Source organism: Zeus faber (assembly GCF_960531495.2).
Source record: "Zeus faber genome assembly, chromosome: 4".
NCBI classification, from domain to species: domain Eukaryota; kingdom Metazoa; phylum Chordata; class Actinopteri; order Zeiformes; family Zeidae; genus Zeus; species Zeus faber.
The window spans coordinates 13,646,055-13,785,809 of NC_137191.1; the positions used below are offsets into that span (position 1 = coordinate 13,646,055).

Here is a 139,755-nt window from a genome sequence, read left to right on the forward strand (position 1 = left end):
TGATAAAATCCCAGAGAATATATAGAGCCAATATACTGCCAATCAAGCATTTATGTAAACGATGAACTATTCAAAATATGGAATACAATCAAAACAGCTATTTTCAACATAAATAGTGAAAATTCATTATTTTAGGTCATGTGTGTCACATTGAGATGAGGTGGAAAACACGTTTTGGGCTTTTTTAAATACACTGTAAAAAGATGTAACTGCACTTTTGCTTTCCTGTGGGTGATCGACCGAGAGAGAGAGAGAGAGAGAAAGAACACAGAAGTCCGGGCCTCGGGAGTGGGGTCTGCAGCTGAAAAGAGCCTCCTGACAACTCTGACGCAGAGATTTTGAGACTCCGCTATAAAAAATAAAGATCCAAAAGGTTTGTTTCTCGTTCATTCACAGGAGGCTCCTTCTCTCTCTTTCTACGTCCGTCTCTCACCTACAGGAATGTGAAGTGAAAAAAATGGTTTGACAGTGAATTACAAAAAAAAAAAAGCCCAAAACTGCTTGAAATGTTTCCCCCTTTACCCCAATGTGCCATGATCTCAAATTATTTATTTTCAATATTTATATTTAAACGTGCTTATGTTTCTGATGTTGTGATTTGAAAAAAAGTTTTAATCCGACACTGTATATTAATATTAATAATAATATTCTAGTTTCGCTCTCACGTGAGTGACAGACTATTTGTAACAATCAATTTTTTAACAGTGTGTGTCAGAAGCTGCCCGGGCACTTCTAAACGTGCCCTTGGGCTGCCAGCTTTCGAACCTTCAAGCCCGAAAACCCCGAGCTCTCACCCAGTGGCTTAACCCTTCACGCCAGGGTCAGCGTCTCCTCCAATCATCTAAATGACCTCTGCCGTGACTAGGACGGGAAACCTGGAAGGGCGGCGCCTGAACCGGGTCCCACCACAGCGTCCTGCTGGGTACCAACTGCTCCCAGGTGATCTTCGCACGAGGGTGTGACTATTACAGGTGAGGTGTCCATCTGCAGGCTGACGCTCTGCTCGTCCAGATCACACGACTCGAAAAGCTGTGGACTCCCTCTAACAACGAACAAATACGTTTTGGTTGGATGGGGGAAGTCTGGATTCAAACCCACGGGTGCTGTGCTTGCCGCACATCGGCTCTTCACACTGAGCCAAACCTTGCTCCGTTCTCAGGGAACTCTGGTGCAATCGGGTTAAATTTCTCCACCAAACTCTATGGCGAGCTACATGTAGACACAGGAGCGTCCATAAATATTTTGCCCGAGGGGGTTCCAGGGGGTTCCCAGCAAAACGATTTCTAGTTAAATCGATTCCTCTGGATCCCAGAAACTAAATCTGCATGAATTGCATCTGTGGCGTATGTATGTACAGTATGTATGTATCTACTTTTTGTATTGTATGTACAGTATATATGTACAGTATGTATGTACGTACCGTATGGATAGTATGTACAGTATGTATGTACTGTATACATGTACAATATGTATGTATGTATGTATGTATGTATGTATGAACCAGTATAAAGATATGTATGTGTGTGTGTATCTATTATCAGGAAAAAGTAGAAGACAGCCCTATATTTAATAAAAACAGATACCAAGAATCTATATCGAAATATCATGCTTTATCAAACAAAAAAAGACCGAATTGTTGTTCAAAGCCACTTAAGCGTGTCTCGTGTGTCATGTATAGTTCACTTTGCAAGTCACACATTTAGCATATGTTTTCGTTAAATAACCCAGACAATAAATGAAAACACATTACATAGAGTTCGTATATGGGCTGCTACAATTGAACAGGTTATGCTTTTTACTTTGAGCACCTGCCCCTATGGGAGTATTTGAGGAACAGGGGGAGGGGGAAACAACAACAACAACAACAACAAGAAAAACAACAAGATCACGGCAACACAGTGGCCACGATCCGCCACCGCGAGTTAGAGAACTAGCCAAACTACTAGGCTTGATCCAGAGCCCAACGGGCCCAGCGGCGTCACCAGGGGAAGTTCTTCGAGATCACATTCTGAGCCGCCATCAAGGCACACCCGTCAAATCTACTCATCGCGCTGGGCCGCCCGTCTCGGCCCCGTGTCCAGCCCGGTGCCTCACTCTGTACAGACTGGCCGCGTCCACGTGGGGATGGGCCACGTCGTCGTCGTCGGGACGCGTAGGCGTGATCCCACGCGCCGTGGTCGGTGCCCGCCGCCGTCATCCTCACGCGGAGCGGCGGAGGTTGTTGTCTGCTCGTCACTTCGTGGGGCGGAGGAAAAAAAACCCAAAACCAAAACAGCAAAGACTAGACCAGGAGCGGGCGTGGTGTTCGCTCAGCAGGCAGTCACTCAGCCAGGACAAACCCACGAAGCAGGTACTAACCAGTCAGGCCAGAATGGCGAACGATTCGCTCGTACCGAACGGATCTTTTAAACGACTCGGAGGGGGGGGTCGGGAGTCACCCCGGCAAGGGAGTAAATCTTCTAGTCGCGACGACTAAATCGTGACTGAGTCCGAGGCAAAAAAAAAGAAAATAAAGCGAAAGGCGTTTGGTAAAATGCATGTGGCGTAAACACATACTGTAATTCCGAGTGCGAGCCTTCCACCAAAATACATAATTGTGACATGTTTGCGACTCGCGCTTTGCATCTCTCTGCCAAAATAAATTATTTTGAAGGGAGTTAGGTTTGAATGCACCGGCAGTGGGATCCGCGCGTTCTTTCGCCTCAACACCCCCGCCCACTGTGCATTAAACAAACGGAATCAAGCGAACGTCAAAGAAGCGAGCCTCGAAAGAGTCGAACCTTTCACGGTCACGGCGGTGACGTCATCAACACGCCAGCGTTTCGTTCTGGCCGCGGGACAAGTTCTTGCGTGCGGCCAGAGGGGGGCGGCAGCGTGGCGCGACCCGGGGCTGTAGTGGGGAAAAAGCGCGGTGGACCGTTGCAATGAAACTCAATCGAAGAGAATGGAATCACGACTTGACGATGGGCGTCATCTTCGCGCCGCGTTCTTCCTTTCGCTCTCAATTAATGGAGAACAAAATTGAGAGAAATTCCACATTCCCTCCTCCGCCTTACATGGAGTTACCCCTAACAGGGGTTAAAAAGGGTCGAGAGGAGGTGTTCCTTATTTATTGTTCCAAGACCCAACCGACCCAACCCCATTTAGTGAAATCATTAAAAATAAAAATAAAAGAAAAAGTGACTCAATAGCATTTCCAAACATTTCTGCTGGTGATATATATGATACATTCTTTTCCCTACAAGTTTTATCTTTTGTTGCTCACAGTTTCCGCCTAAGTCCCATTCTTGAGCCACGCGACGTCGTTTCCTTTGCGGAAGTGGAGCACGTCCCTGAACCTGTAGCGTCCCGTCCTGGTCTGTCTGTAGTGGGACATGAAGACAAATACGCAGACGCCCAGCAGGATCGCCAGGGTGAGCGCCACGAGGCCGGCCAGGATGGGCTGGAGGTCCACTGCGCGGCGAGCAGGCGACGTGAGGGCGAGCCAGGTCCAAAGAGATAAGAGAAGAAAAAATGAATAGCAGAAATGATTCACGGACGGAAGTTAATTATCCCGGTTGTTTCGCGACTGCTTACCGAATGAAAGAACACACTGAGATGGACCTTTGATTTGAAATGGTGTTACGACTGGTTTGCCTAGTTTTAGAGCCTCCGCTAAGAAAAAATAGTCCCCAACAACGTAGCGAGCACTGTGTGAAACGAGGGACGCGTATCTAGACAGAGAAGTGGTTGCCCCTGGCAACGGTCATTATTAACAGATCAGCGGCCATCACTCAGAAATAACCGACCGCCGATTGCAGCTATTGACCAATCACAATTGAGTATTTCACAGAGGCGCGTATTAAAATAATACATGATGTATGATAACAAAACAATATAACAACGGCAGGTTCAAACCCTTACCCCTGACGTCCACATAAAACTCCACTGTGGCGTTTCCCTGGTCGTTGCTCGCAACGCATGTGTATTGACCCTTGTGTTCAAAAGCAGCAGAACTGATGGTGAGGACTCCGTCAGCGATGGGGGTGGAGCTGCTGTAGGGGGGCTTCCAGGCGTAGGCGGGAGCGGGGTTGGCGTCGGCCGAGCAGTTCAACTGTACGGTTTCACCTTCTGTAACGACGACGGCATGGGTGCCTGACTGCTGCAGCCTCTGAGGTTTATCTGGATCAGTCGTGTGTGCGTGCGTGCGTGCGTGCGTGCGTGCGTGCGTGCGTGCGTGCGTGCGTGTGTGTGTGTGTGTGTGTGTATTGGAGATCAAGAGAGCCAGGGGAGCATTTAAAATAAAAAATAAAATAAAAAAAAGAGCGGGAGACAAATTGCACTCGTTAATACACCAACAAGAAGTTTGAGTTGTGTTTTCAGAAATGCTGAAAGGATCAAGTCTCGCGACGTCCTCGTCAGACTCACAGTAAACAGTGGGCGTGAGGCTTTGTGACCTCACGACAGGAGGGGGCATTGGCCCTTGTGGTCCCAGGTCTAGCCTGGCTTCACACCAGTACTGGACTCCATCGTCCTCTTTGCTGGAGGTGATGTTCACGGTGAAGGTCTCGTTCACCGGCTTACTCTCGGGGTTAGTTCTGGACTGTGCCGAGCCCAGCTTTGCGTTTCCTCTGTGGAACGTCACGATGAGCTTTTCCACCGGAGCGACGTCCTCGACGCGACACCGGAGCGTGTACTGATGTCCCTCCTGCACCGGACCGGAATGGTTAACGTAGCTGATGGACACGCTGTCCGGAGGCTCTGGGGGGCATAACAACGTAGGGTGAAGTCAAGTTGTAGTCCCGTCAAGTGCAACCAAATTTTTTTTAAATCAAGGACGGAATCACTATTGTATTAAATCAAAAAGCATAAAAACGGACGAGTCACTTACTGTACACAGTCACATTCAGGAGACTCCAGCATTGCTCACCATCGGCAGTTGTATAATAACATCTGGGAGCCATTTTCCATTCGGTCACTTTGGGAGCAGTCCACAGTGACTTTCTTCCATTTTCGTAATACCGTCCCAAAGGCGCTTCCCACCTGAGCTTCTGGTGCGAACGGACCTCACAGCTGACGTTGAGGAGGTCGCCGTGCTTCACCGTCAGCGTGGTTGGACTGATGACCAGCGTTTCTGCGCACAGGCACGGTAGCGCTGTTCAGCATGTGACCGGAGCCGCGGCGCTCCGCAGGCTGCGTGGACAACTGGAGGCACACGGCCATTTTAGGGAGTTCATCTCCCTCTGTTCTTTTTTTTAATCTCCGTATCATCCCTATCAAAGCGTCCTGTTCAACACCGCCTGACTTTAACATAGGCCGCAGCCCTCTTGAATTAAGAGGATCTTGACCGTGTTTGGGCATATTCCATTCCTGAACCTGGAGCTGAATCAGCTTTCTTGATTTATAATTCTTTGAAGTTACGATTTTCTTTTTTCTTTCTTTTAAATACCGGACGGGCTGAATGTTCTTGCACAAGCGGAAAGCCCTCGACTGACAGGACAGCTCGGAATTAGGATTTGGGCAGGACAGGCTGTCGGTCCTGGTTCCCTTCTCCCCCGCTTTCACTCCCTTTCCGCTGTGTTCAGAATACCTTCCAGAGTCGGCATTTCCTCCACTCATAAATCTTTCCTTCTACAAATATTTGGGATTTACCAAACAGTTGTACACAACCCTCTGAGTACTTTTCCTTGATTGACCCTAGACGTTCTAAATCCCCATTCCTGTGCAGAGCACTTTTTATTAATGTATATTAAAATAATGATATTCTCTCTTGTTTAGTGACTGGACTCCCAAGCTGAGTAGACCAAGACTTGTAAATATAATAAAGTATACAATAAATATAAATATTATCACACATTCACCATAGAGCACTTATTTAGCAATTATTTAATTACAATTTGAATTAAACCAGATTATCTTCATCAAAAGACCCCAGAATACTGTTGTTGTTTTTTTAGAACAGCCTAATAATAGTAAATAATGTAATTATGATATGGTCATAGTAGTTATAGTAGAGTAGTAGCAGCAACAGCAGTAGTAGGAGAGTATTAGTAGTAGAATAGTAGTCAGTAGTAGTAGTCATAGTAGCTGTAGTCGTAGAGTAGAAGTAGCACAATAGTAGTAGTAGAGTAGTAGCAACACTGAGTAATATGACAGTAGTGGCCATAGTAACAGTAGTAGTAGTACTAGTAGTATAGCAGCAGTACTGTAGTCGTAGAGTAGTGGTAGAAGTCCTAATAGTCATAGCAGTAGAGTAGTATTAGTAGAATAGTAATAGGCATAGTAGCAGCAGTAGTAGAGTTGTAGTAGTATATTAGTAGTCATAGTAGTAGAGTAGTCCTCGTAAACCAGGCTGACAGTGTGTAACTCACCACATTTGGATCCAGTGTTTCCACAGCCAGGCTGCCAAAGGGAGACTGTGAATAGTGCCAGAGAGAGAAGCCATAGATCCATTTCTTACCCCTGGTTGACCCACGTCCACCATTGATGAAATAATGGTTATAAGAGCTGTGAGTAGGAAACCAGTGAAAGTAAAAGCGATGAAGCCGGAATGCCCAACCCCACCTCTTCTACCAGGGGACTGTTCTCTACTGGAGGAAAAAACAAAAAACCCAAACTTAAATTACCTTAAAATGAAATGAAAACATTACACACTAACCCCAGGGATAAAAGGATATATTTGGATATACACATAAATAGGAGAAAAATAAATAACGTTTGTTTCTTTAAGCTCTTGTCTGTGGATAGGAAGCAGCATGTTGTGTGACCAGGGCAAAACATTCCTGGGCTTCCCGGGGATCTTTATCACCAGTTTCCCGGAATCCCACTCCAAACTCATGCCAACCTTGTACCAACCTTTTAAAGAAGGAGCTCTTGTTTCTTATGTACCTCTGGTTCAGTTTGTGTTAATTCGTCTTGCACTAATTAAGTTTTCCTTTTATCAGATGAATGGAAACAACGAAATACAACTGAAACAGCTTCATATCTTAAATCGACTTACTACAACAGTTCTGGAATGAAAGTAACTCAAACAGAATTTCAGATTTTTTTATTCATCACAACTGAACCGTTTAACTGATCCTCCTTCCTGGCTAAAAGGAAAACAAGTCATTCAGAAAAGTCATTTCATTTTATTTATAACTCAGAGCAAACATTTGTACAAAATAAACAAACAAAAAAGTTTATTTAAATAAGAACATTTTCCACAAAGGGGAAACAAGATGGATCCCTAACAAAACAAAAAAACCCCAGTATTACGCTTAATGAGAAGTGAAAACCCGTTTGACGTATTGCATCTGTCCAAGAGTTGATGACCTCAGATACCACGGCAGGGGCTCCGATCTAGAACCCAGGTCATACCAGGACACGCTGAGTGCTTCCCCAGTTCATTTTACTGGATGAACTGGTTCCAGTGGGGTTCGTTGGGTAAAACCTGAGCGAGCCGCAGACAGCAGCCGATGGTGGGTTCGTAAAACACCGTGTCCGTCCCTCCCTCCGCCGTCCCTCCGGCCTTCTGGCCCACGCAGCGGGAGAAGAGCGACGTCTTGACACGGACCACACTTTTCTTCCTGACACAGCCCATCTCGACGAGCGCCTGAAAAGGAGCAATTGTACAAGCTTCACATTAATGCTCGCTTGGTTTTTAGAAGTTATAAAATTATGTCATCAGTATGCAAGCTTTCCATTTGTGTGCATTTTAGTTTATTATTTCATGCTATCCTTTTTTTTTTTTTTTTTTACTATGACTATTATGTTTTCTTAAAGCAGCACACACACACACACCTTAATTAGGTATACCTGTTCAATTGGTTGTTAACACAAATACAAATAGCAACTCATTGCATTTAGGCATGTGGACATGGTGAGGATGACTTGCTGAAGCTCAAACCGAGCATCAGAATGGGGAAGAAAGGGGATTTAAGTGACTTTGAACGTGGCATGGTTGTTGGTGCCAGACGGGCTGGTCTGAGTATTTCAGAAACGGCTGACCTACTGGGATTTTCACGCACAACCATCTCGAGGGTTTACAGAGATTGGTCTGAAAAAGAGAAAATATCCAGTGAGCGGCAGCTGTGTGGATGAAAATGCCTTGTTGATGTCAGAGGTCAGAGGAGAGTGGGCAGACTGGTTCGAGACGATAGAAAGGCAACAGTCACTCAAATAACCACTCGTTACAACCAAGGTATGCAGAATACCATCTCTGAATGCACAACACGTGGAACCTTGAAGCAGATGGGCTACAGAAGCAGAAGACCACACCGGGTGCCACTCTTGTCAGCTAAGAACAGGAAACTGAGGCTACAATGGGCACAGGCTCACCGGAGATGGACAATAGAGGATTGGAAAAACGTTGCCTGGTCTGATGAGTCTTGATTTCGGCTGTGACATTCAGATGGGAGGGTCAGAATTTGGCGTAAACAACATGAAAGCATGGATCCATCCTGCCTTGTATCAAGGGTTCAGGCTGCTGGTGGTGGTGTAATGGTGTGGGGGATATTTTCTCGGCACACTTTGGGCCCCTTAGTACCAATTGAGCATGGTTTAAACATCACAGCATACCTGAGTATTGTTGCCGACCATGTCCATCCCTTTATGAGCACAGTGGACCCATCTTCTGATGGCTACTTCCAGCAGGATAATGCACCATGTCACAAAGCTCAAATCATCTCAAACTGGTTTCTTGAACATGACAATGAGTTCACTGTACTCCACTGGCCTCCACAGTCACCAGATCTCAATCCAATAGAGCACATTTGGGATGTGGTGGAACGGGAGATTTGCATCATGGATGTGCAGCCGACAAATCTGCAGCAACTGCGTGACGCTATCATGTCAATATGGACCAAAATCTCTGAGGAATGTTTCCAACATCTTGTTGAATCTATGCAACAAAGAATTAAGGCAGTTCTGAAGGCAAACGGGGGTCCAACCCGGTACTAGCAAGGTGCACCTAATAAAGTGGCCGGTGAGTATGAGAGTGTGTGTGTGTGTGTGTATATATATATATATATATATATATGCGCCCCTCAGTGCGTTGCAATGACATTTTACTGCATATATGTATGCGACAAATAAACCTCTGAATCTTGAATCTTGTAACTTTTGGGATTTGGCGCCCTAGAGTTTCACGGTGCTATTGCACTTTTACACCACTGTCGTAAAACTCGGTCCGTTATGCGAAAATAATTAATTTTACCGGACAAATTTGAACCTTATCAGTGACGTTCCAATAACAGTCTATGTTACAAATGCAGATATTATGTACACCTAGGTTACAGCGCCCCTCGCATGGACCTCGCTGCGGCCCCGGGGGGAGCCGTGGGGAGGGACGGGGCCCCCCCCGCTAATGGTGAAAGGGTGAAGCAAATCTTGTGGCGCAATGAAAGTGAGGGCCGCGGTGCGGGTGCACCACTGGACCGTCTCGCCTGCACCTCGGGGTGGTGGAGCAGAAAAGTTTTGTATGAGCATTGTTACCAAACATTTTGACATTTTGATGTAGCGCTGTGAAGCTTAACTCACTTTTCCCACGGTATCGCACTCGAACACAGAAGTTACAAGAACAGCAAGAACAGGCATTGGGGCGGTGGGGGGGAATGAAAGAGGTGTCAGTGCCCCATCAAAATGAGTCTGAAGCTGTTGTTTTTAAGGTAAAATAAGTTACATAGTGTTGCTTAATGAAGACGTCTGTAACACGTGGGAAAGTGTCAGTCACCACTTCAAATATATTAAACCATCATATCACCGTTATATACTGTATGCTGTAGCCCAGGATGAATTGACTTCTTGTTATCGTAATTTCCGGACTATAAGCCGCTACTTTTTCCCCACGCTTTGAACCTCGCGGCTTAAACAATGACGCGGTTAATTTATGGATTTTTCCCGCTTTCACAAGCTTCATGCCGCCAAAAAACTGAGCAAAAAACACATGATGTGCCAGTGCTCAGTTTTTTTGCGGCATGAAGCTTTCATTAGACCAATGAAATTGCCGAACGGGTTAAGGTGAAACAATGCAACTGTTTAGATTAAATCGAGGATGCTCGTGGCACAGTGGTGCAGTGCATTGCACTGCTGCCTCTCAGCAAGAAGGTCGTGGGTTCCCGCCTGGGGCGGGTTATCTCCCAAATAGGAGCCTTTCTGTGTGGAGTTTGCATATTCTCCCCGTTCTCACATGGGGTTTCCTCCACCTCACGTCAGTAAGGACCCCCACCAAAAACATGCACACATCATCGTCTGACCAGCGATGGACACTCGTCACCAGGTCCCCGGGTGTGTCCACGAATGCTGCCCACTGCTCCTGGCTGTGCCCCCGGAGGAAGGACAAGCCTAGGATGGGTTAAATGCAGAGACCTCATTTCATCGGCCACCATCCAAAAGCATGTGCGTGTGTGTGCATGTGTTGTAGTGTGGTGTGCTGTGTGACAATTAAAGATTATTTTTCTTCTCAAACTTCCCATCATTTACGGTAGTCATTTCGTCACCCTCATCATGGCAAAGACAGAAAGAAATGCATATGATGCAGCTTTCAAGTTGAAGGTGATCGATCTGGCTGTTGGAAAAGGAAATAGAGCTGCTGCACAGTAGCTTGGCCTTAATGGGTCGATGATACAACGTTGGAAACAGCAGCTTAAGGAACTGGCTCAGTGCAAAAAGACAACAAAAGCTTTCAGAGGGAAGAAAAGCAGATGGCCCGAACTAGAAAATGAGCTCGAAGACTGGGTCAACACACAGAGAGCAGACGGCCGAGGTGTTTCAACTGTGCAGATCCAACTGAAAGCCAAAACAATCGCCACCGCAATGAAGTTTGAGGATTTTAGAGGTGGCCCATCGTGGTGTCTGCCAGTGGGTCCTGACAGCGTGGAGCATTGTCAAAAAATCCACTCTCATCAAGGGGTTTGGAAAGGCTGGACTGCTGCGTGTTGAAGAGGGCAGCATGAGCTCAGCGGGGAATTTGCCTCCGGATGAAGGTGACGAGAGCGACAATGAAAACGATCCAACATCGGATGAAGCAATTCTGAGGCTGTTCAACTCCGACACCGAAGCAGATGACTTCAGAGGTTTCAGTGCGCAGGAGGAGGAAGATAGTGACCAATGACTTTCTTGGTAGGCTACTGTTTACCGCTATTTTTTCATTTTTGTTACAAACCGTGTTTCGTTAAAGCCTGTGTAAAGTTCATTTGTTTCAATGTACCGGTAGGCACCTGCCGCTTATAGACATGTGCGGCTTATTTATGTTCAAAATAATTATTTTTTAAAAATTCAGTGGGTGCGGCTTATATTCAGGTGCGCTTAATAGTCCGGAAATTACGGTAGTCTGTTTTCCGTTGCTTCTGTTTGTTTCTTTTCATGTATCAACCCTCACCAAACCGTGAACACATCCATGTCCCTAATACAACTCAAATGTAAATGCCGCATTCAAAAACATAACAGAAATTAAATTGTATTTTGTAATCTGAGCTGAAAATAAGTAAATACAAGAAATTTTATAACATAATAAAAAATTAAATTAAATTAAAAAAAAAAAAATAGGTCCTCTCTGTATTCCTCCACCAGCTGGGTGAGCCGTCTACCTCTATGAGATCCAGCACCGCCATCGGCTGCAGCACATCTTTGTAGTGTTCCACCAGAGTCTGTTGGGTGAGTCCTGGACGGGACATGATGTGGCACAGCACGCCCTCCAACATGCCTTTACACGCTGGACGGTTCAGACTGCCGTCCACCATGCGCCACGGACGGCTGATGAAGCTCATATCTCTGGATGCACGGGAACAAGGGAATGGGGAAAAAAAAAGAAACGACTTAAAAACATGAGTGAAAGCAGATTAAAAGGATGGTTACCTTTTTTCCCCCCCCTAACCCAGGCCTTAATTTCTCATCATCATTTCATCTTGCTGAACGTTTCACTAGGCAAGGTCTGAAGCCGTAAAATAAAACAAAAAAAACGTTGAATCTCCTTTTCAAAAACGGAAAACTCAACATGGTCAGACAGTTTTCATATGCTCTACCCCTTTCCTCTTTTACGAAAGAGAAAATCAGAACCGGGAAGTTGAGTCACTTCCTCCTGGCAAGCTGCTGTAGCCAACATCAGGCTCCGGATGTATTGCGGCAATTACAAAAAGTTGTTTGAAATTAAATGTGATATTACTGTTATCCAAAACATATTTCAAAGGTATAATGTGAATTTTTTTGAATGTTTTGAATGTGAAACATTTGCCCCATTTGACTGCACAGTAGGAAGCTGCAGCGGAATGTTTCTCAACAGTTCAGCAAGGTTGTGCTATGAACGGCTGCAAATGATGAAAAACAAACATTTGAACAAGGCCTGGCTTGAAATACAACAAACCGATCCTTTAACACCTGTGGAAGCATGGATCCCTCTCTCTCGCAGCCGCCAACTTACTTGTCACCGGCGTCCGACGTGGCTGCTGAGGGCGACGGTGAACAGGAGTCCTCATCTCCGTCTACCTCCATCCATTCTTCTTTGTCTTTTTGCTCCGTCTCCTTGTTCTTCCCGCAAACCCCGTTCTCCACAACTTCCCTCGTCCCTCGCCACCTTTTGCCCAGCGTAGGTTTCCTCGCTTCCACCTCGGGGTTCAACACCACATCTCCACTCGTTGTCGTCTCCGCATCCTGCTGCACGTCAAAATCCCTTCCGCTGTTGCGCTCCTCGCCTGTCGTTTGGTCCATTGGACCCCCCCTCTCTCCCGGCCGCTCTCCGTCCGTGTCCTCCGCCACTTTTTTGGCGGGTGGTTCCTCCACCTCCCGGAGGTCGTTTTGGGAGCTTGTGTGCATAAAAGGGATGTTGTGCTGCGTCTCCCAAATGGGAGGCATTCCTTCCTGTGCTGGGCGCCGCTGGAACCTGGACTTGGAGTTTAACGGCAGGAGCCAGGGTGCAGCGTGCTGCGACAGCACCCAGCGCTCCCCCATTGCCCCGACCTTCATCACCTGGCCCTCTTCCTGCAGCTCCTGCAACCAGAGAAAGTAGGGTGTCAATGGCACCAAAAACTGGATTTTGACACAACACCTAGTTAGTTACCACAAACACCAAAACACCAAAACAATACTGAGGGTTATCATACTGTTCATATTCATAGTGAAATTTCTAGTTAGAACATGATATTAGTTTAAACACCAAGAACCAGAGATATTCCAGCAATATAAATACATTTCAAGGAATGATAAATAAAGCAAAATAAAATAATATACCATTATATCTGTATTATTTCTATCTGTGAACTCTGTATCTATGCCTTGGCTTAGAGAGGAAAATAAATAAATAAATGACAAACATCGGCTCCGTTTGCCAAAAACAACAATAAGCATTTATAATTGTAAATGATACAGAGCATTAGCTTCAAGATCATTCAGCACTACATACCTGCAGGTACTGCTGCAGGCCCCTCGCGCCGGCACACGCTGGCTCTGCCAGGTGCACATGCACTCGGTACAAGTCTTGTGTGGACATTCCTCTTCCCCCGGCCTCGTCCAGGCTCGTCCTCAGCTCAGCGCAGGCCTCCACGTCCTGCGGGGAGAAACCCCGGTGGGTCCTGAGAGGCACGGCCCACTGCTCGGGGGAGGATGGGCCGGGAGGATGGGAGGCGAGGCGGATCGTGTGGGAGAGGTTTGCAGGGAGCAGAGATGGACCACATTTATAGAAGTCCAGTGGTGGAGAGTCTGAGATGAGAGAGGGACGAAGACGGATTTTTTTATTTCCTGTGAAAACTTACGCTATGTCTCACCTCGTGTACCTAACTGATATTTAATTTATTTCGAAATAATTTAAAAGTATTCAATTGGAATACTTTCTGATGACTTGGCGGTGAGTGTGTGCTCTCTCATTGAGTTGCAGCCCGGAAGAAGCAGGTTATAAACTGCAGAAAAGAGATGATCTACACTTACCTTCTATGTCAAAGATTTGGTGAGTGGGGGTGTTGCGCAGCTGAAACCTTAAGATACATGACTCCACCACAATGTTGTCATTGGTATTAAGATTACGCAATTTCACTAGAGAGAGCGGGAGAGAGTGAGAAAAAAACAAAAATTCAATATATTTTGCATGTTTAAAGAAAGATAAAATATGTAAATAAAGACATAAGCAAAGCACATTCTTTAAATTGAAACGGAATATATTTCCATCACTTAAAAAATAAAAAACAATTTGATGGACAGACGAAAGAAGAAACACCGGTTGGTTTCATCTCTCGGCAACAACAAGCAACGAGTGAGAACTGAAGCGTGTGGGGTCGCACCGATGCCGGGGAAGCAGTATCCACGCATCATCAGGTAGTTGGTGTGTGACGCCTGGTGGGCCTTCACCTCCAGCCTCTTCTTCCCCTCACACTCCTCACCCTCGTCTTCCTCGTCCTCCTCTTCCTCCAGTGCTGCGATGCTACCAGGCCAGATGAATTGAATAAACAAACAGACGTACAGAATTGTACACAGCTGTGTTTCCATTGACGGGTGTGTATGAAGCCTCACCCCTTGACAACCTCGTTGTCCACCAGGGTGCTGTCCACCACGACCATCTGCTTCGGAATGGACACGTGAACGGAGAGCAGTCCCAAAGACATGAGGCTGAGACAGGCCACGCAGGACCCCCCTGGGGAGTCCAGGGGGAAGCGCAGCATGTGAGACAGGTCCCGGGGTTCCTGGTTTGACGGGAGTTCCGGCCCGGGCGGCTCCAGACTTACATTTAATGAGAAAGAGTCCTTTGCCTGCAGGTGAAGATTATTCTGTGCATTTGTCTCGCTTGATTTCATTTCCTCCGCCTTCGCATCGCGAGGTTCCATTTCCGTCCTTTTTTCTGTCTCTTTTCCTTGATCCCCTTCGCTCGTCAGTGTGTCGTCCCTATCTCCTTCCTCTTCCCTCAGGATCTCTTTTCCTGGCCCGAGACCCTTATTGTCTTTACCCGGGACACATGCTTCCTCTGGCTCTGCCCCTCTCCCCTTCGGCCCCTCCTTTGCGTCTGTCATGCTCTCAGTTTCGTGGTAGAAGGAGGTGGGGGGTTCATCCTCTCCCGTGCCGTTGTCAGTCAAAGTTCTTATGAAGCGGAAGACGTCCGTGAACAGTGTGAAAGGAAAGCGCCATGCGAAACACCTGGAGGTGAGGAACGGAAAATAAATGGTATAAATGTTCTGCATCGGCAGCTAAGATGGCATGAGTTTTTACTAGGGCTGAACGATTTGGGAAAATAATCTAATTGCGATTTTATACACCGATATTGCGACTGCCATTTAGTATCGTTTTTCTTTTTAAGTTCCTTATCTTCAGTATTATTCACTAAACACAAGCAATAAATCATTCTATAATATGACCAGCACAAAAAACGAGACAGTCAACATATAAACTGCTCTTTCCCGGAGGCGAGGCCTGCGTGTTATTATGAAAAGAGATGAATTGATGCATGAATTTATATGAATAACATCTTCATTTAACTATTGAATTGTAAAAAGAAAAACCTTCAATCACAGTAGAATACTGACTCATTGATTTAACTTCAAGCCTTGTAATTGTTAGAATCTAAAAAATTCTGCGCGCATCGCTGGCACGTGCATAATCGGTGCCGCCCAGACACGCACACAAAATGTTCGACGCAAAAACAATCTTTCCCTCTACACTTCGCGCCTCCAGGATGGCGCGCTATGTGGCCGCCCATCTCACTGATAGGAAGATCCGGCCCTGGACAGCCGTATTGGTGAGATTGTGTAACATAAAAAAAAATAATAAAATAAAAAATAAAAAAAACCCTTTACATTTATTTTTATTTTATTTTTTTAATTGTAGGCTTTGCTATTTGAAAATTGTGTTCTGTTAAATTGCAATGTTGGTTTAAATTTGATTAATCGCTCAGCCCTAGTTTACACACAGATCCATTTGTGGTGTTTCCATGGACACATCCATATGGGTATTAATAGGGATTGTGGAATACGAATACTAATATCAGATGTAGGACTGACATCAGCCTGCAGCAACCTGTTGGGTATTACTTCCCCAAGAGAAAGATCATATGCCAAGAGCCTTATCAACCAAGACAGACTACATTTGATAAAAACAATGATTTAAGAGACGTGAGAAACTCCCCTGTAGTATGTCTGGGACAGCTGGTAAGACATGGGCAGGATGGGCAGCGCCCGGTTCTTCTTGGGCCCGAAAACCTTGCTGACCCGACGGCGGTTGACCAGACCCCTCTTCCTGCATTCAATGAACACTTGGCACAGCACTTCCTGGCTGTACATACTGTACATGTGGAACGTCTAGGGGAAACACAGGCCATGAGACACCAGAACCCCATTCATCCCAACCTCTGTCAACTGAGCCATTCTTTTTTTCCTTTTCCCACCAGCTGTGTCAGTCAGTTTCTGGGCAACGGTAGCTGCAAAACACATGAATATATGTCTATTGTCATCTGCTTATTGAAAACTCATTCATGCACCTGAAATAACTCTTATAATTACACTAAATTAATGTTAATTTATAACTAATAATACATTAAAAACCTTTTTTTTTTTTAAGTTAGTGGGGTCATTGCGCCACGTCCTGCCTCATGCACGCTCTACCCAGGCTCTGTCCCTCGTCTTAACAAACCGGAGTATTTCCAGGTCGTGATAATGCGCCTGACATGGACAGTCTCCGGTTGTGAGCTGTTGTGAATGGGTAACTCCGGGCAATCTGCTGACCTGATTATCCGGACATTGTCATGAGTGCATGTGTGAAAGCAGCTTTACAGGACTTAAAGGATCTGCTGCTAATGTCTTGGTGCCAGATACCTTCAGAGGTCTTGCGGAGTCCATGCCTCCACGGGTCAGAGCTGTTTTGGCGGCACGAGGAACTACACGATATTAGTGGTGGTTTTAATGTTGTGGCTGATCGGTGTATGTACATGTATTTTTATTCATGTTTCAGTCAAACGAACAGTCTCCATATCGACTCTAAAAGTCTGAAAAAGTATTTGAGGGGGGAAAACAGATTGAAACAGAAGAATGTCCAAAAGAAAAGAAAAGAAGGAAAAAGTTTGTGCTGATGTAGTAATAAAAGAAAATAAACATTATTTGGTAGGGTAAACCTTTTTTTCCACACCTGAAAAGACCTTGAAGTCTTCATCTGAGAGTTGGACATGACCAGAGTGCTCTGGATCAAATTATGCAAAACCAATGCATGGATGTCCTCCAGACTGTAATTGCACAAAAATATACACAACTTAGTCCCCGATAATATTGTATTTCAATCAAAAACAGTAAGTACAGAAAGAGAAGCACATCCGTACCAGGTGATGGTGTCTTTGAAGGACATCTTGTTTTCATCATCTATGGTGTAGACTTTATACCTGCGGTGCACAAGAGAGTCTCATGTTCCATCTTTAGACCTAACAAGTCTGCATCCCATCGGCCTCGAGTTATTGCCATTAGTACCAATGTTGTTCCCAACAATCAAACAAGCCAGGGGAAAGGAGCAGTGTGGAAGCTGATGGCGTCATCCAATCACAAGTTCCCCGCGGGTCCCCTGCGGTCAACGTGACCTGAGGAAGTGCGCCACCATGTCTCCTCAGTGGGAAGCAGGTAAACTCAAAGGATGTGGAGGAGCCATGGCTCCAACTCTAAAGACCAATAGGACCCAGCCCAATTCTTCACATCATGGCATATATAGCACATAATGAAAAACATCAACGTTACTCCCCGTAGCGTCCCCCTCCCCCGTTCCCCCCCCACTCACTGAGCGAAGAGCTGGTGTTTTGTGTTGGGGATGGTGACGTCGCAGGAGGCCATGGAGGAGCTGAACTTCTGCCTCAACAGCTTGACGTACGCACAGAAAGCTTCAGCACAATCCTATCGGCAGGATACAGACACACATGAGCACGCAATCAGAAGTGAAAGAGCAACTGAAATCTCACAGGATTCAGACTGAATATGGACATACAAACACTGTACCAAACTACGACGCCAAGAATACACACCTCTGGTTCGTTTGGATCAGTGGGTTTGTTTTGTGCCAACTGTCCCATCAGAGTCTTGTCCTGGTACACCTCAGCGAGACATATCCTGCAATGCGTATGTGTCCACATAAAATTGTTCAATTACCAGTTATCTGACAAAAAAAACAAAAAAAAAACAAAACATAAAGGGAGACAAAGTAAAGGGAAGTTGATATTGTCTATAAAAGGGCAAGGTAAAAAAACAAAAACGTTTGACCTATTCATTCCCTCGTCAAGTTGGTTTCTTATCCCACTAACTTGCACGGAAAAGACACAATACAGTTTATCCTTGTTCCGCAATCAGAAAGGCCACAGCGAGATCTACTTCCTTATCATTTCTATGGCCTCGCTTTCTAAATCGATCCCCCCCCCCCCCCAGTGGTGTGCGTGCACCAACCTGTAATTCAGCAGCGTCTGCGGATTCTTGAGAATGTATCGCGTTCGTCGGGCTACAGCGAGAGATGTTTTGTCCATGGATTTCTCCAGCTCAGCTTGGAGCAGGTCTCTCACCACGCAGTGCGGAACGAACGGCCTCGTTAGCTACAACACATCAACAGCAGAGGACCCCTTAGTAGCACTTACAGAAGCGCTTTAAATAAACACTGAAGCATTAGAATGGAGAGTGGAACCAATTATTCAGGAGGGAAAGTGAATTTCTTTCCTTTTTTTTTTTCTCCCCAAAACTGAGAGAGCGGCACATCAAAGTGAATGCATATTTTCACTTGATGCGCGAAATGCACTTACTTTAGTGTCATTTTTGTTTTCCTTTTTATTTTGACAACCACATTTTATTTCCAAACCAGATTGTCCTCAAGTAAATATTCTCCTCAACAAGTTCAGAAAGTAAAAGAATAAGCATGAATCTACATTATTCAACTTTGGCGTGTTTTTTTGTGCCCACCTCGCTGTTGAGGAGTTTCAAGGCCACGCTGCAGAGCATCATCATGGAGTCCTCCTGGACGGACCAGTAGACGCGCTGCCTGGTCATCCTCTTCAGGGCCCGGTGGTCGGCTTCGTCATGGGCGGGAGTGCGTTTCTTGGGCTCTTCAGAAACAAACGCACATTCAGAAACCAAATGGCACACGGACGTGCACACGCGGGCAGATTGAAATGAACTCATTTTTCCCGAGGCTCTACTAGGGGCGGGACGAAGAAGAAAATAAATCAATGCTGCAATACTGTATATCGTGATACTTCCTCTTGCGATATCATTATCAATACATGGGCACCTTATTTTTTATTATTTTTTTTTTATTGACTTGAACCAAGGTATGCAATACCCAGCAGTATTTCAATGATGCACTTTGGTTTGCGTGATAGTATCGTAGCATGAGATACCTGGTGATTCCCAACCCAAACATTCATATTTGTCCAACACTGATAGAGGCAAAGCGACTGGTACCTTTCCTCTTTTTGCGAGGGACCTTGACCACCTCCTTCTTGGTTCTCTTCCTCTTTTGTCTTTTCCCTCCAACTACTTGCTGGTTCCTGCTAGCAGGCTCTACAGCCATCTGGAGAGAGATTTTGTTTAAATTTTTCTAAATAAATAAATAAAGTAGATTTATTTTTGTTTCATGTTTTTTTGTGTAAGCTGCACAACAGGATGACAGCACTTAAAAACTTGATGCTTGGTCATATAGTCAACACTACTAATGATTTTTCTCTTGTGTTTAAATATCGTATGAGAGCACTAATAGTCATCGGCAAAATATTGTCAAATTATCGGTATTCATTAAATTAAGGTATTCATCAAAAAATATCATGATATTTGATTTTGTCAATATTGCCTGGGTCTATGTCAGAGTAAGGATTAGGGCAGGAATCATGGATCTGTAATATTAAGACACGACAGTCATGAAATAAACCTCCTCAATGGTGAGATGAGTGATTTTCTTTTCTTTTAAAACATGTCATTTTTATTCACCAAACCAATGTTACTCTTACTTCTACATCTTCTTCCATTATCAGCGGGCGTTTGGTAGACAAACGACGAGGGCAGGTCGTTACTCCTGTGGGACACGGACGCACATGCACACAAACAAGCAAGCATCAAACACAAAATCAAATTTACTTGAGTTGATTTAATCTCACAGACCCTGTCACACTATCACATTGAATTCTGAATTTCCACTAGAGGCCACTAGATAAAAGGGTTCAGAATGGGCCCCTGACACTCACCAGCTTTGAGTGCTATTCTGAGAGTGTTTCTACTCAAAAGGCTTTTCAGTCTCGTCTTGGTGTCGCTCATTTCTTCATCAGTGGTGTTCTGCGCACACACACGCACGCACGCACACACACACACACACACACACACACACACACACACAATAACTTTATTGATTGCCATTGGGAAATATGTCGTCTGCATTTAACTGTGAGGAGCACTGGACTAAAGGCAGCTTTATGGTCGCACATCAATACACCGCAGGAGCTGCTTCCGGTCCTTGCGTAGGACGTAGAGACCGCCGCAGGAGCTAACGTGCACCTCTCCAAAAAAATCTAACCACTGGTAGGGCGACGCAGCAATGCAAGCGCTGTGATTGGCCTGCTTGTATGTAATTTCCTTCCACGTCATTTCCTCCACATTTGACTTTTATAACACAAACATTACTATGAAAAAATACAAAGATTGAGGACTCATGGTGGGAAATGACAGGGAACATTGGGTTGGACATTACAGAACGTGAATTGTAAGGTGAATGGTCCATTTCTTTTTTTTTCATTTTTATAAATATTTTGCACACGTGGATCAAAAACTGCGATGAGTAGCACGGCAAAATTTGGGTAAAACAATAAGATTTGCAATATCAGTAGGACCATGTGTTATAACATGTGGCATGCGCACTGCCAGCAGGGTTCTAGAGGCATGCAGTCAGTGTGGCAGAACTATGAATAGCTCACCGCACCATAGACATCACGGTGGGAATAGCGGTGCAGTTAACGCTGAACCATGTCTTAACTCCAGCTCTGGAGACAATGCCTTAGTCAAGGAGTGTGAAACTGACGTGCACATGGCTTTCACAGTGGGAGGAACTGTGCAAGTACCTTTTTGCAAGAGAGAAGCCGGTTGGTCCACAGCCAGTTGCGCTTGAGATGAGAAAAGAATTCAGAGTCCAAACCTCCTGCTCCTTTGCCATCGCCTGGTATAGATCCATCATCGGTTATTTCACGGCAGCCCCTGCATTTAAATACACGTGCAGAATGGCGTAACCAGAGAGTGACACCAATTCCCTCCCACCCCATATTGGGCTGCTGCTTCATAAAAAAATAATAATAATCTGAATGGAAGGAAAGGGAAAAAAGAAAAATATATAAAAGATCCATCCCAGATATTGACCGATTTTTTTTAACCTCAAAATATAGGTCGAATACTTTTTTTGCTTGTGGGAGCAGCTTTGTGATGCCATGAAAATGATATTAAGTTGGTCTGCCCAATTTTACCCTAAACTTACTTGAGAAGGTCTGCAAATTTTAGGAACCCAGAGCGCTCTTGCAAGGCTGGAGGAGCTTGTTCCATTTCCTCCTTTTCCCCTCTCTTGCTGCGGATCACTCCTAACACACACACACACACACACACACACACACACACACACACACACACACACACACACACACACACACACACACACACACACACACACACACACACACACACACACCCCAAGTCTGTGTTAGTATGTTATCGTAACTATATTATATACACATGCTTATATACGAACACACAAACATACAGTATATGTGTGCATGAATTTATTTGTGTTATTACTTCGTACCCAGGGGAGTGTTGAGGCAGACACAAAGCAGGTCAAACCAGTAGTTTTCCACGTCCTGAGCAGTGGCGAGTGTGTACTGTCGCCTCTCAAACGGTTTGTCTGGCAACTCTGTGACCTGCCAATAGTGAGGCTCAGCGCTGGTCGTGTCAACGATTGAGGCATGACGGCGTACATACAAAAAGATCTGGCATGGTAACAGAGCAGAAGTAGAAAAAGAGGGGGTGCTGTTGGTCCAGCATCTGCGTATAATACAAACTGGATGTTTCTCAGCACTGACAAAGTCGAATAAAGCTCATGGCATACCTGGTCTTTATCCTGGAACTTCTCAACGGGACCAAACTGCATCAGACCCATGTAAGCTAATTTCTGCATGTTCTCATGGAAACTGAAGATGTACCTCCTAAGACACACACACAAATCAATCATTTTAGCTTGCAATTTTGCATTCATAAGAGAAATAAAGGAGGACAGAGAGTATCTCACCGTTTGTAAAGCAGCTGCCATTTCATTTTGGAAGGCAGGGCTCTTATAAGAAAATGCTGCTTCACAGGATCGTTCAGATAATCCTCCAGTCCATCTATCTGTGTACAAGACACACACACACACACACACACACACACACACACACACACACACACACACACACACACACACACACACACACACACACACACACACACACACACACACACACACACACACACACACACAAAAAAGTGAATTCCTTTCCAGTGCCCTATCTTCCCAACTCAAGACATTCAACATTGTCAAAAGAATTAGCATCAAAATCAGTTTACTGGGCTTTTAAGCACTGTTTTACATTTTACAGGAATTTGTGTTGGTAATAACTGGTGCATTTTAGTGCAATGAGTAGCAAAGAAAATAATGCTTAACAGTCAAAAAAATAAATAAAATAAAAAGCCAAACATGCTCCATGTACCAGCTAATTGGCAGTGGTTGCAAGTATAAATATGAATATAAGCATGAATATATTTTCTTATTCTGTACATGATGATACATGACACGTATACAACAGTATGAATGCTAATAACAGATGGTTAGTTAACTTATTACAGTGTTACAATATATTGCACAGCTTATTACACAGGAGTGTCTCAAAGCGGTAGAGGTGTGTTGGTTTGATGTTACCTGGTAGTTAATTTGCGTGATCTGTATAAAGATGGAGAGTGGCAGGCAGAGCAGCACGTCGCTGACCTGTGCCCAGCCACGCCCATACTCCTTATGGACACGGATGGGAGGCAGGAACCTCTTCCACGACTCTTCATTCACATAGACTACCAGAGCCAAGTGAGAGAGAAACCAGGCAAAGAGTAGGAGAACAGGGATGAGGAAAACCTACATGGAAACAACGCCAGAACTCCTAGCACTGCTTAGTTTTGATCACTCAGATCATATTTAAGTGAACCGATTAACTAGATCAATGCACTCTATCAAAATGAGATCTGAGATGATTTACAGCAGGGGACACGTGGCTCTTAAACCTACGCTTGCAGTAAGATTAGCTTGCATCCAATGATTAGTTTCATAATTGATTCATCTGATTGATGATTTAATTAACCTGTGTGACTATTTTAGACCATGAAATGATAATAAAATAACCTAATAAAGGTAAACATGAGTAAGACCAAGCTCAAAAAACCTAACCATTACGAACAAAAATATTACCAGGCAGAGGGTTTTGCACAAAAACTGGAAATGGCACACTTTTTACATCATTTATACATCATACATTACCGGATAATGGATTATCCATTCAATTTATTTTCACTATGACCAATATCCTAATTGAATAATCGGCGATAATGCTTCACCTTGTTGGGTCTTCTCTAAAAATGGTTGGAGAAATAGGTTTAATGAGCATACCATTCTCACACCTACCTTTCATTTCGGTGTCAAAGCGATGAGGTTCTGACGCATTCGTAGAAATTTCAACGCCCAATGACGTTACCTCCGAATTAGACAGCGTTGATCCCACCAAATTTGCGTCAGAATCTGGCTGCGCAGCACCCTGACCTGGGGCGCTTGGATCTGCCTCCGGTTGGTTGGATGAGTCCACTTGAGGGGAATCCTGTTGGAGTGGATGTCCGTATAGGACGCACCACAGGAAGGTATGCATGACACGCAGACGATGCATCTTAGGTTGGAAACCCAAATCCCTGCTCAGTCCCTTAACTGAGGAGAAATAAACAAGACATAAAAAGGTCATATAACATAATAATGGGCGTAAAATAGAAGTAAATTATTTGTTTCCTCCATGGTCTACCCAAAACAGCTTTGAGCAGATATTAGATAACCACAAGATATATAAAATGTTTATTGTAAGCAAACACACAAAACCTGTTTTGGGTTTAAAATCATATTCTTCAGGGCATGTTTTCTTTTTGTTGGCCTTTCCTTTCTGTGCTTTGGAGGCGAGGGCGTTCGTCTCTTTCAACTCATCGCTTTGCTCTTTATCTTTCTCATGTTGCAGACTGAAGAATAAATGTAACAAAACGGAAGAGGAAGAACATTTAATATACATACTAGAGACAAAGCTGATTTGGCCACGTATCCTGATAACAATTCCACCACAGTTCATTATCGAGCACCATGAGTTTGCTGTCGCGATCTTAACTTACTGTGCAACAGAGTAGGAACTGGATATTCGGAAGCGGACTTGGTCTATAGCTCTCTTTACAATCTCATCATTAGGCTGAACAGAGGGATGGACGACCATTTCGATCTGCCGGAGGGAGATGAGCAGAAGACAGCAATAAAAGAAAATAAGCAAATGAAAAGAATTAAAAGACGACTCAATAGTTCCCTGCATCTAAGATTGCAGTGCAAAACTGACTTTACTGAGCCGCTGTTGCACACAACCTTTAATATGATATATACGCAGCAAATAGTTTGTTTTCTTCACCTTGTAAACCAGTTACATCATCACGATTATTTAATAAAAGAAAATGTATTTGAGCTTGAATAGGCTGTACTACAAACCATAACGACACACTATAATATCTCTGGCTGTCGAGCACCTTTTTGCTGACGCCGTCCTGCACGACGGTGGTGGTGTACAGCTTCAGCATGCCCTCCTTGGAGAGGCTGCGGATCAGACGTATGATCGACTTTTTGCAGCACTTGGTGCTCACCCCATCCTGCTTTTCATCGTCGTTGATCATCTTTTGGAGCCTAGATAAGGAAAGCAGTTGTTTAGCGACTATAACTATAACTTGTCAACTTGTGAGTATTTTAGAACACAATTAATCTTACTGACATGAGCACTGAGTCTGTAATGACACACTATGTGCAACCTCAATGGACTTTTTAATATGTGAGTAAAAACATTTGGATGGCCACTACCTTTGGATGGCTTTTCAAACATACTATGTCCTCATATAGTTGCGCCATTGTTCTGACCGGCGTACATAATGTCTGATAACACCACACTGATAACACGTTTCTGACATGTTAAACACTAATTAAGTGTACTGCATGGTATGCTAGGATTCCGTTCTGGACTAAACAGAAGAGGAAAGCAAACTAACATGTAGAGACCCTCTACGATCTTGAGGTTGTGGACGGTCTCCACGATTAGATTCTTCCTTCTCAGGAGGCGGTACGTCTCATGGGGCCGCTCCACCAGATGGGTCCAACCCTTTTTGGATTTTACACAAGGCACCTGCTCCAGTCGAACAGTAGAGGGGAGATGATTTAATCCATTTCTCAGAATGATCACATGTAATGTGGAACTAGTCAAGACCGACCTTCTGTGTGGGACTATCCTCTACGACTGTGACGTTGTTCTCTACTTCATGACTGTTGCTGTTCAGAGCCTCGCTCTGATCTAACAAGTTGCAGGGGCTTAAGATCGTGCCATCGTCATCTTGGGATTGCACTGATAGGAAAACAATAATTATAGATAACGTCAATCATGAAAAAATAATAATAATCTTAAGATACTCAAGGCGTTTTAGGAATTCAGAATGACTTGACATGGTATGGAGGAATCTACTGCTAGTCACAATTCTCACCCGCAGTGGTTGAAGACTCTGAGGCAGATGGGGTGGTCCTGGATCTGGAATTGGCTGGGGTTTTACATGGGAGATGGAGAAGTTAATCAATTCCAAGCCAAGTTGAAGGAGTCTTACTTTCCTAGCTTAGATGACAAGACAACAAAATTCATAATACGAGGCAGAAATGGAAGTCTAAAACATTAATTTAACTCAGTTTCATGTGAGCATGAGCCACACGAAAGGTCTGAGCACTCTGAATGATTCTGTGAAAGAAAGGTAAAGGTTGCTCACATCTCTTGGGTGTAGAGCATGCGGCTGAGAGCTCCGCTTTGTCCTGTTTGGAGTGTAATGCTTTCCTGCCTTTCACGCCGGCTTTCTTCTTGCTTCCTCCTGACTTTCCTTTCGACTTTCCTTCACCTTCCTTGCATGAATCCTGATCTCCTTCTCCTAATGATTGCACTGTCTCATCGCCGTCTCTGTCGTCTTCCCCTCCTCCCTGAATCTGCTTGCCCACTGGCGTCTCTGTGCCTTTTCCTTTGGATCGAGGTGTCGCCCGTGATCGGGGGGTGCCGGGGGAAACCTTGGAGTTCTGAGGTGTTTTAGGTGCCGCAAAGGAACAAAGCAGCTTGTTGCGTTCCTGCTCCTTGGCAAATTGCTGAAGGTGGTTACTCACACCAACACACCTGAAAGATTTCAACAGAACGAATGGATACAATTAATTTCATCTGATTTACCGATACATAAACATGACTGATACAATGTCAAATTAAAATAATACCACCCCCCCCAAGTACCCACATGTGGCCAATAAATTTTGTAGTCCTCTGTCGCCCAACATCCTCCATGAATCCCTGTAGAGTTGAACACATAAGAACATTCTCTTTAAGCATTGAAATTCTGCTCCAACAAGTTTTTTGCACTTATAACATTGACACTTTCCGAGTAACAGTAGTTTCACAAATCTTCTCAAAAACGTCCTTGGTTTAGTGTAAATAAAAAACACATATCTCACCTTAATCATGCCCTCCCTCTGCAACTTTCTGCAAATCATACGGGCCTCCAGTTTACCGATGTTCATCCTCAACTGTAAGGCACTCTGGGAAATGCCTCTAGTGCCAGCAGAAACAACTTTATCAACAAATAGGAGGAAAGGAAGGAATGAATCATTTGGAATAAATTGTTTGGACACTTTTGTAGCTTAGGCAATGAGAGCGAGAGAGAAAGAATGAATCCAAAATAGAAGTTCGGTTGGAGTAAGGGGCGATCGACGCACCGATATGATAGGCCTGTAAGACTAAATCCCTCTCCATCAGTCGTCCCTCTGGAGGGAGAGCTTTTCTGCCCCCACCAGTTGCATCTTCTTCACCATCTTCATCGTCATCGTCATCCACAATTAGTTCCTTCTTCACATATGGCTTCAACAGTTTTAAACAGCGTATGGTTACTTTACCCCCTGGAAAACACAGACACATACATAAAACATACATATCTCAGATTTGATATAAATCCAGTTTAATTTGAACTGAATCTTCATCCAAATAGGATATCCCATAGAAGGGTGATATCACACATGATGAATGCAGTCAAACTTTACTAATTAAGGTGTGTTTGTGTCCCGGACCACCTAAAAATGCAGTTAGGGTGATCAGATCACCCGGGACTCTGACAAGGTGTGCGTTTAGTTTGCACAAGCAGAGTTGTGCACAATAGTCCATCATACCCTTTTTGGTGGTGCAAGGTCCAGCACTAGGATCAATCTCTTCCAAAGGCCGACTCATCAACTGGACCAATTTGGCAGCCTGCATGTACTGGTACACGCGCTTGAATGTTGTTTCATTCACATTCTACAAAAAAAACGTAACATATAATTTAATAAAAAAATATATATCAACATGAAATTCAAAAAGAAAAAATATGTGCAAATATATGGGCAATAGCGGTTGATATAGCGCACACACACACACACACACACACACACACACACACACACACACACACACACACACACACACACACACACACACACACACACACACACACACACACACACACACACACGATGGGGAGTAACAAAAGAGTGAGAAGGTGACTCACAACTTGTTCCTTAAGAGTGATTAATGACGCCAGTTGTCCAGGTGCCTCCATCAGAGCGTTGGACAAGGATTCCATCAAGATGTCATACTTACTCCTCCTGGAAAACAAGCAGAAAATCAGTAAGACACCCTAAGCCCTTTAATTGTTAACTACACCCTGGAGCTTTTTGACGTTAAGTTCATCTCACTTGATTGAAAAGACGTAGGGTGTGCAGCAGAAAATGATAACATTTGAAACAGTCTGATAGGACACCACTTTAAAAATTCATACTCGTGAGATGAGTAGTCTTGTAATTTGTCAATATCTATGACGTTATAAATGTCAGTGTAACATTTTTTACTTAGCACCACCTTGCAGTATTTATTGTTATACCAATGTTGTTATTACACTAATCTCTGTCGCAATGTAGCTGAATGTTATTCTCCCTTGTAGGTCGCTTTGGATAAAAGCGTCTGCTAAATGACTAAATGTAAATGTAAATGTAAATGTAATTTCCCACAATTAGGTTGACAAAAAAAGTCAAATACAGTCAATTACAGTGTATTGTCTGTAGTCACAGTGCTAAACATATGTACTACACTGCGTATAAACACATCTGTCTGGCTCACACAAGAGATCATGTCGGCTGAATTTGCTAACCAAAGAACGATTGATTTGTTCACGTCATCACTTAATACATTTTTTTCCTTCTATTAATTTTGCCTCCTTATTTTTCCCCACGACCAGACTTTTGCTGCACGTGCAAAGCTGGTTCTCAACAAACTCCTTGAACAATTACCAACAAACAATTACACAAAATCTTTGTGTAATTGTGTATGTTTGAGTGGGATAATTAATTGTAAATTGCTTGAGTGGCTAGAATAAAAAAAACTATATAAATGCAGTCCACCCACAGATTTCCATACTATGGCATGGGCATTCAGTAGTAATAAAGATTCAAAGCATTCGTGTCTGTTTTGCAGTTACAAACCTGTTTATGTGGAAACGTTTGAGCAACAGGAGTATTGAGTGTTGCTGATGACCGTTAGACAGCCGTATGACATGGGACTGCATGGTGATGAGACCATGTCTGTCGAGAAACCTTCTCATGTAATGCAGCTTCCCAGCATCTGTCCTGTTCAAGTAGTATAGCAGTTGTTAGAAGGTGCCCAAAACAAAATAACAAAACACTGCAGGGATTAACCTGTTGCCTAATTGAAGTCTCATACTTGAAGGAGCAGGCGTGCAGATCCCTCTGCAACTCTCCCTGCCAGCGTGCTCGGCCCAGTCGCTCCAGTATACAGTAGGAATGGTCATTGAGTTTCAAGTCAGGATCATTCTCTGGGCCAATAAGTGCACGAAATCTCTGCATCTGGGACGCCACAATAACAAGCTTTTTGCCATATCTGACCAAGAAAATAAAAGTTAAAAGAGGGTTAAGAACTGTACTGGTACTGTATAGTTAACTGGAAAACCAAATTTCCATAACACATTTCAACAATGTTTCCTTGAAAACATCTCTCTATTCTAGTGTGCCTAATATTCACCTACAGGTACCAATAGACATCCATTACTATCCTGTAGGGATGCCACAGTGAGGATTTCATGACAAGGGGTAACAGGCAACCAGTAACACCGGACATTTTACAATTTTACACGACACAGAATGCACGGAGTGTCCCCGTTCTGCACGGGCACTGATTACAGATGGAGGGAGACAGGTTTGGATCTATACCCGATCTGAGGTCTCCTTTAGCCTTCTCTCCTCTCCTCCCGTGACAAACAGACTGTGCTGCGACTCTGTTGTGCACGCATGAAGCAGCCATTTTCACTTTTATAGCGTCGGACTGAGAAATGATAACATGCTTAGTATTTTATAAATTAGAATTTATTTTTTCATTTGATGAATGTCGGTACCGATGCGCGAAAAGTAGCTTAATGTTTTTATTTCTATTGAAAAGTAAATAAAAAAATAAAACGATGGTGGGCAAGTAATGTCATCGGTGTCTGCCCGAACACCGTGTAACACCGGTTACAACGATAACCGTGGCAATCCTACTATCCTGTCATGAACTGCAGCTGTTCCAATATTTCTGCTGGTCAATTTTAAGACCAATTTTGGTTTTCATTAAGCTGGATGAAAAGCGATCCGTAAATATTTTGAAGAAATCTTTTTTTTTTTTTTTTTGTTAAACACAGAACACTATACCTCCCTTCAAAACCGCTCATTTATAATAGACCAGTCATTTAAGAGTAACTTGTTTACGTCGTTCAGCCATACCCGAAACAAGGAATGAATTAACACACGCATAGTGTGAACTTTAGGCAGAGGCAGTGAGGAGAAATAAAAGCTCAAGACTGTCACTGACCGCCAACCTTTTTCCATTAGAAAGTTTATGCATGCCTCAACAATTTGTGAATAGAAAACCTATCAGATACTGTGTATGTTCAAACAACCTCTCCCTTAGTCTTTCATCGCTGTACCAACCTTTTGAAAGCCTCTTCTAAGGTGATCAACGCTTTGAGGGCTTCAGTGCGGACATTCTTAGTGACATTTCTCCTCTCCTTGTAGAAGACACAGGAGCCCTGTATCCCATTTTTGTCTTCCACTATGACCTGGACAGGGTAGACGTCGTTCTTTGAATCTGTAAACTTTTCGGCCCCCTGAATTCCTGTTTCCGGGTCTATGTCTGCAAACCTGAAAAGGGTATATGAACATAGACACTCATCACAAATATACTAATGTGTCCCACTTTTTAAGATTACTTGTGTGGATAGAAAGATAAAGGTCTTGGTTGATATTACGATATGAGACTAAATATCATTAGGGAATCAAGATATTTAAGCTTAAATGTTGTCAACTGAGTTTAGATTGAAATTTGATTGTTGAACGCAACAATAGTAGAGGTATTTGGTCGAAAATAGTGTGATTTGATTTTCTAGATAGCGTCCACATTTGAGTGCAGCTTGGCGATACAATATATGTCATCCTAGGGTGTCAAATTAATGTATTGATTTAATCATTTAAAACGAGGATTAGAACATGTCACTTCCTGTCATAAACACAAATGTTCATGTTTTCTTTAAGTAACGGCTCAGTTTCAACTTGGTGACACAACGATCACCGTGTTTTCTATTAAGTAAAGATCACAGAGTGTAGAATAATTTACATCTATCTATCTATAACAACCACATATCCACACACACAGTCTCGGATCTGTTGTAAAATCTGGACTTCTTATATCATGCTGACATTACACTAATAGCAAGTAAATTTAAAAGTAAACCGATTGACAAACACTCCTGTCACCTGTCAAACAGCACGACATCTTCCCTCTCTTGAGGAAGTTCATAGAACTCAAAGCCGGCATTAGCGACCAGGGACCTCCAGATGTATTCCTTGGTGCATGTGTCGAGTTTCAGGGCAAAGCTGGGTTTTCTGCTTTCCAGTCTGATCCACAGAGAGGGGGCGGTGATCCCGTCCAGTCCCTCCAGTGCGACCTCATCCTGCACGGCGCTCAGCGGGTCCATAGCATGGCACAGGCGATGCTAGCGCGGTTAGCTACTTAGCTTAGCATTTATATCGCATCAACTGTGGACGTTTGAGACGCCTTTCAAGGGTAGAGTTTTTCGTTTCTATATATGTATACGCATATACGTACACAAAAAGGCGAGTTAATTTTCTTCTGAAGTTGTTAAAATAGTTTGTAAGGCAAACAAACTATTAGTAAAATAAACTTCAGCCGCTATGCGCTTACTGCAAATAGCAGTTCCCGTGTTTCTGACGTCACACGGTGAACTTTAACCTTGCGCTACACGTCATTCACAAAAACGCTGAAAGAGGCGGTGCGGGCTATATGTATTTTCTTTTTTTATTTGAGGTATTTGCTTTTCATTCCCAGTTGATTTATTGATTACATTTTTGTTTGATTCAATAATTTTTGTAATGTTAAGATATGGTTTCACAATCCTATGTTTCAGTTTCCTGCTGATTTTATGACATTATATAATTACATATATTATATATTTATCTCCAGCTGTTTGCCATATTAAGTCTGTTATTCTGTTATACATATATACAGTATATACTATACATTATACACACACATACACATATATATACATATGTACATATATATATATACAGGTCTTGTGGGGTGTTCTCGGTATGCAGTGGTTAGTACCTACCAAAAGCGGTCCAAGGAAGGACGACGTCAACAGGGTCATGGGCCATGATGGCTCATTGATGCACGTGGGGAGGGAAGTCTAACCCGTCTGGTTCGATCCCACAGAAGAGCTACTGTAGCACAAATTGGTGAAAAAGTTAATGCTGCTATGATAGAAAGGTGTCAGAACACACAGTGCATCACAGCTTGCTGCGTATGGGGCTGTGTAGCTGCAGACCGGTCAGAGTGTCCATGCTGACCCCTGTCCACCACTGAAAGCTCCTACAATGGACACGTGGGCATCAGAACTGGACCATGGAGCAATGAAAGAGAGTGGCCTGGTCTGATGAATCATGTTTTCTTCTACATCATGTGAATGGTTGGGGTCCGATTAGATCGAGCATCCGTGGGATGTGCTGGAACAACAATACATGGGGGCCCCACCTCGCAACTTAAGAGGACTTAAAGAGTCTACTGCTAACGTGTTGTGCCAGTGTTTTATTTGAAATACATATTGTAACCATGAAAATGCTTTCCAATATATAGAACTGAATCCTATACAGAATATCTGTACTATACAATTCAATTTATTCTTGTAGAAATGTATTTTGTAGTTGAAATGCAAAGTCCTCGCCTTAGTGTTAGAATAAAATAAGAGTGCAGGCCTTAACTCAGTATATTACTCCAACAGAATATCAACGCAATGTGATGGGTGGCTCAAAGGCAGATTTTAAAATATTGAAGCTGAGATTTATTTATAAAGAACCATCAGTGGAAACGAACACATACGAGACATGCTTATTCAGCATCTTTATTACGAAGTACCTTTTTAAAAGAAATGTACAAGTGGAACCAGCACATTGACATCTTGGTGTTTACCATTGAAAACAGAAACACCATGGGCATGTGGTGCAGGTTTGAAGACACGTATGAAATGATAATGTACATATTTACAGCAGATTTATCCAGAAGTTAACAGATTGGAGTGAGCATGCGGTTTCCTACATATAAAATGGAACTGGTTGAAAATAAAAGCATACATTAAAACCATGGATCGGTTCAACATATTTAGACTAACATGATATAAAGGCACTGTGTTTCACACAAGTCAACGATACAACAGACAGCTGTTTCTCCATCTTGGAAGTAATTATAATAACAATCACAAGAACAACTCTTAATATTCATTCATCCATCCATCCCAAGTCATTCTTCCTAACAAAATCAGATTACATATATATCAACAAAAGGACCATAGCAATCTGCAGATAAACATTAAAAACAAAAATAGATAACTCAACTTATCAGGAAACCATTTCACATAAAGAACATGCTTGGTGATTATTAAACTTACATTTTTTGTATAAACAAATATATATATATCTAAAACTTTAAATTTCGTATTGAAGGCATAATGAGTTGAAGCAAAGACAATGTTTTTTCCTCCATCCTATATTTTCCCTTACAAAGCCAGATCGAGGACTAATTCTATTTGACTTTCCTGCGAGATATAGGCTCTACTCTTTTTGAGCACAATCTAGATTGAACGGTATGTATAACGAACAGACTATATATGGCAAACAGCTGAAGATTAAATATACAAGAAATAGTGACAGGAGTTATGAACGTCCTCTAAAAACAAAGAAAGGGTCACACCCAATCAACAACAGAATACATTCAATCCCATTAGTTGGTTTGGAGGCAATAATGTATTTTCTTGGGTTCTCTAATAACATCTTTCTCTGGAGTGGGCAACTTAGTTGTAGTCATTTCATATCAAATCATTTATCGATTTAATTTTTTTTATTTGATGAGAAAATGAGATTCATCATAGATTCCATTTAAGTTAACGTTATATTTGATACTCAACGGCACAGAGAGACAAGGATTATGCGTTTAAGACACACAATATGCTCTTTGGCTGGGTTTCAGAATACAGACTTGCCCGCACTCGCATAAATGCACGCACTAATATTAAGCGCAAGCATTCTTAAAAAAATAAAATAAAAATTATAATAATAATAAATGGCACTGGCCAGGCAGGCACCTGGACTGTACACAGGATCTTCATAGTGGAGAGGAGCAACATATATTAGAGAATGCCATGTCCATGCAACAGCAATACATGATACAGTCCATGGACAAACAGCTTTTTTTAGTTCACAAAAACCTTTCCACCTGAATCCAAGGTTGGCCTTGAACTGCCCCCCCACCAAATGAAAAACAAAATTGGGTTCAAACACACATTAACAAACACCCACAGAATACAATTGGGATAATTTGAGGAAGAGGAAAAGAAAGAAAAACAAGATGCTCCCCTGAAAAACCTTTAAACATACACAAATGATTTATACAACATTAAATTGAGATATGAAGAATGTATAGGCTGTGTCAATACCTAATAGTACCTGCCTTGTATATACATAATGAAAATAAAATGAGAGCAAGTCTTAAGAATACTTGCCAGGTCAAAAATATGTAGCTTTGGTAAACATGTCATGTGTGGTAGAGAACTCTTGCCAATAAACAGAATGGTGTGACTAATCATTACATGACATCTAGGAATCAGGTGAGCAAGTTCCTTTGCTGAGGCTATGAAGTCAACAAGAGAAGAATGAAGAGAGAACCCATTCTTCAAAAAAAAAAAAATAAAAAAAAAATAAAATAAAAAAAAAATTAAAAAAAAAGCCTCTCCTCTTGCTCACTTACTGATCAGGAACAGCGTGGAAGGCAGCAAGTCTGCAGAACAGAATGAAGCTGCATTCTTTGCCGTCCCGAGCACCGAGTTTCTGTGGTAATGTAGCAGCATCGTAATGGTATGCAGAGGAGGTTCTTCTCCAGAGCAGTGGAAGTGGAAGACAAGTTAACCTCTCTCCTTCCAGCCACGCTTCACCCCTCCCACCCAAAAGGAGTTGGAGGTGAACGTCCGAATAGATACGCGTTTTTAAAACAGTCCTCCTCGAAAATCCACAATGGAGACAATAGCCAGCAAAATCCTTTGTGCTCCACTTCCGCCGCTCCCATATCAACCGCCAGGCATCGACTCTTTAAGTAGGTTTTAACTGAGCATTTGACACTTGCATTACTTCACCGAAACGACCCCCCTCAACGCTCAAGGCCTAGTTCCATACACGCTCCACCATCTCCCTTCTGCCTCACGTTTCATCTTCCATCAAGTTTCATTCATGGCGTCACTCTGTTGAATTCTTTTTTGTATCAGGAGTCCTCGTCCTTCTCTTCGTGTCTCCTCCAGGCACTGATTTTTCACAACCCCACCACCCCCGCCTCATTTTTCCCCATGCGATCACACCATATTTTCAGTCAACCTTCTCCACCTTCCCAATGATCTTCTCCTCAAAGATGGGCAGGATGGCGTCGTCCTCGCGGACCTCCTCGAACACCACGCCGCAGTCAAACTCATCGCTCACCTTCTTAAAGTAGAACCTAAATGGAGATGGAAAACGAGCATTTAGCATCACTCAAGGTTAATACATTGTAGCTTGTAAATAAATACATAACAAATACAATTCTCACCTGTAATGGCCCTTCTTAGTGAGCAGCTCCTTGAACTGCCCCAAAGTTACCACGCGACCTTTGACCGATGTCCGGTATGGGATTGGCTCTCCACAGAAATAGTATGCGACTGTTATGTTCTCACACACCTGACGCTTGCCAGACTTATGTCTAAAAGAGAGAAAGGAGTTGATGAAAAAATGTAACACACACACACACACACACACACACACACACACACACACACACACACACACACACACACACACACCTACACCTACCGCAGTTTGGCTTGCTGTATGGCGGTCCTTCTCCGCTCCTCCTCCAGCCTCCTCCTAGCCTCCTCCAACTGGGTGAGGGGGTTGGGGGCTGGGTTGGGGGGCATGGCTGGGTCCTGGATAAAAGGATGAGAAGGCTGGATCTGGGCAGAGGACGAGCAGGGGATGGAGGAGGAAACTGTGGAGGAGGGATTGTTCCGCAGCTGTGCGGACACCCAGGGGTGGACAGCCCCGGGACGTTCCACAGAGGTGGGTCGTGGAGACTCTGTGCTACTCCCCATCCTCCTGGAGCCGGTCGTGGTGCCCCTGGAAAAGGCAGGGGAAAAGGCACAAAATGTCAGAGGGCCTACCAAAATTATCTTTTGCTCTCTTATCAGTCTCAAACTCTCTGTGCAAACTCTCTTTACCACCCATTCCTATTCAATGTGATAAATGCCACGGCCCAATTTGAAATCTGAAAATCTTCTCTGGCCCACCCAAACCTTTAATCACAACTTCGATCAACACATAAGATGCGATCCAGATCAAAAATAGATCAGATAGATTAAGAATAAAGTAATTAAAATCCCAAAGCTTTGTTTTATTGGTTCTGATTCTTTTTTTTTTTTTTTTATGTAAATATTAAATCATAAATATTTTATGGTCATTTCAAACTTAATTACAAAATTTAACATAAAAACCCTTTTATTTATTTTTTGTAAATGACCTCTTGTGGCCCACCTGCAGTACCGTCATGGCCCACCAGGGGCCGCGGCCCACACTTTGGGAAACACTGATATAGGCAATACACTGTAAATAGTCAAATCCAAATGTTCACAAACGTACATTTGTGTAATAGACTTGATTCAGGCTATAAGTGTCCCACTTAAAATACAAAGTGGATGAAGCCCATTTGCCAACATCGGCTCAAATTTGCAGAATCTGCAGAGAAGTGGTAGATTGACGGTATGTGTTCCTGTGCAACTGACCCGTGCAAGCTCTTCTTGTGTCTGAGAGCCTCTCCCTCCATCATCCACTGCAGGATCTTCTGGTTCCTCTCCAGGTCCTCCATTGGCACCTGGTTCTCCCGGCTGCTGTCCTCACCTTTGCCAGGCATGTCACTCTTCTTGCAGCTCCGTCGAGACAGCGTACTACCTTTACTGCTGCAATATCAACACAAACAGACATGACAGTTTAGGTTTTCAAGCAACACAGTCATTGCTTCACAATCACAAATCAACAACAACACACCGTCTCGATAAATACATGTGGATGCATGCACACACCTGGACCCCATGCCCTCGAGCGTGCTGGCTCCAGCACCGTCAGCATAGTTCCGGCTGCGGGCGGCGTACTGGCCGGCTGGATCTCCGTTCCAGAGAAAGTTGGCCGGGGGCCTGGGGCCCGTCTCTTCCTGGCCCTCCCGGCCTCGGTGGTGGTACAGCTGCTTGTGGTGATGTCCACCTGGGTGAGATAACGATACAAACTTTATTCATATCCGGAGAGAAATTGCAGTGTCACAGCAGCTGACATCAAAAATAGGCAATAACAATAATAATCAAGTACTAAGAATACAAATGAGAAAGGAAATCCTCAGAATTTTATGAAAATTTGAGAATGTAAAACAAACGAAAATTATTAAAAAGCAATATGATAAACCAAAAAAAAACAACAACAATAAATTTGGTAGTATACAACAAAACTGAAAATTAACTAGAGGATAGAAACATTTTTTTTTTTTAATTCAATCTGACAATAAATAAACCATAAAAATAAACAAATACAATGTACAATAACCCTAATAATAGAAGACTGATAAGCACACGTTGGCCACCCTTACTACAAACACCACCCTCCCATTTCCTCCATACCTTTAACCCCAGCAGCGGGCGGACCATGCCCTCCCCCTCGGTGAGGAGGGTAGTAGGAGGGGGGATAGTGAGGTGGGGCGACTCCACCGTCGGGTGAACGCGACGATTTGGGAGGAGTGTGTCGCCCCCCTCCGCCCATGCTGGTGTTGGTTGCCCCCGGCGACTGACAGCCTGGCGTTTTCATGACCCGCTGCACGTGGTCGTCTAAAATGGACTCTGGGTCATCGTCATTGGCGTCCTCCATGGCGACCAGGCCGCCGTATGTCGCCACTGTCGCCGCATTTGCGGTCGTTTCGGAGTAACGAGCGCCATACAGCGGCGGAAATGACGACGGAAGGGGAAGTGGTACGCTATGGGAGGACAGGGATGTTACCATGGAGACGTCGGCATCGTCCCCCTCTTCCTCCTGTTGTGATAGAGATGCATTTGAGTGGAAACTGCAAATTCATATGCATGCGAGCGCACATTCATGTGAACCGATCCAAACTCACCAGGCGGACTCTCTTCAGCCGCTCCTCGAGTCTCTCTTGAGCCTCCCTCTCTCTCAGAACCGTCTCCAGTCGGCTAATGAGCTCGGCTGCAAACCTCTCAGGCTCCACGTGGATGTCCTTTGGCATGCGGTACGTGCGCTGCACACAGACATACACATACTCTTAACACGAGTTTTCAAACACTGCTAATAAAGGGCTACATGAATAAACAACTGGGCATAAAGCAAAGGCGCTAATTATCTTCGAGTAACAAAAACGTTGATGAAAACCGCGATTGGAATTCCAACCTAGAATTGAAAAACAAACAAGCAAAAGACAGGAGTTGTGCTTATAGGCCATTATTTAACAACAGATTGTTTACCAATAAAAAGGTGCAAGCTCAAACAAGCCAGAAATGTTTTGTTGCAGTATCTTGATCTCGATCTTTTCTTTCACATCCATAAAATCTAGTGAAAAATTATTATTCCACAATGAAAACTTTTGTACACTCCTCAAACAACTTGCAAGCATAAAAAATTAAATAAAAATCATCAAACCAGCTGATCAGCTTGTATCACAAGCAGGGATGCCACAGTGAGGAATTTTTCAAACCGGTTAATAAACTCACGACAACAACTCTCCCCTAAACTCGGTGGCTGGAACATTGTTAAGGTGTTAAGTAATCCCAGTTGAATTTAGTTGTTATTTAAATTCTATCACGTCCCCAAAACACATTGAATTGCTTTGTTGTTGAAATGTGCTATATAAATAAACTTACCTTGGCTTGCTGACTCACTTAATTAAGGCTAAGCCAGTTCAGTTATGTGGACATTCAAGCCTCTATCACAGTATATTTAAAAGGTTGCATGTCATCTCTTCTTGTGTATGTCACGGCTAAATAAATATAGGTGTAATGTCTCTACAATTATATAAAATCACAGACTTCACTGTATTATCAAAATATGAATTGATTCAATTGTGTGCATTGCCCAGCAAAATTAGAAAAATGAAAATGTCAAGAGTTTTTGCCAGCTTTTCAGGTATATTCTGCAATGTTTTAATGCCTATGGAAAAAATGTAAACTCACAGGGTATGAAAAAAAAAAAAGAAACAAATTTGGCTAGATTTCTGCACAATATTCAATATCATAAAGAGGTATATAATAGCGAAATCGATATATTCCTTTCAGGCTTCTGCATAGCACAACAATTGCATGCATTGACAGTTAGAATTACACCACACCACTGTAGCCTTGAAAAAATAATTAGTAGCAGCTGCAATACACAGAAAAGCCAATGGCATCATTGCAACTGTCAATAATAAAGTAAATTGAGCATTTGTTTTCAATCATAAAGAGATCTTTTAAATTTGCACTCTAAAAGCCTTATATCCCATCTTTTGCAGCTAAGCTTTAGGGAACAGTGACATTTGCGATTCTCACCATGAGGTTGGGCAGAGGTGTCATGATAACTTACAGGTATATGAGGTAGGGGTACACGTCCATTGGCTTTGGCACTTTCATGCATCTCTCGACGATGCTGCTTACGATATCGATATGGAGGAATACCATCTCTGCGGAAACACCCACAAAAACAAAGACACAATCACAAATCTTAACATTGTATCAGCCAATAGTGAGGTTGAGTATAAATGTTGAGATTGTGTGTGTGCCATAACAGTGGATAAAGAAAAAAGGTCCCTGCATGGATGTGATGGTTTGAGTATATCCACTTACACGCTGCTGTCGGTCAATGAAAGAGTGTCTGCGTCGCTTGACATACTCTGCTGCTCGCTGTCGTTGGCACTTGTTGCTGGAGCACGAGCATAGCCCATGTTGACATAATATGGGTTCACCGGCTCTTTCCATGGTCTGAGAATGAATGCAGAGGTTTGACAAGTACTTGCATTAAACACGTGTGTACATATACAAATGACCACATTAAGAATGCCGTCATAAGATTCAGGCTCTAACCCAGTCAGAACATGATTTGTACAGAGCAATAGGTTTTCTTCTTGGTAAATAAAATGCATTTCTAGCCACTAGGAGAATTCAAGCGCGTTATACACCTCTCATTCACACAAAGGTGTGCAGTTCCTAGACATAGTAAAGTATCTCACTCAAGGACATCTTGCCCCCCCCCCCCCTTTTTTTTTTTTTTTAGTTGTTTTTTTTTTAAACCAGGGATAGTGTTCCAGCTAGCAACCCCCATGCCAGGCAGCCACTCTACCTCAGAATTTGGGTTAATAAAATCACAAAGGTACATCTTTTCCTCAATGAAAAACTATTCCCGACCACCACACCCACCTGTACTCCCTGCTGTCCGGCTTCCTCCGGGCGGTGGAGGCTCTCTGCGGCGCCGTCTCCATCAGCAGTCTGTGCGTCAACCTGCTTGCTGGTGTATCTCCACACTCATCTTTATCCTCTTCTCCTGCTTCTCTCATTTCTCCTCCACACCTAAAAGTCAAATATATTAATGCGTGTTTTTTTTTTTTACAAGCAACAAAGAATGAGCATTTACCAAATATCCACCATTTAATGCTTTGTCACAGGATGAAGGACAAATATCGGCCCCCAGGGACAGAAAATGATTTAATGATGGTGTAAATTTAAAAGCTCTGCTTACTTCCACTCTTCATCCTCAGCCAGCGTGGGCAGGTACCCCGGCACGGGCTTCACCATCCCCGAAGACGGGCTCTGATCGCTGGGGTTCGGCTTGGGGCTCTCCCCTCCCGTTCGAGTGTACTCCAGATAGAGGTCAGACTTGAGGAACAAGGGGTAGGTGTTCTCCTCCATTGTGGTCTGGATCTCTGTCTGGGCCTGAATTAACGATTGGACATTGTTGCATCATTTCAAGTTTAAACAAGTGCTATTTTGGACAGATCTCAAACAGTACTCAAAAAATGTTATGTTTTAAATTAAATAGTGGCTTGTTGTATAAACTTGATTTTATCCCAGAGAAGTTGTTTCTTACTATTATAATTTTGTTAAGATGAATGTAGATATGTAAATTAAAGATGCAAAAAAAGTGTGTGTGTGTGTGTGTGTTTTTGGGGGGGGGGGGGGGGACTCCTGATATTGACTGGCTATTACATTTCCCAGTAATCTTTATATTCCAGAAGCAATATGAATGTTAGGAAAGTTGAGTCACCTGTTCGAACATGGCAGGATCAGGATGCGGCCGCACTACACAGTCTCTGATGAAGCTCTTTGTGGCCGGTTTGATCTGCCTGGATACGATCCCGGTGCCATCCACGATGTACTTCCTGTAAATGGCCTTGGCCAGCTTGGACCTCTTCTCCTGGCTCGTCTTGCGGAACCCCGAACAGGCAAACCAAAAGTCCAGGAGGTCTGCGCACCCTTCCTGGCACAGGAAGTTCCGGAACAGCTGGATGCCTTCCTGGTCGTCCAGGAGGGAGTGAAGCGACTCCGCCCACTTCAGGTAGGGAGGCGTGGGCGAGGCCGAACCCTCTGGCTCGTACCCGAGGTCCAGGTCTGGGCGGCGCGGGGTCGCGGACGACGAAGACGGCGTGTAGCTCGGCAGATCGGCCATTTTGGACGAGGAGGACGATGCGGGAAAGTAAAGGGCCTGGGACTGGACCGGGGGCTCCAAGTCCGACCCCTCCTCACCGGGGACGGGGGGCCTTGGAGCGTCCTCCGTGAAGTGGGCCGGGACACCGTGAGGGGCCACCCCCCCGCCCCGGTACCCGATCCCATGCGACTCTCGGACCACACTCATGTCTCTGGTCGCAGCAAGTAGAGGTCAGATCTTCCTCTACGGCAAAGATTCTGCTGTCAAACAGTTGTCCCTGAGATGCGGAAAAGAAACGTAAAACACTTTAAAACACAACATCAGACCTCATGTTCAAATGGCACCATCACAGCTACAGCAACTATTTACTTTAAATCACTCGTTCAACATTCACTTCTTGACTTTATCTTGGGAAAATTTAAGGCACATGAAATTGGGATGAATCAACGGAGGGTTTGTCAAGTGGTTCATATTCTCAAAAGTGTCATCAATAGCGATCATTCCGCTGTTGCTATAGTTATTAGCATCGGCTTCTTGTTTATAGTTTTTAGACCGCAAGCGTTGGAGTTCAGTTTAATACTCTCTCAATCTTAATCAATTTTAACATCATTTAAGATTAGGGTTTGGGTCCACGGTGGACTTAGGGTTTTATGACAGTAAATTTGACTCTGGTGCATTAGAACTCATGAAGAATAAACATTTGGATAAACAAAACGAGCTGTGTGAGTTTATGTTGAAATCAACACCTCTAAAATTCAAATATAAGACTCGTTAATCACTTTAAAAGGCCCACTATTTGTAAAGAAAGTGAATTGAAAACTTCTTCAAAGAGCTGCAGACTCCATGTTTACTATGGGGAGTTGGTTAAAGTAAAACAAAATACAGTTTGAGCTCAAAACTACAGGGAAACCGACATTTCCGCGCCGGGATGCGAGTCTGGATCAGCACGCAAGCGGCTCCAAAACCCGGTGTCGGCCGCGCAGCTTCTAAAGCCGGGACCGGAGGAGCTGCCTGGCTGCGCTCCGGTGCTTTGAAGTGGGGGATCTCATTCATCTCGGCCTGCAGAGACGGTGGGGGATGGGTGGAAGGAACAAAACTCTACAACCACACAAGGCGGGCCTGCGCAGCGCTACTTCCAAAGCACTTCACCCCCCGTTTCTAAGACACTTTCACCCCCGAAAAAATGGTCGGTGCGACGCGCTGGTTTGGAGTCAACGACACACGTTTAGGGAACGTCCGAGCACAGATGAAACAACAGAGGGTCGGGATGGCACGTTTTTCCACGAGTTAGCTCCCCCAGTGTGCTGGGTGGTTATCCACCCGGGTTTGTTCTGACGACAACCACACTTTACAACGCCCCGCGGGGGGAATCCGGGAGGCTCCACCGGCGTGTCGGCGACTTTCGCTGCCTCGGTGCGTTCGCTAGTTAGCGACCTCCGTGCGCTCGCTAGTTAGCTACCCCAGTGTGCTAGCTAGTTAACTGCCGTCCCGTGTTTTCAGAAAGACTCAGTCCTACCGTCTCTGGTAGCCCGATCCCCTTAATCCACCGCATCGGGGATACTGGCGTGACCTGTAGGATCCGATACGCGGCATAGGGGCAGATTTCCGATGTAAAGCACTGAGGAAACAAGCCGCCGTCTTGCCCTTAGCTCCCCATGGTGGCTAGCCGCTAGCTTCTGGGAGCAACAACACACAGCCAGGGGAGACGTGCGCGTGCGCCTTGTTGTGCGTGAAGCGTGCCCGTGTGATCCGGTGCTAGAGACACAAGACGTAGAAGAACCACTCGCCGAAAAACCGCGGTTCAACGAGCCACGCGTCGAATCAAAATACTCTGATAGTAAACTTTAACGGCTATGCAATTAAAACAAAAAAAAAACAAAAAAACGCGGCAAACTGTTGTCGGGTTGCGCGTCTATTTGCGATGAACGAACGGAAGTCAACGAGCTGTTTCGTAAAATCTAATTCGTGAAATAAAAGCGTTTTTGGATACAAACAGCGGTGAGCTGCACTTGTTTCCGCGCTGATGCGAAAACTCAACGCGGGTTCCGCACAAACGTCGCGTTCCCCCATTTAAATACGGTTTATTTTAATCGACGCGGCCGATCTATGGGACGCGTTTCTGTGCAGTGCAGGGGGAGGCCGGCAGCGCCCCCGGCGGCGAGGAGAGGTCACTACACCGCGCGACACGGCGCTTACCCCCCCCCCCCCCCTAGCGGCGAGAAGAGGTCACTACACCGCGCGACCAGCCCCCGGTCGTGTTCCCTGCAGCTCTGCGGGGAATCTCCTGCAGCTCTGCTCCACTTGGTTCGACGGGTATCACCTCGCATATCACAACTTCCTACATTTAAGAGCTATATTTAAGAGCAATGGAATGTCGGTAGCAGAGGCAAAAGAGTCACGCTTTTAAAAAAAATTGCCATGCCTGCATTTGAAAGTAAAATGCACAACCCGATTATAATATTTGATGAGCAAAGGCAATTAAATACAACCAGTTCCTGCTCATTTTCATCCTAACATAGACGCTATTTAATCAGGGACGCATGCAAAATCCACAAATTCCTGTCAGACATATGCATATATACAGTATAAATATAGTAAATATATACACAGTATATATATATATATATATATATATATATATATATATACACACACACACACTGAACATATATATATATATATATATATATATGTATATAATTGTTTTAATCATAGAAAGGCGTCTTTCTTTTCTTACCTTTGACCAGGTGTTCAATCGACGGAGCCCATCCCTGGTGGAGGAGTCACTGGCAGGATGGAGCCAGGACATGCCGCCACCAAGCTGAGGATCCTGCTGCCTGTCACTGTCTGTACTGGACTGTCAGTCGGCAGCACCAAGCTGTGTGTGTGTGTGTGTGTGTGAGAGAGAGAAAGAGAGAGAGAGAGAGAGAGAGAGAGAGAGAGAGGGAGAGAGAGAGAGAGAGAGAGAGAGAGAAAGAGAGGGAGAGAGAGAAAGAGAGGGAGAGGGAGAGATGGCTCAGAGTAAAATTGACTGTCATTACAATTCTCATTAGAAATAATAAATCCAGAAAAAGGAATATGACCTGTCACCAATTTGAGGAAATATACTCTTCTCTATAATTTATATTATAAATGTGTGCAATGAGAGCACAATAGCAAGAGCCAAGCAAAATAAGAAAAGTTATGTTAATATCCTCCTTGTTCAATAAGGTGTTTTCCTGAACCCCCGACCACACCGGCTGTGAGCTGTCCGAAGTGGAGATGTGAAGGTCCGGCGGCTCAGGTGAGGTCCAGACCCCCGTCTCACTTCCTGTCCACCTCTGGTTCAGCTTTGCATCCATGGTATTCTTCACCTGGGTGGTGGGAAGATAATCATTAAGAAAGCACAGATTGCACAAGTGGTGACAGATTGGATGGAATGAGGCTGGAGCGAAGACAATGATAATGATAAAATAATGATGAAGATGTAAGATGATAAAATGTGTGAAAAAAAAAAAAGTATTTGATTGTCACGACGAGCAAGATGTACAAGGTTAGATACACAATTCACTATGAAGATGTATTTTCACCTCCATTGTTTATCTCTACCACACATACACACACACACATACACACACACTCCCTCTGGCTCTCACACACATGCGCACGCAGGAAGCCTCTGCTGTGGAGGTGCTGTTGCTGCTCTGCCCCTAGAGACAAAGCACGGAGGGCAAAGAGAGAATACTGAGGCAAATGAACTTGACCTTTTGCAATGTCTTAGTGAGGAGGGCGGGGGGCATGTTGGCGCTCATGAATCTATAATGAATTGTGTGTGTGTTTGCGTGCGTGTGTGCACCCGCACACCTGTAAGCTCGAAGCTGCGAGAAGGTCACGTCACAGGGGGAGGCAGCAGCAGACCTGCTGTCTATTTGTTATGCTCACTGACTCAGAACGGATGTGAACCCATAAGCACGACACAAAAACGATCAGGTAAGAAGTCAAAGTCCACGAGGTTTATTCCAAAAGACAGGCGGGGGTCAAAAGCAAGAGACCGGTCAGAGAAGGTAAACTTACAGGGAACAGGCTGAGAATCAGGGTCCAGGGAATTAGGGTCCAGGGAATCAGGTTTGGGTTTGGGTTTGGGTTTGGACAAAAGGAAACAAGTAGTAGTTCAGGTAAGCTGGAGACAGAGCGCAGAACAAAGGGAAGCTGACTGGTAGTAATAATAGGGACTAATGAGGGAATGAGCTGTAGGCCGGGGACACCAGGTGAAGGGAAGGGAGTGACAGCAAAGCAAAGCAGACTCTCCTAAAGCGGCTTGAGTCAAGAGACTTGGAAAGGTGGGAATGGATGTGGAGAGACTGCGGAAGATTCATGCGAACAGCTGCTGGGTTGATGATCTTGCCTATGGAGAATGGCCCTACTACGCGTGGGGCCAGCTTTCTGGACTCAACCCGGAGGGGTGAGTTCTGCGTAGAGAGCCAAACTTTCTGTCCCCGAGTGTAGGCGGGAGAGGTCCGGAGAGAGGTGGGACCGCGGAAGACGGGGAATGGGCAGAGGGGAGTTGTTGTTCTGTGAGCGTACAGGACATGCGGCCACAAACTCCCGGGTGTCCCGATCCATGGATTCCCACCAGAAACAATGTCTGAGAATTTGAATTGAGAGTCCTGGCTAGCCCTAGATGGCAAGCTAACCGAAAGGAGCATCCCCACTGCTTTACCTGAGAGCGTGCATCAGCTGGCACGAAAAGGCAGATATCAGGCTATGTGCTGGAAGATGGGGGGGGTTGGAAAGACCTTTACCTTCTGCTCCACCTACCACACCGACTATGCAGGATCATGGCAGAATCTCCTCTGGCTGTGAAGGATGACCCTCAGTTTGGTAGACACAAGAAAGGGTGTCAGGTTTGGTTTTCTTTGATCCTGGCCGGTATGAAAGAGAAAAGTCAAATCCATTAAAAAAACAGCACCCACCTGGCCTGTCTGGGACTCAGCCGCTTGCCTTGCCGGATGTATTCCAAGTTCTTGCGCTCATTCCAGACAATGAACGGTGGCTCTGCTCCCGTCAACCAGTGCCTTCCCCCTTCTTCAACAGCAGCTCGACTGCCAACAGCTCCCATTTCCCAATGTCATAACTGCGCTCTGCAGGGGATAACTTGCGAGAGAAGTAGGCGCAGGGGTGACGTTTTTGGTCGACAGCAGCTTTCTGGGGGAGTACGCCCCCTATGTCCAAATCGAAGGTGTCCACCTCCACCACAAACTGACGAGAGGGGTCAAGCAAGTTGAGAATGGGTGAGGAGGTGAACTATGTCTTTAACTCTGCAGCAGGTGACCAGAAGAAAGGAGAACTTGGGGAGGTCAATGCAGTGAGTGGTGCCGCCACCAGGCTATCGTTCCAGATGAACCTTCTGTAGAAGTTGGTGAACTTCCAAGAACTCCTGCAACTGCTTCCTGGAGGCCTGTCGACGACCGCCTGAACCTGGGCTGGGTCTATCAGCGCATTCCCTTCAACAAACACAAAGCCTGAGAAGGAGACCATGGGCACATGGAATTCGCACTTCATGGTCTTTACAAACAGCTTGTTCTCCAGAAGCCTCTGGAGAACACACTTGACATGGCGAACATGCTACTGTTCAGATTTGAAGAAGATAAGGATATCATCCAGGTAGACAAATACATTCATAAAGTCTCTGAGAACATCATTCTCCATGATGAAGGCAAACTTATCCAGCAGGGAACAGGCAGAAAACCATAGTCCAGGGAATCCAGCAAAGGTTCGGATGGATCTATTTTTGTATTATTTTTGCAACAAGCAAAATTTCGCTTTTTGACCTGGTGGGACTCACTGTTGTTACAATAATGCAATGCATTACCAGAAATATATGGATCGTTTGATGTTTGCCTGTTGGTAGTCTACTGTGGTGTGGGGGTGGTGTGGTTAAAGCAGCCAGGGTCTAGTTAATTGGGCCCGCAATTGGGTTGGCTTTATGCCTGTTGCTTGTTAGAGCAATTAATGAGCACAGGTTAAATCAGCCCCCCCCCCCCCCAATGTTTCCATTTGCTCCAGGCTTGTTCCATCTTGCCCACTCTCTTCAATAAACTGATACGTTTCAACACCATCCCCAGTGTCTCTGTGTCGAATGGCCCTGAAAAAGCCTCTTGGATGGCATGTGGCAGGTGGAATGCCGCATCTACATTAAAATGTAATTGTTGTTTGTTGTTGTATCTATGGGTCTTGTATCTGCATTGAAATAGAAAATCCCAGTTTTAAAAAAAAATATCTATGTGTTCTGTAAAAACGAAAATGTCGTTTGTAACCTTATGGCACCAAATATGAAAAGATAACTGAACTAAGACATAACTCTCGCAGAACCACACTAACTGCTTTCTTATTGCATTGATTAAACCCTTTGTTGACTAGCTCGAGTTGCATGGTCTCAGTATGAACACTATATTAGTCCATTAGTTACGAATGGACAATTACTTTTAATACCTTAATTTCTGTTAAAAAAAATTAAAAAAAATCATATTTTGTGAGCTGAAGATGCCTTCTTATACCACCAAAATCGAGCTCTTTGTCAGTGTACTTATGCAGCTTGGAGTCCTTTGTTCCAGCCGTCAGAGTAGATTTAGAAGTCTGTACGGAGGCCTGTCAGAAACAGGCTTATCTCTTGGGGGCCTCCCAACACAAAGACCCATTTAGATGCTCAAAGAGAGTGAAATCTTCATTATGTACCTCTTCAGAGAGCAGCAGACCTCTGCTCCTTAAAAAAAATCAAGTGCAGATGAGCATTTCAATTTGTTTGCATTAGCGACTCAAATGAGACAAATGTGTTGATGAGATGTCCAGAGTGAACCCCATCATTACATTATGAAAACACACATCTGTCCATCCTCGACAGAAAACAATGTAGAAATAAAAGAAGTATGTTCTTTTATTCCTAAATTGTTTTCTGTTTTTTATGTTTTCGGCTCATGTAAAAGAATCCCCTTGCTTTGCATCAAGTGAACAGTTGAGATTAACAAGCAATATGCCAAGAATAATTGGACTGCAGCACCAGTAATGGTGCCGCAATTATAGCATCCAACCGCATATCCATCTATCCATGCATCCATCCACCCCTCTAACCAGCCCACCGACTATCTATCCACCCTTTATCCATCCACAAGCCCCCATCCTCATCCTCCATCCCTCTATCCACCCCACCGTCAATCCATCCATTCATCCAACCCAACATCAATCCATCCATCCACCCCTCCACCCCTCTATCCACCCCACCGGCAATCCATCCGTCCACCCACTCCTCCATCCCTCGATCCACCCCACAGTCAATCCATCCATCCATCCACCTCTCTATCCCTCTATCCACCCAACCGTCAATCCATCCATCCATCCTTCCACCCCTCTATCCATCCATCTGCTGGCCTTTCCCAGCAGTTGCTGCAGTATAGGAGTGTCAGTATATCTACCATGGCATCCTGCTGATGTGTATTGTGATGGGGTTGAATACACCAGCTACCAATATGGCCTCCACCAATACTGGATTAGCCACAGTGGATTAGCTAGCTGCCCTCCTGCTGCTTATTCAAATATTGTTTCACGTATTGTCATCATAGGGAGCAGCTCTGGCCCAGTCGTCTGCAAGCGAGAGAATATACTTAAAGAAAAAAAAAACAAAAAGAAAGAAAATGTCCTTGCATCCACTCGCTCACAAAGCGCTCGATTTTATTTTGGGGTCGATGCGGGATTTGGACCGACTAGTGGTTGATAGGATTTGTTGACGTGTTCGGAGACAATGCGCAACCTCCAATATGGCGAAAAGACAGATTGAAGGATGATGGGAGGCAAAACCCGAGCAAGGCCAAAACCAGCCATGAAAGCGTGTCTTGATGTTTGATACGTATTTCTTTTTCTTTCTCGTCTCTGTTCCTCCTACACACACACACACACACACACACACACTCTCTCACACGCACACACACTCACAAACACACATACACACTTGGGAGTCAAAGCAATTGATGTGCTGCCTTTGATGGCCAAGAGAGGCCTGTATTAACAGTCAAAAGGACCGTGATGAAAGGGCAAAGGAAAAAGAAAGAAAAAAGGGAGGAAATGTGTTATTAGAATGAATAAAAAAAAAAAAAAAGAAACATGATAAAAAACAAAAAATACTTTGGACCGAGCGGCGGAGACGGACAACGGGGCGTAGGTTTTTTTTTTGATGGTTTAATAGTCGCGGAGGAGCGGGTCGGAGGTAGACGGAGATCTTACCGTGCAGGCCCGGCGGTACCCGGTGGCTCGGCGGTTCCGGTATGTCAAGGCGCCGGTCATCTGCTCCGAATGGGCGTCAGGAGCCCGGGCGCCGCGCGGCCGGGGCTCCCCTCGGCGATCCGGCGGCCGGGAGACCGGTGGACGTCCCGTAGTAGAAGCAGTCGCCATCTTTGTCCCGTTGTTGTCTTGGATATCCCCTCCTGCCTCTTCATCCCTCCCTCGCTCCTTTGATCGTGCCTCCCTCCCTTGCTCTCTGCCGCGTGACATCATCACGCAGCGGTATCGACAATCATCAAAGAACCTCCGCGCAAGGGTGTGTGTGTGTCCATCTGTGTGTGCATGCGAGGGAAAAAGGGCATAAATAAAGAGCTAGGAGAGTGTCGTACCCCCCCGGTTCACTTTTGTCACTGCACAGGGATGGATTATTAGCCTGATACAAAAGTATACAAATACGCGCCAGGACCCACCCACAGCAGCCACCCCTCGGCCGGGTGCAGCCACGAGCCCCCCTGCTGTGCCTGCAGCGTTTGATGTTGAATTCAGCAGCTTCTGTCGTTCTGAAGCGCCCGCTTGTCACCCAGCTACATCCTACATCCAAGATGCTCCTGCGAAGAGGAAGGCGCTCTTTGCAACCTTGCCTGAACAAATGGCAGTTATGTCGCTTTTTGGGCGGGCTTGCATGAGATGCAGATTGTCCTCCTTTCACTCGGGCTCTCATTGGCTTTTTTTTCTTTTTTCTTTCCTTAGATCTGACAGCTGGTCAGTACCATCTCCAGTCTTGTTGAGATGTATATCCACTTGGCAAGCCTGCGTATATGTCTGACGATTAGTTTTGACTATTAAAAAACATAACTGCTTCAAGACTACACCACAAACGAATTAATCGCTCAATCCGATGGGAAGCTGAAAAACAATTCAGAAAAAAACAAAAACAAAAATAAGTGATCCGTGGGGATTTGGGACTAGTCAGAGCTAACGTCGGTTCCCAAAAACATATTTGATTAAAGAGAAAAAACAACAGCCTGTTATTAACAAAGAACATCCCTCAAAATAGCAGCCTATACGCAATTGGAGCTCAAATATGAATACAGGTTTTCATTTGGATTGCTCTGGTATATCATTTGGGATAATTGGGCTCCATTCCTTTTCTCAAACCTTTGCCATTTAAAGGAGAAATAACTAAAAGAAGCGAGGAATATAAGCAAAAGCTGACAAGAGCTAGACAGCTGATGGCCCCGTCGCACCGCTTGTCTTGGCCCCCCCCTCCACTCTTTTCAATTCAAGTCTTCACCCCAACACCACCCTCCTCCCTCTCCCCCGTCATGTCACCGCTCCTGTCCACCAAATTGTCAAGGTTCTTGTTAGCATTATGCTAAATTGTGTTTCCCTGCACTAAAAAGACAAAGGGTCCCACCACTAAATATGGGTGCGTGCGTGTGTGCGTGTGCGTGCGTGTGAGCATAATGTAGGTGCAAATAGTGGATCCGATCTCAATCTCAATGGTGACTCCTTCTGCCGCCGTCGTGCTCGCTGATTGTTCCTCTTTGACTTGAGAACTGTGTTTCCCTTGCTCCCTTTCCTCTTTAAATGCGTTCATTCCTCTCGTTGCCACAACCAACAAACATAAATAACCATTGACACTGGAACAGCAACCTCATGCCAGATACTGGAATTAAAAGAAACAAAAAAAAAAACTGTTTCACAGAATTTATTGCCTGTTTTGAACGCCTGCCTAGTTCTCCACGGATGACTTCCGTCATCGAACTCATGCAACAGGCCACGGGGGACGGATGGGAGCCAGCGGGGGGCTACCTCGGGAGGGGCCTGAAGGAGGCAGTCGCGCCCCTAGTGATCAGGGAGATGGCCGGTAGTGTGCTGAAGTGTCCTTGAGCAAGACACTTGACCAATTTGCACGGCAGCTGCTGCTGCCGATGTGCGAACGTGTGTGAATTTGGGTGTGTGTGTGAGGCATGCGCTGTTAAGCGCTTTGACTCGCGTGATTAGTAAAAGCGCTTTATACGTAAATGCAGCCCGCTTACCTGAAGAGCTGCTGGGGCAATTTGACAGGCTGCTAAAGGTTGATAAGCATTTCCCATTATTCAACTCCAAGCATCTGCCACTCACACACCCACACACACACACACACACACACACACACATTTAATTCAGAGGATTCTTCTACATCATAGTAACAGCTGTGATAGATATTGCATGGTGCATGTTGACTGTGCACTGAGCGACAATGGGTGTCTTCCGCAAGCAACAGGACAACTTCTTCTCAGCCACTTCTTGCTCAATATTGAGGGAATTTTGTTTCACTGAGGCAAACTGAAGTCTTCGCAGCCAAACTTAATTTGTTGGGTGCCGGACGAAGGTCAACTCTGATTGCAGTGATTCTTGTCAAACCTAATTACGACAAGTAAATTGTGATCCGATCTCAAAAGCTCACCGTGCCGATGCCAGAGTTAAAGTGCAGAGTCCCAACAAAAGCCTGGAAAGTTTGACAAAAGGCACGTTCGCGTTCGACAACGACTGAGATTTCTACAGTTGTGAACGGGCGGGGGCTACCGTTTGGCTAAAAGGAGACAAATGAGGCCCTGGAGAGCACTACTTAGCCTCCCATAAAGGTCAGATATGGAGCTAAACCAATGGATGCTAATCCCGACCCCAGGGACCCTGTGCTTGCGCCTGTGCTTGCAATTGTTTCTCGGGACTGTGACATTTAAACCTGACTGAGCTTACAGTCCTAGGTGGGAGAAATATATGTGCATTTGTATGTCTGCTTGGTGGTCCCGGTGCCCACCGAGAATCAATTAGACTTGGCCTTGTGGGCAATTAAACCAGCAGAGGGAAATATGCGTGGGAATCTGCCACCAGGTTGTAGATCCATTCTGTGGTTACAATAAAAAATAAAAAATAAAGCTCATAACTCAAATGTATTATTCTATTACATAGATACGTTTAGTCACACATTTTTATAGGAAAGAGCAAATGTTACACAATGTAAGAAATATAGTAGCATTACTGTGGCACCACTGTAAATTATGACAGTATCTCAGACTGATCCCACAGGGAATTTCAGGGGTAAGGTTTTCAACCAGTAATCACATCTCGGGAGGATTTCATGGACTATGATATTGGATCTGCCAAGGAGCAATTTAACACAACTTAATTGGTGTAGCTTATCTCAGAACACTGAAATCACACAGATGAGTATTATGCAAATTTTACCTGCAGTATGATATTGATAATTATTTCTGGGACAGTGGAACAATTCATCCCTGGTAATGGAGCTCCGTTGAACAGAGGTTAATAGATAATTGGGGTATTTTACTATGTGAAGGATGTAGGCAAAATACACAAATGTGTAAATGTTCATACTATGTACATAGTATGTTCAAATTATAAGTCATCAAAAACCCTTTTCACTCCTTAGGAAATTGGTAAAGCACATTTTCAACAGGGATTTCCCTTTGAATTTTTTTGTATTCCTTTTTTATTTCATCAATATGCTTTGATGTGTAAGCATAAACAGGATAACATTGAGGATTCTGATGTTCAAGATTTCAATAACTGTATAAATGAATGAGACTGAATTCTGTTGGGGTGGCATTCAGTTAATCACTTGAGAAGTCTATCTGAAAGCCTAGGGTCGCCTGTAAAAACTACAAGTGGCAAGAAAGAAGAAATAAGTTGTTTTGAATAATTGGTTAATCATGGAACACTAATCAGAAAACTTAGTGATAAAAAAAAAATTTCACTGGAAATATCAGGGTTTACCCCCTCTTGTGGAAAATAGAGGAACTGTAGCCTCAGTGTCTAGCCAAACAAAGATAATCGATTCCCACAATTTATTTTTTTAAAGAAAGTGTGATTCATGATGCATAGCTCACTGACTCTCTTCGCGTACTTTCAAGCAGGTATGACTTTTAAAACATACATTTCTTTTTTTTTTTCCCCCCCAATGAGAAATAAAACAAGGCTCTTCAAAACACACAATTGACTTTAATTTAGAAATTCATTGTGGGAATTTCAAGTTTTGGATAAAAAATAAAAATAAAAAATAAAGTTTCACTGTTCAAATTGAGCAACACACACACACACACACACACACACACAACACATCTAAAATAATCAGCCTGAATGAAAATTGCAACAAAACATAAAAGATAATTTTCTTCTGGGAAAAAAATTAACGTAAAAACAAAGGGGAGAGACATCATCCAACCCAAAATGGCATCTTATTTGATTTCCCAATATGCATCGAGCATGACCTGAATTCATCCATTTCAACAGAGGCTTTGACTAAATAGTACACATGTATGTGGATTGTACAATTTAGTCCTCCATTCCCATCTTACATCTTTAAAAAAACAAAAAAAAAAAACACTTGTTTGCTAAAAACTCTCATTCACCTTCTCCATCATTCTCAGCCTCCTTCTCCACCTCTGGCTTGTCTTTCTCGCTCTCTTCAGGATCAACTTTCTGTTCCTCTTGGCTCGTCTCTACAACTTCCGAGTCATCTTTCTCACTGGTGGTTGTTACTCTGGAATCCTCTGGTTTGGATGTTTCCTCCTTGGTCACTTCCTGGACGTTGTACTTCCTGTACATCGTGTAGTCTGACACCACGCTGAGGCAACACACCGACTTGATCACCTCAACGATGATGGTGAGTTCTGGGTTTGTCAGATCCACCTTGTTCTTTGGATTCATCTTCCCCACCAGACCTACAGTGATGACAATTCAAGTAGTTTAAGTTCTCAAAACCTGACTACTCTAATCTAACGGTTAAAGTATAAAAACTCTCGTTGGTCAATAAAATCCTTTAGGCATTCAAATCATCGATTTAAAAAAGCGCTCTCTGGGACTCCTGGGCTACCTGCGATTGATTTGATGATTTCGTCTCTCTTGTTGTGGCTGCTGTTGCGAGCCTTGAAGGCAACCTGGTAGGTGGCGTGGTTGGGGGCTTTAAACCACGTCTCCAGGAAAGTGGTCAGATACTTCTCCATGTCTTCCTGGAAAGCCTTACATGTACCACTGACCTGGAAGAGGTTAGAACAGTGCAAAACACGGATGACACTCTATAAAACACATAAATCATTTTTAAAACCCCCTTGTTAAATTTCTACATGATTCTGAAAGGAGGAGAATATATATATATGTTATCTCTTATGTTAACATTTGCCGAAAGCAGACAAGTTAAAGAAGCTTGATTATTGAGTAAAAATAATTGATTGATAGTTAAGTCAATGAAAAAAATGTATCGACTGAAATCAGAATACATTTATTTGACCACGTACATTTTCATGTGCGAAGAATTTGACTCGGTAAGGGTTGGTGCATTTTCATACAATCACACAAGAAGAGCAAAAACCTAAATATACAGAAAGTGTTCTATGCACAGGAGGGTTTAATAGGCTGTGGTCTGTCTAGTGGTGTATGTGTATAGCCACCAAAGTATACAATGATATGAACATGAAAACATTGTATCAACCCTGTCTTTCTTATAGTGTTAAATCTTCTTATAGTGTTCAAATTTTAAACACTGTTTATTATTGACAGCCCTTTTAATCATGTTTCAACCAAGTAGTCTTACCGGCAGCATCCTGAGTATGACACGGGACTTTTTCTTCTTTGTGGTGTGAAGGTCAGACAGAATGTGATGCACCAACTTGTCAGGCTCTGTGAGTGACAAGAACAAAAAAAGAAGCGTAATTTTGTGTCATCACTTCGGGCAACATCTCATGAGAAATGCATTAATCCAAAATAATGAGTACCACCCATCTTGCTCAATGATCCCTTTACCCAGATTGTGAGTTTTAATGAAGATGACATTGTTGGCTCCACTATCCAGTGCCTGGAAGCGCCTCTCCTTCGGCCCTGAAGCCTTCAGCTGAGCCACCTCCTTCTCCAGGGCTGCTTCAGCGTCATCTCCATTCCCCTCCTCTTCCTCACTGCTGCTGCCATCACAATTTGGTGCCTAGCAGTGGTGGAAGAACTTGCACTCAGAGCTCTTACTGAAGTAAAGGTGAAAAAACAAAATTAATCTAGTAAAACTGAAAGTACCACATTGACATTTTTACTGAAGTCAAAGTATGGAATAACTTGCTCTTGGATGCACTTATAGTATTAATAGCAAAAGAAGTTGTCATATCCAGTGTTCTGATACAAAAGAGCCTATTGTATTTATTTATAGACCCCTCGTTATTAAATTGGTCCTATAGGTTTCCGCCCATGAATGTAATGTGTGTTTCTAACCGTTTGCCGGTGTTCTGCTGTACTACTTATCCTGATGTACTCTCTCATTATTGTAAATGAGGGCATGTCCTCAATGATTTTCGAGAATGAATGAATAATGCGACATAAAGTGCCTGCTGTAATATTGACTGATATCAATTTACACAAGTACACCACTGGTGTCTAAATACCACAAGAGTACACAAGGCACAGAGATGACACCTGCTATACAGGTATGCAACTCGATTGTTTTCTTCCCTGGTGCACACACTAAGTCAATTTTATATATGCATGTAACGTTATGCTAACGTGCACAATTTCATATTTTGACAGAGTGCGAATTGCTGGTCAAGAGTTTTTTTTTTTTGTTTGTTTTGTTCCATCGACATTGTCACTTTCTTCCATTCTTATCCCTCCGTCAAAGCGTTTTGAAAGGTGCACTAGCTCACCCTCTCCGGTCCGTACAGTGTGTCCGCGTACTCGCTCAGCAGGTTGTACGCCTCCGCGGTGCACTTGCGTTCGTTCATGTTGCATGTGATCAGGACGCCCTGCATGCCCACCTCCAGCTCCCTGCAGCCCCTGTGCCGCTTGTTCTGGCGGCTGGCCCCGTATCGCTTTTTACTCCGCTTCCTCGACTCGTTCACCGCTGCGGACATGCTAGCAATGATAGCTGACCGGCTGGCTAACGGTGGCCAGCAATGGATGGAACCGGTATCTGCGAGAAGTGTATTGGAGAGCGGCGTTGCGGCCAAACCCAGCAGCTTTCGACGCGTTAAAACGTTTCAAACGGCCCCGGAGTTTTAATAAGACAAACGAAACAGTTGACTCGACACAGAGACGGCCATTGACCAGCGCTAGCATGCGGCCGTAAACACGCTGGGTACTACGGAACGCGCAAAGGAACACAATTGTGGCTTTTCGCGAACAGTAATTTGCGAAATGACGTCGTCAGACATGGTCATAATAATAAGTGCCAATAATGTGCGTGCGATGGGAAAGTGACAATACAGTGCTCAAGTTAAGCCAAAGTTCTCCTGATTTTTTTTTTTTTTTTTTAGCTCACACTTTCTCTCATCACCCCGTGATAGATACATCCCAACACCCACCGCTCCATGTGTTCTTATCCGCTGTCTGCGGGTCCCTGGTTCGATCCCTCGTGGGACGTGGATGCACGACCGGGGGCATCGTCATTAACCTTTTCGATACTACAAGAGTTTACTGTTTACAAAATGCATCACTTTATCTCTCTCCTATTTTGCCAATTACATATAGATTACTCAACGAGGGCCTCAGTTGGATAGCAAGGGTTTATCTCACCAAATTCGATTTCGACAGAATATATGATCAATATTGGAATGCTATTATCACCTTATCATTTCACTGCAAAATACTTGTGACTTGTGACAAATAAAAATCTCAAATATAAATGATCATGTTATTAAAAAAACTTTATTTACACGAAAAAACCCATACAAAAACAACATTATTATGCATACTAGAAACATACAGGCCAAAGGTAGATATAAATACACACACACACACACACACACCATAATCAGGAAGTAACTCATATTTCAAGATTCACATAATTCATAATTTCCTATTCCGAACAACAAAGTTGATAAAAAGTCACAATCGTTAAACCATCTCTAGGGAATAAACCATTAAAAATGTTCTCACAGGTTAGTAACTCTTCCTTGATGGCACAGGTTGACGAGATATATTTAGAGAGATAGCGGAGAGAACAGTTGTATTGGCTAGTGACCTTGCCTGAATTAAAGCCGACTCCCACTTGAAGAAATCACACCCTTTCCGGATCTTTGTTCCCGTGCTTGAGCGGCGTACTGGACAACAAAAAAAACCTCGGCCGTGGTTGGGACCACCATTACCCACGGTCTGTCTCTTCGCACGGCGCCCACAGCCACACAGCGGAGATGTGATCTTAGGAAATCCTCCTCTGTAGGTTAGTTGAAGGGAGGATGGTGCTGGGTGGGTTAATGTTTTGGAATGTTCTGGTGTGTCATTATAAATAAAAGAGGCTTTCTCATTACCACTGTGCCTTTCCGAACATGTGGCAGTCGTGTTGCGTTTTATAACCATGGACTTGGTCTTGACGAGCATGTTAGAACCAGGAGGCCTCTCTGGAACCTGGGCCTTGGGCCTAATCGGAGAGAATGAATTTGATGTCCTTGTGTTATGATAGGGTGACTTTGATTTCTTTGAGTCTGAGGTAACAGATTTACGCACTGCCAAGGATGCAATTGGTAATAAGACATTGGGGTTCAGAGTAGCCTTATTTAAAGGTACAATAGAGTGGGATCTATTCTTTATTGTATATATAGACATACTGGATGAGTCACTAGTCTGTGGGTTCTGTGTTTTTGTTGTGCTCTGAGTACATAACATTTTTGTCAATTTATTGTTTGAGATCGAATTGGTTTGAAGTCTGTCGCTATTTATATATTTTGGCTCTTCCGACAGAGAACTTTGCCTGTTGCCAATGGATGGATCCTCAATGCCAATTATTCTAGTCTCCTCACTAAAATCACAAGTGGCATTGTCGTCATTATCCAACACCACGTGGTCATAGGAACCACAACCCCCCTCCATTTCTGCTATGAGATCTTCCGCTTCTGCATGTTCCACAGTTGCTTCTGGCTCGGAAGTGCCATGGAACGGATGAAGGTGTGATAAGCGTTCCACAGTGGTAGAGCATAGAACAAGGCTCTTAGTGTCGTTTCGTGGTGATTGAGCATTTACCAAAACTGGAGAGAAAAGGTTTGTGGTAGTCCTTCCCTTAAGTGACCCAATGCTGCCTCTTCCCAGTCGAGGCATCATTTTTCCATTCAGCAGTGTCCTTGGAGAGATCAGGCTTTGACATCCATGAAAGGGTTCTTGGACGACATTTTTGTTGTCTTTTGTGTCCAAAAGCAAATTGGTGTTCTTGGGGCTTTTGGATGTTGATATTTTATTCTTAGGGAGGTCCTTTTTCACTTTATCCAAGTTTACTTTTTCTTCCATGTTGCTTGCATGAGCGTTTCCATTGCCAAACAGAGGTTTAGCCATCAATGGCATCTACAAAGGAAAGGTGTACACAGTTATTCATCAAGGATAATCTATGTAGGCTCTTCTCAAAATGGATGGATAGAAAAAAAGACAAACAAAAAGGATAATATGTGATAGAATGAGAGGTTAGAATCTTTTGGAAAAAGCAGGTATGTGGATTAGATGATTGTCACCTGCGAGGGTCCTTGGGGGAGAAATGCAGGGGGGAGGTTAGGAGTGGTGAGTACATCAGGGGAGTCGTCAGACAGGCACTCACCCGCTCCTGTGTCCGAGTGATTTTCATCACACACCCATCCCTTATCATCCTTGCTGCCAGCTGAGCGGTATTACGGGAGTCATCCAGACCTGAGGAAGAAAATTTAAATACAGAGAAAAAATATCTCAGAGACTTAACATGCTTTACATTAAAAAAAAAGATTTTATATATAGAAATGATCTAAAATGGCTGATATCTACCAGAGTGCTCTCGCCCGGAAAACTGGATCCCTAGATCTTTCAGTGCGCCATTTAGACCCTTTGGCTTTCTGTTGTAAAAAAGCTGAAAAACATACATTTCATTAAAACAAAAGGTAAGGAAGATAGAAAATGAAAAGGAGTGTTGGAGAAGAGAAAGAAAGATAGGATACATACTCTGTAAGTGGCTCTCAGATCTATCCAGCTGTTGAGCACACCAGGCTTATGGAGCTGCTTGCGTTTACACTCATACTGCAGGCACACTCCGAGATCCCAATCTAATTCACACATCAGATGAAAGCAAAAGAACATTCAAATTAAAACCATAATTTCTGTGGATGCTTAAGATTGTGTCCAAAAACTAAACCTTGATAAATCAAAAATGCCAAACATTTCAGTTATGCCACATAATAGGTCAGTTATGAGAGCCAGAGCATAATAAATGTGCAGACAAACAAATGAGTTTTACCTGACCAGGTGAGGAAGGCACAGGGCTTTTTAGAGTCTGAAGGTGTGGAACCAAAAACCACACCCTTCTGAAGCTGCAGTGTCTGTAACCAGCGGCTGAACCGAGAGAGACAGATTTGGAGGGGAACCCCTGCCTCAACTTGCATCTGCAGAAGAGCGAAATCAAACAGTGACATCCAATGAGTACTACCAAACTGCATGGCTGCACGTTCCATTATATTAAGTTGAACTTTTTTTTTTAATGTCGAACAGGAGGTGATTTGGCAAGTGAAAACGGCAAAAGATGATACCGGAATGTGCGTAATTCGTGCAAGGTTGGACGAACCTGAGTAATCCCTGTCAACTCGGTGCAGAAGCTTGAGAGAACTGGGTGTTCCTGGGGCTGAACATATGCATGGAATTCCGATTCGATAGCTCCTGTAGATGTGTTCAAAAGAACGGCGGGAAACTCAACTACGGAGAGGGAAAGTAGGAGATGAATAAATGGTCGGACAGAACTAAAAGGCTGGAGGAGGAATGACGTGTGTGTCACGTATGTGAGGAGGCATTAAGAGTTGGACTTGTAGTGTTTGATAAGTGTCGACTCACTTATCTCTTGGCCATAGTTGTTTTTCTCTCTCCAGCAAGTAGACTCAAAGTCAATCACAATCAGGTATGGAAATACTTGATCTAAAAAGAGTTTTTTGACAAACAAAAACATCCCTTCATTTACCAATACACGGATAAGAGCCGGAATGCACCCCGCCCTAAGTAATATAGGAGCCGTAGGCAGCCACTTGACTTCTACTTACTGGAGCCCAGTAACTGATCGGATCCGGCGGCTGACTGGCTGCGCTTCCGCAGCAATCCAAGTTCCCTGTGAAGGAAAGTCGTGGTTTTGAAAAGCGCGAATTACTTAAGTATTTATGACGCAAATCGTTCGTTCGTGTATATCACTGACGCTACCGTTTAAATGGGGCGTGGGTAAAGAGTAAGGTGATATCACTTAATCCGTGATTCCTTACTTGGCCAACTTCTTTGTCGACATGGTTGATTCCCCGGGACCTGTAAAATATGTATTGTATTATTAATCTGGTTCCATGCTTTACTGTTGATTCAACACATCCCGATACGTAACCATACGCTCCTGTCCGGCACACGACGCTGCAGCTTAGTTCGCGGCAAATGTTTTGAAACGTGATCTATTGTTTTGGACTCGACTTGTTCGGGCTGAAAGGCGCTGTGGTTGCGGCGCGGTGACGTCGATCGATTTCCTGCCAGACAGCGGAAGCCAATGCGGCCATTTCAATTTCTCGCAAGAATACTGGGGGTTTTCAACACATCTCGCTGCTTCCCTAATTAGGCCTGGGATTAAATACGGACAAAAGCGCATTTTTAACCATAATCAATATGTGATGAATGAATTTGAAATTTTACTTCCGAAGGGCAACTTTTGCACGTCCGGGGTGCATCCATATCCTCTTCCCCCTTGAAACAAACAAATCACTTGTTCTGTTCCGATCCGCATGGTCTAACTCGTATCATTGTAAGTGCGAGCCGTTCCTGTTTGTTTGTGTTTTCACAGATATTTTGTGTTATTATCGCATTACAAACACGGGCGCATTTAATTTACCGGTGGGCACTGGACGATAAATGCCTGGATAAAGACTGGATCGTAAAAAAAGTTATTGCACTCTGCCCATTCATTTTGCATGGCAGCTGCCCGCATGGCACCCGGTGTTCGTTTTTCCTGTTGTTTCTATCCGTAGTTTAACCGCAAACACCATTGAAACGTGTGTGTCAGTAAGAACCGTAACAACCCTGCTCCATGAAGCTATTATTCCACAGACGGACCCTGACGCATCCCAGGTTCGGAGCTTGGGGTTGTTCCTTTTCGGTATCATAATAATGTTATTATGGTAATGATTAGAACTTGATACCTCCCTGAACACAACATGCGAACAATGCTGTAATCTATGTCTGATCTGTGCAAACAAATGGGCTGTGAATCCCTTTCAAAAGGTTTATGTTACAGTACTAAATTGACATAACCACCGGGTAATGCACACGTTATTATGACATTGTTTATTATACGTTTATTATTTATGATACATATCGTAAGCTCAGTATGAGGAGAGAATCAGTAGTAGTAATTGGGATGAATCAAACGAGAAGGAAAGATGGTGGATGGACTCTCACCTCTGATGTAGTTAATATAATTCTGACATGTTAATTACGTGATGTCCGCCTTCCCAGCCCCACGCACCAGCTCGACGATGGAGCCATCATCGTTGTCGCGATCCAACAAGAGAAAACGAGACGACGCGTCCGCGTCACACACAAAGATCCGCAGGGTGAAAAGTGAAGTTGAAGCCGCCGGGCCGACGGAGTGTCTTCACCACCCTCCGAGGATCTCTGCGCCAGCCAGCCACCTCCAACAACCAGTAACACTGGACGGATTAATGGAGCTGCTGCATTATGCCGCCCTGGGGAAAAGCAGCGGTGTCCAGCAGCCTAGGTATATTGATCTTATGACTTGAGGTAGTTGGGACATCCATTATAAATAACTATTACTATGTCCCACCCTTGATCTAAGAATAATAAAGTAAAATCAAAATCACCGTGACACGGCCCTTTCATGTAGAGTACCGCGTTCATAGTGGAAGCAGCCCTTCTCACTTATTTAGTCATCACCAACTTTTTTTTAGTTGGTGTCGTCTCCATCACCAGAGGAGGATAGAAGGGGTGAACGTTGTGGTTCTAGAAGGCCTTACTCAGAGCCACTTCTACAAACACTTCCTCAATATGCAACACCTCAGGACCAATTACACCACAGTAAGTCACCACAGGTACCTCACCAATACAGTTTATAATAATAATGTCATATATTATATGATTATTATTATTATTATTGTACTATCTTAGAGGCGCAGCTTCACTCCATCGTCTATTGACGTACCAACTGGGATCTTCAGCAGTGAAGTCAATTCATCGATTTCCCACAGAGAGCAACAAAGTCAACCCCTAGCAAGTGAGTGTTATGCATGGACATGTATTCTCTTCATGGAGTTTACATGCCGCCTCCGCTTTCTATCAACATCTTTTCTCTTGTCATGGTGGATTTCTACTGAGCGCCTGCCTTTGAATAAATTCTTGGCCGCAGCTCTGATATGGCACCCGGTAATCAGGAGGTTTGGGAAAGAGCGTAAAGGACTGACGGCCTACACGCTCACGCAGGAGGATATGATCAAAAAGCACTTTCCCGTGAGAGGTCGGTGTTTCTTTGTTTCTCTTTCTCTGTTCCCCCCTCGCTGTCTCTTTTCTCACCCCTGTCTAACTTTGCCTACGCAGGCATGCCCGGCTTTGAGGACTTTTCGAGCACAGATGCCGACGGCTCTGTGAGCGACAACAGTCCACTGTACGGACTTGACTGTGAGATGGTAAGGCTCACTAAAAAAAGCAGATAACGCATTTGATGACGTGTTTGTGACTTTCTCCTAATTCCACATTTTCCAAAATCGACAAATTTATTATGCAGTGTTTAACTGAAAAGGGCATCGAATTGGCTCGCGTCTCTCTGGTGGATAGCAGCGGCAAATGTCTGCTGGATGAGCTCGTCAAACCTCCAAACCGTGTCATCAACTACCTCACCAGGTTATTTCACCCGCCGCCAAATAAAATCACACACACACACACACACACGCTACCCTTTGCTGGACTGGGTAAAGCCTATTTCACGAGGTAATGTGGCTGACGTGTCTGTGCACTGGTAGGTTTTCTGGCATCACTGCAGCAATGCTGCAACCAATCACCGCCACTCTCAGGGACGTTCAAGCAAAGCTCCGCATGTTGTTGCCGCCGGATGCGGTGCTGGTCGGACATTCTCTTGAAAATGACCTCAGGGCTCTTAAAGTGAGTAGCTTTTATCGAATGCAGCAGTTTTTGAATGTAGAGAGGCATTGCTTTATTCCTTTCCCGCTTTAATGTTTCACACGAGTTAGTTACAGTTAACGTGCAAAATCACGTTTTCTATGACGCGCTCGTTGTTAATGATGCGTTCGACGTGCGTTGTCTCCCGCAGCTGATCCACCCACACGTCATAGACGTCTCGCTCTTGTACAGGAGAGAACTTGGACACAAATTTAAACTCAAGGTCTTGGCCGAGACTGTGCTCGAGTAAGTCCTATATCTTCCTCTCTCTTTCAAGGTCAAGGACAGAAGAAACAAAATTGAAAAACTAAGCACATTCTTTCAATTTTTTTTCCTTCCTCTCTAAGGAAATATAAGAGAGTTGAAAGAGGCCGCTCTCTTTTTCACACATTCATACAAATACGAAGATTCCTTCTCTTTCCCGCTCCCCAGCAGACACATCCAAACAGATGAGAGGGAAGGTCATCACCCTACAGAGGACGCTGTGGCCGCGCTGGAGTTGGCGCAGTACTTCATTAAAACAGGACCTCGACGGGTAACGGAACGCCTCACACACTTTCACCCCTCTTTCATTTGACCTCTCGCTCTCACTCATACACGCACACACACACACACACACACACACGTACGCACAAAATCCCAACGGATTCACAGAACGGTTTTACTGTTTGCCCTGTGTGTCCGTCGTCAGGTTGTAGAGCTTCATTTACAGGATTTGTGGGGTGGAAGTCCGAGTGCGGGCGACAACGCGGCCAGTGAACCCGCAGAGAGCACCAGGTGAAGCTAAGCCCCCCAAAAAAACAAACAAAAAAAACAAAACATATTTTGGCCATATTTACTAGATGATCAAGAAAAAAATCAAGAAGTAATTTTCACCTTATTTTACCAGCTCATACCTTATTCCCCGCTTTATTATTTTTTTCCCAAATTGTTGAGTCAACCTCTCTCTGTCTCGTCCAGGTTTGCTGATGTGCTACAAAGGTCTGGACAGTCCGTAGCATTCATCGGAAAGCGAGCTGACGTCACTCTGGATCTGTCCAACCAGCAGTGGCACAACTCAGACAAAGAGGTGAAAGTTCAACCTTTGCGGATCGACATGCGATTGCCGCTTCAAATCCTTCTTCTAAAAATCAGAATTTCGATTTATTTGCGTCCGTTTCGAACTGTTGGTCCTTCAATTCAAGACCAGAAATTAAAATCTCTGTGCTCACAAGTGTTTCACCAGCTTTGGTTTTCTGCCTCCACTCTTCTGTTCCTCTCTTCCTTCCACTTTCATCTCTTCCTTTAACAATCGTCTCTCCATTGTTTTGCTTCAGGTGCTGGGGTGTTTTCAAAGACGGACAAAATGTCCGTCATTCTCTGTGCTCCAGTTCTCTTCATTCTCAGACCACCTGAAGAATTCCTTCTTGGATCAGGGGGAATGTTACCGAAGCGTGAGTCTTTCTGGAAGAATAGGAAGAAAAAAAAACCCCAAAACAATCAATAGATTTGCATTTCCACCATTCTAATGTGACAACATTTTGATCCTGTGCTCATCCTCATCAGGTCATGACGAATATAATTATTAGTATTCCGAGTGTAATTCTTGACTCATATCTGAATTTGTGTGTGTGTGTGTTGCAGTTAGGTGAACACCTAAAACCCATGTGTGTGGTGTTTGCGGGACCGTTCCCGGGAGGATTCTCTGAGGCAGATGTGAGGAGGCTGTTTCGCTGCTGTGGAGCCGTTCAAAGCATCAGAATGCTGCACACGACTCAGAGGGTACAAAACAGAGACTACTATAGTAAATATTACACATTTTTAGGCTTACTGAATATTATTTAGTAGTGTCTTTTTTTTAATTTTAGCCAGAATTATTGTTAAACTACTGGTGGATTCCTGTTTCTTAGATTTGCTTTGTTTTAGTTTGACAATCTAACTTTTAATTTCTCCATAACTAATATTCCCCAGATTCACGCAGAAGTAGAGTTTAGTCTGCTGGAGGGAGCTGCGCTCGCCATGAAGACACTAAATGGACTTAATGTGTGTGGACATCAAATAACGGTATATGCCCCCTCTTAACCCTCAAACTCTCTTTTTAGTCCCCCTTCCTTATTTAGAAGCTATAAGAAGGTTTATTTACTTTAATGTATCCTTTTTATTTTTTTTATTACATCTTCTAGGTCCAGAGGCCAGTTCACAAGTCAACGCTGGACCTGGATCTGACCTTAGCTGCTCTGATGGAGGACGCTCTGAATGTTAACCAGCTCTATGCCGTTAGGGTAAAACCCACCGTGGACTACATTCCCATCCCTGCAAATGCAAAGGAGCACACGGCGGATTTCAAATGTTCACTTGCAGCTGGGAACAAAATCTACCACGATAAAGCAAACGGGTCCGCAAAGGAAGTGTACCATTCAGAGCTCTCAGATACCGGCACGCAGGCTGTGTTACAAACAGGGACGCGGCGCCACAACCCTTCTGCGTCAAAGCTCTCTGAGGAGCAGCTCAACGAGGCATTTGGCCACTTTGGTTTGGTGGAGAGAATCCTCCTGCCAGTGAAACCCAGCGGGAGACGTGTGCGGCATGCAAGAATAAGTAAGCATAGACAATTGTGATTACCGTGAATACATGTGTTTGCAAGTTTGTGTCTTGACACGTACTGTATGTGTCTGTGACAGAGTTTCAGAGCTCGGAGGCGGTGCAGGCAGCCCTCAGCTCCTCTGAAGAACTAAGGAGGCAGCGGTACCTGATCTGTCCGGCTCTGACTCCGTGCCACCTGCGTTCGTGGGGCGCCACAATTACCCCAATGAGCTCTGTAGACTCTGAAAAGGAGGCAGCGTTAAAAATGGATTGGAACCTCATAGACAACGCCAAGGTGAGACAGGCGGTGTTTGACTGTAATTGAGTGCCATGTCTATTGAAGTAATATTGAACCAAGTGTTTTACCGATGCTGGGTTCTCTTTACTATGAATTAAAAGCAATGTCTTCATACAACTATCACAGTCTGAAATGTACAGCATCTGCTGCATACAGTTACTAAAATCCAATGCCTAATGTGTTAAGGACTGGAAAATGGGGCATGTGATGCGGAAGTTAGACTGTCGCCTGAGGAAGCTTTTCAAATCCCTTCCTGACTGCACTCTGTCTGTGGTGCTGCTGCCCGGCCATGTGAGGTGAGGAGTCTTGCATGATGGTCTCTGGCCATTTTGACCGAACAGTTGCATTTCTGAGCTCTCCCCTCCATCTGTTCTCCAGCTCCCACGGCTGCTTCTCTGGACTGTGCTTCATGGAAGTCAAGAGAGGCTCCTCATGAGCGACAGCCTGGTCTATGCACAGGCCAGGTTAGGCTGAATCTTCCGAGACCAACTTTCTGTGAGTTTAGCCAAGGACAGAATAAACAAAACAGGGATACTAAGAACATTCTTTTATTTTTTCCTTCCTCTGTAAGGAAATATTTGTTTGCTTATACAAAAATGTACACGTATTCTTAACGTTTATACATTTTGTATTAGAACATACTTTGACATAGTTGCAGGGAGTTACAAAAACACAAAACGATAGTGAAAGAAAAACATTCCATACAAAATAAACATCACAAGCTCCTCTAATTAAAGGGCCAAAATAAATGCCACCAATAATAAATATCACATTATTGACAAGCTTTGATTTAATAAAATTGGAGAAGTTGACAGAAACAATACATTAAAATGGAAAAAAAAAATAGTATGATTGGATTTACTATAAAATAAAATGTATAAACTACAGGGCTAATTAAGTGTAATTTAAGATTGACACATTTTTGAAATTGATATTCAGGCATCCAAAGAAACAGAACATCTCCCACACATGCACAAACAGTCATACAAACACACAGAATATAAGACTAAAGAGGTCATATGGTTAAAATTGGAGTGGTTCAAACTGGAGAGCATCACTGAAGTGCAGTTTCCAGTCTTTAACACGTGAGAATATGACATCAAATGAGATTTAGAGATGTGGCCTAATGCAGAAGAGTTCCCTGCTCCTCTGTTACGAGCTAACAAAATGGCTGCTGTCTTATGGCTTTTGTCTTCACCTTCAGTAGTCCAGTCAAATTAGTCGCCTGGTAGTCATGGTAACTAGCCACGAGTCGAAGAAGTGAAAGTACTGGGGGCAACGCACCAAATCCCATTTAAGTGCACCTCCAAATAATAGGGTCTCAAGTGCCAAATAACCGATACCCGAGTACTGAGTACCCAGCACCTTGGAGAAGTGGGGCGTCCTCCCACGCCTTAACCCTCGCTACCAAACTTCAGGGACATCAAAAAGGGATGTTGTTGATTCAGCACCTATAGAGATAAATAAGTTACTAGAAATAAATGCAATTTTCCTTCTGCTCTGTAAGTTCTGGGGTTCACCTGAAAAGCTCTTGATTAAAAACAAATAATACACATACAAAGTCCTCTGCACAACAGCTGAAGAGAAACAAAAACATTAAAAAAAAAAAAACTTTAGTTACAGTTTAATGCACTTGTTTGCTTTGTGACAAATAAACCCCAGAGAGAGAGAGAGAGAGAGAGAGAGAGAGAGAGAGAGAGAGAGAGAGAGAGAGAGAGAGAGAGAGAGAGAGAGAGAGAGAGAGAGAGAGAGAGAGAGAGAGAGAGAGAGAGAGAGAGAGAGAGAGAGAGAGAGAGAGAGAGAGAGAGAGAGAGAGAGAGAGAGAGAGAGAGAGAGAGAGAGAGAGAGAGAGAGAGAGAGAGAGAGAGAGAGAGACCAGAACACACTGGCCAATCAATCAGAATAGACTGATGGTATTAAATGACAAATTGACTTTGTCTCCATATTTTTCCACAGTTTGCACCAAAAGAAAGTTAAATAATATATTCTGCATTATATTTGGTGTGCATGATTTCAGTTTCAAAAATCAGACAAAGGTTGCATTTGTGGCCAGATGTGATCTACCCATCTATTTTCTGGTTCTTATTTTTATCAGTCATTTTTTATTAAATAATATATATTATAATACAGTTTAATACTCATCTTTTTAATTTGTGAATCATCTAGTGACAAGATACACACCTTCATTCTTCCTTTTCTTGTTCTTTCGACCCTTCTTGGCCTGGTGGCTCAGGGGGTTCTGCCAGGTGTTTCCTGCGTCTGGAGCTGTGCCCTCGGGACTCTCTTCTTCTTGGATTGGACTTAACCCCGATGAATCCGACGCAGACCTCAAAGGGAACATCAGCCACAGAACGAAAGTTTATTCAAAACATCGACTCAGTATAGAATATCCACAGAACCTGAGAGATGAAGTTGTGCACACCAAACAAATGTGTGCGTTGAACCTACTGTGTCTTTAGCCATCCCTCCGAGGTCCGGCTGTCAACAACCCCTGCGTATGTTTGAGAACATGTATCTGGGAAGACAACAACACACTTAACCTTGCATATGATAAACACTTCATTAATCCCTCAGGGATATTCAGGAAACAATGATATGGAATCTGTCTGTTATATATGATATTCGATATTATGAACGCACCATCCGTCTTTATCTTCTTGCCTCCCGTGCCGTCTGAATGTAGATACTGATTCCAGCAGTCTGTGACTTCAACCTCCCCGGCCCCCTGTTCTGCTTGAGTGGGACTGATGCTACGCTTCCCCAGAGTCCTTCGACACAACACAAAATAGGACAGCCACACAAACATTTTCTTAAATAAAAACTTTCGGCACCGTGGAGTAGGGTTGCTCCTAGAACTTTAAATACCAATTGTGTGCACATCAAGGGGTGTACCTGGTATAACCGCTTCCAGCTGGAGTGGAGCCGTACTGGGGTTTAACCCAGCCGTCCTCTCCCCACGAGCGAGCGGGCTGGCTCGGCTTCTCCTTCCCCTTGAGGTACTCTGCATAAGTCTGGATGCGGTAGCTCTCTGCGTAGCGGCTGGTGTTCATGGCTGTAGAAAACAGGGTGAAGACGGTAAGCCACAGCAGGTCCTTTTTAAAGCCTGGTCTGATGCGGGTTGAACCTCACCTATCTGGACCTGATCCGTTTGACTTAGAGAGACAAAAGCTGACACGTCATCGATCCATGACACCTGGATGTTACCTAGGTAACACATCACAGCACAGTTATTGCACAGGGCAGCGGGACAGATGATCATAAAACCGCAGAATAAGTTTGTTTTACCAAAGGCACTGAAGAGCTGGTAGAGGTCACTGGTCTTCCATTCTTTTGGAAAGGTGACGTAGAGAACATGGTCTCGCTTGGGTTGCACTGTGGGAGAAAAAAAAAAAATTATTTATTATTATTATTTTTTTTTAAGGAAATGTGATTTTTTATGAAAGGGAGCATTTCAGTCGACCGCAGGAACTCTTGTGTTTCCACCGCAAGGACCAGAGTCTAAATGAAGTTCCAGAGACAAAGTCCCAGGAACCAAATAAGAGTCCCTGCTGGGCGGGGTAGTATTTTTGAAAAGTCCAGGAACTTTGGGGGTGGGGCTTGCAATGCTGAACTTTAACATATAATATAAGCCACGGTTCCACCCAAAGTATCCAGCATATGTGCAAACGCTTAGTATGTTTACAGAGTTAAGTGCGTTTCACTCACAGTCTGGTCCGGTCATGTTGAGGTAGGGAATATCTATTATCCTCATCAGGAAAAGCCTGTAGAAGACAGAAATAAAAAGGATATACATTTTTTAAATAAAGAAAACAGCAACTTCACTAGCAGAGGAATGAAGACAAATCGCTTACTTGTTGAAGAACGGCTCAATTAGTTTAGAGCGAGCAGAGATGTGAGCTTTGGGAGGGGTTAAGAATGAACCTAAAGAGGGCAGGGAAGTAAAAAAATGAAATAAAGCCTCATGAGCTGCATAACTTTCATGTGAAGTAAACATCACTTCTGAGAAATGTGCTTTACCAAGGTAGTTTGCCATAGAGATGAAACACAGGCCAGTGATGTAGGCATCGTAACCCGCCTCGTGGAGCTGCTCCTGGGCCGTGTTGTAACTGGGGAAGCCTTCTGCCGCCTCTGTCAGAACCACGGAGGTGAGAAACAAGGAGTGCGGTGAAGATGGATGTTCAGCAGAGTAATGGTTTCATCTATATCAGACTATTTTCTTACCAACTTTCGGTGACTTGAAAGGGCCCTCCTTCAGCCGTTTCTCCAGCTCTGCCAGAGATGTGATGTTGACCATTTCCTAGAGTGTCATGTAAACAGCATGTCAGTAACCAAGGCCAGTGCACGGCTATAGCTATTCTCTCAATACTGAATCAATTTAAAATACTTAGCACACACACACACACACACACACACACACACACACACACACACACACACACACACACACACACACACACACACACACACACACACACACACACACACACACACACACACACACACACACACACACACACACACACACACACACACACACAAAGTTTTTCTTTAAGCAATACTACAGGGCAATGGGATCAGTCACCTTAAAAGGGTGAGTGGAGGCCATCAGCTTTGTGTCCAAAAGCCTGTTGGGGAGGGACAATCAATAGGTTGTGAAAAATGGATCAAAAAACAAATAGATGAGTACAGTGGGAATCTTTTTTTAAACTACTGCATGAGAAAGAAAAGCTATTGACCTTGGGAAGACACACATTGTGACCTCCTTGAAGTCTTGAAGATCCTAGATAGGATAAAAAATGACTAATTTCACTAAGAAGAAAGCAGTAATACAGTGCCTACAAAAACATTTTAAGCAACACCCACAGTGGGTGGCTCCATCTTGCATGTGTACCTGTGGTAGAGGGCAGTAGAACTGGTGGATCGTGTGCATGACGTCCAGCAGCATGTTGTGGCCAACTACAAGCTTTCCCTGGTAGGTGGGGACAAGAACAGATATCACATGTAACACTACAACACATCTGAATTCTGCACATTTTCTCAAAGACCAGAGTCAGAGCTGCCTCATTGATAACTCAAAACTGAAGGCCTCAATATGCTTTCGCAGCCAAGAGGAACTAAAGGAAAGGCGTCGTGCACTTACAGATTTAGAAATGGCGTGGATGACTCTGGAGAAACCTACTGCATCATTTAACTCTTCCTGTTGCAAAAAATAAATATATTTTAATAAATTAAATGTGACCACTTCAAGAAATGAAGTCCACACAACAAACAATCTGGAAACCAACCTGCTCCTTCTCCAGTTTTCGTTGCTCTCTCCTCCTCCTTTCCTCATCATCCACTTTGCTGATCTGGATATAGCGCTCCTTCTGGAAAGTAACAGTTGACATTCATGTTTTATCCAGAGCACGCAAACAGAACATTTGGAGGCCAAGTCAACAGCTTGAACTTCTTATCGCGTGTCAAACCATTCCTCAACAATTTTTGCATTGTGGCATCATGTATTATCCTGCTGAAAGAGGCCACTCCCATCAGGGAATACCATTGCCATCAAGGGTGTACTTGGTCTGCAACAATGTTTAGGTTGGTGGTACATATTAAAGTAACATCAACATGAATGCCATGACCCAAGGTTTCCCAGCAGAACATTGTCCAGAGCATCACACTGTCTCCGTCGGCTTGTCTTCTTCTCATAGCACATCCTGGTGCCATCTCTTCCCCAGGTAAACGACACACGTACCCGGCCATCCACATGGTAGAAGAAAGCGTGATTCATCAGACCAGGCCACCTTCTTCCATTGCTCCATTTCTGACATTCAGATGCCAATTGTAGGCTCTTTCAGTGGAGGACAGGAGTCAGCATGGACACTGACTGGTCTGCAACTTCGCAGCCCAATACGCAGCAAGCTGTGATGCACGGTGTTCTGACACCTTCATATCAGAGCAGCTTAGAGCAGCATTAACTTTTTCCAGCAATTTGTGCTACAGTTCCTCTGCTGTAGGATCCGACCAGAAGGGCTAGACTTCGCTCCCCACGTGCATCAATGAGCCTTGGGCGGCCATGACCCTGTCGCTGGTTCACCGGTTGTCCTTCCTTGGACCTCTTTTGGTAGGTACTAACTGCTGCATACCGGGAACACCCCACAAGACCTGCCATTTTGGAGATGCTCTGACCCAGTAGTCTAGCCATCACAATTTGGCCCTTGTCATTTTTCCTGCTTCCAAAACATCAACTTGTGAACTGAATAACATCAATGTTATTCAAGGTGCCATTGGAACAAGATGATCAATGTTATTTACATCACCTGTCAGTTGTTTTAATGTTGTGGCTGATCAATCAGTCACAACATTAAAACCAATGACAGGTGAAGTAAACACCATTGATCATCTTGTTCCAATGGCATCTGTCAAGGGGTGGAAGATATTATGCAGAAGTGAACAGCCAGTTGTTGAACTTGATGTGTGATTTGAATATTTCTGTAACTGCTGTTTTCCTGGGATTTCTACAGACCACAGTCTCTAGAGTTAATTAGAATGGTGCAGAAAACATCAAAAACATCAAACGTCAAATTGACCATAGCTAATATTTATGGCCCCAATGAGGATGACCCAAATGTCTTTCACAATATATTTTCAAAACTCTTGGAATTCTCTGAATCAATTATCATATTGGGAGGAGACTTCAACATAGTACTGGATCCAAATTTAGACCGTTCAAGCCAGAAATATTCACAAATCCCGGTGTTCGTCTGACATTATAAAACAATACGAGTGATCTTGCTCTTGGGGATTGTTGGCGATCAAATAACCCACATTCTAGAGAATACACATATTATTCACCACCCCGCCAAAGTTTCTCTAGAATCAACCTTTTGACAAGTAACTCCACACTGTCCAAAATCACTAATCCAGAAATCCACCCTATTGTAATTTCCGATAATGGGCCAATTCGTTTCAAGCTAATAAATGAAACAAACCGGAACCCTCCCAGCAGGTGGCGGTTTAACATCTCACTTTTGACAGAGAAACAATTTAACCATTTCTTTTCCAGAGAATGGACTTCCTTCATTGAACTGAAGGACTCCCCACAAATATCACCATCCTTACTTTGGGAAACAGTTAAGGCAGTTCTAAGAGGTAGTATTTCATTCTCCACTCACAAGAAAAAGAAAAGGACAAGAATGCCAAAATAAACTCGAACAGTGACTAAAGGAGTTGCACTCCCAACAAGCCCACTCATCCTCTGAGCAAATCCCAAATGAGATCCGGACAATTACATCTCAACCTGATACTATCATCCAGCAAAAGACACAATTACTTATGCAACGAACAAGGGCAAATTATTTAGAATTTAATGACAAATCAGGTAAATTAAAAGATTCACAGGGTAGAATAATATATTTCCCGCAAGACATCAATAACATATTTAAAGACTTTTATAATAACCAATATCACTCGGATAATGAATCGAATATATCAAACATTCACTCATTCCTTGATAATATTGACCTTCCTAAACTTTTGACGGAACAGGCTACCACCTTAAATCAACCACTTACTCTTGAAGAACTCAGGAAAGCGCTCTTCTGTATGCCCAACAATAAATCACCTGAATCAAATGCCTACCCAGTGGAATTTTATAAATACTTCTGGCCACTTATCTCCCCATTATTCATCAGAATGGCTACAGAGGTCAAGTCAACCTCAACCATACCTCCGCACATGAATACTGCTCTCATTTCGGTATTGCTCAAACCCAATAAGGACCCAACCCTCACCCCCAATTATAGACCTATAAGCCTTATTAATTGCGACCTTAAGATAAGTAAAACACTAACCAACAGAATTGAAAAAGTAATTCCATTTATAATTCACCCAGACCAAACAGGCTTTGTCAAAGGCAGACACTCATCCAGCAATATGAGTCGTTTATTCAGTCTGATCAGCATATCTCAAAGGAACAACTTCAATACTATAATTGCCTCTTTAGATGCCGAAAATCTCTTTTCAATCCTCAACAAATTTGGCTTTGGAGAGTCACTCATTCAATGGATCAGAATCATCTACAACTCTCCATTTCCTTCTGTCATCACCAGTGGTTACACTTCACAGCGTTTCACTCTACAACGTGGCACAAGACAAGGATATCCGCTCTCCCCTTTACTATTCACCATCTTTATTGAACCCCTCTCGGCGACCATCCGTCAAAACAAATATATTGTAGGCATACAAACAGGAAACTCTGTTCACAAAATCAGTTTGTACGCAGACGATATCTTGTTGTATATACGGAACCCTATATCATCCCTACTGAAGGTGTTCAATCTTATATCTAAATTCTCAGCTATCTCAGACTATTTAATAAATTGGACTAAAACCACAGTCTTACCACTCAGTGGGGGGGGGGGGACTGTAATGCTGCAACCCAGAAACTTCACTTAACCATCACAACGGGCAATATTAGATACCTTGGTATTGATATCTCCACCATCTATCAGATTTGTTTACCCTTAACTTCACTGCTCAAATCCATTGAAGAAGACCTCATTCGATGGAACAACCTACCCATCTCACTAATTGGTAGGATAGCAGCAGTGAAAATGAATATACTTCCAAAAATAAACTATGTATTTTCAATGACCCCAGTGCAACCAACAGCATTGGTTTAATACTCTAGACTCAATAGTCAACAGATTTTATTGGAAATACAACAAACCGAGAATTAAACTAGCAACACTACAGAAAAACAAAGACTGCGGAAGTCAAGCAGCCCCAAACTTAGGATATTACTATCTAGCAAACCATCTTCACTTTATAATTAAATGGTTATAACCAGAGCAACAATTGGCCCATGGATGGCGAGACATTGAATCTGAATGTCAGGAGTTATTATCCAATCTCCCATTCCTTACTGAATCGATAAGGAAACACAATTTCTTTAAAAACCCATTTATCGCAACAACTCTGTCAACCTGGTGGAAATTCCTCAAACTCAGTGGTCACACTATCGCCAAACAAATTCACGCCAACCTGGCACAACCCAGATTTCCTGGTTAAAAACAGACCAATAATCTTTAGGTCTTGGAAAACACAAGGACTTACTCATCTGGAACACATTTTTGAAAACAATTCGCTGATATCCTTCCCAACCTTAACCCAAAAGGTATAAATATCGGTGGCCACAGCTTCCTTCAATTCCAGCAGTCTCTAAAATTTAAACTCAAATTGACGAACAACATCCTACAACCACCTCAAATGATTGAACATCTCACTCATATCGGTCACTTGAAAAATCCCTTTTCCAGACTATACAAACTTTTATTAAAAACAGATGACACCTTATCTTTACCTACAATGAAATGTGAAAGAGACCTTGCTGTCCCCACCGATATCAACCTGTGGAAGCTTATTTGCGACAACACCGTTTCTATGACTCTTAACTCATCCAATATAAGATGTTGCACAGAGCCCATATCACAAAATGTTCGAAATGGGTTTTGTGGATGAAGACATTTGCTCACATTGTTCCCTTGATACCAGAGAAGACTACTTTCATGCCTTCTGGCTCTGCCCACCTATCCTAGCATTCTGGACCAACATCACCAAGAAGCTATCAACCCTTCTGGGTTGCAGCATTCCAGTCTCTCCGTCTTTGTCTTCTCAGTGACCTCTCCTCACTCGACCCACCAATGAAACACCACCAACCAATTTTGAACGCCTTAACAACTGCATAGAAAACAATATTACTCAATTGTAAAAAGAGAGAATCTCACCACATCCCAATGGTTGCAGTTATTAATAGATTACATCTCAATGGAAAAACTATTGTCAATATCCAAAAACTTGGGGGATCCTGGGGCCCAGGGGGGAGTTAGGTGGTCTGAGTGGTGGCACCCGCTCCTTTACCTTAGTTGAGCTGGCCTGTCTCCGGGGGGGGACGTGCTCCCGGGGAGTACCTGTAGCAGGCTGGTTCAGGGTGTGGTTGTGGGGGCTGGGGCTGGGGCTCGCTGGTTCGGGTCTTGGCCCCGCGGTCGCTGGTTCGGGTCTTGGCCCCGGGTTCAAGTTATGGTAGGTTGCTATTATGTGCATACGTGTATCTGATTTGAGGGGGGTGTTCCGGATAGTGTGAAAGGAGAGAGTGTCTGAAGAAAACTGTGATAAAAAGGGACACGGCGATCCCAGGTCCGTCTGCGTCTCCTTCATTGTGTCTGTCCGGTCAACCCCGCCACGCATCACAGTATTATCAAACTGTGCTAAAGAAATACCTAAGTTGCTGTTGTTTCCAATGCTCCTCTCTAAATGTAGCTGGTGGAAAACCACGCTGCGCATGTGCACGGCACCATCGCGCCTGGTTGACTACCGTAATATTCTGTCTGTATGTTAATCGGTAGAAGGACAAAAAATTAGAAGCACCTCTCAATATAATGTAGTTCAGTACAACACCACATTTAACTATGACAGTCATAAACATATTATTGAATTTACACATTTCCAACTATGTCACCAAAAACTGAACATTATAAACTTCATAGGAGTAGAAATCATTGCAGAGCTGGTGTATGGGATTGTACAGGTGTACCTAATAAAGTGAACACTGAGTTTTTATACACTGTATATATCATTACCTTTTCTGTCTCTATGGTTTCCACATGAAGTCCTTTGGGAAACCTGTAGGAGCAGAACAAGCATTAGGCTCTTGCAGGCCCCTGACACTGTTACAGAAATAAAGGGTGACTTTAATCTGCAGTTTGTCAGTCGATGGTTTTAAATAAAGAGGAAGACATACTGGTTTTTACTTGTACAAGTGTCGGATCAGAGATGTGCTAAGGAGCAGCTCTCTGAGACGTACAGTTTATTTTCAGGGAGTCAGAATATATGGTCAGTTTGACGTCACAGATTTATACATATTGTAGATAAGGTAGTCTCGACACACTAAGGACAATGAGGCGCTGTTCTTGCTCTTGCAGCTGCATCGGCGGGAGGAGGCCGAGACGACGATAGCGTACAGACTACTCCCACTTGTTAGGTTTGGAAAACCATGGGAAAATAAGAAATGTGACTGAGGACATATGAGGTTGTGTACTTCATTTTTATTTATTTATTTTTATTTATTTTTTTATTTCAACTTATTTTTATTGTATTTTATTCTTTATATTTTTATCTTATTCTATAAGTATTCCACTTACTGTATTACGTTTTAGGAGTCAGTTAGTCGGTCTATTAGAAAGGAATTTTCTACTTTTCATTTTATTTTATTTTTTATTTTTTCCTAGGACATATTGTGTGCTATCACCGGGTGCGTTGCATTACATTTCACTGCATATATGTATGGAAGTATGTATATGTATGTGACAAATAAAAAAAATCTTGAATCTTGAATCTTCATTATGTGTGTGCATATATTTTTATGCGATTACATAGATTTAGATATATTGTTACAACACAACTATAGTAATCATAATGAAAAATCTCCACTCACTTCCAGTTAAGAGTCTGGTATATCAGCTTTCGCTGAAACCTGTGGTAGCATATGAAATTAATTTAATTAAAAGAAACAAAAACAGCGACACTTCAATGGAAATATGGCATTTGAGTGGGAAGCAGAAGGCTACATTACCCAGTGCATGGCTCCAACTCTACAGTCTTCTCAGAGTTGGTGAACAAGACCTCCACCTTTTCTCTGTGGAAGAAAAATGTCCAAGTGGTCAAAAAGAACTCAGGAAGTAAACGGCAAAGGATGTGTCCTTGAGCTTAAGATTGTCTATTCGGCCAGCTTTAGCTTAAAAAAAAAAAAAAAAAAAAAAGTTACATTATGAAAAATTCACTTTTCCAGTGCTTGTGCACATACACTTTGGTCTCTGATGGGCCTACTAACACCCAAACTGAAACAACCCAGTCAGTGTTTTTGTGGGCTGTCTAGGTAAGAAAACATGTGATTTAACGAGCTGTTCAGATTTGCCTTTCCCTCCTATATCAAGTGATTAGAATTAGAATTGTACCGGCCCCCATCTCTTATCTGCACCCACGGCTTGAGAACTAAGTTTGCGAAGGAGCGCCATTTTTTCCTTGCAAGGGCCGGACACGCTAGCATTGTGTCGACGCTAAGAGCTAAGCATGAGGACTGCTCTGTTGTTGGCTGCACAGACCGGCACAAATCTTATTAAAAAAAATTAAAAGCGCCGCATCAATACCAACTGTCCAGGACAAAACTGCAGACAACAGAAACAAAATTATTCGAAAGTATTTAAAAAATGGTAAAGGTGTGTGTTTTCTTTCGCCGTTTAGCACTAGCTAACATTAATAGCTGAGGTAATATTAGTTGTAATATTCTATAAAGTTACTTTCTGCAGGATCCATAATAATGTTTGTGGTATTAGTTTATTAGTTAAATGTCTGTAACATGAACTCCATCCTATCAACACTCTTAAATAACGACAGTAAAATTAGAAGAACGGGTGCTGATGTCCCAAGAGTATTTCTTGCTGATGATTTTAGCGATTAACATGTTTATTGACTTCTCGTGAATCCTGTTTTCAAGTAGGGCAAACGCTCACCATAATTATGGTATCAAGGATTAGGGTAAATATTTTTTGTATCAAATGGGTTTTTGGCTACCATTCCAATGCAATTGTAATCTCTTCCTGTGCAAGACTAAATTTGCATGTGTTCTACCAAACAGTACATTTTGGGACAGAATGCCAAGTTTTACAATACTTACTTTCCATCGAAAGGTGTATACACAAACAGTTCAAATGCTGATAATATAAAATACCCTTATAATTTAGAGTTGATAAATGAGAGCATTGTTACACAACACCCGATCATAAAGGACAATTATCAAAATAATCAAGTTAAGTTTGAATGTCAGATTCATACTGGTCTGTTGAGATAATCAGTTTGCAAATATTTTTAGCAAATACAATAATCACTTACACAACTTTGTTGATGAAGTCTTTATGTTCTTCTGGTACATGTGCTGGACCTTTAGAAGATGGAGAGATGTACGACTGTGTCCCTGCTCCGTTAGATTGTTGGTTCCTTCTCTCCTCTGTCTGTTCCCTCAAGTGGGCTTCTTCTTCCTGATTCAGGTATGGGATCCCTATGAAAACAAACGGTCATTTTTTTCCCCCCTTGTTCAACAAGTATGCCAGTTTAATATAATAAATAAATAAAGGAGATAGTATTCGGAAAACGGCAGGAAATGTTAACGTCATACAACCAGACGGAATTCCACTCACCGTGACAAAATACCTTGTTAAAGTCAAAGCCCTGACTGGCGAGAAAGTCAATACTGGAGCTCTGAAATGGCAGAATAATAAACCACTTTTAGGTTACTTCTTCCAAACAATTTCGACCCCCTCACACAGAGATAATATGATAGTAATTGAAACAATTACTTTCATAGCCACCATTAGGGATGCAAATATTCCATTATCAAGTACAATAATGTGGCCACTCTCGATACTAATGTAACATGGATGTGTAGAGCTCCCACTCAAAGCAAGACAATTCCAGGTTACATTTTATTTCATGACAGTTTTGCAATGCTAATTTTGTAATTTAGTGCCAGTTTAATTTTACAGCTGATTCCAGTACATTATTTTGGCAAGTACAAAAGAGTTCCTGCTCTTCACAAAAAATAAGTGCATTCCTGCCATGGATACTCACAATTGTGTGAGTGGACTTAAAAGTAACGTCTGTTTCTAAAGCCTTTTGTTAGTTACTTTATCATTCAAAGGACAGTTCGACTTACTTGACAGATGAATTTTATGTCGGGGGATGCTCTGTTGAGGGGCTTTGGGAATATATAAAAATTAAAAGACTTAATGATGTACCTGTGGAGAAAAGAGAAAAAAAAAAAAATTATTGGTAGAGATGCATAGCTTCCGTCAGGGCCTTATCCTAGAAGTGTGTGCTTAAGCTCCAACAAGTGAAGACACAAACCAGATTATCTGTGTGTGAACACCAAATGCGAGCAGCTAATTTAGACTTCCTTGCATGAGAACATTGAAAGTATCTGGACATAATCACCAATTTCATAACCAGCCAACATAGCCATACTTTTGTGGTGAGATAGGCAAGCGTTTACATGAATGAGGAAGGATGTACATTTTGAAAGCAGGTATGTTTTGAAAGAGAAGACTGGGGACATCAGCAGTATGGATTATCCATTCAGCTTCTTGTAAATTTGAGGGTTTATTAATTTTTATTATTTTTTGAATACACTTGTGGCTTCTCCATAAATTATGCTTGACATGCACAATAACAAGTTTAAGACATGTCAAAGTGTCCTTGAACAAGACACTGAACCCCAAACTGCTCCCCATGTTGGTGCCTTAATGGCTGCCTCTGCCATCGGTGTATCAATGAGTGAATCTAGGGAAAAACAATGTAAAGGGTCTTGGTGTCCTGACTCAAAGCTGCATATATACGCTTCGGAAAATGACTTCTGCTCACAACAAGACATTAAGATAAAACGTATTATTAATCCCAGACGATAGTCGGCGTTGGGATTATAGGTATAGGGAATTTTGACCTACTACTCTAGTCAAGCAAAGCCAAAGTTCAATTTCTGCATCTATTTATCCAACCTTGGTAAGATCACATTTTGCACACTCACTTTGACTCCGCAGGCACGTACTTAAATGTACAAAGGCCAAACTGGAACAGGAGAAAGTCCATGGAATGCTGAAGAATGAGAGAGGGAGACGGAAGCCATACAGTCAAGAGTGATGAAAAAAAGGCAGGGAAGGGGCAACGTGTGCAGGGCGATGGAAGAGCAGAGCAGACCTTCTTCAGCTTGGTGTACCGCTCCTCTGGGGTGTCCAGCCCGTTGGTCAGTGCACTGACGTTGGGACCGTCACTGATTCCTGTGGAATTGAACGTATATATATATATATATATATATATATATATATATATATATATATATATATATATATATATATACACACACACACACACACACACATTGCATTTCATCTATGTACTTTCATAGAGGCAATGCGCCGCAAAACTCGTCGGGACGTTACCAGAAAACTCTCCATCTATTGCGAGGAAATCCGCCTCCTCTATGGCGCCGTAGACGGTGCTTAAACAATCTTTAAAATCTTTTGATGAAAAGGGGAAAGGAGAGGAATCAGTCACACGGCGACGCTAGCAACACAGTCGGCAACAACGCTGCACGAACGTTCGCCGGCAGCAACCGGCGACATTTCAAGGTTTACTTTAAGATTCCGTGCGCGCACAGCGGACAAACGCGGCCCCGGCGCGGACTCGAGCTACTTACTTCTCCGTGTCACCTCCATTCCTGCACAATAACTGGCTAGAACTGACAGCTAACGCTAGCTAGCTAGCCTGCTTTTAAGTCTTTCACAAACACTTCCGGTGCGGTAGCGGTGACGCGTTTGACGTCATCAGGTGATCGCTTTGTTTGGAAGTTTAGATAAGATACTATCTTCTCATTGCCAATTAAAATTGAAACAAAGCCCTTTATTTCCTTATATTATTATATTTCTTACATTATTACATGGTCTTGCTTTATTATGATCATGATTATGATTATTAATATTTGGGGTCCAGCCCGAAAATTGTTCTTGGAAATATTCTCGGAATTTTGAAACCTAAAACTATCTGGAAAACCAACTTCGGACACGAACACGGTGATGCCTTGGTTGAACCGCTATGTCCCAAGGATCTTGCGGTTTAAATTTCACGCAAATCGATCCACATACGCAGCAGATATTAGTGAAAAACCGAACGACTTTGACCAAAAAATTTTCAGCTATAGTGGTTAACTGGCAGGTAAACTTTTGTAAACAAAATGAACGAGATGAGATTAATAGTAAGACGCTTTATGACATCATCATACTATTGGTCGCTGGGTCATCCGCGGTCCGTCCGTCTGGGACATTAACATCGCCATCCCGCAGCTGCTTAACCATCACCCGCCTGTCTGCGCTGTCGTGGTGCGTGCGGGCACCAACGACCTGAAAACGCAGCAATCGGAGAAACTTAAAGAGGATTTTGTCGGCCTCGTAAACAGTGTTTTAAATGTGAACAAGCGGTGCACTATGTCAGGCCTGATGCTGCACATCCAGCTGGAGGGCTACGGCTGCAACAGAGGCATCCCCGACGCGGACGACTTCATCGCCTTCTACGTCAGACTGGAACTTTTCATAGAAGATCGCCTCCATCCAAACCAGTTCGAGAGAAATGCATTTTGTTGCCTCAGTACTTGTTCTCTGTGCAAAGGCAATTAGTTGAATCTAATCGAATCGAATAAACATTGGATTCACACTGCTCCCCTGCAACGCGTTCACCTCCTGACAGTCAGTGAGTCCCACACACCCATCCACTATACAGTCACCTCCTCCATCACCTACTCCTGCATCCCACTCGGCTCTCCTAGACAGGGTTGTTATGCCTTCCACCATAACCGCCATCATTTCCTTTCGTAGACCGATGGGAGCACACTCATTATCACGCCCCCTCAAGGCTCATCAAAACAATATAATTCGAGGTTCCTAAACGACCTCTGTTACCTTCTGCTGCTGCTATCTGTAAACCTGTAAACGTTGTGTCTTTTAAACACCAGATCTCTCAATAACAAAGAATTTTTATGTCATGATTTTATGACTTTTAATAATTTGGATCTTTTTAATCGTCACAGAGACCTGGTTAAGTCAGGGGGACTGCAGTCCCCATATTTAATTCACATTTCTCCACCAACCCAGGCTCTGTTTTCTCTTATCTATAGAAAAGATTTTAAAAGCACTTCCATTTCATATTAGCAGTTGTACATCATATGAACATCTTGGTTTTATGCTTAATTCTAAGGACCCGGTGATCATTTAACCGCGTTTTTAACTCTATGTCAGCGAGTGCGTTTTCGGAGATTTTCAGTGCTGCCGCTTTGCCTTTAACTGCCTTTTATCCCGATTTTTAACACAGAGGAGCTCGTCTCCCATTTTAATGATACGTGTCTGACTGCCCTGCACTCTGTCGCCCCACACAAGGACTAAAAGTCAAATAAAACATCGCAGCCGCGGCTCAATAAATCCACCCAGGACCTGAGGAGAGACGGTAGGAGGTAGGAATGGAAATGGAAAAAGATCTGGAAAGACGCTATGCGCAATTATCAACGGGCAGTCAAAGAAGCAAGAGCAGCCTTCTTCTCTAGCCTGATTGTTGCAAGCCATTTATTTAAGGTAAAAGACTCTGTCATCACGCCCTCCGCCCCTGCCATCTTACTGAGGCCTCAGCAGAGATGTGTGAGGAGCTGTGTGAGAACATTTTTTGCGAAAATAGCTGAGAATATAAGACAGGAAATTACACCCCCTGACCAAGCTGTGCATGCTAGAAGGGTCATTGACAGTTATTTAAGCAATTTTGAAACTGTCACCATCAATTTCACATGAAACCAAAAAATTCCAAAAAATGACATCAGATCACCCCAATCCTGGCTTCTCTCCATTGGCTCCCTGTTCGGTTCAGAATCCATTTTAAGATTTTACTGATCACTTTTAAAGCACGTCTGGGTCTGACTCCCAGTTACATAAATTATATTTTGACCCCGTATGAGCCAGTGCGCAACCTTAGATCCTCAGGCGGGCGGGGCCCTTCTGGCTGTTCCATTCTGGCTGTTCTAGACTTAAAACTAAAGGTGGCCGCACATTTTATGTCAGGGCCCCTTGGCTTTGGAACGACTTGCCTGAGGAGATACGGCTAGCAGAGTCAGTGACTTATTTTAAATCACTTCTCAAAACCCATTTTTATAGATCTGCCTTTCTGTGATGTTGCCCCCTTTCTTAACTATTTCAATTTTTACTTATTTATTTATTTATTTATTTTTTTCCCTTTTATCTTTATTTCTTATTATCATATTGTATCTACTCTTTTGGTTTTTTTTGTCTCTTTATCCGCTTTTACAATTTAATGAATGAATTAAATTACTGTTTATTAATGTTCCTTTGCCTTTTCATTTCATGATCTGAACACTCTGCTTTTATTTCTCTGTCGAAGCACTCTGTAAACTCTTTAAATGTGCTATATAAATAATGCAATTGTTATTATTATTATTATTATTATTATGATTATAAATAATCATGATCATTATTTTAGCCATAATCATGCAGCCTTACTTCAGAATTATAACCACTAATTATTATTATTATTATTATTATTATTATTATTATTATTATTATTATTATTATTAATAATAATAATAATAATAATAATAATAATAATAATAATAATAATAATAATAATATGATCATACAAAGAAAAATTACTTACCATTAGACACCCCGTTTTTTCAAATTATCATATGTTTTTCCTGATAGTTTAATGAACTAGATATGACGAATGTTTGTGCATATTCTGTTTTGCAAAAAGGGGATGGAGCGAACAGTGGAAAATAAAAGCCTTTACAATAACGACTTAAAAAAATCTAAAACGGAACTAAAAACATTTTGTGGGGGTGATCATTAGGTGTGTAAAGCTTTTGATGGGTTGAGGATTTTTTTCATGCCCAGTGAATTTTGCTGAATTTAAGAACAACTTACAGTCAATGGTTTAGATTTAAAGCTGAATTCAAAGGTTACTTCTTTAATATTCAATAATATCCACGTAATTCTAAATAACCCATTTTGACGTATTTTTTCTAAACAGCAGTTGAGTTACACCGAGATAAAGCTATAAAGGGTTTATGAGGTGGTCAAAAAAAACAAAGGTAATTTAAAATGTAAGGATTCAAATTGAGCATTGAGTATTAAAGCTTCTGACCAAGGCGCAACAAAAGAAAAAAATATCGGATCAGTAAAATTGTTCAAGGGGAAAGACACGTCTCAAGTGTATCTAGATTACCAAATGCAACATGGCACAAACCAGAACGAAAGATGAATAAAAATATATTGAAAAGTTAACATAAAACTAAACAGCCATGAAGTAGTAAATATAAGAAGTTACATAGTAAATGAGAGTATTTATGTATGTGGGGCGCTGGAAATGGCTCACTTACTAACCTGAGATTGAGAGGTGTTAGTGGTGATGTGGGTGTATGTGTTTATTCCAATTCATGCAAGGGAGTTCAAAGCCATATCAATAGCAGAAAGGAGAGGTGGGTATTTTTAATTTAGACACATTTCCTTCTGATTTCCTCACTTCTGAGGAAATCAGAAGTGTCTCCTCATGTAGATTCTTCAAATGTTCCGATAATCAGAGCTGCTTTTCCCTGTCAGTGCTATATGGTAATATTTTCTTCTCTATTTGAAGCCTCATGTTTCTTTAAATCCCCAGCGACAGGAAGAAACTTTGTGACTAAAATTACATTCAAGCAAATATCCACCAGGATAGCAACCACTGGAATTTAAAAAAGGGTTATTTGCGCTATCTTACATTTTTGATAAAAAAAAATATTTGAGCGTCTTGTGACTTCTGCAAATAACTGTCTTCTGGATTGCATGCTCTTTCCTGCGGGCAATGTAATTGGGACAAAGGCCTGTACATCTGTACACCTGTTGGACAACCTCTCAATGAAGGAGGGAAATAAAAGTTCTCTTTGATGAAAAGTTGCCCTTCTATTGCATTAACCACTACTAACTAAGATTTCCCTATTTAAATAACCACTCTGCGGACTCGATCTAAAGATTGGGTTCATCGCCGGTCCCCATTGCCTTCTAGACCTCTGCATTTTGCAAAGCCCATAATAGCCAGTTTACATTTCTTGTCCTCAAACGACTACGTTTTCATTGCAGTTTAATTTCACAAGCCGGAAGAATATTTGAGCTCCAGTTGGGATGGAATGGCCTCCCTAATACAAGTGGTAATGGAGCATGACACAGTCCTGTCTTAGCACACTGCCGAGGCTCCAGCCCTGAGTGTGAGTGAAAGTTTGTTTGTCTTTTGCAAATTAAAGCAGCTCTTTGAACCAGTGCACTCTAATTCCTCCCAGCTCTCCAATGTGTGTCTGCCATTTCTTCACGCCCACACACACACACACACACACACACACACACACACACACACACACACACACAGGCGTTGAAGGCCCACAGCTGACTCCACACGTTGAACCAAACTGCCACCACATGATGGTGCCACAGCCGCAACCTGGATTTCTAACTGGCAGCAATTTGCCACGTTTTAGGCCTCCTCCCTTCCCCTTGTCCCTCTATAGATATGATTGCCCCTTCTTAACACACACGCACACACACACAAACCACACACACACACACACACACACACACACACACACACACACACACACACACACACACACACACACACACACACACACACACACACACACACACACACGTGCACACACGCACACACTCACACAAAGGGACCATCAATATAAAGTGGATACCTTTTACAGTCACAAGAACAATGGAGCAATCCCAGACTGAGCAGAGTCAGTGAGCGAGTGGAAATTGGACTGATTGAGGGAAAAGCGAGGGACGGGAGGGACAGGGAGTTGTGCTATAAAGGAAAACAGGTTAAAGAAAAACAATGGTAGCATCTGTCAAGAGAAATATGTCAGGATGGGGAGTTGTGTGTGTGTGTGTGTGTGTGTGTGTGTGTGTGTGTGTGTGTGTGTGTGTGTGTGTGTGTGTGTGTGTGTGTGTGTGTGTGTGTTGGGGGGGGGCTGTGGTAAGACCCCTGGGCTCCTCGGTAATCAACCTCTTTTATGCCGATAAAAAGGAAAAGGAGAAGAGGGCACTGGGGACGGAAGAGCGGTAACGAAGAAGAATGTGTAAGTAAGGGGTGAAACGCAAATGGAAGCTTGCGTGAAGGGCAGTGGGGAGGGTGGAGGGTACATGTTTCAAATCTGGAAAAAGTAAATGCACGAAAGACACCAAATCATGGAGGAGCCCAAGTGGAAAAACCAGAGAGACAGTTCACTCCTGATGCGACAGGTCCTCGCTCAATAAACATTTCCTGGGCTATAAAAATAACATAGCAAATATACTGTATACACAATCACACATACGTACTTGCACAACTAGACACACACACACACACACACACACACACAGACAGACAGACAGACAGCTCTGATTGTGTATCCTGCTCAGACAGTCGTGTTATTGCTCTCCTAATCATGCGTGAGATTAGCTGGCAACACACAAGTAAAACGATGCTGTTGACACGTCCCATGCCATTTATGGACACACACACACACACACACACACACACACACACACACACACACACACACACACAGACACATACAGAAGAAAGACCGAGTTCATTTAGACAAGAGTTAAAGTATTTAGTTACAAGGGTTAATGGATGCCTATTTATTTTAACTGTAAGATCATCGGTAACATACACCCACAAGCACACACTTCTCCACCCCTCTTTCCCATTCATATATTCACACACACACACACACACACACACACACACACACACACACACACACACACACACACACACACACACACACACTCACAGACACACACACACACACACACACACACACACACACACACTCACAGACACACACACACACACACACACACACACACACACACACACACACACTCACAGACACACACACACACACACACACACTCACAGACACACACACACACACACACACACACACACACACACACACACACACACAGAGTAAGAACTTGTTCTGCGGTGAATAGACACTGATTTGCTTTCAAACCAAAGAAGGGATGAATTAATATGGCTTATCGCTGCTAAATTGTAGGACGGAGAAGTAGGAGGAATGGAGACAAGGCGGCAGAAAGGATAAGAGTTTTTCAGAGTTGTGGAAGGGTAACAGATGAGGATGGACAAAGACTCAAATGATGACAATTTGGGGAGCGAAGCTTTGCCGACTGCTTCTCTCTGGTCTGGCTCTTTGTTTGAAAAGAACTTGAGGGAGGAAGAGGGTTTTTGATTCGCATGAAAGGAATAGCAGGAGTGAATCGCAACTGTGGCTGAAAGGAAGAGGAGGAAGTGCAGCAGCCATTCACTCTGTGAGGTGAGACTCATTGTCCCAATTTGTACCAATTTGTACCAATTTAAATGCAAGAACGCTTCCTCTCTTGAATGCTTGTACTCCCCTTCCTTAGTTTATAAAAAGTTTAATTATTTATATTTTTTGGGGTGGGGTGGGGCTGTACACCGGCAGATCATTGTCATGCGGGAACAGAAAAATAATACCATTTTGGAAGATGGGAGACTTCTCGCTCATAAACAGGTAGTTATTTTGTATTCTGAGCACCACTTTGATGTCTAAAAGGCATTTTTAAATGTTCATTATTAATGACACTAATTGACTGACTGCTCACGCTGTCCTGTCCAAGTTTATCTTTCTTATTTTGCACTGTTCATGTTGCTGCTGACCGGAACAAAAAAGTTACATTTTAATGTTCATTTAATGTTTATATTTGAGTTATTATTCGATTTGTAATTAAAATGACCTATGATTAAACTGCTGTATAGTATGATATAAAATAATTAAGGCTCTATCAATCCCTGGGGGGGTGATTCACAAAAGTATAAATGAGAAAAATATAGTAAAATATATGGTATGAAGAATAGAGTGCTCTCATTGTAGGCGGATTGACATTTGCATATAGATTTCCAACTGTAACGAGTAGAATAGAATAGAATAGAATAGAAAATAATATATATTTTTATAATATGAAGAAGCTCTTGGAAATTGTGCTGCAACTCAAACTGACAAAGTATTGACGTAAGCCACAGCACAGAGGCCTCTTTGTATTACAAGGATACATGCAATACATCATAGGTTATGCATTTATTTTATGTACAAAAAAAAAAGGAAAAACGCATTACGCACATTACGACTCAGCTTACATCAGTCATAGGTGAGACTTGCACAATGCAATGCAGCAACATTCCATTAAAAGGCAGAAATGGAAATGCCACCAATAGGTCAGGTTCAATTATTTATAGAGCTGATTCCATGCAGTAAGAACTCACCACTAGTTATATAAAACATAAAAACTCACGACGCGCATCCCCATAACAAATACACAAGAATAATTAAAAACGGGCTGACTAATTCAAAGCATAAAATAGCTTGTATAACTTATCTCGCTGCTGCACAGTGCGGTGGTAATGGGATGTTGCAGCTAAGGTCCCTTAATACTAATGTGGAGTCGTGTAAGACTGCTTTGATTGTTCCACTCTTTATTAGTAAGTAAATTGCTTGTTATCATGAATTATAAACTGCCTTCAAGTTCTAACCTGCTATGGAAATACAGATATGCAAATACATGTTTTGTTCAGTAAATTCTTTTTATAATAAATTAGTGCTAGACTAGACTATGTTTGTATATGTTGATCATGAATTAATGGCACAGAATGCTTTAGTGTACCATTAATCAAGGGTCTCGTGTCTTTTTAGAATTGGCAGTTCTTCCTTAAAACATCTATTGATGAGGGCTGTAGGTCAGAGAGGACAACCTGAGGCTCGGAGCCACATGCCACACTATATTCTTTATCATTATTTCTTCGATATTAATAATTACTTTTAATCTGCGAAATATCATGAGCCTAGCATTTGGCATGCCTCTCTTTCGTGCAGCCTTGTTTTAACAACTCTGAGCACATTTAATGTACAACTACAATTACAAATATTGTATTTTTGGAACTAAAGAGTTGAGTGCCAGACGTGTTGGCCTAGTTGGTAAGTAACCGACAAGCAGTTTCAAAGTCTATTCAGGAGGAAATCCATTAGCGTGTGACTGGTGAGTATCGCAATCGTGAGGCTAATCTCAGAACAAACAGGAAACCATAACGATCCAAGGGAAGGTGTGATGGTTCAGTATTTTCTCTCTCGGCATCATTTTGGATGGGTTCTCATAGCATCTCATCGTATTATTGGGAAGACTGAGAAAGAGTGCAAAATTGTGCTGTGGATACAAGGCCTGAATATTTTCAGGGTTTGGTAATGACATATTATCGCCCATTACGAATATATTGAAGGCGTTAAAAAGTCTAATTTCTTCTATGTTTCACCCAATGGATTACATGCCAATTTTGGAAACACTAATGAAATGCCAGGAAACAGATACCGAGGTCAGGGCTCGAACCAAATTGAACAACATGGTAATTTTTTTTCCTTTGAAGACATTCATAATATCCAATAGGATGAATTGCTTCAGAGGCGAGTTGAAAAGGTCCTTGTGTTCCATTTATGTTTTCCCCCCCGTCATTGTTTCGAGTACATTTTCATTTAAAACATTTCGGCACGGAGGGTGAAATCATTTCTTTTTATTATTGCCAGTTAATGAATAAACTCAAACTGTCAGTGATTCAAAGTTCACGAGCCTGTATTCATCATTAAGCGAGTGCCTCATGGCAAATTACAGCTGCCTGCCGGTATGCCAGACTACAAATAAAGGACACATTCTCCCTGAGTGTCTTCTTGAGTAGTAGATTTGCTTTCTTACAGAATGAAGTGAGCTCTTGACTCAGTGCAATATTCACAAATTATTTTATCTTACCACTGAGACCTCTTCTAAATGGCACCGAAAATTTCTAGGGAAGGGTTTCCTCTTAAAAGCTATTGATAAAGCTGCTGAAAGAAACGTGTGCTCGGGAATGGTCTGGGTTTTTAAGATTAGAAAAAGGTCAGGATTGACATTGTAGGGATAACATCATGTTTCATGGACACGCTTACTCTACTATGTCCACAGTGAAACGTCAAATTTGATGTGGTGTGACATTAGACTTCTGCCCAAATTGATATAACTAGTGCACGCCCGTTCAAAATGTACGACTTTCTAACACATTTTAATGGCACAGTTTAACAAATGTCAATGATTCAGTCCTGTGTTCCAACAGATATAGTTAGATATGGCTAAGTTGTCCCCCAGTTCCCACGTCTCACAGCAGTTTAAATGCTGTTATTCAGCACTTTGCATCAGAGTTTTGACACAAAGTTAAGTCTGTTCTAAAATTCCGATGCAAGGTAGGGAAGAATGGGAGGTCACATTTCTCTCCCATGCTGGAATCTCCATTAGTCTGTAACCTCCATTCTAACCACTAGAAGTAAATACGGGTGTTAATAATATGCAGCTTAGTCAATGTGCACTCATCAATTTGACCATAATTCTGTCAGCCGACAAGCTGGTGTTGGTGGTAGTAAGGTGTGGCGGTAAGAAGTCTCCGGCCTCAAGGCCTCAGCTTCAAGGCAAAGAGCCAGCAGTCAATAGACGATAACTTTAGACCAATGGATAGGCAGGTGATACCACCGTGGGTGAGTGCAGCCCATATTTACCTCTGATCAGGAAGAATGGCCTCACTAGTTAGGGCATAGCTGTCAACACTTCCATTTTTCCCAGGATTCTCCCGTATTTTACCATTCTTTCCCGCTGTCCTCGGATGTTTATTTTCCCGGGAAATCCTGTATTTTTAAGATTGAAAAAAAAGAAAAAAGTTGGCTGCCCATCTCTGCGATCTCTGCGCCGCCATCCACAGTTTGTAACATTGCGTTTTTATTGGAGATGTATTTATTGTAATTGAATAAAACCAAAGAAAAAAGAAAACTGTGCGTGGCCGTGCGTAACGGGGACACTTTGTCAACACCTCCCCGTCCCCGTACTCCGTCAACAGTATGCCAGTGGGACAGAAAATTTCCCTTATTTTCAAATCCCAATGTTGACAGGTATGAGTTAGGGTGCCATTACCTGGGGGCGACAGCTTCTACATCCAGTACTTCTTTTTTCTTTTTTTGCTCACGTGTGGACAAAGCATGAAGTGGAGCTAAACCAGCACAAGTTTCACTGTCATTGTGCCCACCATGCACTATTCCGAGGTGTGGTGCACACCAATACAATTAATCAATGGTATTCCCGCCACACTTCTAACCAGGCATCATGCCAAATGCTTTATACCCACCCGTGGGAAAGGCGAATAAAAAATATGTCTAACAGACTTTCAATTGTCTATAAACCCAACGGGGGTGCCATTACTCTGGGAAATGGGATTGCACAAAGGCCACTCCCTGTCCACTCCCTGAGTCATTTTATGAGATGGAAATATGATCATGTTTGGAATATTTTGTCAATTATTTACCTCTATTGTACCAGGTTTGCATTCAGACCTGCTAAGAACAGGAAGGGACCAAACGCACTAAAGCCTGCTTTAAACCGGCCCCGAGTGCGAGGGTGCGAGGCAGCACATGGCGTGCGAGGGACCTGCGAGATTTTATTCACTTGGCGTGAGGAGCGTGAGGTGCGTTCCCTGGAAATGCACTGGAAGCGATGGGAGATCAGCTTTATGCTGTTTTATTTTTGATATGTTGGACAACATTGATCCGCGACACAATTCAGATGTGAAATTCAAAGTCTACCAAATACTTTTAGACGCAGGGACTAAAAAGTATACGCAAACAGCTCACTCAGGTTGAGTGATTTTATGGTAAATTAATAGGGTCGTTGTAAAGTTCAGTTCACAAACAAAATACTGTTTAACCGTCATAACGGTAAAACAGTTTTATTGATATTTATGCGCAGCTTCTTTTTGCCGCTTTTGTCAGTTTAACCACCATGAACAGCAACTCCTCCTCGGTAAACACAAGCTCAGATTCTGTGCGTGCGGCCACGTTCGCTGTCTAGCGCTCGTCTTCTTCGTTTCCGTCTCCGCCCTGCGCTCTCTGTGCGGGTATAACCAGGGCTTCAGGCTCTGCTGAAGGCAAACATCGAGGTGCTGACCATACTAATTGGATCTTCAACTGTGTAAGATCCACCTATATCAACAAGGGCATCCTCGTTAGGAATTATATAGACCGACAGAAGCCCAAGGAGTGTCCAAGAAACTATTTTTGAGATCACAGGTTCCGCATGAACTACCTTCAGTTCTGCATTTTCTTCAGTTCTGGCACTGGGCAAGAGGACTTGTGCCTTTGAGGAATGTTAAGCGCCCTGCAGTAAAAACACTGGGTGGCGGTGAACAAGAGCACAGAGAAGGTGAGCAATATCGCCTTCATAGTTCTATTCGTGCGTCCCTTCAGCACGAAACCTTCGAGAAGAGTGGATCTGTGTTGGTAGTCATGTGTGAACACATGCCTACCACATGTGTAACTCAGCCTTGCACGTTTCTTTGCAAAGCTGGCAAGAAACCATGTGCGGCCAAGGCCACCTCCAACGACACATAACCTGCTGCAAGGACTTACGGGGAAAAGAAAAAAAAGTAATAGTCTGAGTCATCTTTCATCCCCCTCTCTACATTTGGAAGGGTTTATATTTGCAGAAAGCCATTGGTAAGCAAGCGGTGCCAAAGGGTTAATCCAATGTTTGTTGCCATCTGCATAGCCAGATTTTACTGGAACGAGTTTACCAACGATTTGTTTCCTCGCGCACAGCAGCGATGCCGTTGTTTATATTCCCCCAGAGAAACATGGAGTGAAAACAGACAAACAAAGCGGCATCGTAATGCAGAGGATTCAGAGGCGGTGTCAAACAAATCAATAACCAAACAATTGTCAGACAGGGACGTGCATTTGCGTTGTCAGGACCATTTTAGGTACAGCACAAGATGCACTTTCCTGGCACTTGGGTTGACATCACGACCGACCGAGGAGAGTGTGCCGACCAGAGAAGCCCCTTTGACCCGGCCGTCAAAGACCTTGTTCCAGGCTTTCTCCCTCCGAGATGATTAAGCGTGGCATCAAGGTTACATCAGTAATGATATGAGCAGCCACCTTGTGCGAGTTATTAGGTCCATTATAAGTATCTGCATGGTTGTGTAATGGCCAAGGTCTAAGAGGCCATTTTAAAAAGAACAGGTGAGCCCTACGGTGCAAACCTTCCCCTCGTGAGGTTTCATATTCCAGAAGGCCACATGAAATAAAAGGGCAGCTGTTGCAGTCACAGGGTGGGTTTTAATATATTACCTGTTGTTTGTTGTCTATAGTTTTGTTCACCTCCTGCAGATGTAAGTTCTACAGGATGTGGTACAGTATTGTCATTTAAAAGAAAGACCATAGCACACCTGGACACCTCCCGATTGACTCCCGATGTTTTCGGATCAGATCCGTAGACTAATGTGAATATTTTCTCTGCTCTTCATAGAGAGAGAAAATACACTAACATAGATTTCGTATTTCTATCTATTAGATCCCCAAACTAGTCTTCTGACTGTCTTCTCCTCGTTTAAGGAAGACAAAATCCACTGGTTTGTCCTTGAAAATACTAATTAGACTCCAACATGGCTTTTTTTTTTAATCTCACAGTAGTCGATTCCCAATCAATTGACTCTGCTGCGTTATGCCTTTAGACAAAAAGGATCATCGATCGCTCTATTGTGAGCACATGACAGTATTGAAAAAGCATATTCAAAGAGAAAAAAATCATTATCATCATTTACAAACAATGCTTTCATCACACACACACACACACACGCAGGCACAGATGCACACACGCACACACACGCGCACACACACACACACACACACACACACACACACACACACACACGCGCGCGCGCGCGCACACACACACACACACATCACACATCACACTTAAAAATATGAAGAAAAAGTATGAAATTAAATTAAATTTAAACCCTTCATGAAGTTTGAGAGAACAAATACAGTATGTCAATCGTATATGTGTTTGACATTGTTTTAACCAATCACATGCTATAAATACTCTTGCAAAGTCATTGGTGGCACGCTTCACCATCATCAAATTAGAGCATTAGTGCATGGTCCATTTTAACAATAGATGTGACTAAATTTGATGAATAAGCCCTGACTCAAATCTCACTAATTTATATACTGTTACTATGACTATGGAGGTATCATTTTTGAAATCAAAATTACCTATCACAAACAAACAGAAAAACTTTTTTTTTCTCATATTGTCAGTGTGGTGTGGGGATGGGATCGTTTGAGCAGCCACACATGACCTGGATCTAGGGGATTGGGATCAGAGCAGCATCATACCTGTTGCTCGTTGGTGGGTCTAAGGAGCAGCAGGTAAAACTGCCATCCCCACACACACTCAGGAGAGAGGAGCCCTGTCATGACATGTGCGATCTGCTCCTGGCTAATTCCACCTAGCGTCCTCTCTCTACAATAAACTGGTGTCTACAACCCATCGTCTTCTGTGTCTCTGTGCCGGAAGGCCCTGAAAACACCACTTGGGTGGCGTGTGGCAGGTAAAACTGTCATATTTTATTCAATGTAATATTTATTATCTTCCAAAATATTTCCTTTTGCTTATTTAAATTAAGTATACCTCTCATTGTAGAGAAAGAACTAAAACATCATGGATGGTTGATGGATAAACCAATTTTGCCTTATGCCTTATACCTTATGTATTTATTTAAATTGCTTCATAATGTTAACATCACTGAAGCAACCCCTGTAACTGTGACCTGACCCCATCAGGTGCATATGGGTGACTCTCAGTGAAAAGCACATTGTAATTTAGCGTAGCCTAACATGTGATTGCAAAGTAACAACGTGTTCAAAGTTGGAATGATGAAAGAAAGCGATAACACACGCTGTCTGCCCCACACCGAAAATTGGCATGGCATGAAATCTGTGTATTCATTTCAGTTCAAACAGTTCAAACCCCAGCATTGTGCATCAGATCTCTATGACAGTTACTATGCATTTTACATAAAAACATTCTTTTGAGCGCTATAATCACTTCACACAGGCTCTCGTCAAAAGACCTCTGGCTGCTGTTTTTTAAACACCCCGTAAGATCACAATATAATCATGGCCAATATGCCAAATTTCTCAAATTCCACAAATAAGAAGAGTGAAGGCAGCCAGGACAAGCGACTGCCACAGAGACGTGTCCAAATTATTATTTCAGTCGACTCACTATAATAAGTATGATAACAAACTATGATAGGCAGATTACCATTTTTATACATTCATTACTTGAACACTGTGTGTGTGTGTGTGTATGTGTGTGTGTGTGTGTGTGTGTGTGTGTCAGCTAAAATAATTGAAATGCTCCATGGCTGAAAATATAAAGAACAGCCTAATGTGTTAATATGCAAATGAAGTTCAGAAAAACATAGGTGCATCTACATGCAACTCATCAGATTTATATTAGATTAGTATTACATTAGATTACATTAGTATTGTATCAGATTAGTATATTAGATTTATTTGATAAATATACTGTATATGCAAAGCGAATTTATCATCATATTTCAGGTTGTGTGATATGGCACGAGAGCGACGCTTACGCAGCTACACCTTTTCATTATTGATGTGAGCCCAGTTGTTTTCGCACACATCATGTTTTCATACATAAACCCACAGGCAAGAGTGGTCGAGTATACGTGACCATTCCAGTCAGCCAATCAAGGCTGCCAGTTTATATCTTCCTGTCGAACCATGATCTCCCTCTAAGTCAAGGATTCATTAACAAAACTGACAAGATAAAGTCTGGCGCTGGCAAATGATGTGACTGCTCTGTCTCAGAATTGCCTAATGCCTCACCGTCGCCTCTCCCTTTGAGCCATTTTCATTCCGCGCTGCGTTTTATCTCTCCCTGGCGCTACCTCGCCAACCTCTGCATTGTGAACCGTGTAGAATTCATCACTTTTCTCTCGCGTTACCCCAGCTACCTCCCACCTCTCCCCCATCTGTCTGTGGGTCTTACAAGTTTCTCTCCCAATTTCTAAGGGGGAAAAAAAGAATCTTACCTAAAACTTCTAGCCCCCGTCCTTTCCGTGCCTCCGCTCTGTATATCCATAATTCATCCTCTGTGACATTCTATTGTGACATGAGACAAGCAGACAATAGAAACAATACATCGCACTGTATAATACTGGCAAGCAGCGCATTTATCTGCTCTGCACTGGAAATTATGAATTAGGTGTGAGCAAATACCAATGACATTTTTTCTTTTGTCTGGGATCCTTTTTCTGTCCTGTTTTCCTAAGCAGCGACATTTTTCACATTCATGTATTTTGTATAATTAGCGGCTTGTGTATGTGTGCGTAAGAAGGAGAGAGAAAATGTACTGTATGGTAGGGCATGAAGACAAGCATGCGCAGGCACACTTCAGCTGATCCAACTCGGCCTTCTATTAAGGTAGGGATTCTGAGGTAGCATTATTACAGCCTTGAGGAGAGAGAGAGAGAGAGAGAGGGAGAGAGAGGGGGGGGAGAGAAGGATCAAGAAGACAAGGATGGAGGGAATGCAGTCAAAGGGTAAAAATAGACAATTGTGATGAGAGAGGGTTTTAGCATTGTTGCCATAGTTTTCGAATGAACAGATATTAACACACACACACACACACACACACACACACACACACACACACACACACACACACAGATACATACACTATTCATATTTTCTGTGTGTTTCAATCACTTAATCGGTATAATAAGTAATAATAAATAATAAAATAAAATAAAATAATGATAATGAGACATTGCTGTAGACGTTATCAGAATGACTTTATTTCACCAGGTGCATTTACAGTACATGTGCTTGAAATTGGTCATGGGGATTATTGGTGTGTGACTACAGGCGATAAGCATAAAAGAGCTTAAGTCTCTGAGACAAATAAGTAAAAAGAAAGAACAATAAAAAAAGAATAGAATTTTCCAAATATGCACAATTTATCGATGCACATATTGTGATGGTTTATGCAGGATACGCTACAGATGCTCGAAAACCGAAACACGATGCTCTGGTGGATTGACACCTCACTATTTGGCCTTGACACGTGTGGGAATGAGATGTGTGCTTTATTGCATGTGGTACACACACACACACAGACACACACACACACACAACCCATAATTTCCCTCTGGGGTGAATAACATATCTATCTATCTACCCATCTATCTATCTATCTATCTATCTATCTATCTATCTATCTATCTATCTGTCTGTCAGATAAACACATATACATTTACATTGAAGACAGGAGAGATATGTATTTGTACAGTTTGAGTCTGAATTTAAACATTTACTTATTAAAATCAATGTCAGAATGGGAATATGCGATATTGTTTCACACATTTGTGCTGACTCGATTACTAGCATCCTGAATATTTCTCAATTCCATATTTTTGTTTCCATTTGTAAGAGCAATTTGAGATACATTTGTGTCCGCCAATTTGAAATGGGAAGTAATTGGCTCCAAAGCTTATTTCTTTCACTGCTAAATTTAATACACGCTTTCCTCATCTCTTTGAAAATGTATTTTGAATCCTCTCTATTCAAGTGATGGGCGGGTGGGAGGGGGGGGGTTCATCTCCGTCACCAAACATTTCTTCTTTCTCAACTCTTTGTTTCGGTTTTTACTATACGAAAACACTGCTCGGTCTAAATACATCAAACATCAAAACCTGTCAACGTGAATGCAGCAGGTACCATGCAACTCGGATTGAAATGGACACAAAATCTATGTACAGTGGGCTTATTTGCTTGTACCTCAACCTTAAAAACAAAATGTTTCTACGATTCTGTGTGACCGTGCATCACATGGGTTCCAAAAATGTGCATGAAAATGAAAATTGCATATGTTCTTTTGCAACGGTGATGGAATATTTGTGTGTGCCTATACAGTATATACGTGTACTTAAGTAAAAGTACAAATACCCTGACCCAAAATGACTTTACAATAATAAAAACCTGTATGGATGATACACCACTGGGGATCTTGCACATATGGCACCATCAACTCTATGAGATTCCCATTGATGATTTCCAACACCAACACTCCAATGGGCACAGAAATAACTCAGGGCTCGAACCAATAATAGACAAACTGACCTGGGCTCCGGGGCCAGAGCTCGCTTCATTACTGCAACACTCAGGCCTGGCAAGGGCACACAGAACCTCCATCTCTCTCTCTCTCTCTCTCTCTCTCTCTCTCTCTCTCTCTCTCTCTCTCTCTCTCACTCTCTCTCTCTCTCTCTCTTTGTCTGTCTGTCTCTCCGTCTTTCTATCTATCTATCTGTTTCTCACTCACTCACTCTCTCACTTGTTCACTGTGGGGGTCTCTGCCCACAGGTAGGGGTTTAGGGATTGAGACAGAGTCCTTTCTTCCGTGGTTTGCCAACATGGCGAGAGTTTTTATTATATCGTGAACAAAAGGCTCGCTGGCCACAAGTATAAATGATAAATAATAGTAATGATGGTGATAATAATTCCGGGCGCAGGAGGAATGGCGTTCCGTACCCTGGATGCTGGTCGGCTGATGAGCCTGTGCGCCGATCCCCTCTGCAAGACTGGAGTAGGACCGGACTGATTCGGCTGATTCAAGGCAGCTTGGCGGCTGCGGGAAAAGGAACGTGGGGTCGTCTGCAGCCGTTGCTTGACCACGCCCCTGGGTCCACCACATACCCCTACTGCCCAACTTAGGCCGGGGAGCGCGTATAACTTTGTTCTAAGGTCCATAAGATACTGTATTTCGTTCTTACTCGTGCTAGGGCCTTCCTCACAGTTTTCTTTAATGAGGTCTAGCACTCCCCACGGTCTCCTGCCAAAGAAGAGTTCAAAGGGAGAAAATCCCATGGAGGCCTGGGGAAACCTCCTGCACCGCAAACAACAGGGGGTCCAACCACTTGTCCCAATTACGGCTATTCTTGTGAACAAACTTTCCAATCATGGTTTTCAGCGTTTTATTAAAGCGCTCCACTAGACCATCGGTCTGGGGATGGTAACAAAGTCCAAATTGAGTGGATGCCCAGTAACTCGTAATGTTCCCAAAGTGTATGTGACATAAAGGTTGTGCCCTGGTCGGTCAGGATTGCCTTCGGAATCCCGACTCGGGAGATTACCTAAAACAGCGCCTGCGCCACACTTTTGGCTGTGCAGGGGCACTGCTTCGGGGTACCAGGTTGCATAATCCACTAGGACTAACACAAAACGATAACCCCAGGCACTGCTGTCTCACGGCCTGATGAAGTCCATACAAAGTCTTTAGAGCGGGACCTTGACTAGAGGGAGGGTCCTCAACGGTGCTCTTGGCATAGCTGGAGGGTTAACTAACTGGCACTCAGGACACGCAGAGCACCATTTACGCACATCTGCCCAAATGCCCCGCGAATAGAAGCGGGCCATTGTCCGCTGTTTTATTGTGACCGAGGTAACCAGCCATCTGGTTATGGTGAGCCGCCTCGAAGAGCATTTCCCGACGGCTCTTCGGTACCAACAACTGGGTTATCTCCTTTCCTGTCTGAGTGTCACGGTTCACACGATATAACCTGTCCCTAATCACCGAAAAAAGTCCCGGTGGTCCTGGCTAAGATAAGATAAACCTTTATTCGGGCTGGGCTGCCGCTGCTCCAGCTGACAGCGAAGGAAGTCCTGCTCCTCTTCCAGGTCTGCGAGGCGTTTCCGCAGCCGGTGGATCGGCTCAGGGGCACCTTTCACTCGGTGCCCTGCCCCTCCCGAGTCCCTGTTCAGGTGTCACTTGTGGGGCTCTCTGCCAACAGGTAGGGGTTTAGGGAGGGCCTTTCTTCAGTGCTTTGCCGTCATGGTAGTTTTTATTATTTCATGAACAAAAGGCCTGCTGGCCACAAGTATAAATAATGAACGATGATATAATTTCGGGCGCAGGAGGAATGGCGTTCCGCAGGGGTTCCTGGTCGGCTGACAAGCCCGTGTGCTGATCCCCTCTGCAAGACAGACAAACATTAAGAAAGCTCCCTGCCCCATGTGGGACGAGTCAGTGCCGATGATTAGGCCGATTCGAGGCAGCTTGGCGGCCGCGGGAAAGGGAGCCATGCTGCCGTCAGCTGCCGGTGCTTGACAGCGCCCCTTGCTCTGCCGCACACACTTACTCTCCTTTCTCTCTATGCGTATACGTATACAGTATACATAATATATATATATATATATATATATATATATATATATATATATATATATATATATATATATATATATATATATATTTTTTTTTTTTTTTTTTTATATATATACAGATATATATGTATATATATATATATATATATATATATATATATATATATATATATATATATATATAAAATTCTCTGTCTCTTCCATACACAAACATAAAAATATAGACACACACACACACACACACACACACACACACACACACACACACACATACATGAAAGCCTGTACAATCATACACGTATGTGTGTGTGTGTGTGTGTGTGTGTGTGTGTGTGTGTGTGTGTGTGTGTGTGTGTTCTCATGAGAGTAAAACGCAGTGGTTTCAGGGGTCCCAGAGTGGGTTGTTTTTCATTCCAGATGCTCTATCCTCAGAACCCCCACCTCCCATCCCTCCCATCAGCCCTCACCAAGCCAGTCCATATATCCTCCCGACATTTATAGCAGTGCTGCAATATATGAGCTGCCGGACTGTCGTATGCCTGTGGCAGCCGCACACTTCCCCCCTCTCTCTCTCTCTCTCTCTCTCTCTCTTTTTCTCCTTTTCTACTCGTCTCTCTAGTACTCTCTCTCCCTCGGGTCGTTTCTTTCCCTCATACGTAAACACTTTCTTTTACACATTCATGCATATGATTGAGAGAGCATTAGACGATCCCTGGCTGCAGTGGGTCATCCTGTGTAGAAGAACCGACGTCCTGTCCTCTGTGGCTCGCTGCACGTTCCAGAATAAACAAACTCACCTTCTTCATTTGTTGTTTTTTTTCAGCATCGGCTGCGGGAGTTTTGTGGGATGAGTCATTCTACCAGAAAATACATTGTAATGAAGAATAATAAGATACGTTATATCCAACAATAATGTGGGACGGTGGCATTTGTCCACGTGCAGAGTGAGCAGAGTCATAGTCACGTTGGGAAACGGAGCTTATACTTGACACACGTGAGGCTTCTATGTAGCTCAAACGTAGGATAAAATGCAGAACACTTGGCATTCAAAGAACCAGCCCAAATGTTTATATTCGAAGACAAATCTGTTCTCTGTCAAACTTTCAAATACATTTCTACCAAAGCCAGGAAAGGCTGTTCAGGCAACAATGTGTTTTTAGGGTCTGTTCTGTATTGTGGACTGTACACCATACAAAGACAACGGCACCACAGGCAACTCTTTGACCTGTTGATTTGACGTGTCATTGACTACTACTCATAATGATGTCGCTCGTGTGTTCCTCGTAAAACATTTACGATTTCTGTTAAGGGCGCTGCTGATGTGGGATCTTTTGGCTGGACAGCGCTTCGGCTCAACGACAGATGTTGCCATCATGTGACTCACCGTGTTCTTGACTATATTATTGTTTTATGCTGGTTTTACTTTTGTGCTACCACTGCCATTACATAGGAACCTCATTATTCCACCCCATGGAATTCAGACCATTGACTTCAATCCTCAAACAAGTCCAAGTGGTTTATTTAATACAAAGACATACAAAGACATAAAAAGATGCTATGCTGTGTGTTCATGGTATGATCCATAGACATAAAAACAAACATTTGAACATCCAATAACACTTACACTATCTCAACTGTAAAGTCTGCATGCAGAGGAGACTCGTGGAGTCACACATTTTTCAATACACGTTCGACAATAGACAACTATTTGTGTGCTTTGCAGCTAAGATCCCATAATGGATGGATGCAGATGGTGGGAAAAAGCTGGTTGCGTTGACCGATATACCTGAGTGATCGTCATCAAGCTGCGATGATTGAGGCTCGGCTAAACGGGGTTCTGCTGTATGATCTTATGGAGCACGGCGGTTTCAGTTACACCGCATTCAGTGCTTGTAGTGGGCTCACCGGCTCATCCACCTCCGTGTTTGCCTTTTCTATTTTGCACCTTTTTGGTGGAAACAGCTGGGTTCACACTCACACACTTATCCAGCCCACCGGTTCTGGTGCCATCGTTGGTAAAGCCTGCTGCTTTGGTTCCGGCGGATTTGGAACTCCCAAGTTTGCATCGGGGTCGAAGCAGCAGGAAGTGATGCTGCGTTCCATGGGAAATCGGAAATCTGTGATTCGAGTGGGTTAACGTAACATAAAAACTACAGAGTAGTTCAACACGGCAGCAGACGTGTTTTAAAATACAACATTAATGGCCGCTCCTTTGCACTTTTCCAACTAGGGGTTGGATTTCAGACTTCAATGGAACGCAGCATTTGCTATTCTACACACACGTGAAAGGACCCTTGCAGGTACTTTTATATATTTCTATATTATAAAGCAGATTTATAACCCCCAACCTCCCACCCCCCGCCAACATGTGAGGGGAGTACCGGCACTTTTTCCATTTCAAGCATTGACTGCACTGTTTATTGTTCTCCAGTGTCACGGTTTGTAGCACCGAGTGCGTAATGCCCAGTTAGCCATTTTATAACGCTGGTCATAACAGTATTATTCCACAACAGGGCATACACTGTATATCACAATCTATTTAGAAAAATACATTAACACCTTCTTTCCAGCCCCTTCTTTTCCCCTTATTTGTGTGTGTGTGTGTGTGTGTGTGTGTGTGTGTGTGTGTGTGTGTGTTACCAATCAGGGCTCATGCGAGGGACCGAACCATCAGACACAGGGGTCGCAGGTAGATTGAGGCAAAAGTTTGGGGTTCACTTACAAAAAAGTATAAACAACTTAAGATGGGCTGCAAAACACGAGGTGCGGGGGGAAAAAATAAAACAAAAATGGCTTAAGTAGGATATAACCAAGAATGAGGTAAAAATAACTTAAACATGGGTTAACGAAAACACAACTAGACACACCAAACAGACCTCCCCAAATGAGAGAACATTTATAAGGACATGGCCAAACCAAGGACATTCCCACCACCACAGGAGGGGGGGGAACAAATGTCAGAAACAAAAATTATTTAACTCTTAATATTGTTAAACAAGTTCAAGTTCAAGTTCAAGTTCAAATTCAAGTTCAAGAGATTATTTGTCACATACATATACATACGGTCATACATATATGCAATGAAATGTAATGATGATGATGAATGATTACGCACAATAAGCTCTATAAGCTCGAAAAATACTAAAAAATATAGGGAAGTAAGCAACATAAGCTGCACAGGTTTTAAATAAATGCAAAATAATTATAAAACATTCATCCATTAAAGGGATTATTGTTAAAGTTAATACAAAATAACGCCCCCCACCCCCCTTGTCCTGAAATGACAAACCTTTGTGTTATTATTACATGTTTTAATGTGCATTATGAATGTAGGGCAGTGTGTGAACAGAAAATATAGTGAACAGAAACAGAAAAAAAAAAAAGAACTGGTTGGAGGTTCCGGAACAGAAACTTTACTTTGAAACCGATATTATTGCTCAATAACATTTTTTTTCTCGTTCTGTCTAATATTGATCTCATTAATATTTTAGTTTGCCCTGAGGTAGCCCTTTCTGTTTATCTCTGCATTCCCAAATATTGTTTTGCTTTCCATCACTTTTCAGCGTGTTTTTGGCAGACCAACCTGCTACTTGTGCAGGGAACATCTAAAGGACATTTCCATTGAAAACAAAAGTTCAGAGCAGAAACTCGCACATTACATACATACAATTTTAACATGTTTTGAGATGATAAAAAAAAATTATAATCCAACCATCAACCACACATTACTTTTGGAAACATGCGGTCATACACGACACGACCTCCACCCGAGCCAGCTTCGCCCTCCCCCTTCCCCAACAACGTATGATCGAATGTGAACATTAACAGAGGGAATATAACCTTTATTCACTGACCTTTCCCCTTCGCTTCTCTATTAAAACCATGCAATCCCAGAAAGAGACAGCCATGTCCAGGCCAGGCATGGAGAGCTGTAGCAGAGCTGCCCGTGGCAAAACACACACACACACACACACGCACGCACGCACGCACGCACGCACGCACGCGCGCGCGCGCGCACACACACACACACACACACACACACACACACACACACACACACACACACACACACAAGCTCCATGCACTCTACTGTGAACGCTGCACGCGCACAGCAGCTACAAAGACTTTGAGCTCTTTGGAGGAAATAAATTATGAACATGAACTCACACTTCTGCCAGAGAACAGATGCATTTTTATAATTGAATCACATTGCCTGCAACATGCTACTAATAAGCCACTTCAATACAAATCATACCCAACATGGCGCACACACAGACAGACACACACACACACACACACACACACACACACACACACACACACACACACACACACACACACAGCCGTGTGTTTGAAGGGAAAATGTCTTTCGCATTTCAGTAAAGCACCCCTATCTCTTTCTTATAAGCCTCTTACCATGTGATTTAAATATTCCATAATAGAATATGATGGTGTGGCACATTCTGCCGCACTCCAGACAACAAAGCGACCACGGCCCAATCGTGTACTATTGATAACTACGCTGTATGAAATCAATAATGCCACGGAGTGCTGACATATTCTGTTGCTGAACACTGTATTTTTAAATAATGTGATGTGTTTATATGAGGTCAGGGCAACACCATTACACTCTAGCACATGGCTCCTCGCCTGTGGTCGTATATGGATTGCTGCTTGATCAACCTGGAGTTCAAAAGGACATCAATTGCATGTCCTCGAGGACATCAACAAACAAAGCCGTCGCCAGAATGTGTTGCTGCTATGAAATATCATTTGTTTGGATTTTGGTTCATTCGTTTCTATTTGGCAAAGATTACATAATGCAGATTCCTTTACCTGATTGATATAGTTTATTGTGTTTGGGATGTGATGGGGGGTATCTGTGTACAAACCTTGCTGCAGGTAAACCTAGACCTCAAGGACCATGTTCATAAAAGTGAGAAGAAAAGGTTCCCTAAAAAAACTGGTGAAATGCTCAGCTGTGACTTCTCCACCATGGGAGGATTCTCTCGGGTGAAACGAGGGCAAGGCGCGGGAAATGCAGAACGATCCCAACACAGAATGAAGTGGAATCACCGCACCATGGCACCCGTCAGAAACCCCGATTATGGAGTTTTCTGTAATGTCATGAAATAAGCAGTTTCATGTGTGTTAGAATTTGCTCTCAATGCAACTTGCAAATATAATGAAATACAATGCAAATATAACTAATATATTTTGTAATTTGGCTTTTGTTCTGTTATTCTACAATCAATATAAATGTCTCTATCACAGCTTTATGGGTAGAGTTATATCCATGGAAGGTACCTCTGAGAGACCAAGACAGGCTTCCAGTTGAACCTTTAAACGAATGAAAAAAATAGCACGCAGCCGAATAAACAAATTGGCATTTAAAACAAATTGGCATTGGCATTAGCATTAAAAACTAATGGGCGTCGCTTTGTAATGTAATTAGATAGCAGTTATGGCGGTTGAAAGAAGCGATACTAAAGATGATTTAGTGCTTTTCTCTTGTAAAAAAAGTGGCGGACAGGCCTTCGCCCGAGGCCCTCGGTGAGGAGATGGAAGCAACAGCTGTCCTTTGACGCATACACTGCTCACAATTATTCATGCAGGTACACAGAGGCCCAAACACACACACACACACACACACACACACACACACGCACACACACACACACACGCACACACGCACACAAAGCCTGTGTGTTATTGCCAAAGGACACATTTTGCCTGGAGATGACGCAGCAGTGACACAAAGTGACTTTAAAGCCGATATAAAACAGTACACATAATAACGCCACTACCTTGCGTCCATTATCTATTTTGCCAATACAATATGTTTCTCAAACTGATTTTCATGATTTTGTCCAATTTTTGTCCTTCAGATGAGCTGCCTCTACTCCCCCCCCCCTCCCCTCTCCCTATCCCTCTATCTACCTCTTTCCTGGTTCTATGGAGGTCCACATGAGGGATCCTGCAGGGCTGAATAAGATTACAGGCTATTAAGTGCGCTCTTGTAAAGTGGAGACCACTTAAATCATCTCGGAAAGGGTAAACACTCAAACAATCGCGCGTGCACAAAAGTACGCGCGCACGCACGCACGCGCACGCACGCACACACACCCAAACATACACACACACACACACACACACACACACACACACACACACACACACACACACACACACACACACACATAATATCTAGAGGCAAGTGTTAAGATCTGCCTGAGTTATGGGACTCACTGGAGCACTTTGTAGTAAAGCCTCGCTCGCCCATTAGTTTTCATTGTTTTAAATGGAACGATGCGCTGTATTGGTTTGCAGCACTTACCGTCTGGTTCCGCTGCACACTTTGAGGCAGAATCGTGCTTATTTTGTGGAAAACACCTCACACCGGTGTTGAACTTACCAGTTTATTTACCTGCAGAGACTAGGTTTACCTTTGGAAAGTGCACACATGATCGTTGTCACCTGTTTGTGAGGCAGAGCAAGAGAGGGGCTGGGGGGAGGACTGGAATGAAAAGATGAAGACGAGAGCTTGGATATTTGCCTGTAATGTTAGTCCAGAATTTGATGTTTATTCTCATTTTCTGCTCGTGATAATGCGTTGGACAGATTTTCCCATAGTCCTCCTCCAGTTACGCTGTTAAACCGGGCAAAGCTTCATTGTTTGACACGCACAAAGATATAATCCCAGGAGCTCAATTGTCTATTGTGGCAAATGTGATTTTCGAAATATAATTGTGATGTATAGTATATTCCCCGTGGTAGAATTGTACTGTCATGACCAGCAAGAAATCAATCTCACAAGAGGTAAGGGCCAGGAAAACAAAGATGAACACAAGCAAATTGGAGTATAGCTTATATAAGTATAAGTTAATAACACCTTAGATGCATGTGGTTCAGGGCGCCACATGCAGGGATGGCGTGTAAACACATAAAAAAATACTCAGTTTATCCAGCTATTGTATTTAGGAAACAAGGTTTACTCTGCTTCTTATTGTGGATGTTTGACTCATCTTTTAATTTTTCAATTTCATCACATGCACGAATTGCATGCATTCGTCATGCATTGTTGGTGGATGTTTTGTGTGAAAACCAATTGCATCTTGGACACTATTCTGTACTGTCCCCACAGAACAATTGCAGCGAGGACATCATTTTGTCAAGCTAATTTGAATAAGCACATTTCATACACAAGGGCAAATCTATGTGCTTTTCATGAGGCATAAAACACATTCTAATATTTATTCACTCATTCATTATATTGCTCTGAAACCAGACAATGCATGCTAGAAATGAGGCATCAGTAATTGCAAAATTACAGTTGGGTGCAAAATAATTGAACATGGTCATCAACAAATATTTTGTGCATGGAATATTTCAAAACAATATATAACTTAAAGCCTATATTTTCAACAAAATTAATACATGGAGATAATTCAATTGATGCTTACAGTGAAAGCGCTTGCCCACCCAATAAAACATTTCTCCAGAAGCAATCTCCCCTCCGCGGCGCGTCCCTGTTCCCCGTTTCTCCAAACAAAACAAATTTTCGATGCGTTTATTTTCCTCTGTTTCTTAATTGAGTGAAACAAAAAATAAAAAAGCCCCGGGCGTAACGGGGAGACTTTCTCAGTCACCCCCTCCCCTCCTTTGGTTAATATGCATGAGAGGTTTGGGTAGACATACTGTTTTCAGTCCTCTTTTATCTGTACGCCTGGACCCATATACATCCTCCTTTCACACACACACACACACACACACACGCGCGCGCACGCACGCACACACACACTCTCACACACACACACGCACACGAACGCACACGCACGCACGCACGCACGCAGGCACGCGCGCACACACACACACACACACACACACACACACACACACACACACACACACACACACACACACACACACACACACATACACACACACACACACACACTCCCTTTGAACGCAATCCAAGATGGTGGGTCAGTGACACAGTATCCAGAGAGGACAGGAAATGGAACTCTACACATTTTGGACACAGAAAACAATAGTAGAAAATAATCTTTAAAGTCCCTTTAAAGCAAAAATAAATGTGTTCTGTGTTTGTCACACCACAGAGAAATGTGTTATTAACCGCCCGGCCAAACTTGAATGAATAAAAAAAATCACCAAGTATATTAAATTGAACTCCACAATCCTAAAACCGAAATGTTCCGCTGAACCCAGTCCTGTGTCTAGTTTTTCACCTCAAAGCGCAGCTGTCTGGATGCGGGAGGCCCCACTCTCCGCTGCCCCCTGCTGGCTCCTCCACAGGCCAGGTCGGGGCTCCACGGCCTGCTAGCGTGCAGCTAATGCTAACGTAACCAAACCCAGCGCGGTGAAACCAGTGGGACGGTTGTTCTTTGTTCCAGGCATCCGTGGGACTATCTACCTGAAGACGCTTTTAACTCCAGGTGTTTATTCCCAAAACCGCGTTTTATCCCAAACTCAAGGCTGTTCGCTCAGCTTATTTAACCACTGACGCTCAGTTTCCAACCCGGTGTTTACATAGTGTGAGGCGAGGGGCCGTGCCAAGTATGACTCCACGTCGTCGGGGTCATGATTTAGCCCCCAAAAAAATCAGCACCAAAAAAATGGTGAGGAACAGTTGAACGGACTAACTCCACAATTCAGTATCACCTCGTTCACAGCCTTTTCACATGTTTTCAGCAATTTACCTTCTAACATGTATAACGTGTTTCGAAACAAATCACTGAATTGACATTGCAGGGACTTAAAAAATATGATGCCATGAAAGCACGGGAGAGAAAAACACAAAGATTTCAGCCGAAAGGTGAGAGCGGTGTCTGGCAAACCTCGACGAGTGGCTAAGATTCTTTGCAGAACCTTGACAGTGAATGCAGATAAGTGTGCTTTGTGTGTATGAGCACGTTGTGTGTGTGTCTCTGTGCTGGTGTCTTCACGGCAGCAGTGCGTTGCACTGTACTTTTTTTCCGCTTGTCCGTCTGCATGTCTGTCTGTCGAATAGGCATCTTGTCATTGACCTAAAAACAGCGTGCGAGCCTGCCAGTGTTGCTTAAATCCTCTTTTCTTCTTCACTCCCCCGGTCCCTGTGTACTAGTCGGCAGGCATGCGTATGCGAGCGCCAGCCGAGAGAGAGAGAGAGAGAGAGAGAGAGAGAGAGAGAGAGAGCGAGAGAGAGAGAGAGAGAGAGAGAGAGAGAGAGAGAGAGAGAGAAAGAGTGTGTGTGCACGCGTGATTCGCTGTCTCTATTTAAACATCATACAGACTCACAAATGTCGCTCCTGCCAACAGAGATGAGAGCCTCCTGCTCAGAGTCTCTCGTTCTCCCACTCCCTCGCCCGCTCTTTTCCTTTTTCTCCAGTCCCTCCTTTATTCTTTGAGGTACCCATGGGGTATCATTAGTGCCATTACGCTATTGAAATATATGAATGCATGTACGTTTATATGTGTACCTCTTTTGAACGTGTGTGTGTGTGTGTGTGTGTGTGTGTGTGTGTGTGTGTGTGTGTGTGTGCGTGCGTGCGTGCGCGTGTATAATGTGTCAATCATCAGTGGGAGGCTGCATGACCAAATCTACCCCGAAGGTAGGAGGCGTAATTACAGCAGGAGAGTGACTTAAGCCACCGCTTTCAAGTTATCTCTTGCGTTTGGCCTCGCTGGTATGTTTTCTTGTGTTTCTTGTGTGTGTGCGTGTGTGCGTGTGTGCGCGTGTGTGTGCACTGTATGTATCAGGCTTCTAAAGGTAAAGTGATGTTACATCACCAAATGTATCCTTGAGGGCTTTGTTTAATTACGGCGGCTTTCATGTTGCATGTTTTGTGGAGCGTTGCCTGGTCCAGACCGTCACTGCCAGTCTTTTGTTCCTCGTATCAAAGTCCACCGTCGTCCTCTCGGGCTCTAGGTCGAGACACACATTGACACAGTTTAAAATGTGGACCCATTCGCTTACAGACGCACTCAGCCACACACACACACACACACACACACACACACACACACCTACACACACACGCGCACACACACCCGCATAGACAGAACGTCACACACAGAGTATACTGTATGTCCGTCTTTCAGTTAGACCAGAAGACAATCGCCCATGGACTCATTCACACAGTATTTTTTAGTATTTATAGAACTTATTGTGCGTAATCACCGGGTGTCATGACATTTCACTGCATATATGTATGAACGTATGTATATGTATGTGACAAATAATCTCTTGAACTTGAACTTGAACTTGAACTTGAACAATGTACTGTACATACAGTGTAGTGTGTGTGTGTCAGTCAGCCAGTCAGTTAGTGAGTCAGTGAGTCAGTGAGTTAGTCAGTCAGTCAGTTAGTCAGTGAGTAAATCATTCATTCATTCAGTCAGTCAGTATATGTGTGTGTGTGTGTGTGTGTGTGTGTGTGTGTGTGTGTGTGTGTGTGTGTGTGTGTGTGTGTGTGTGTGTGTGTGTGTGTCCAATAGCTGGCTGTATGCCTTTCAGTCAATTCAACGAGTCTGCTAGTCAGCCTAGCCCGCTCGTCTCTTTCTGTTGGTCAGTCAGTCAGTAAGTCAGTAAATCATTCAGTCATCAGTCTGTCAGTCAGTCAGTCAGTCAGTCAGTCGGTTAGCCCGTCAGTCAGTCAGTCAGTCGGTTAGTCAGTCAGTCAGTAAATCCTTAAGTCAATCAGTCAGTAAATCTGTCAGTCAATCAGTCAGTAAATCCGTCAGTCTTTCAGTCCGTCAGTCAGTCGATCAGTCAGTCTGTCAGTCAGTAAGTCATTCAGTCTGTCAATCAGTCAGTCCGGCAATCAGTCAGTCAGATGTTCAGTCAGTCAGTAAATCCTTTAGTCAGTCAGTCAGTAAATCATTCATCCAGCCAGTCAGTAAATCATTCATTCAATCAGTCAGTCAGTGGGTCGATCAGTCAGTCAGTCAATTAGTCAGTTAGTCAGTCAGTCAGTCAATCAGTCAATTAGTCAGTTAGTCAGTCAGTCAGACATTTAGTTAGGCAGTCAGTCATTCCATCAGTCAGCCAGTAAATCATTCAGTCAGTCAGTCATTCAGTCAGTATGTGTGTGTGTATGTGTGTGTGTGTGTGTGTGTGTGTGTGTATGTGTGTGTGTGTGTCTGAGTGTGTGCATGTGTGTGCGTGTGTGTGTCCAATAGCTGAGCAATTCTAGTCAGACTAGTCTGCTAGTCTCTTTGTCAGTCGGTTAGTTCGTCAGTCAGTCAGTAGGTAAGTGAGTAAATCATTCATTCATTCAGTCATTCAATCAGTCAGTCGGTCAGTCAGTAAATCATTCAATCATCTGTCAGTCAGTCAGTCAGTCAGCCAGTCAGTCAGTGAGTCATTCGGTTAGTCCGTCAGTCAGTCTGTCAGTCAGTAAATCATTTAGACAGTCAGCCAGTAAGTAAATCATTCATTCAGCCAGTCAGTAAATCATTTAGACAGTCAGTCCGTATACCCTCCAGTCAGTCAGTCAGTCAGTCAATTAGTCAGTCAGTCAGACAGTTAGTTAGTCAGTCAGTCAGTCATTCCATTAGTCAGTCAGTAAATTATTCAGTCATTCAGTCAGTATGTGCGTATTTGTATGGGTGTGTGTGTGTGTGTATGTGTATGTGTCTGGTATGTGTGTGTGTGTGTGTATGTGTGTGTGTGAGTGAGTCGGCTGACTTTGCCAATCTCTGCTAGTGAGTCATAGATTCTGTTGCTCTGTTTCATTGTGTGTTGTTTATTTATCACACACACACACACACACACACACACACACACACACACACACACACACACACACACAAGCAGACACATGGCACAAAACGTACTTTACTGTCAAGTCAGAGAACGCTAACTCTCTGAAAATAACAAAAACGATTTAATAGAGACAATATTTTCCAAGAAATCCAGAAAGAAAAACCTCCCTTCCTCAGCTGTCCATTGGAGCTCCCTCAAAGCTTTTGGGTTACCTGTTGAACAGGATCTAAAAGATCATTTTTTTAAAGGCCGTAATTCTTTTGACACGGAGAAAAGGCTCTTCTTTTTTTCGAGGTTAGCGCCAGGTCAGCTGGTCAGCAGCAGCACAGAGCTGGTTGGAATCTGGTGAATTGCTCTTGACACTTCTCCAGGGCAGATGCAGTGTTGTACTTGGACCCAAGTTCCCATGTGCATTTGTATTCTACCCCACCGTATCCTAGTCTTCCATATGGACAGAGAGGGAAAGAAGGGCTGGTTTCTGTTGCTTCTCTTGTCTATTTCTCTCCCCAGTAATTCCTAATTGCTTTATGGTGCGTAATGGCTAAACAAGGTCTAGTTCAGGGATGATGTCAGCCTCTACAAATACAGCATTATTACTGTATATATAGTACTGTATTACAGAATCATACTGTATATAAAGTTCATATATCTTCCTTAGAGCCGATAATATAAGACATAATGTAACATGGGACTATGACTTCTGCTATCTGCAAACACAGGGAATTTAACAGCATGCAGCTCTATCTTTACAGTATATTATTTGATATGAATCAAACTATAGTATTTCTACAGAACAGATTTCTACCCCAGCTTCTTTCCACTTCCCTGTAGCATAGCTGACCGGAAAGGTTACATTGTTTTTTTTGTACCCTAATTCCTCTACTGTATTTCTTTTCTTCTATGTTATACAGTATGTGCGTGTAGACACATGCAGACACAAAGTCTATTAAACGGGCAGTTAATCTGGTCATGTCTGCTGGAAGGGCATGGAGTTACCCGCGGTGCTTTTAGGCAAATAGAACATTTCAGGGAGCCATCGGAATGGCTTTCGTGATGGGGTAGTCTATAAGAGTCCATAAGAGCATGATGCGCGCCATCCGTCACAAGGTGGAATTTAGACATCCTCTCGGTTAGGGTTGGTGACCAAAAATACTTCAAAATATCAAGCTTTAAATTCCCCTTTCAATAATTGGGTCCTCAATCCCGGGTGACGAACTAGACCTTGGCCCTCGGGGAAGGAAGTGTTAGTTCCCGGCAGCAAAACGGGTATTTCACCAATAACTGATCTAGTTTCGGTTACTTTGCGCAAAGCCAACCAAGCCGCTCACTTACCAAGTTGAAAGGGTTTCATTTAAACGACTCTCTGTGGTTGAGTCCATGCACTCTTCTCTTCTCCACCGGAACAGCTGTTTGGCGGCTGCTTCAATTCAGCCGGGGGGGCGATAGATGAAGAGATAGCTTGAGTAAGAGAAAATAAGGATATAGAGGGGCTTGGTAGAGGGGTGGGGGGGGGGGGGGGGGGATAGGGAAGGAGAGAGAGAGGGTGATCGAGGGAGAGAGAGAGAGAGAGAGAGAGAGAATGAAAGAGGGAGAGGGGGAAGCGAGGACAGGCACAGAGAGGGAGAGAGGGATACAGGAAGAGAGGGACAGAGACGGAGAGATAGAGAGGGAGAAGAGGGACGGATAGAGAGGGAGGGAGAGGGTCGAGAGCGAGGGGGAGAGCGAGAGGGTGAGCGGGTGAGAGGGTGAGAGGAAGCCAAAGGGAGGGGGAGAGAGGGACAGAAAGTGAGGGGGGAGAGAGAAGGAGGAGGGAGAGAGAGGGGGAGAGAGGAAGACAGAGAGAAGGGGGGGTCAGCGAGAGAGAGAAAGAGAGAGAGAGAGAGAGAGAGAGAGACGCACGTTCTAAGGGAGCTCCGAACTGAATTCTAGCGAATTAATCACCGCCTGTTCCACAGAGAGAGAGAGAGAGAGAGAGAGAGAGAGAGAGAGAGAGAGAGAGAGAGAGAGAGAGAGGGAGAGGAGCCTGACGCAGTGTGAGGAGCAGCAGAGATTGGAGACGGAGGAGGAGGAGGAGGAGGAAGGAGACAGATGCTAGGCAACACACCAGCCGCTCCGCATCCCATACTGTGTGTGAGGGGAGGGAAACGAGTTCGGAGCGGCGGCACAAAGACAAACTGAGGCGTCCTCAGCGGCAGCGGAGATTTGGAGGAGAGCCTGGGAGAGCAAACAGCCCTCTGTCCTTCCACCCTTCCATCCCTCCACGCTGTCATTTGGCTCAGGTAGGAACACCACACCAGCCGCTTCCGCGCATTTCGTAACGCGGGCAACTTTGACACACAGCAACAGCGGTCGGCACGTACGAGAGGGTGAAATCATGTGTGTGCATGTGTGCATGGGTGAATGCCAGTGTGCACTTGTGTTAATGTGCGTGTGTGTGAGATAGGGGGGGCTGGGTGGGGGGTGAGGGAATTGAATGGTAGACTATTCCCAGGCAGCCCCTGCGTGTCCTCTCCCCATCACAGGAGAAAAAGATTGTTCATCCATAATGCAGACACAGGAAAGATCAGACTGAGATTCGATGACAGGTTTATTTGAGTTGAAACTGCAGCTTTTTTGTTTGTTTTGATCGGAAAATCATAAAAGCGTTTTTTTTTTTTTTTTTTTTTTTGGGGGGGGGGGGGGCTTCTGATGTGTGCCGACATGGTTGAAAGGTTTCAAATTGGGTGTCTCGACCTGCAAGTTCTTCTATGGATTTTTATTTTTCCTTTCTTGATGTGAAATTGAGCTCGGTGCCGGCGAGGAGGGCTGAGCTGCAGAGTGTTTAAGCTTGCATGCATCGTCCGCAGTCCAGAGTCCTTCAGGACCCTGGACAGCTCCAGTTTGCAGAGGGGAAATCCAGTTTACCCAACTGTTCTCAGAGAAAAAAACACTGACATGTTGACTTTCATGCTAACTTCATCTGTAAAACTCCCCCTCTAAGCTCTTGTGAAATTATTTTGAGGTGGAACATTTTAACAAACATGTAATATTACCGTCACACATCATTTAAATGTTGTTACCAGTTACCAGTATTTTTTATCTATGTTGAAGGCTGTATTACTTCAGGTGTTTAAGAATCAGATGTCATAACTTAATATTACTTTTAAATTATATATTATATTATTATGAATATTCTAACCAGGTGTATACTAACACTGCTTGTATGTGCAGTGTCATTGTATAAGTATCCTCTTATCTGTTTAGGCCCATACATTGGGGGATTTTTATTGTGTATGCTGTCGTGTGCAATGAGCATAATACATTTTTCGCATCACACCACAGGACAGCATACAAATGAGCCAGGTCTTTTTTTTTTTCAAGGTTAATCATATAAAAGTATTATATTCAGTTTACATGGGTGTCGAGAAAAAGATGAAAGTTGGGAATCTTCAGTTAGGCAGAACAGTGGTTGGTCTAGTTATAGAGTGGAGAAGCACTCGATTAACCACAATGTTTTCAATACAATTGCAAATCGTTTGTTGTGATGATTCAACGGGGAGATTCTCACGCCAAGTCTTGGAAATGCTTGTGCGGCCAGTAATAACAACGTCCATGGGAAAAATGAATGGCTATTTTACTTCCAGGAACCTTGCCACCCAACATAACCCCTCCTACTCCTGGACCCTACTAGTGTGCGTGCCATAAAGTCACCCAGCCATTTAAATTTGGGTTGTTGTGTCCTCTCCCTAATGTCTGCTGCCCCGTTCTATGTTGTAACGGATGTTTTTGCCACATCGTCCCATAGGGCATGGACTACTAACAGAGTTTTTCCACTGACTGACTCTAAATGTTGGCTGAGTGCCAGGGAGCGAGAGTGAGCAAGGGAGCAAGAGAGTGAGAGAGACAGGGAAAGAGAGAGAAAGAGAGAGAGAACCTATTGCACTGTATGGCTGTGAAGTGTGGGTTCTTCTTTCAAACCAAGATTTTGGAAAATGGGACAAACACCCGATACAAACCTTTCTGTAATTCCGTAAGAGCACCCTCCAAGTCCAGAGCAAAACCCCAAACGCATGCAGGGCAGAATAAGACCAATACCCACTAATATTTCAGATTGAAAAAAGAGCTATTCAATTCTGGAAACACTGAAAAAGGAGGGACCCTCTCTCCTATCATTATTTAGCCCTGAAAAGCCAAGAGATGAACATAGAGTTGAGTCCCCTCAGTTAGATGGTCCTGAGGCAGCACAGACTACCAGACCCCTCGCAGACCAACACCAGGCAGCGTCAGGACAGTGACATCATCCTTCAAAGAATTTGACCCAACCAGATTAGCAATCAGCAAAAAGTCAATTATGAAACATATTGGATATAAACAATGAAAAGCCAATACTTACAATACTGTTTGGCCCAAAATATTCAGTACACCACTGCAGAATATTGGACCACGGTGAATGTAAAAAAATTCAGAAAAATCTTGATGATGTACAGAGCACAGTCAGTGAGCACAGTCTGGCCGTGGAAAAGGGCCGCCACCGTCAGATCTGGCAACCCAGAGAGGCCAGGCTGTGCCCCCACTGCAGTGGAGAGGTGGAGACAGAGCTGCACCTCCTATTAAATATAGGGACATCCCAAATATCAGGACATCAGAGACATTTTCAACACTAAATTTAATACAATTTTAAAAAATACAATACATTTAAATACGTGCCGAGTATAGTCCTACATTTTAGGAGTAAAAGCAGAACGCTCAATTGTGGCAACTAAATACTTGGCAGCTTGTCCGAAAAAGGGGGACACGGAGTAACAGCTCAGCCACACACCTTTATGTGACCTGTTCTTCACCTTTATTTTACTTCATTTTGGATTCGATTTTTGTCAATTATTATTATTATCTATTTCACATATTATTGTTGTTGTTATTGCCATTGTTATTTTTTTATTCATTTATTTATCATTTAATTATTGTCTGGATGTATTTACATATATGTTGTGAAACATAATAATTGTTGAAACTGTTATGTCTTATCTAAAGAATAAGCATTGGAAGAATGCTTGTCATGCCAATAAATCAAATTTGAATTGAATTGAATTGAATTGAATGCAATTGGATTGAATTGAATTGAGAGAGGGAGAGAGAGAGAGAGAGAGAGAGAGAACAAGTACCATTATTAGACATAATGGAGTTCCAGTAAGACAGAACAACTTCCATGAGTCATTTTGGGTCATTATGTATTTGGGCAGAGGAAATAATAGGGCTGCCTCAGTCATGGCCAGCTCTTCAGTCAAAGTGAAGATTCCTTCTTGTGGCTCCAGAAATCAGTGACTGGCATATCATTTTTCATCTTTCTTGGGCTGCTATGTGTGTTATGATGACATCATTCTTATCAGTGCTTCACACATCATGTATGGTTAACCTGGACGTCAAGCTTCTGGTGAATCACAAATTTCTGCAGTAAAGAATATATCTGGTTAAACAGATTTTATTTGAGACTTTATTTTATTTTTTTATATATTTACATAGACCATATGGTCACGGGTCCATTTCCAAAAATGGGACAGAATGAAACATTCCCTGACCGTTTTCCCTGAGCAAGCTACATTAGCTCTTCAGAGCATCACACTGTGAGGCTTTTTATAGTTGTGGCACAATAAATGATGAAACTTCCACCAGCGTCACATCTGCAAGACAGCACGCTCCGACTTGTCAGTACCGATAAAGATTTGAGAAAACAATAAATGGATTGTGGTGATGCTCCCGTTGTCATTGAATTATGCTTGTTTCCCACAATCTCGGCTCAAACTTCTTGCTTCCCAAATACTCTCACTTTCTTGACACCTGGAGGCCTCCCTACAGGCACGTTCTCCAGGAATGTGAAATTGTGCCGTGTAATGGGATATCCCTCTACTCTTCTTTACAGGGCCCTTTCCTGCTGCCTTAAGAAGAAGAGTCTTTAATTATCACACAACACACCACACTACAACACATGCAAACACACACACACACATGCACGTGCTTTGGATGGGGGCTGGTGAAATGAGGCCTCTGCGTTTAACCCATCCTGGTTTGTCCTTCCTCTGGGGGGGCAGCCAGGAGCAGTGGGCAGCATTCGTTGACGCGCCCGGGGACCTGGTGACGAGTGTCCATCGCTGGTCAGACGATGATGTGTGCATGTTTTTGGTGGGGGTCCTTACTGACGTTAGGTGGAGGAAACCCCATGTGAGCACGGTGCCAACAGCGCCCCAGGCGGGAATCGAACCTGCATATACCCGCATACCCGCACCCGATATTTTCATCAGAGCAACCAGTATTGAAAATTGTTCACCGCAGTGTTTTATGATTCATCAGTGAGCAAACGTCCAGGTTTAACCACATTGATGTGCGGAGAAATAACAAGAATTATTTTGCATTATGTTGATTTTCTTTACTGGGCGAATACCCCAAGGTATAGTGAAGTGTGTGCACACACAGACCGTGCCCCGACCACCTCTTCATGCACGTAACAGTTCCATTCCAGAGGTTGTAGCTGGCACTTACCTGTTCTGTGTGCCTGCAGACTTTTTTCTTTTTGCTACAATAGTTATTCTAAATATATTGTTTATAAGTCTGGGGGATATCCTCTCTGCACCAGCGTGCTGATTGATCGATTCATGCATACATACATACATATACATAAATCCATAAATTTGAATGCGATGTGTGCATGCAGACACACAGAAATTCACACACACACACACACCCACACACACACACACACACACACACACACACACACACACACACACACACACACACACACACACACACACACACACACACACACATACATCCCAAACACACACCGTCTTGGGGATGGTTATTTCAGCCTTGTGGGGCCTGCAGTCCCAGTTGCCATTCTTGTCAGAGGTTAACATGATTAGCATGGCTCAAAGCAGCCAGTTACACAGACATTCCCCTGTTATCACTGATCCCCTACAACACAGCGCTTGATGGAGTCGGGCGGAGAGTATATTGACACAATAAATCATGAACACACAGTTTCACGGAGACACACGGAAGCACACACATGCATGCGTGCGCACACGCACGCACACACACACACACACGCACGCACGCACGCACACACACACACACACACACACACACACACACACACACACACACACGCAAACATATTATTTTTCAGCTCTATGTGTAATTTGGTATACAGAGAGGATGGAGCAGTGAGAGGTAGGTGGCGGCAGCGCTGGGGAATAGCTTTACGCTCTCCAAGCCCCAATTACACCCATATGAGCACCTCCTGGTCTTACAGTGTGCAAAAGACATTTGAGAACCTTTTTTCGCCCAAGACTCATTAAAACCAAATAGGTTTCAATTCACCCAGGGACCATTCGGAAAATGGGCATAGCTTTTGCTTGCAACCTTTGGTGTAATAAATGCCTGTGAGTTAAAGACAATGCGGCACCCCATCAGCGATATCATTCCTAATCTTCATTTCGTGAATGATGGACGGGCTGAGCATGTCTTGCCGATGCCGGCATCCCAGAAATAGAGCTAATCCCAACCCAAACAACCCCGATGGCTCTCAACCTTCTTCACCTCCCTTTCTTGACCCAGCCTCCAACACATCCCTTTCTAGTTTGTTAGTAGTCCCATCTCTCACTCCCTCGGTCTCCATCTATCTACTGCCCCTCCTTCCTCCCTCTCCAGCTCCCTATTCATGCAGTGTGTGTATTGAGTCAGCTAGTTTGTATGCCGGCTGCTGCTAGGCCAGTCCCTCTCTGGAAATCAAGAAGGAGAGAGAGAGAGAGAGAGAGAGAGAGAGAGAGAGAGAGAGAGAGAGAGAGAAAGGTAGATAGACAAAGAGAGAATGTGAGAGAGAGAGAGAGAGAGAGAGAGAGGGGGGTTGCGGAGGAGAGAGTGAAGAGAAAGCGAGGCGATTGAGAGAGAACGAGAACACCTAATGGAGAGAGGAGGGCTGGGTGTGAGAGGGAGAAAGGGCAACGGTGGTGAAAAAAGGAGAAAAGAAACAAAAGTGAGAGGGCTAGAAGAACAAAGTGTTCGATTCCTGTATTCAGGGGCGACTTTTTTTGGGGGGGCTAAAATCTCATTGGCCATCGCTCTGACCACCCCAGATCCGATAGGTTAAGTTCATCGACACAAGAAGATGGGACAAACGCTGGCCAATCAATGATGACAGCTGATCCGCCAATTTGGGGCCAGCTTGCCATTTCCAACTACTACAGTATTGGTAGGACTGAGGCCATGAGAGCTGATCTCTGGTCGGCCGACGTCGCCATGGGAGGGGGACTTTTTGGATCATTTCTCAGCCACTGTCTATTCCATCCCTGTCTCAAAAGTCAACTTGACGAGCGACGAGTGTTGAGCAGTTGGGAGCGCGTAGGGAGGGTCAGTCTCGGGCGCGGTCCTGCTCCCCGTGCTTCATGCACGCGCACGCTCCGGCTCCGCTCCCGCCGCCGCTCCCTCTTTGGTTCTCTGTAGTTCAAAACCAGTTAAAACAAACGTTGTTCGTCCACCGTTACAGGCACGTGACGCCATGCTGCCGTGACATGCCAGATATGAGGTGCCAACAAGGTTTTGGTGTGCAGCCCCATGATTCTCTGTGGTCCCCGCTGGCCACCCCTATGAAACATTTCTGGGGGCGCCACTGTCTGTATTTCTCCCAGCTAGCCTACATTTTTTTTCCATTACCACTGCCCTCTGTGCTGCAGACAGCGGTGTCTTTGTGGCCGAGGTTATTTGGAGTCAGTCTGAGGCCCGACTAACTTGAGAAGCCTGTGGACTTCTGTTTTAAGGGGCTGGTCTGGTCTTCTGAGGCGGGGTTGTGGGGATGTGTTAACTGATATTACTTATTATCTTGGGGAATGTCCATTGAATTCTTTTCTTTTATTCCTAATGTTTCAACATGCCAAGGAAGTTTGAGAGGGAGATCGCATCGTAATGCCTCCTTTTGTTCTCATATCATAGGTTCTTCCGTTATTGATCTCCGGCGAATCATTTTATTGAAGGGTTCAAACACAATTTTTATTTTTTATTATACTGGTCAGCTCTGAAACGCTGTTGGACAGAGACTAGGGGACGAACTAACACAGCAATAAGGTTCTTTCTCAGCTGAAATCTCCTTTGCACATTACTTTGATTATTTCCCACCTCCTATTTACCAAACGTTTTGGTCCACATTCTGGTCAATTTCAAAAGGTTTAAAATGGTCTTTATTTGCTCTTGATGCTGCTTGCGTGTGCTTTGAGCTGCAATAGTCACATTAAGAACTAGTTCTCTCCCAAGGTTAAATACTCAATTTGTTTCACAGGAGTCAATAATGACTCCTCATATAGAGTAGTATATCCTAGTGCTGAGCAGTGCACCATTCACGGTGAAATGCTATTACTTCTACTACAGTACTGATTATAATTAGCGGTCCAGCCTGAAGGGTAAGAACACTATTTTTTTTGATAATAGTCCTAGTCATTCTCACATGTTGAGGGATCTGGTGCTCAGAAGCTGTGGAACCCACCGACACGAATGAGCGATAGTTGTATTTGGGGCGGTCCGCTCGCGCTGTGGTCCAAGTTTGATCCACATCAGTCCATAATACTGATTGGTCACAGAGAATCGCCACTGCGTCATTGCGTCACTGGGTCATCATTGCGCGACACGGGACATTGTGAGTTCACATCCTTCATTCTGCGGCTGCTGGTCGATCAGATACCGTGTGTGGGGCACCCGGAACCCGTCCTCGTCGTCCTCGGGGACTTTAACAAAAGGAATTTAAGACACAAACTCCCGAAGTACAAGCAGTATATTAACTGTCCGGACAGAGAGGAGAACGCGCTGAATCACTGCTCCGTGCACAATGCGCATCACTCCGTTCCCCGCCGTGCGCTGGGAAACTCCGAGACACGCACCAGGGTACATTATAACAATGACAAGGCTGTCAAAGCCAAACTCAGATGGCTTTGTTTGAAAAATGAGGAAGCGTTTAAGAGTGGCAACAGGGAATGGTTTAAAGTGCACATGTGGCAAGGCAGTTATTTGTTTTGGTCCTTACAGACGTCACACGTCACACCGACTAACCCGGACCCCATGCATTACTGCCTGCAGATGTATTTATAATTATAATTATACTAATATGAAAATGGATGAAAACGAAAATTTAACTATTAAACAATCGACCGAATACAACACATCAGTACGCAAGGTAAAATGCAAGTTGCGGAGATTTAGATCTTCCTTGGGCGGGTCATTCCAGATCTGAGGTCACCCTGAGGTTTTAAATTTGACTGAGGTGCGGATAAGAGCACCCTCCCCAAGGATCCCAGACTGCTGCTCCAGGCTGATAGGGTGTTCAGATCTCTGCAATATTAACTGGGTGCCAGACATGTCTGTGTTTTAAAGATTAATATTATCTTCAAATCAATCCTAAAATGCAAGGGTCCGGTGAAGGGCAACTAGAATATCTCTCCATCTCTCTCTCTCTCTCTCTCTCTCTCTCTCTCTCTCTCTCTCTCCATATCTATCTATCTATCTATCTATCTATCTATCTATCTATCTATCTATCTATCTATCTATCTATCTATCTATCTATCTATCTATCTATCTATCTATCTATCTATCTATCTATCTATCTATCTATCTATCTATCTATCTATTTCTCTCTCTCTCTCTCTCCCTCTCTGTCTCTCTTTCTCTCTATCTATCTATCTACAATCCCTCCATCTCTGCGAGGCTACTGATAATAGAAAAGTGACTTTTGTTAACCCACAGCTTGGAATTAAGAAAAAAAAAAAAAAAAAAAGAAGAATCCAATGTCACATATTTGCACACATTTGGTCTCCCTTATAGGTTCCCATTTTTGTGAAACTCCCAGGCTTTATTTTGTGCGTACGGCAGGCGGCCATCATTGATAAAAGATAGGCCACTCCATCGAAACGTAGCCGATCAGATGCCAGCCGTGTGGTCTGGATTTAAGGTGAAACCAGCGTATAAACTCCTTTTTGTCTCGTCTGCAATAAGTCTGCAACCAGAACAAAAGGAAGCTGCTATTTTGGCTTCCTCTGTACGGAGAAGGTAAAGGAATTCAGCTTGTAATTCATGTAGTAAAACAGCCAGATTCCTGGCTGCGTAACTACATATTAACCCTGTGGATTTTCTTTCTGTTTCAATGAGGCAGACATTTTCCATTTGAGACAATACGTTTATTGGTGATTGACTTATTGATTGATCCATTCTCAAATTAATTCATACCATTCTGTTTTTAGCGCCAGTCTTGTGAGTCTTGTGCCTTTGACTGTTTTCTATCTAACCAGGATTCTTTCAGTGCTCAAGGCACTGCCATAAGGGTGAAGCTCTAGTTCGGTATGGGTGAGGCATTGGTTTTGATGGACAAAATACCTCTACTTATTCAGCCTATATTACTATTGTTGTAGAAAATTAGTAATTTATATATTATATGTATATTACTTATGTGGCTCTCCAGTCGTTCAGTAACAGTTTGAAAGCGTATGAAAGCAGCCAATTGGCAAATGTAACAGGTACTTAAGCAGCCAGGCCTTTTGTCAATTAGCGCTTAGTGACATTAGGGGAAAATACCAATGCATGCCAGCCAGCTTGGTATTTTACTTGATGTGATGTGTGTGTGTGTGTGTGTGTGTGTGTGTGTGTGTGTATGTGTGTGTGTGTGTGTGTGTGTGTGTGTGTGTATGTGTGTGTGTGTGTGTGTGTGTGTGTGTGTGTGTGTGTGTGAGAGACTTGCATCTAGTTTGTGGGTTTTAAGTGTTTGTGTGAGTGCGCCGGATAGCGCATGAGTGGTTAAAGAGGAAAGCCAAGGGAAGTATTGTGTGTGTGTGTGTGTGTGCCTGCGTGTTTGTGTGAACGTGTGTGAGGTAATGTGTGTATGTCTGTTTGTGTGTTGAGAACGGTTAAATGTGTCTCTCCTTGTATAATCCTTTAATTTCCCTGAGCTCTCCACATTTTATCCAGTCTTTATAGCCTAGTCAGACACATACCGGAATGTGTGTGTTTGTGTGTGCATGTGTCTGTGTGCGTGTGTGTGTGTGGGTATGCGTGCATGCCTGTGTGCATGTGTGTGTGTGCGTGTGTGTGTGTGTGCGCATGCACACGTGTGTGTGTGTGTGTGTCTGTGTGTGTGTGTGCATGCGTGTGTGCACGTGTTTGTGTGTGTGTGTGTCTGTGTGTCCGTGCATGCATGTGTGTGTGTCTGTGTGTGTGTGTGTGCGTGCGTGCGTATGTGCATGTGTTTGTGTGTCTATGTGTATGCACATGTGTGTGTGTGTCTGTGTGTGTGTTTGTGTGTCTGTGTGTGCGTATGTGTGTGTGTGTGTGCGTATGTGTGTGTGTGTGTGTGTGTGTGTGTGTGTGTGTGTGTGTGTGTGTGTGTGTGTGTGTGTGTGTGTGTGTGTGTGTGTGTCTGTGTGTGGGTGGATCCAGGAGGTGAGCTGCATGTTTGATTGTGTATGTCTTTCTAACGGAGTTGTGATAGTCATAAAAGAGTGGAAGGGGAATAAGAAGAGAAAACAATAATCTTCCGTCCGATATTTACTTTATATTCATTTAACAAACACTTTGGTCCCAGTCTTCCCTGTCAGCCACACGTACAGTTGTTAAAATGCAAAAGTAATTACTTTTTGGGGTACTTTTGCCCTGATGTGTGTGTGGATGAGAGTTTCTGTTGTTAAATGACTGTAATAATTTAGTTAGTTCATAGTTATAATTAATATTTGTAATGTATACCCTATATGCCCATAACAATAATATATCCTGTGCATAGTATCACATTTTGTATATTCTGTATATTTTTATATGCCTATTTCTGTTCAGTATCTTCTTCAATTTTTTTGGGCTATTTATACACTACTCACAAAAAGTTAGGGATATTCGGCTTTCGGGTGAAATTTCAGGATGAACCTAAAATGCACTATAACCTTTACAGGTGAACTTAATTTGACCTTCTCTAAACTTGTCCAATGCACATGTCCAACTGTTCAATGTTTCAGTACTTTTTGCACAACTTGCTTCTCTCTAACAAGGAGCTGAACGGCAAAATTCACAACAGGTGTTTGATCCATGAATCAGCCAATACATTTCCTGGTTCAATTAGAATTGGTATTTAAACAGTCCTCTTCATCATGCTGTTCACGTTTTGACATCATGAGACCAAGACGACACCTAACAACTGATCAACAGTACCTCGCCATAGCGAGGCTTCAAACAGGATGTTCTCAGAGGGAAGTGGCCACTGAGCTTAGAGTGTCACAGAGTGTCATCAGCAGGTTGCAACAGAGATACAGAGAGACTGGAAGAGTCACAGAAAGGCCTAGAAGTGGACGTCCTTTGGCCACATCCCACACTGATGAGCGCTTCATTGTAAACAGTGCCCTGCGGAACCGGATGATGAATGCCACTCAACTCCAGTCACATTTAAGGGAGGTGAGAGGCACCCAAGTGTCACGTCAGACTATTCAAAACCGTTTACATCAGTGTGGTCTGCGTGCTAGACGACCTGCAAGGGTACCTGACCACACCACCAGGCACAGGCAGCATCGTCTTGCACGGGCCAGGGAGCATTTACGCTGGATGAGGGGCCAGTGGCCTCAGTGCTGTTCTCTGATGAAAGTCGATTCACGTTGAGCAGAAATGATGGCCGCCAACGATGTTGGAGACGTCAAGGAGAGCGCTATGCATCAGCCACTGTTGTCACCAGACGAGCCTTTGGTGGTGGTGGTTTTACAGTGTGGGCAGGTGTGTCTAGTCAATACAGAACTGCCCTACACTTTGTGAATGGTACAGTGACAAGCAAATACTACTGACTAACATCATTAGTCCAGTCATTGTGCCCCTGCATGAACAACACAGGCCTCATTTCATCTTCATGGACGACAATGCTCCAGCTCATCGAGGTCGCATCCTTAGTGAACGGCTGCTGGAGACTGGGGCACCTCAAATGGAGTGGCCTGCACTTTCTCCAGACCTGAATCCCATAGAAAACCTACGGGATCAGCTGAGTCGCTGTGTAGAGGCTCGTAACTCTGTACCCCAGAACCTCAATGACCTGAGGGCCGCCCTTCAAGAAGAGTGGGGGGCCATGCCTCAGCAGACAATAAGTCGACTTGTGAACAGCATGAGACGTCGTTGTCAAGCTGTAATTGATGCTCAAGGGCACATGACAAGTTATTGAGACACTGACATTTTTTGTTGTGGTAAACCCACCACTTTTGTTGGCTTTTGTTTCAATCAATTGTTTGAGATGAGGAATCACCATTGCATGCTTCTACTTAAATGCCCTACTTTTACGATATAATATCACTGTAGCGTGAACTTTTTACATTTTCCATAAATGTCACCTGAAAGCCAAATATGCCTAACTTTTGTGAGTAGTGTATATATTTGACATTTTTTATTTTAGCTTTTTATTTAATTTTACTTTATAATTATTTTTATTCTAAATTCTTTATGGCTGTTAAGCTTATGGTCTGCAGTGTAATGCACCAAACCTCTCCAGAACAAATTCCTAGTATATGTAAACATTGTGCTGGCGGAATAAACTGATTGTGATTCGGGTTTCCAAAATGTGTGTTTTCCATTTGATGCCTTACTCATCTCTCCTTTGTCCTTGGCATCGTCTTTCCGTCTCTTTGAGTCTGTCTTTGCCTCTCTCCGGCATTATGATGTGACATGATGCAACGTTGTGACATAAAACTTTACTACCAGTATTTACTCATGGTACAGTAGTTCAGTCATTTCTCCATATTGGAGAACATAGAAGTCAAACTCCTATGCACAACACGGAGCGGGGACCTGAGGTGAACTTTTTAAAATCCGACTCATTATCAAAGCCCGACGCACAAACATGTCAGCACATTGATAACTTTAGAAATTTGTTGATTTACAAAATCATGTTCACACACGGATGACCCTCCGCGATTTCATGACTTTCCTTCTTTAACCTTGAGGCTTCATTTTTATTTAAATCCCAGCTAGATTGATATAAATGACTTGTGATTAAATTTAATGTTAATTATGCAAAGAAATTCAGCTCTTTTATCATCAATTTCTGACAGTTAAGAGGGCTGTATACGTAGCATTTTGTTGCCAACAGCATTTTGTTTTTGGTGAAAATTTGAATATAATTCACACTCACGAGAGCGCGCCTTTGATTTACAAGCACTTGAAGCCCAGACGCTCTAAGTTAGACGCCATCCCTGCAAGATGAGAACACATGAGGTAGAACTAAGGAACAGGGAGGGAGAGTGCTCAGTTTTAAATATCTCAAAATAGCTTGATGTTAGATCCGTTCTTATGTTTATTTGCCAGCCCCGGCTTAGATCCTCCAGACATTTATTGTGACGACCGCGCGGAGAATTCTGGGTAACGAAGCCGAAGCCACGTGTTATTGTTCCAATCTTGCCGTGTCAAGCGTTCCGGGGCTGCATTTGACAAGGGGTCCTGATGAAAAGAAAACCAGGGCCTTAAAAAAACCCATTCAGGTTGCAGTGGAATTTAACTCCATTGATTTCCACAGTTTTAGAAACAGCATCATTAAGGAATTGAGGCATGTCAAAGGAATGTGAAAACTCACTCTGTGGTATGATGAGAAAAATGGTGGATGTGATGAAGGCAGTTGGCAAAAGTATATTACAACTCAATGGCAACATTGATTGTACATCTATACTACATTTGACCATTTCATTTTAATATAAATGTGCATGTTATTTGTGCTTTTTTGAACTATATATTATATTTTTATTTCTATTCTGCATTTTTCAGACTGTCAGGCTTTTTTATGCTAATGTCCTGCAGTGTAATGCACCAACTCTCACCAGAACAAATTCCTATTTTATATAAATGTACCTGGCGAAATAAACAGTTTCTGATTTTCTTCATTCTGATTTCCGATTCTAATTACATAACAATGTATTCACAAATGGATTAATCAGGGCATTCACGTTTTTTTTTTTTTTTTTTTTTTTTAAGCAATCAATTCCACATGGTTTGAAATTGGAAGACACAGCCTCAGTCAGATTAGGTCATGAGCAGCCCCCGTGGCCGCCGAAAGGTTTTCACATCTTTCATCGAGTGGGTGACGCCGACAAACCTCACTTTTCAGTGTCCAAGAATATGAAAATAATGAAGCTTGTGCATTTAGCTTCAACCTGGATCTGTTCTTTTGGTTCCCCTCCCTTGCCCACAGGTTGAAATGAGGTATTTTGAATATCATGAATACAGACACCCGACGTGTTTCACCTGTCCCTAGAAAGCCCCTTCACATTATGTGTCAATTTGGGGCGGCGAAGAGAAACCTATTTCTGCAATGCACACAAAATTGGGAGGATGCAACTTGGAATGGCATTGGGCATTTATAACACACACACACACACACACGCACGCACGCACGCACACACACACACACACACACACACACACACACACACACACACACACACACACACACACACACACACACACACACACACACACAATGTTAGGGCCAAAGTCACATCATCTTAGAGGGAAAACAAGCCAGAATCTCATCACTGCAGCCTGAGATGAGATTACCACCCATGCCTTGCTTTTATATAGAAGTCAATATATCATTCAGCCCTCTATGCCTCCCTCCGCTCTAAATTGCATTAAATGCCAGATATCTCTTATAACCGAGACACGATGGCTTAGTCAGTCTGGGATGAGGAGAAAGAGGGCAAGAGAAAAAATGGAGAGAAGCTGTGGTGTGGGTGTCTGCATTTTGTGTGACCAGGCAACATACACGCTGTTGTGTGAGATGTTAAATACAGGATGTGTTCATAATAATCAAGATGTCATGGAATAGCAAATGAGGGATTGAGGAAGGCTACAGAGGGGGATTGAGGGAAGGAAGAGAGAGAGAGAGATAGAGGGAGAGAGAGAGAGAGAGAGAGAGAGAGAGAGAGAGAGATAGAGAAAGAGAGAGGGACAAAGGGTGGGAGGGATATGGCGATAGAGGGAGAGAAAGAAAGGGAGGGATGGATATAGCGATAGAGAGAGAGAGAGAAAGAGAGAGGGAGTGATATTTGTTGGGGCTTTACAGAGCGGCGAGCACTTCATGCGTCACTCAGACCAGGCTCAGTCAAGGACACATTGAGACGTGTAAACTCAAATATCACAGGCGGGGAAGGGATCACATGGTGTGTGTGTGTGTGTGTGTGTGTGTGTGTGTGTGTGTCTGTGTATGTGTGTGTGTGTGTGTGTGTGTGTGTCGGACAAAGGGCCGGTGGACCGAAACATCTGCATACCCCTCATATGCTACACCACCATGATGCTCCAAACCAAGCTGTTCAGCCCAAATCTAGTGGTAAAGTACTTGCTCACATCGGCCACGACTACTTCTACTACAACTACTACTACTACCACCATAATGATGGTGTAAATCTGTCTTTCTCCCCCCAAACATGTTTAGAATCACCCCACGGGAAGACAAACGTGTCCACTGTCCTCATACTGTACCATGTCCCAGCAGCGTGACTCACCCACCCTGCGCTGTCTCCTCCCGCCCTACATCTGCAGACTCAGCTATTTAGCTCACGTCTGCCCTCTCTGACCATGCATGGCCTTGCCTCTCCTTCCTTTCTTCCTTCCTTCCTTTCTCTCCTTCTTCTCACTTATGTTACTAACCCCCCCCCTCTCTCTCAACCCACTTCTCTCCATTTCTCCCTAATGGATCTCTAGGCGGCGTAGGAAGCAAGCGAGCAGGCAGGCACGCATTCATGCACAGCGCATGCCTGTGCAAATGCGCACACAAACACACACACACGCCACCGACATGCGTTCAAGGTGCGTTACGTGCCCCGAATGCAAATGCAACATTAAAAAAGTGGCGTGATCAGCAAAGGCTCAATCGCTGTAATGAGTTCCTTCGGGAGTCTGTTGTACTTGCATATGATTAATTTGAATGATTTTACTGCGGCGTTATCGAGGTATAGATATTCACATGTGCTTGGTGTGTGTATCTGTGTGTGTGTGTGTGTGTGTGTGTGTGTGTGCGTGCGTGCGGGCGTGTGAGTGTGTGTGTGCGTGAGCGCATGCATGTGTTCGCACACCATGGGCCGCCTCTAAAGAACAGGGCTCTCTACGAAGACGGAACAGTCTAACTACTGTACATGTGTCCAAGACTCGACTAGATTTAGAACTGGGTTGCTGTCGGAATGCTCGGCCGCTCTCTTTCATCCTCGTCCTGCTTTGATGTGCGTGGCGAGCAGCTGTGTCGACGGGCTCTGGGCCATTCACAAAGCAGTGATCGCCCCGCCCCCCCCTAAACATCGCCCCAAAACTGTTACCTCCAAACGCGGAGCTCTTTCAGTCCAACGGCAATACCGACAAGAGGAATTAAAAAGGAAAAAAGAAAAGCGTGTTTTTGTTGTGCAGACATCACATGTGCATTTCACATTGAGAGCCACCCTTGTGTGGAAGAGGGCTGAGGAGCCTGCGTTTTCATTGGTGTGGAGGAGGGCTCTGGCTTGTTACACACCATATTATTGTCCCTAAAACAACTGGATTCCAGGCTATTCTTTGTTGCTTGTGATGGCTGAAAATGAGTACAACATTTTAATATTTCATAGAGGTGCGGCAAAAGCTTATGCAGTTAAAAAAAGTAGGACTCTCATCATGATTGGGTGTAAGGACCTGTTTATGCGTGCAACACTGAATGGCCTTTTTGGTGTTTGTAATTATTGGCAAGTTATTAATGATTGTGTGTAAAATCTTTACGGGGCAAAATGCATGAAAACATTCCCCCCCAAACCAAATACAATCAAATATTCAATGTGACTGAACATCTGAGAAATAGCTTTGAAAACTGCAAAACGTATATTTCATATAGAAATATAATATAATATAATCAATGCTTGAGGTGGACTATCTCGTTTTCAAGGGGCCTTAAAAGACATACACACACAGTTGTTGAAAATCAAAGAATTTTAAGATGAGCAACAAAATAAGTATTAACGAGACAAAAGAAGTAATGGACCTCGGAGAATTAGGGATGTTATTCCAAGCAGATGGAGGCTTGGATTGAAATGTACTTCGTCCAAATTCTCTTGAGATTTTAGAGGAGAGGGAGAGAGGATTCGGAGCATGTCTGAGTCCGTCTGATGATCTATGTGCTACTAAATACTGTCTTTAAAAAAGGATAATAAACGACAAGCGCATTCGAAAATTTATTGAAAATGTCCCGGAATGAGGAGGAAACCCATTTATTGTCCCATACACGGAAGGAATCCATCGAAGCAGTTACTGGCAACGTTTAGAGGAGGAAGACGCATCTCTGAGGTTCCTGATTTGTGTGTGGTCATGCAGGCTCTCGGATCAATGACTTAATTTATTCCAAACGCCAGGAAACATCATGTGACCGAGCCATAAGGCGTGACACATTCAGAAAAAAACCTTTACCAGCGATCCCCGGTGAGACGGGGGTGCCAAAGAAATAATGTGACACCAAGTGATGAATGGTGAAATTAACAATGTGGAGCAAGCAACACCGCGGCGTTCATATTACCTCCTCGGGTCTAAGTAGCCGAACGTACAAATCGATGCATTTGACTCTGCGTGTGCGCGCTGATGGGTTAGCTCACTGGGAGGTTCACGTGCAATTATCAAATAAATAACAAACTAATTCACACATTGCAACCCTTCCTCCTTGTCATCTTCGTTTCGTGATGATCCCACATCTACATCAAATTGCCTTTCGTCTTTGCAAGCGTGCTGCAATTGTCCCGGTCTACCACCATTTCCGTTTCTGAGTGCATCCCGTGCCACGTGATCATCATTGACTGTTGAGTGACGTAACTGTAGCGGGGGTCCTTCAAGCCCCAATGCCGCCCAGCGCCCTCTCTGCCGTAGTGTCTTAGAGCGTGTCACTAAATCTCTCCCTGGCTCCGCGGGCCGTGCTCAGTCACATGACCTCACGCTCTGACCTCCCCGCCGAGCGTCTCCTTGTTATTGAGTCCTGACATTCCTGATGATGAACAATCAATTTCCCCTTGATTGAAGGGCGCGAACACCGGAGGAGCCAAGTAGCCAGATGCCCCCCCAAACACACACACACACACACACACACACACACACACACACACACACACACACACACACGCACACACATTTCATGTGCTTTCTGTGTCTGTGTGCATCCATGAAACATCAACAAAATGCACAAAACTATATTGTTTGCATTTTCACAATGCATGCCTGTGTGTGTGTGTGTGTGTGTGTGTGTGTGTGTGTGTGTGTGTGTGTGTGTGTGTGTGCGTGTGCGTGTGTGTGTGTGTGAGTGTGTGTTTTGGTTAAGTGTGTGTCCATTAGTAATGTAGTCCATGGACCCAGGCTAGAAAGACAAGCATTTCCATATGAAACCACACCTAAGCAGAAATGATGTGATCCGTACGAGAGAGAGAGAGAGAGACAGAGAGAGAGAGAGAGAGAGGAGGGCGGCAGCGAGATGTGGCAGAGTGATGAGGTCTTTGATGTGTCTTACAGCCCGAGGTCTTTAATTTCTTTCCTTCTAAATATTATTTTTCCCGCTCATGCCATGAGATTAGGACCTTTTTCTTTTTTTTTTTTTTTTGCAAAAACGCCCCCCATTTACGTGTTGTTTGCATCCATGACAGATGTCCTTGGGCAGAGTTGAGCGTAAGCGGCGTTTATTCAGAGCTGTGGAGTGACGGGCGGTAACAACACACGGTATGGGCACCTTGGGGTGGCGCTGGGTGTCGCCAGGGGAGGAGCTTTCAGGGCGGAGTCCTCAGGAAGGTGAGTTTTCATGGTATAAGCAGATCGGCGTCTCAAAGCCTCTTGTCATAAAGCTGCAGTAAAATACAGTGCTGTCCTCACATTGTACTAAAATGCATAATTACACTCCCACACACACACACAGAAAAGCCACCAAAAGTATTATTTTTTTTGTATTTGATTCAAATTCTAGCCAGGATTACCTTTACCAACTTGCTTGTACAAAGAGTCAATTTCCATGTAACTGTACTTACTTCAGTGTGTTCAGTTTCGGGGAACTTTAACTATTACTCAACTAAATTTCAAATCAAATACCAATACTTTTTACTCAGTCACATTTCTAACACAGCTGTGTTAGTCCAGTTTAAAAAAAAAAAAAAGAATCATGATTTATATTTATATGAATAAAAATAAAACCAAATCAGGCAGTGGATATATCAAACTGCTGATTTAGGATGCTCATTTGATGATGATTCATTTGGTTTATATCATTGTAAATGACTATGACACTGCACCATGAACACTCATCTGCAGAAAAATACTCTATTATAGACTAGGATATGACAAGTACTTTACATTTTAAGTACATTTAAGAGCAAGTATTGATATACTTTTACTTCAGTTGTGAGTATCAGGGTATTTGTCATTCTCCGTACCTCTTCCACCACTGTGGCTTTTAGAATCCAGTAAGATGCGTTAAGATTCTGAATCCCAACAAATTCTTTGGTTAACGAATGCACTTTTAATACACATAGCATTATCAATTTGGGGATGAAGACCCTCCAATTAGCGTGAACAATAGGGATGATAAAGGGAGTGGAGTTGCCAAAGATAAGGAGGAAGCCAGATTGTGCCCTGATCCCGATGGAACTATCTGTCAAGCGCTGCTATCGCCGCGCCGCCTGCAGCCAGCTCACTCATTGTCACTACGGGCTGATGGATGCACTTGATATGTGTGTGTGCGTGTGTGTGTGTGCGTGTGTGCGTGTGCATGTATGCGTGTGTGCGTGTGCGTGTGCATGCGCGTGCGTGTGCGTGTGTGTGTGTGTGTATGTGTGTGTCTGTGAGGTCTGTGATAAGTAGGATGATAGGAGGTACAAGAAGCCTCCAGCAGGTTTTGTGATGAGATGATAGTGGGTGTGTGAGTGTTGTTGACAAAGTACCGTGCACAATGCACACGCGCTTTGGGGCAGAATTAGTTACCTTCATGCTCGCCCCCTTCCGCTCTTTGTTGTCCCTGCCTCCATTCATTCACCTGCCCACCCCTCACCTGGTTGTGTTTCTCAGAGAAAATGCTTTTTTTCCACGGCGGTTAGGATGGACAATGCCGGTTGCAATGCCAAATGAAATCTCTTTTCCGACAGATTGGCACGACCACTTTTTCAACCCCTGACAAAGAGAGTGACGGAGAACGTGTCCCCTCATCATCATCGTTTCGTTCCATAAGGAAACGGAGTAAAATGAAGTCGAGGCGCAGAGCCGGCCCCACAAGGATATTTTAGATAGATTTAGCCATTCCTGAAAGTGGGGGACACAAAAATCCCGGCGCCCCTGGCACAGGTCACATGTGTTCTTTGCGTGATTTCCTCCAAAATGGAGGTAGGGTGGGGTCGCTAGTGCTCATTAATCCTCTTCTCATTCTCTTTTCACTCCGGACTCTTGTCTCTGCTCCAGATTATCCCGCTGCCTCTTGTCCTCCTTCCCCTCTCCTCTCATCCCTCCTTCCATGTCAACCGCCTCTTTCATGTCTTATTCCCAGATTAATTTACAATGCTGTAACTGTCCCTCTCGCCGCTCCCCTCCATCCCTGATATCTTCCTCCACCTCCTTCAAAGCCACCACCAGAGGGGCAATTTACTTTAGCTCAAATCCTGGATGAAAGCCATTTTTCACTCGGTGGAGTCGGGACATCTGCATATTCCAGCGCTATGAGCGACGTGCATGACAACGGGGGAGGTGGGGATGGAAGGAATACAAAAAAAAACAACAAAAAAAAAAAACAACAATAAATTAAGGTTCAAAAATATTCTTTCGCATTGGGGTCACGTCACAGTGCATTCGAGATAACGCAGAAGAAAGTCATCTGTTGATGGGGAACGTGACGACTTACCCGGGGTTAGTTTCCAGGAAGGCAGGACGGTGTCTCGCAAATCAAATTTGGAGAGCGAGCGAGTGCCGTGCCGGGACTTCAACGTCTGGAGTCTGGGTGTGTAACACCTTCGCTGCCGACTCAGCACGGGCAGGCGCCAAAATATTCAATTTGTCACACCCCGGTGAAGGAGGAGCGTCTCCTGTCTGCATATTCATTTTTCCCTCTCCTTTGATATAATGTGGGCAGTCGCACCAAGGTCCAAATTATTCTGCAGCCTGCTGAGAGGCTGCTCCACCGCTGTGGGGGGAGGGGGGAGAATGAAAAGAGCTATAGCCACTTCTCTTCCTTCCTCAGTTATTGGCACTCCAGAGCGCTGTCAGGGCAAATGATTTTACATATTTAATGTTTTGCCACAGGCAGCAAGGCAACAGGCATTTCTGTGCTCACATTGTGAAATACATGTCCCTCATGCCTTCCAAACAGCAGACCTAAATGAAGACGCTAGGAGGGGTTTCCTGCCTTCCCTCGTCTCTCCCACTCGCCGTATCGAAAACCGGATCGCACCGATCTGCGGCCGTGGTTCCGAGTTCAAAAAAGAGCTTCGGCAGGTGTGGTTCATGTTGGGAGAAAAACAAAATGAAATCCGCGTTTCCTCCGCCCTCCTCAAAACGTCTCAAAACGGTGAATTTTGAGGTATAACATTCCTCACAAGTGCGTATGCAAGCAGCAGGAAAATATATAATAATGCAATACTTTAGGAAGGGCTGTTATTACTTTCTGCTTCTTCTTATCGGGTACGGTGTGGGTACGGTGGCAGCTTGTAACTGGGCGTCGCTATATGCTGCCCACTGCTCCTGGCTGCCCCCCAGAGGAAGGACAAGCCAGGATGGGTTAAAAGCCGAGAACTCATTTCACCGGCCACCATTTGAAGCGTGTGTGTGTGTGTGTGTTGGTCGCCGTCGCCGCATGAGTGCATGTGTTGTGGTGTGTGCGCCGTGTGATAAATAAAGATTATTCTTCTTATCTCTGTGGTGGAGTGTTTGTTGGAGATCTCATGCAGAGAATAAAAGATAATGTGTTGCACTCAGAGTATTTTGAGCAGTGTTTTATGCCAGTCTCACACACATTCACACACACAGATACACACACACACACGCACTCATGCACTCACACGCACGCACACACTCACACACGCAGGCACACACACCCACACGCGCATTACACACACGCATTGACGCACGCACACACACGCACGCACAGACACACAGATACACAAGCACACACAAGCACACACGCACATATACGCACCGCACACAGCCACTCATACACACACACGCACGCACGCACGCACGCACGCACGCACGCACGCACACACTCACACACACGCCCATAGACGCGCACACACACACACACACACACACACACACACACACACACACACACACACACACACATGCACAGACACACAGATACACACACACACACACACACACACAGACACACACGCGCACACAAACACACACACACACACACACACACACACACACACACACACACACACACACACACACACGCACACACGCACATATATGGAGGTGATACAATTTTATATAATTTAAAGTTCTTCACAGAGCAACTTGAAGAAAAACACTTTCGGTACTTTGCGTCGAATCTGGACCACAAAATGTTATGAATCACTTTGGGTTCAGAGTTCAAGAGGTTTCCAGCTGTTTAGAAGGTTTTAAAAACAAAGTCGAACCCACATTTTGTCACCTGAAAATTAACACAGCGTGTCTGGATTTTGGAGCGACTCCTTTGCCCGATACACTGGATTGGTTTGGCACAAAGCTGCTGCTTTTGTCAAGATTTCATTGGGGAGCTTGTTTGACAAATCGACTCTAGTAGAAGTAAAAAGATATTTTCTAGAATATACACTCGGTAAACTCCGACATTTTCCAAAAATGACACAAATGAATGTAACTGTGTGTGTGTAACTAATTATGAATTATTTGTGTCATGAGAAGGTAATACCTTCCTTAACCTTCCTTGGTCTGTCCAAACAAATGCAATTCGTGCAAAATTTTCTTCCTGAATTTTTTCCTGCTGCTCATGAAACCTGCTTCATTGTGGTTGTGATCTTGAGGCCGATGTGTTTCTAAATGTCCCCTCAGCTTGTTCCCCCCGGCGCCTGCTGGAGCTGTGATATGCCAGCAATTAGCTTCCCTGCAATCTCTGCTTTTGATAAGAATCTTCCTGTGACTACAATTCTAAAAAAAGATCATGACTGGGAAAATGAGACCTACTAAATGCAGTTGGATGACAATCCTAAGAGAGAGGGCGTGTCGGTTAATGCAGAACACAACATCTCAGCAATCATCTTTTTTGCGCCTTGGAAGCCTGAACCTCACTTAAATAAAGAATCCCACCCACGGCTGGGTCGCACTAATGCACTAATGTGGCCCCGGGGAAAATTTAAGAGTCAAAAATGTGAAAGTTGGCTTCGGCAAAACAACTGTAAATCAAGTTGCAAAACGGTCGCGTTTGACATTCAAACGCTTTGATTTGAAAAGCATTACAAGGTGAAAAAGTTCCGATAAAATATTAGGTATATTCCATCGCAAAGACACGTCATCAGCGGTGTCGGTTTGATGCTCGGAATGCAGCCTGACTCATGTACTGTACACTGAACCAAATAACAAACCCCCCCCCCCCCCCAAAAAAAAGTTTTTCTTTGGAAATGCTCAAAGGGCATTTCTTTTCACCCACTGAGGACCTTGCTCGGATTCTGGATTCCAAAATACACGCGCCACCAGTGCCAGTCAGTGCCTCGTTCTCAATGGTTTCCCGCCTGTGAACGCGTCACGATCCGTCCGGCGAGGCAACCACGCGGTGGGAGACGGTGCCGCGGCGCATCTCAAACCGCGTGTCCTCGTCCTTTCGGTCCTCCACGCGCACTGCGCTGTTGTTTTGTTTCGGAGGGAAACATACAGAGCCAAGCTCCTCCCTGAGCGGAATGTCCCTTTAAAAACGCCTGTACTCTCTGGGGACGCTCCGCTCTTGTTCCTCTCTCTGAACGTTCAGTTCTCGCCACGCTGAGATGCATCGAAACATGTCGCTGCATATGGTGTGTGTGTGTGTGTGTGTGTGTGTGTGTGTGTGTGTGCGTGTGTGTGTGTGCTTGTGTCTGTGTGTACTGATGTTGCCAGAATTCTTAGCGGCACAGCATGTTTTTACACACCCCACTTTTCAACATTTACATGTGTTCATTTTTAGGGAAGCAGAGTCGTGCTGCAGCAGCAGCAGCCGCAGCCGCAGCTTCTCTGGTGAAGTAGACACAAAAAAAAAAGAAAGCCTCCATAGTAGAACGTAGGCTCTCAATTATTGACAAGGCGAGCGTTCCTGTTTGTTTTCTTTACAGGCTCAACTATGCATCTTGAAAAAAACTCCCTTACTGGTTGAGTCTGAGC

The 139,755-nt window shown here is 43.5% G+C and overlaps 7 protein-coding genes across 8 annotated transcripts; 1 reads left to right on the top strand and 6 right to left on the bottom strand.

Annotated features, from left to right (window-relative positions):
* Positions 1-1,593: 1,593 nt before the first annotated feature.
* LOC307229392 (intercellular adhesion molecule 2-like) lies at positions 1,594-6,490 on the bottom strand. The gene is made up of 5 exons (XM_079999393.1): positions 6,351-6,490; positions 4,871-5,113; positions 4,408-4,740; positions 3,904-4,161; positions 1,594-3,453 (listed from the first exon to the last, which is right to left on the bottom strand). The coding sequence occupies exons 1-5, from the start codon at positions 6,430-6,432 to the stop codon at positions 3,275-3,277; spliced, it is 1,095 nt and encodes a 364-aa protein (XP_079855519.1). The 5' UTR covers positions 6,433-6,490; the 3' UTR covers positions 1,594-3,274.
* A 622-nt stretch (positions 6,491-7,112) lies between these two features.
* On the bottom strand, positions 7,113-31,568 carry gtf3c1 (general transcription factor IIIC subunit 1). Its single transcript, XM_079999427.1, has 40 exons — positions 31,117-31,568; positions 30,295-30,504; positions 29,036-29,212; positions 28,798-28,941; positions 27,828-27,924; positions 27,454-27,577; positions 27,007-27,186; positions 26,746-26,861; positions 26,532-26,584; positions 26,025-26,416; positions 25,752-25,805; positions 25,485-25,615; positions 25,266-25,399; positions 24,756-24,909; positions 24,357-24,460; positions 24,076-24,209; positions 23,752-23,910; positions 22,867-23,012; positions 22,201-22,298; positions 22,021-22,117; positions 21,718-21,901; positions 21,397-21,496; positions 20,990-21,122; positions 20,123-20,210; positions 19,889-19,953; positions 19,347-19,455; positions 18,846-18,988; positions 18,342-18,484; positions 17,927-18,011; positions 17,686-17,798; positions 17,240-17,299; positions 17,053-17,146; positions 16,057-16,229; positions 14,455-15,072; positions 14,226-14,365; positions 13,876-13,980; positions 13,355-13,650; positions 12,377-12,942; positions 11,547-11,730; positions 7,113-7,573 (listed from the first exon to the last, which is right to left on the bottom strand). Exons 1-40 carry the CDS (start codon positions 31,335-31,337, stop codon positions 7,370-7,372), a joined length of 6,528 nt encoding a protein of 2,175 aa, XP_079855553.1. The 5' UTR covers positions 31,338-31,568; the 3' UTR covers positions 7,113-7,369.
* A 3,721-nt stretch (positions 31,569-35,289) lies between these two features.
* LOC307228894 (axin-1-like) lies at positions 35,290-43,241 on the bottom strand (the record flags this gene model as incomplete). The annotated part of the gene is made up of 13 exons (XM_079998738.1): positions 43,130-43,241; positions 41,233-41,890; positions 40,708-40,901; positions 40,389-40,538; positions 39,819-39,953; positions 39,559-39,655; positions 38,105-38,242; positions 37,614-38,019; positions 37,029-37,206; positions 36,732-36,905; positions 35,767-36,069; positions 35,507-35,656; positions 35,290-35,416 (listed from the first exon to the last, which is right to left on the bottom strand). Exons 2-13 carry the CDS (start codon positions 41,818-41,820, stop codon positions 35,290-35,292), a joined length of 2,640 nt encoding a protein of 879 aa, XP_079854864.1. The 5' UTR covers positions 41,821-41,890; positions 43,130-43,241.
* A 10,610-nt stretch (positions 43,242-53,851) lies between these two features.
* Positions 53,852-56,904, bottom strand: thumpd1 (THUMP domain containing 1). The gene is made up of 5 exons (XM_079998758.1): positions 56,553-56,904; positions 55,672-55,846; positions 55,463-55,548; positions 54,746-54,908; positions 53,852-54,593 (listed from the first exon to the last, which is right to left on the bottom strand). The coding sequence occupies exons 1-5, from the start codon at positions 56,757-56,759 to the stop codon at positions 54,274-54,276; spliced, it is 951 nt and encodes a 316-aa protein (XP_079854884.1). The 5' UTR covers positions 56,760-56,904; the 3' UTR covers positions 53,852-54,273.
* A 53-nt stretch (positions 56,905-56,957) lies between these two features.
* Positions 56,958-61,117, bottom strand: eri2 (ERI1 exoribonuclease family member 2; the record flags this gene model as incomplete). Its single annotated transcript, XM_079999428.1, has 10 exons — positions 56,958-56,986; positions 58,983-59,178; positions 59,426-59,514; positions 59,626-59,707; positions 59,800-59,900; positions 60,092-60,236; positions 60,416-60,543; positions 60,679-60,759; positions 60,882-60,946; positions 61,095-61,117. The coding sequence occupies 10 exons, from the start codon at positions 61,115-61,117 to the stop codon at positions 56,958-56,960; spliced, it is 939 nt and encodes a 312-aa protein (XP_079855554.1).
* Positions 61,118-62,345: 1,228 nt separating this feature from the next.
* rexo5 (RNA exonuclease 5) lies at positions 62,346-67,295 on the top strand (the record flags this gene model as incomplete). Its single annotated transcript, XM_079999429.1, has 17 exons — positions 62,346-62,587; positions 62,778-62,904; positions 63,202-63,340; positions 63,421-63,509; positions 63,608-63,723; positions 63,843-63,981; positions 64,151-64,245; positions 64,432-64,534; positions 64,691-64,776; positions 64,960-65,068; positions 65,316-65,432; positions 65,623-65,760; positions 65,950-66,042; positions 66,162-66,576; positions 66,660-66,856; positions 67,046-67,155; positions 67,238-67,295. The coding sequence occupies 17 exons, from the start codon at positions 62,346-62,348 to the stop codon at positions 67,293-67,295; spliced, it is 2,373 nt and encodes a 790-aa protein (XP_079855555.1).
* Positions 67,296-67,445: 150 nt separating this feature from the next.
* parn (poly(A)-specific ribonuclease (deadenylation nuclease)) lies at positions 67,446-82,182 on the bottom strand. 2 transcript variants are annotated; one of them, XM_079999247.1, is made up of 26 exons: positions 82,146-82,182; positions 81,889-81,966; positions 81,647-81,726; positions 81,477-81,544; positions 80,610-80,691; positions 80,095-80,155; positions 79,790-79,955; positions 78,474-78,536; positions 78,336-78,374; positions 77,482-77,524; positions 72,145-72,225; positions 72,000-72,056; positions 71,751-71,828; positions 71,596-71,639; positions 71,442-71,484; positions 71,081-71,156; positions 70,877-70,987; positions 70,711-70,780; positions 70,565-70,620; positions 70,145-70,231; positions 69,989-70,063; positions 69,752-69,911; positions 69,500-69,627; positions 69,308-69,374; positions 69,041-69,186; positions 67,446-68,310 (listed from the first exon to the last, which is right to left on the bottom strand). In XM_079999247.1, exons 1-26 carry the CDS (start codon positions 82,162-82,164, stop codon positions 68,264-68,266), a joined length of 2,025 nt encoding a protein of 674 aa, XP_079855373.1. In that variant the 5' UTR covers positions 82,165-82,182; the 3' UTR covers positions 67,446-68,263. The 2 variants fall into 2 exon arrangements, with proteins under 2 accessions (XP_079855373.1, XP_079855374.1); XM_079999248.1 differs by lacking the exon at positions 80,095-80,155 and having other exon boundaries at positions 79,790-79,935.
* Between the last annotated feature and the right edge of the window lie 57,573 nt (positions 82,183-139,755).

Coding starts and splice junctions, on each gene's coding strand:
- LOC307229392 (XM_079999393.1), bottom strand. CDS start 6,432: ATGGATCTATGGCTTCTCTCTCTGGCACTATTCACAGTCTCCCTTTGG. Junction 5,114..6,350: donor AAACACTGGATCCAAATGTG/GTGAGTTACACA, acceptor GCCTGTGCGCAG/AAACGCTGGTCATCAGTCCA. Junction 4,741..4,870: donor CCTGAATGTGACTGTGTACA/GTAAGTGACTCG, acceptor TATGCCCCCCAG/AGCCTCCGGACAGCGTGTCC.
- gtf3c1 (XM_079999427.1), bottom strand. CDS start 31,337: ATGGACCCGCTGAGCGCCGTGCAGGATGAGGTCGCACTGGAGGGACTG. Junction 20,211..20,989: donor GGCTTCTCTCTTGCAAAAAG/GTACTTGCACAG, acceptor GTGTGTGCGCAG/AACACCACTGATGAAGAAAT. Junction 7,574..11,546: donor CGGTGCTGGATCTCATAGAG/GTAGACGGCTCA, acceptor GCTCCTTTTCAG/GCGCTCGTCGAGATGGGCTG.
- thumpd1 (XM_079998758.1), bottom strand. CDS start 56,759: ATGTCCGCAGCGGTGAACGAGTCGAGGAAGCGGAGTAAAAAGCGATAC. Junction 54,909..55,462: donor TCATACTCAGGATGCTGCCG/GTAAGACTACTT, acceptor AACCTCTTCCAG/GTCAGTGGTACATGTAAGGC. Junction 54,594..54,745: donor AATCATCAAATCAATCGCAG/GTAGCCCAGGAG, acceptor TCATCACTGTAG/GTCTGGTGGGGAAGATGAAT.
- parn (XM_079999247.1), bottom strand. Junction 71,157..71,441: donor CCTCCACTCACCCTTTTAAG/GTGACTGATCCC, acceptor ATGACACTCTAG/GAAATGGTCAACATCACATC. Junction 69,628..69,751: donor GCTGGAAGCGGTTATACCAG/GTACACCCCTTG, acceptor GTTGTGTCGAAG/GACTCTGGGGAAGCGTAGCA.